Source organism: Heterodontus francisci, chromosome 41, assembly GCF_036365525.1.
Source record: "Heterodontus francisci isolate sHetFra1 chromosome 41, sHetFra1.hap1, whole genome shotgun sequence".
Lineage (NCBI taxonomy): Eukaryota > Metazoa > Chordata > Chondrichthyes > Heterodontiformes > Heterodontidae > Heterodontus > Heterodontus francisci.
This window is the reverse complement of record NC_090411.1, coordinates 26,222,220-26,339,503: the sequence shown is the minus strand read 5'-3', so window position 1 is coordinate 26,339,503 and position 117,284 is coordinate 26,222,220. Positions and strand designations below refer to the sequence as shown.

General features: G+C 44.6%; 2 protein-coding genes across 3 annotated transcripts; one reads left to right on the top strand and one right to left on the bottom strand.

Annotated features, from left to right (window-relative positions):
• Positions 1-13,278: 13,278 nt before the first annotated feature.
• Positions 13,279-89,036, top strand: LOC137353377 (ras-related C3 botulinum toxin substrate 1-like). Of its 2 annotated transcripts, none has more exons than XM_068019583.1 (7): positions 13,279-13,480; positions 63,441-63,512; positions 65,435-65,552; positions 68,487-68,549; positions 70,089-70,248; positions 83,836-83,968; positions 86,828-89,036. In XM_068019583.1, exons 1-6 carry the CDS (start codon positions 13,446-13,448, stop codon positions 83,964-83,966), a joined length of 579 nt encoding a protein of 192 aa, XP_067875684.1. In that variant the 5' UTR covers positions 13,279-13,445; the 3' UTR covers positions 83,967-83,968; positions 86,828-89,036. The 2 variants fall into 2 exon arrangements, with proteins under 2 accessions (XP_067875684.1, XP_067875685.1); XM_068019584.1 differs by lacking the exon at positions 13,279-13,480 and adding an exon at positions 19,779-19,822.
• LOC137353376 (uncharacterized) lies at positions 73,800-76,614 on the bottom strand. Its single transcript, XM_068019582.1, has 2 exons — positions 75,852-76,614; positions 73,800-74,140 (listed from the first exon to the last, which is right to left on the bottom strand). Exons 1-2 carry the CDS (start codon positions 76,612-76,614, stop codon positions 73,800-73,802), a joined length of 1,104 nt encoding a protein of 367 aa, XP_067875683.1.
• Positions 89,037-117,284: the final 28,248 nt, after the last annotated feature.

Below are 117,284 nucleotides of genomic sequence, written 5' to 3'. Positions count from 1 at the left end.
AACAGTTAACGGGTAGGAAAACATTATGGCTCTGAGTGCAATTAGCCAGTTCACCCAATCTCTCTACCCATGGCCCCACTGATCCTGAAGTGTATAAAATTTCTGTACAAAGTTATACTGTCCATACACTCCCATAAAAGAAATTTATGATGAACCCATTATGGCTTGATCCTTCTCTTGAAAATTAATCTCAAATAATATTTGTAACTGAATGCTAATGGTTGATCATTTTATTCATCTGTTTACTTATGGCTTCTTGAAATAAAGTTTACAAAAGAATTTAAAATTCTGATTGAATATTCAATGCTACACTGATCCAATGAAGTTCTTAATTCAAAGTTACTTTATTCATATTATGTAAGAATTCTATTTTACGGCACTACATTTCCACTTTGATATTTACATTATTGGACAATTCAACAGTTAATTAGTACAAAACATAACCTTGAATGGCCAGTGAATGAGGGTACAACACCTCAAGCCAAAACAATCACTGGCATGGTACATCATCCATTATATGTGTGCACCTTCTCATTCATAACTATTAGCTAAAGGCAACGCATGGCTGCTGTGTTGTGGGAAGTATATGTCAAACGCTCAAGGCTCTGCGAACCACTGTCGCTGGCTCATTTACAAAGCATTTTGTCACCCTCTTGCAGTGAGAGGAAAGAACTGCATGTCATATTTTTGCTGTTTTGTGTATGTCTTTAATATGCATTAAATAAAATGTGAATGTACGTGTACGTTTGTATATGTGTGTTGCTATGTGTTGGATACGGTACCATAGTGATTATTTTACTGGACTAGTAATCCAGAGGCCTGGACTAATGACTTGGAGACACGAGTTCAGATCCCCGCCATGGTACCTCAGCAATTTAAATTTAAAATAAATCAGGAATTAAATTGCTAGTCTTAGTAATGTTGATCTGTTGCCAAGTTGCTGTAGCTACTGGTTATCGTGGTAGTGCACGCCAGGATGTGTTGCCATTTCACCAGCTAGTGACTCTTGGGTGTGATAGTCGACATTTAGGGACTTCATGTCACACTTGAAAGCATCCTTGAAGCAGAGCTTTGGGCTCCCCACTGGTCATCTGGCCCCAATTACCTCACCATACAGAAGGACCTTGGGTATGCGACCATCTTCCATCCTGCAGACATGTCATTGAAACTCAGGAAAATCAATTCTACTGCTATAGGTGCTATATAAATGCAAGTTGTTATTTTAATGCATGTTCTTTCTTCCTTCTTATAAGCACCAATGTGTGCTACTGTTGTCATAGTGATAATTGTGCAACCTACTTCAAATCAGGCAGACACACATCGCTGAGAACAACAAAGCTTTTATTATTGTAGGATATGCCCTTGACACTTTTATATGAAACTAACACTCCTCAGATTACGCACTGCAATTTCTTTCCAACCAGTAGATGGCAATAACCCTGTCCCTGTTTTACATATCAAGTCCCAAAATATTGGCTCAGAGATGGCCTCTAATAAGGCAATTGCTCACTAGTTATTAAGTGATATTGTAAAAGCTTTGTTTTTATACTCTAATGACAAATGCATGTGTACGTTTGTATCTGTGTGTTGCTATGTGTTGGATCTCAAAACACAAAGCGCAAAAGGCAGCAAGAGTTTGTGCCCCGGGTTGCTGATAACACCCTTTGACTGGACTACTGATTCTTTGGAGAATAAAACGGAATCACTGGCGTATGAGATTGCCAACTCTGATTGGATGTCTTCAGGGCGATTTCCTCCAACTCCAACTGCCCCCGCCCCACAGTCCTGCCATTGCCCAATCAACACATCCATCTTCACGGTGTACCCGCCCCTTCCTGAGCCAATTGGAAAGGAGACAGTCTTTTTGTTACCCGATTAGCTGATTCTTAACTGTCAATCAAAGTTATTTCCCCCACCCCCCCATCAGCAATATTTATAGAACCAATAAATGAAAGCATTCTAAGATGATGAAAAAAACACAATTATTTTAACGACCCTATAATTTTTCCCCTGAGTGTTGTTCCTGGGGATTAATCTTCAAATCCTAACTCAATCCTGGATGGTTGGCAACACCACCGACACACCTCATCAGTCTTCTACATCATAACGAAATAAATTTGGACTTAATTAGAGTCATAGAGTTATACAGCACAGAAACAGGCCCTTCGGCCCATCGTGTCCCTGCCGGTCATCAACACCTATCTATTCTAATTCCACTTTCCAGCACTTGGCCAGTAGCCTCGTATTCTATGGCATTTCAAGTGCTCATCTAAATACTTCTTAAATGCTGTGGGGGTTCCTGCCTCTACCACCTCTTCAGGCAATATGTTCCAGATTCCAACCACAGTCTGGGTGAAAAATCTTTCCTCAAATCTCTTCTAAACCTCCTGCCCTTATCTTAAATCTATGCCCCCTGGTTATTGACCCCTCTGCTAAGGAAAAACGTTTCTTCCTATCTACCCTATCTATGCTCCTCATAATTTTGTATACCTCAATCAGGTCCCTCCTCAGCCTTCTCTGCTTTAAGGAAAACAACCATTGTCTATCCAGTCTCTATTCATAGCTGAAATGCTCCAGCCCAGGCAACATCCTGATGAATCTCCTCAGCACCCTCTCCAGTGCAATCACATCCTTCCTATAGAGTGGTGCGCAGAACTGTACACAGTACTCCAGCTGTGGCCTAACTAGCGTTTTATACAGCTCCATCATAACCTCCCTGCTCTTATATTCTATGCCTCAGCTAATAAAGGCAAGTATCCCATATGCCTTCTTAACCACCTTATCTACCGATGCTGCTGCCTTCAGTGATCTATGAACAAGTTCACCAAGGTCCCTCTGACCCTCTGTACTTCCTAGGGTCCTACCATCCACTGTCTGTTCCCTTGCTTTGTTAGTCCTCCCAAAATGCATTACTTCACACTTCTCAGGAATAAATTCCATTTGCCACTGCTCTGCCCATCTTACCAGCCGATCTATATTGTCATAGAGTCATAGAGTCATACAGCACAGAAACAGGCCCTTCAGCCCATCATGTCTGTGCCGGCCATCAATTCCTGTAATCTAAGGCTTTCCTCCTCACTATTTACGACACCAATTTTCATGTCATCTGCGAACTGACTGATCATTCCTCCTATATTCACGTCTAAATCATTAATGTACACTACAAACAGCAAGGGTCCCAGCACCAATTCCTGTGGTACACCACTGGTCACAGGCTTCCAATTGCAAAAACAACCCTCTGCCTCCTGCCACTAAGCCAATTTTGGATCCAATTTACCAAATTGCCTTGGATCCCATGGGTTCTTACCTTCTTGACCAATCTCCCATGTGGGACCTTATCAAAAGCCTTACTGAAGTCCATGTAGACTACATCAACTGCTTTACCCTCATCTACACACCCACTCACCTCCTCGAAAAATTCAATCAAATTTGTTAGACATGATCTCCCCCTGACAAAGCCATGCTGACTATCCTTGATTAATCACTGTCTCTCCAAGTGGAGATTACTCCTATCCCTCAGAATTTTTTCCAATAGTTTCCCTACCACTGATGTTAGACTCACCGGCCTGTAATTACCTGGTTTATCCCTACTACCCTTCTTGAATAATGGTTCCACATTCGCTGTCCTCCAGTTCTCTGGTACCTCTCCTGTGGCCAGAGAGGATTTGAAAATTTGTGTCAGAGCCCCTGTAATCTCCTCCCTTGCCTCACGTAACAGTCTGGGATACATCTCATCTGGGCCTGGGGATTTTAAGTCGGCGAAAACAGCTTCCTCCCTCTCAAGGCTAATTTGTTCAAGTATATCACAATCCCCCTCCCTGATCTCTACACCTACATTGTCCTTCTCCATAGTGAACACAGATGAAAAGTAATCATCTAAAAACCTCACCTGCGTCCTCCGGCTCCACACACAGGTTGCCACTTTGGTCCCTAATGGGCCCCACTTTTTCCCTGTTTATCCTCTTGCCCTTAATATAATTATAAAACGCCTTGGGATTTTCCTTTATCTTGCCCGCCTGTGTTTTTTCATGCCCCCTCTTCGCTCTGCTAACTACTTTTTTAAGTACCCCCCCCCCGCCCCTACACTTTCTATACTCCTCTAGGGCCTCTGCTGTTTTCAGCCCTCTGAATCTGCCATAAACCTTTTTTTTCCTTATCCAATCCTCTATATCACTTGGTCTCATCCTTCTAGAATACCAACCCTCATGCCTTCTGATTACTGTTTCAATGTCCACCAGGGATTTGCCTTGACATCTCATCTAAAATAGCACCATTAACAAAATGGCTTTCCTCAGCGAAATTAACATCAGTTAAATACTGGTGTTCACATCGATTAAATCCTGGTGTCAACAGGATTTCACACCCAGTACCAGGCTTTCCATCGATATTCTACCAAAGTTACAATGGAAGTTCTGGAGAATCCCTTTGGAAATCTCAATATGTTTTGTTAATTCAGTCAATAATGCAGCTTATGCAATATATAATCTGATCAGATCAAAGCATCTCCACTTTCATATCTTTTTACAGTGCCACCCTATAACATGAACAAAGTGTCTCATTAAATCGGCAAATGTACAGTGACTACACTTAGGAACAAAGTGCAATGTGAAGCCTTGCATGGAGCAGGCTTTCCTTCTTTGTATGCTTTATAGTGTTAGGCACAGGAGTTGACACTGAAACACATACAAAATACAAGGTCAATCCTGAACAAATCCAGAAATCCAGAGAGATGATCACATTAAAAGCTGTAAAATTCTTATGGGGTTTAACAGGGTTGATTTATCCACTTTTAAGCCCGCTAAAACCGTTAATTCCTCCTCCTTTTCAATGCTGGACAGTCTAGAACTAGGGATCACATTCTCAGAATAAGGGGTTGGCCATTTAGGACAGAGATGAGGAGAAATTTCTTCCTTCAAAGGTTTGTGAATCATTGGAATTCTGTACTCCAGAGAACTTAGTCGTTGAGTATATTCAAGTCAGGCATCAATAGATTTTTGGATACTGAGGGATCAAGGGATATGGGTATAGTGCAAGAAAGGAGGGTTGAGGTGGAAGATCAGCCATGATCTTATCGAATGGCAGATTAGGTTTGAAGTAGAGTCAAAAAGACTTGCAGGTTGGTAGGTAAATTGGCCATTATAAATTGCCCCTAGTATAGGTAGGTGGTAGGGAAATATAGGGACAGGTGGGGATGTGGTAGGAATATGGGATTAGTGTAGGATTAGTATAAATGGGTGGTTGATGGTCGGCACAGACTTGTTGGGCCGAAGGGCCTGTTTCAGTGCTGTATCTCTAAACATAAACATAGAGCATGGCTACCTGACCCGAACCCGACGGGACCCGACGACATGTGTCGGGTTTGGGTCGGGTCAGGTTGCATTTCCGGGTCCAACATTTGGGCTTGGATTGGGTCAGGCCAGGTCAGACACGCTCTATCATCACCTCGCGTAAGTTTTTTTAAATTATTCGTTCTTGGGATGTGGGCGTCACTGGCTAGGCCAGCATTTATTGCCCATCCCTAATTGCCCTAGAACTGAGTGGCTTGCTAGGCCATTTCAGAGGACATTTTTTTAAGAGTCAACCACATTGCTGTGGATCTGGAATCAGATGTAGGCCAGACCAGGTAAGGACAGCAGATTTCCTTCCCTAAAGGACATTAGTGAACCAGATGGGTTTTTACGACAATCGATAATGGTTTCATGGTCACCATTAAACTAGCTTTTTAATTCCAGATTAATTGAATTCAAATTTCACCATCTGCCGTGGTGGGATTCGAACCCATGTCCCCAGAGCACTAGCCTGGACCTCTGGATTGCTAGTCCAGTGATATTACCACTATGCCACTACCTCCAATGTTAATGTACTTTTTGGACTTGAAAGGTGGCTTTGTTAACAGTTTTTTTAAGCTTGTGCAGATAAGCAACAAAGTGAAAAATGGAAGGTAGGTTAACTGATAGTCGGGTCGGGCACAGGAAAAAATGAAAGGACTCGGCCGGGTTGGGCTCGGGGTCGGATGTGATTCTGTCGGGCTCGGGTCAGGTTTCATTTGTAGACCCGAGCCAGCCTTTAGTTTGGAGGGCCAAATTGGTGACTCCAGCTAATACTTCTTATGTTCTAATGCTACAAAGTCAGCCAGGATGATAAGACCAGGAGATTCAAACTGGTAAACGGCAAACTTGGGAGTGTCATCAGCCAAAGGTGATGAACTATTTATCTTGTGATGTTGTAAATGAATTGTTCCCTCTTGCCTGAAGTGTGCGGTGTATATACAGGGGGTTTGCCCTGCAACACACGCGTCACACAGTTGCAGATTGAATGAATCGTTACCCTTTTGCCTGATGTGTACAGAAGAAAAATATGAGTTTGCTGTGAGACATGCCTGAATCACACTGAACAAGGGTGTGCTTCCTTAGCTTTCTACCTGGTATGCATGGTGCAAGCAGAAGCCTGCACATAAATTACCACATGAATCATATGGGATTTCCTGTATATTTTCATGCTAGTCAGATCCTAATATTGGGAATGAATTTCCCAATCAAAACTCAAACTTACGAATATGTTTAATGCTTCTATTCAGATAGCCCCCTGCCACCCTGCTCCAGAAATGTAGCTGCAAGATCAAGCGGATAGTAACAGTCTACAGGAGGGCATAGACTGGTAACATGGACAGATACATAGAGGATGAGATTTAACACAAAGAATTGTGAACTAATTCATTTTGGTAGGAAGAGTGAGGAGAGGTAATATAAACTAAATGGTAAAAATACTCAGCAAATGCGGAGAGAGAAACAGAGCCAACGTTTCAGGTCAATGACCTTTCATTAGAACTGGGAAAAGTTAGAGATGTAACAGGTTTTAAGCAAGTACAGAGGCAGGGAAAGGAGGGAGGAGGGAAGAACAAAAGAGAAGGCCTGTGATAAAGTGAAAGGCAGGAGAGATTAAATGAGGAAAAGGATGATGGTGCAAGGCAAAAGGGACGGTAATGGGTCAAGTAAAGAAACAAAAGTTGGGTCTAGAGGAGGTGTAAATGAATATAGCAAAATTACCATCGACCGTTACTCTGAAAAAATGGGGGCAGAGGTTTTAATCTGAAATTGTTGAACTCGACGTTGAATCTGGAAAGCTGTAAAGTGCCTAATCGAAAGATGAGCTGCTGTTCCTTAAGCTTATATTGAGCTTCGTTGGAACACTGTAGGAGACTGAGGAGAAAGAGGTCAAAGTGAGAGTGGGGTGAAGAATTAAAATAACAGGCAACTGGCAGCTTGGGGTTACACTTGCAGACTGAATAGAGGTGTTCCGCAAAGTGATCGCACAATCTGCATTTGGTCTTCCCAGTTTAGAGCAGCGAATACAGTATACCAAATTGAAAGAAGTACAAGCCAATTGCTGTTTCGCCTGGAAGGAGTGTTTGGGGCCTTGGACGGTGAGAAGAGAGGAGGTAAAAGGGCAGCTGTTGTATCTCTTGCACTTGCATGGGATGGTACTGTGGGAAGGGGTGGGCTGTTGGTTGTGATTTGAAGTGTGGACCAGGGTGTCATGGAGGGAACAGTCCTTTTGGAATGCTGAAAGAGGAGGGGAGGATGTGTTTGGTAGTGGCATCGCATTAGAAATGGCGGAAATAGCATAAGATGATCCATTAAATGTGGAGGCTGTTGTGGTAGAAGGTGAAGGCAAGGGGAACCACTCCATGAGTGACGCACCTACAAGATACACTGCAGCAACTCACTAAGGCTCCTTCGACAGCACCTTCCAAACCTGTGACCTCGACTGCCAAGGGCAAGCAGGCGCATGGGAACACCACCACCTGCAAGTTCCAGTCCAAGTCACACACCATCCTGACTTGGATATATCCCTGTTCCTACATTGTTGCTGGGTCAAAATCCTGGAAATCCCTCTCTAACAGCACTGTGGGTATTGCTACACCACACGGACTGCAGCAGTTCAAGAAGGCGGCTCACCACCACCTTCTCAAAAGGCAATTAGGGACGGGCAATAAATGCTGGACTTGCCAGAGATACCAACATCCCATGAATGAATTAAAAAACTCCTGTTCCTATCTTCCAATGTACAAGTTATATGATAACTTACAACAAAGAGTGAATTGTTACCTTTTTGTTAATATTATTGTACAGAAGAAAGGAATTTGGATTCTTACAGCACCTTATAATGTGCTCAAAGTAGCCCATCCTGCTTTGCAATTAATAAATTACTTTTAAAGCACAGTACTTTAGTCATACAGGCAGATATAGTACCCTAATGCACACAGCAAGGTCACACAGGCAGCAAATGCATGAATGGCCAGAAAATATCTTCTGTGTGGTAAAGCTTGAGGGGAGAATGTTGGCTGGGACAGTCCTCAGTGACTCCTTAGAACTCTGTGCTCATCTTCGATTAGTGCTGTGAGATCTTTCGCATTCATCAGGAATAAGTAGACAAAGTCTAAAGGCAAGTTTAACCAGTACACGTAATAGTGGGAAACGTGCAATTCAATTCAAATCGAGACTCCCTCACCTGAAGAACATTTTAGTCATCAATAGACAGTAGGATTTCTGCCCACGCTTCCTTAATTAGAGGTGAGGTAGTAACATCAGTGTTTAGGCATTGCTGACATGATAGAAAAACCCTAACAATTGTTTGCTGCTTTTATTCACCTTTGTGCCATTGTTACACACGCTCTATCGAGATGTTGTCATCGTTTATCGCTCAACCAATGACATAAAGGAACAGACTATCTAGTCATTTATTCCATTGCTGTTTGTGAATTCCACTTCCCAATTTCTCTAGAAATGGAGAATTAGTCTGATCAGAGGGGAAAACTATGGGGACAATAAAACAAAGGCAAAATACTGCAGATGTTGGAAATCTGAAATAAAAACAGGAAGTGGTGGAAATACTCAGCAGGTCAACAACACCTGTGGAAAGAGAAACCGAGTTATAGGTTGGCAGCCTTTCGTCAGCTGATATGATTTGTAAGCTCAACACAATGACTTAAAGAATGATAATTAAAGCCCTAGCCATCAGATGGATATCTGTGCTCATACCATTGCAGTTCCTCATTAACAGCCATTCTTGAAGACGTGAAATCTTTGCTCTTACTCAGTAATGACATCTGTAGGCAACAGCAGCTTGCATTTTTATAGTGCCTTCAATATAGTAAAAAGTTCTAAGGCACTGCACAGGAGCATTATCAGACAAAATTTGACACAAGTCACAACAGGACATATTAGGACAGGTGACCAAATGCTTGGCAAAGAGATAGGTTTTAACATAATAACATAAGAAATAGGAGCGGGAGTAGGACATATGTGCCTCCCGAGCCTGCTCTGCTATTCAGTATGATCATGGCTGATCTTAGACTTCAACTCCACTTTTCCCGCCTGCTCCCTCTATCCCTTGATTCCCTGAGAGACCAAAAATATGTCTAGCCCAACCTTAATTATATTCAGTGGAGCATCCACAACTCTCTGGGATAGAGAATTCCAAAGATGCACAACCCATTGAGCATGTTAGGGAGGTAGACAGGCAGAGAGATTTGGGCAGGTGGTTGATTCCAGAGCTTAAGGCCGAGGCAGTGAAGGCAAAGGTGTTAATGATGAGACGAAGGAAATGGGAAATCAGAAGTCAATTTAGTTTCATGTTATGTCCAATCCAAAGGAAACAAGGCAGGGAATTCTTGAGAACATCTGGTCAGTATCCTTCCAATGAAGATTGAAATGCACAAAATGTCACTGAGATTATCAGGGAATCTTTACTTTTTTCTTTTAGCATGAATTAGTTGTACTGGGGGCTTAATGAAGCTCAGGTAGTGAGAAGGAAGAGAAAAGAAGTGAAAGGAACTGGGGCATGAGAGAAGAAAAGAGTGAGAGAAACAGCAGAGAAAGAAAGGGACGAATGGCCTGTTTTGTGTTGTAACTTCTATGTATGTGTCTGTGTATGACAGTGCATTGAGTTCAGAATGCAAAAAATCATATTCAAATTTAGTTCTTAGCTTCACCCAACAGTTATGACTTCACCTAACAGATCAATCACATCACAGGAAACGAGAACTTAGTCATGGCACCAGATAATGAAATCAGTTAGATCAAAGGAAAATGATTGGACGGTTCTCCTCTTGGGCAGGAGCTCATTTTTTTTGTAACTCTATAATAGTTGAAAAATCTAGGTACAACAAAAGACTTGCATTTATATAGCGCCTGTCACTATCTCAGGAGATCCCAAAGCGTTCTACCACCAGTGAAATATTTTTGAAGTGTAGGCCCCGTTGTAATGTAGGAAAGACAGCAGTCTATTAGCATACAGCAAGATCCCACAACAGCAATGTGATAACGGCTAGGTGATCTCTCCAAGTAATGTTAGTTGAGGGATAAATGTTGGCCAAAACACCTGGGAGAACTCCCCTGCTCTCCTTCCAAATAGTGCCTTGGAATCTTTTATGTCCACCTGAGAGGGCAAAGGGGCCTCGGTTTACATCTCATCCAAAAGACGGCACCTCCCTCAGTACTGCACTGGGAGTGTCAACCTAGGTCATTTTGTGCTCAAGTGTCTGGAGTAGGACTTGAACCTCTCTGACCGAGAGGCGATGACTAATATTGCAGCACACTAGCAAGGTTGCAAAGATTAGGAAAGACAAGAGAGATAAATCAAAAAGTAGGGGAGTTTATAAAGCAATAATTTTGCAGGTACTATTGTATAATCTTATATCAAAAATTGTTCTGATCTGCAGAGGAGAAAGAAAATTTGGGAGGCTGTGTCTTTATTGATGAGTTTACTCTTGTGATATTTATGTGCCACAGGGGTAACGTTTGGTATGCATGATAAGTTTGGAGCACTGCCAGTCATGCCTCTGAGCACAGGATTGTGCACAGGTGATGTTTCTGGCTTCCAGCCAGTATCCAGTCCTGTCTCACCCTGTTCCGCAGATTCCAGTACTCTGATTTTGGCAGTGCTGAAATAATACCGATGTACAGCTGGCTAAGCAGTGTCTGAAAGGGGCAGATAGATTAATATTTCAGGTTTGAGCTTTCATGCTGAATGCTGTTGTTTTGTTACTCTTAAGAGTCTAATTTTAAATGACTTGCGTAAATTTATCATTAAGATTCTGTGTGCAAAATGCATAGAGTTTAACTTTAGTGAATAAACTATTGTTAGGCAAATATACAAAGGAAAGATGGATGGATGGATGGATAGACGGATGGATAGATGAATAGATAGATAGATAGATAGATAGATAGATAGATAGATAGGTACGAATAGGAGTAAGCCATTTAGCCCCGCGAGCCTGTTTCAGTGAGACCATAGCCGATCTGTGCCCTAGCATCAACTGGCATTTGCTGAAGAGAGTTGCAAACTTCTACCATCCTTTGCATGTAGAAATGTGTTTCCTAATTTCACTCCTGAAAAGTCTGATTCTAATTTTTGGACTATACCCAATCAGCAGAAACAGTTCTCTCTATCTACTCTATCTGTTCCCCTTGATAGCTTGAAAACTTTGGCCAAATCAGCACCATTCACGACTCCTCAGATACTGAAGCAGTCCATGTAGAAATGCAGCAAGACCTGGACAATATCCAGGCTTGGACTGATAAGTGGCAAGTAACATTCGTGCCACACAAGTGCCAGACAATGGCTATCTCAAACAAAAGAGAATCTAACCATCTCTCCTTGACATTCAATGGCATTACCATCGCTGAATCCCCCAATATCAACATCCTAGGGGCTACCATTGACCAGAAACTGAACTGGAGTTGCCATATAAATACTGTGGCTACAAGAGCAGGTCAGAGACTAGGAATGCTGTGGCGAGTAACTCATCTCCTGACTCCCCAAAGCCTGTCCACCATCTACAAGGCACAAGTCAGGAGTGTGATGGAATACTCTCCACTTGCCTGGATGGGTGCAGCTCCAACAACTCACAAGAAGCTCGACACCATCCAGAACAAAGCAGCCCACTAGATTGGCACCCTATCCACAAACATTCACTCCCTCCACCACCGATGCACATTGGCAGCAGTGCACATCTACAAGATGCACAGCAGCAATGCGTCCAAACCCTCAACCTCTACCAACTAGAAGGACAAGGGCAGCAGATGTAATGGGAACACCACCAGCTGCAAGTTCCCCTCCAAATCACACACCATCCCGGCTTGGAACTATCTCGCCATTCCTTCACTGTCGCTGGGTCAAAATCCTGGAACTCCCTTCCTAACAGCACTGTGGGTGTACCTACCCTACATGGACTGCAGCGGTTCAAGAAGGCAGCTCACCACCACCTTCTCAAGGGCAATTAGGGATGGGCAATAAATGCTGGCCTAGCCAGTGATGCCCACATCCCATGAATGAATTTTAAAAAATCACCCTTTAACCCAGATATCTAGAACCTAGATAGATGGATCCATAGATAAATGATTGATGATAGAGAGAAAAAAGGTAAGTAGACATACATATATAGATGGAAATAGACATAGATACATGTGTATATAGTTATGGGCAGAGATAGATGGGTACATCTAGATAGAAAGACAGAAATATAGATAGATAATAGAGAAACAAAACCTAAAAATATTACTTTAAATTAAGTAGTGGGAATAGAACATGGGAACGCAGATTAAAACTAGTAGAAGGCAATCTCAGAACTGATACCAGGAAATCACACAAAGAGTGATCGAAGTGCCAAATAGAATAATTTCAGTAACAATTGGATGCTGAAATAGGGAGAGATTATGGCCTCTCTAGATGGATGAACTAAGATGAACCTTCCGTATTTACAATTATCCTCTGATGTAGGAACAAAAGGAGGCCATTCAGTCCCTCGAGACTGTTCATCCAATTTAATCATGGTTGATCTGTATCTTTATCTCCATTTACCAGCCTTAGTTCCATAGAATCATAAACTGTTACAGCACAGAAGGGGGCCATTCGGTCTATCATACTTGCGCTGGCACTTTGAAGGAGCCATCCAATTACTCCCACTCCCTACTCTCTCCACACAGTCCTGCATTTTTTTCCCCCTTTGATAGATAGAAACATAAATAGGCAAAGAGAGGGTTTGATTTCACCAGGTGCAGTTTAGATGAGCAATGATAGGCAAATTCGTGCAGTGCAATTTAAGATGCTGCCAGATTGACAGCTTAGTTCCCGCCCAAGAGGAGAACCGTCCAATCAGGTACAGGGGGAATTCGCCGGTCATGAGTGACATCGATTAGAACCAATAAACAGACGCATGGCAGCAGAGTGGCCAATGACAGCGGTGAGAGGGCGGGACCAGTGATTCAGGTTAGTTAAAGCTGCAGCGCAGAGTTTGGGTGGTGGCTGTTTAGCGAGTTGAGAAGTTTGAGCTGAGAAGTTGGGCATCTTTTTAATTGTGTTTACTTTTCTCCTGACCTATATTTCTGTTGCCAATTTAACTTCTTGGTGACTTTGAAGCCTCAGTTTACACAAGTTGGAAAATGCAGGCCATCAAATGTGTGGTGGTGGGGGATGGGTGAGTAATAACTACAGCCTTCAAACTTTTTCTAAACTTTTTCAAGTTGACTTTATGCCTGTTCCTCCCTTCAGTTTTACTTGTATAGTTTGTGAAATACCAGTCTTGCAATAATTCCACATATGCTTTTGAGTTTTTCATGGCACATGTTGGAAAAAGTGACTAAATAGATGAAAAAAAGAGTTCCTCTTTCTTTTCCTTTTTCTTAAGATTTTTGGGGATATTTTAGTACTTCTGCAATGCAGTTACACTTCATGCAGCTTACCCTGTTCTTTCTATTATAATAACTTACCTTAAAGAAAGTCTTGAATCTCTTCCTGATCTTTCATTGTGTTTTGACACAATGAGGTTATTATTAATCTACATCTGTTCCTCTATATTTGCTGGTGCATGTGTTTTTAATGAAGAGTAATATTTCAATGCAGATTTAAAGACTTGAGTTGTTTAAACTATCTCAAAGGCTGATTTTTCTTTTTAAATCTTTTTTAAATGAGTGGTTAACATCTGTAAAATCTTCCAAGAGCTTTATATATACTTGTTTGTGGGAGAGTATGGTATCAGTTTAGGGTTTAGGCCCACGGTACCTGGGATTGTGATGTTACCACCCTTGTGGCTTGCTGCTTGTCGATTTCCTGAAAGTAGACTCATTTCTTTTCACCCACTCACATTTGTAACTGTGTGCTTTTTTTAAAAAAAAATTGTTTCGCCTGAGGTTTCATTTAAGGTGGACTGAAGGTGTGGCAGTTGACTGTTACAGACTTTAGCTGCAGGAGTCTTTAAAATCTGTTTAGGAGGCACCTAAAAAGCCAGACGAGCTAGAAATTAAAATAGTCGCAGCACAACCGTTGACTCGAACAACAAAAAAAAGATTCCCTGAGTCAGCTGGATGTAAACTATCCCATGGCATTATTTTGAAGGGGAGTTTTCCTCTGTGTCCTGACCAATATTTATTTCCTTAACCAAACACATATCAAACAGATTATCTGGTCATTATCACATTGCTGTTTGTGGGAGCTTCCTGTGCGGAAATTGGTTGATGTATTCCCTACGTTACAACTGTGACTACATTTCAAAAAGTCTTTCGTTGACTGTGAAGTGCTTTGGGACATCTCGAGGTTGTGAAATGTGCTTTAGAAATGCAAGTTCGTTCTTTAATTGATCGATATGCATATGTTTGTTGGATAAGGATCCAAATCCACATCTTAGTAACTTGTCTCCCTCCTGTCTGTCTTCCGCGCCTCCCCTGAAAATGGCCCTGAGCCCTCAATCTGTTGCATTCCATTTGGGTTTTATTCGTGAGTTTGTTTAGGTGGTTTGGCAGTTAAATGTAGTTGGACTAGCCTGGTGTTCATTTGGCTAGATGGCAGCATGTAGAATATCACATTGAATCTGGACGTTGCACCATTTTGATGCCTTTTAAAATTCTTTTGACAAACTGAGGGTCACAACGGGAGTGGGCCATTCAGCCCATCAAGCCTGTTTCACCATTCAATTGGATCATGTCTGATTGTTTTAGCAAAAGTTGACTAACCATGATTATCATATCACTGTGCCAACCTTATCACTCTGAATTGGCTGCTGAGTTTCCCACATTACAACAGTTCAGAAGTACTTCATTGGCTGCACAGTGCTTTGGGACATCGTGTGATCGTGAAAGGTGCTATATAAATCCAAATCCTTTTTTCGTTTGGGATGGAGAAGGGGAAAGAGTAACTTCCACCTGCTTTTGTTCCCATGATGGTATCTTATGCTGTCTTCTCCTGGGGCCCCTGCCAATTCTAGGCTTCTTGGTGTCCCTGAGCGGAGATGTGAGATGATCCCCAGGGGATTGGATTAGAGAATCTTTCTGGGAGGTAACACCCATTCATTGGCTGAGCTATGTCCAGATCTGAACCTTGATGACCAATCATGGGTCAAGCATGTCAACATGTCTACTATTAGTTATTAAATAATGTCAATAAATAATGGGGAAAAATTAACTGCATGAAACTTTCCCAAAAATGGTACCGATCATTGACCTTAACAGGGCAGTCAGTACCTGAAACCCTGCTTAGATGATCAAATTGTAATTGGCTTTGGGCCCTTTCCCAAAATATATTTAGTTTTAATTTTTAAGAGATTTAAGATTCTTAGAATGTCTTGATCCATAGTTGCAAAGACTGCAAATACAACATATTCACAGGTTCATATTCACCTTTTATGGCCCAAAGCGCTTTGCCTAGACATGATGAAAATTGAAGCAAAATACTGCAGATGCTAGAAATCTGAAATAAAAACAAAAAATGCTGGAAATACCCAGCAGGTCTGGCAGCATCTGTGGAGAGAGAAGCAAAGTTAACGTTTTAGGTTGGACCTTTCATCTGAACTGGCAAAGGTTAGAAATGTAATAGATTTGAAGCAAATCAGGTGGGGCGGGGCAAAGAGAACAATAGGTTTGGTGTTGATAGGACAGAGGGTCATGGGGAATAATGATGAAAATGGATGCTGATCCAAAAGTAAGACCTTCAGAGGGGTCGACCAAAAGCTTGGCCAACAGTGATGTGTTTTGCAGCAGATGTAGTGGGTGGAGAGTCCAAGGAGCTGGTGGGGGCAGTGGGAGAAGCTCCAAGAGGTGGACTTGAGCATAACAAAGGGAGGGCAGGAGGGATAAAAGGCTGTAATCAGGGGAATGGGGAAAGAGTAGGGCTACAAGAGGTTAGAGAAAGTGAGAGCTGAGGCCATTGGAGAGATTTAAATTCAAGGGTAACCATCTTTAACTTCAGGCACAGTGAGGGCGTGGTGCTGGGGTACTGGAAGCCTATAGGTCAGTGAGGAGTGGGCGAGCAGGACTTGATGCGGGACATGACACAGGAAGCAGAGTTTTAGATGAGCTAGAGTTTATGGGCAGGGTGAAGGATGGCAGCATGGTAAGACAGGAGTTGTTGATCTATTCTGAAGGTGACAACTGTGTACAAGAACTTCAGGTGATATTGGAGGATGAGTGGGCGGTCTTTGTGACAGACAGAACATGGGTTGAACAGAACATCAAGGTTGTGTACAGTTTGGTTAAGCTTGCAGTGACTGGGGAAGGGAGTGGAGTCAGTGGTGGGTGTAAAGGTGTTTGCAGTGGGGAACGAAGACGATGGCTTCAGTCATCCCAGTGTTTTGCCAGAAGTTGAGTTTGCCCCATGAATGCATGTTGGCAAGCAATCGGATGGGACTGAGGTAGTGGGGGTAGAGCTGAGTGTCACCAGCATTCGTGTGGAAGCTGGCTCCATGTCTGTGGCTGATGTAGATGACTAGGAGGCCAGCTTTGGAGATTGTGGAGGTGATCTTGCTGCCCCTGAGAGAGAATACCTTTTTGTACCTTTAACAGTTGGAAGTTAAAGTCCAACTTAACAACCCCTGGTTTCTTCAGATTCAGTTCAGCTTTTCAGATCTCTCTTTTTTTTTTATATAGGCGAGGCGTTGAGTTCCGCAGCAGTTTACCACCTGCAATAAACCAATATCCTGTCAAGTCTTGCATCACGGTGCAACATCTTGTGAGGACTTGCAACATTTTAAGTGTTTTAATGTGTCTTTAGTTTAAAAAAAAGCAGCAACATCAAAAAAGAATAAAACATAGGAAGTATTCAGAAGAAAAATTATCAGGGGATCACTGGCAGTAACCTAATTTCAGGGCGTAAGTGGTGAGTTGAAGTACTTTGAAGATGTTAAGGGAAATAAACTATTTCTGCTGGCTGGGGAGTCTTGAACCAGGGGACATAGTCTTAAAAAATTAGATCCGGGAATTACAGGGGGGAAATTAGGAAACGCTTCCACGTAGCGTGGTCGAAGTTTGGCACTCTCTTCTGCAAACAGTAGTTGATCAGCTGTTAAATTTTTGTTAACCAGTCTCAGATTTTAAATTATCAAAGATATTAAGGGCCAAATGTGGGTAAATGGAGTTAGTTGGAAATCAGCCATGATCTCATTGAATGGCTGATCAGGCTTGAGGCCTCTCTCTCCTGCAGTATTGTCTCTTAACCTCGGCACTGTCCAGTATCCCCCCCTCGTGCTGTCCAAATGAAGCATTAATGTTGAGGACTCTAGTAGCTCTATAAACGAGGGGAAGAAAATTCTTTGTAGTCTAAAAATTGCAACCATTACCTTGTTAACAAAGGATGAAAAACTCTCCATATGCTGTCTCATCATGCAGTGGAGCATCTCTGCTTCACCTGACATTGTGTTTGGGAGCCCAGTGACTGTAATGGAAAACGCAGAAAACTTTGCGCACCAGTAAGCCATGAAATGGATGAGCATCCAGTTGGATATCTCTAGTGTGTATTTGAGTCCAGGACACTGGAAGCAGTCCCTGCTTCTTGAATGGTTCTGTGGGATCTTACTCTTCAATCTGCTCTGTGATCTGGATTATGACATCTATAGTGTGAATTAGCCACTGATGCTGCTCACTGATTACTTTAGTTAAAATCAATTTCCTCCCCTTCTGACAGAGCTAACTGCATGCTGTATACAGTTCCATAGGCCAGTGCCTTGCCCAGGTAGTCATTCATCACATGAGCCTTGATGGTAATAGCTGGCTAGCTATTCAAATGTTTGGTCTGACAATATTGAAAATGCAGACCCCTTTAATTAAACAGGACTCTCATTTCAGTGTTAATAGAGAGCAGGTGATGCTCATTATAGGTTTGCATTTAAGGGCTGGGTTTTTGCCCAGTGGGGTAGTTACCTTTGAACAGAGTTAGTTAAGTAGGGAAGAGTGGGAACAGACATTTGGACTGAAATATGATTTAACAATAAAACAGATGTGAATCAGACTGTCATCGACTTCCTCATTTTTTGGTGAATGGACATCTGCCTATTTAACATGGTCCATCAAAATGTTCTACTCTGGTTGAGATCCTGGCATGCATTGTAGTCACAGTCACTGGTGCCCTAATCTCCTTTTGTAGCTTGGTGTCAAATTTTGTTGGATGATCACCTCTGTGCAGTGCCTTGGGATTTTTTATTGCATTAAAGATCTTTTATAAATGCAAGTTCTTGTTACGATCAATCCTGGCTGGGGAGTCTAGAACTATGGGATGTAGTCTCAGGATAAGGGTTGGTAATTTAGAACTGAGATGAGGATGTCTTCACTCAGGGTTATAAATCTTTGGGATTCTCTAACCCAGAGGGTTGTGGATGATCAGTCATTGAGTATATTGAAGACAGACAGATTTTTGGACTCCAAGGGAGATGAAGATGGGGATTGGGCATGAAAATGGAGTTGAGGTCAAAGATCAGCCATGAATTTGAGCAGACTCGAGGGCCCAAATGGCCTTCTGCTCCCTAGTTCCTCTCCTGTCGCCCAGAGGGCAAATGCAGTGCTCCTACTGAGATCAGCTGGCTGCTCAGAATCAGGGGCCTTCATGATTCTCTGTCAATAGAGCTTACTGGATAAACTTGCTATCCATCCCCTTGAAGACTTGAGGCTAACACTCCCAGAGCAGTACTGAGGGAGTGCTGTGTTGTCAGAGGTGTCATCTTTTGGATGAGGTGTTAAACTGAGGGCCTCCTCTGTCTGCTCGGGTGGATGTAAGAGATCCTGCGGCACTATTTTTCGAGAATCCCTGGTGTCCTGGACTTTATTTATCCTGTAATCAACATCACAAAAAAAAAAAGAGACTTGCTGGTCATTATCGCATTACTGTTTTGTGGGAGCTTGCTGTGCAGAAATTGGCTGCTGCATTTCCTATGTTACAACAGTGGGTACACTTTTAAATTACTTCATTGCCCGTCTGTAAAGTGCTTTTGAGACGTCTGATGGTTGTGATAAGTGCTGTATAAATGCAAGTCTTTTTGTCCCTGGATGACCAGTGATAGTAAATACACCACCCCTGCCCCAAGTGTCTCATTATTTTAATTTGAGTAATCCAAATGGTGACTGTTGAACCTGTACATTTAGAAGGTGGTAAGTGAGTCACATGATCAAACTCCTGCAAGATTGATTCAATTTGATATGTTAGAAAATTGGTGGTGTATTTCATTGCAGAACCTTGACATTTACTAGTTAAATTAGAAACTGTTTTTTAGTTGTGCTAAATCTTGTTGACTCATATACCATTTTTCCTCTGAAATGTGATACACGTTGAGGTGTTTTCTTTATTGCCAAAAAAAAGAAACATCCAGACCAGTAATGTCTAGAACCTGCTCTGCTGGCATCTAAATATAGGTTTTGCTATTGAAATATTTATTTTTCCCCTTGTGCCATAGAAATAAAGAGCAGCCGAGAGTTGGTGACTTTCAGTTCTCCAATATTCTAAACTAGAAGTGGTTACAGGAATCTATCCTTTCGATGCTGGGGGATGGTGAGAGAGTGGAGGAGTAAGAGACCTGTTTGTTTCAGTGTGTCATGAATTCCGACATTCTGAGGTTTAATTTTGTTTAGTAGGAAATGTGTTTTAAATATGTTGTGTGCCCATGTTGCTTCAGTGGCTCAATGTTGGGGAACTAAGCCAAATAGACCAGGAAGGTTCTCTCTTCGATCCCCAGGCTGTGCTGAGTTAACTAATTTCAACATGAAGGGGAATACACTGGGTGATGAACTCTTCCTTCACGTCACCCTGAATCAACCCAAGCTCTTGCTCCAGATCTCTAATCTACTGGAAGTGCGTTGAGTGTACATGCCAATTTGAGGAGATGATCTGCCTTAGCTGTAATTCTCCTCATCGTCAGATAGTTTGCCAACGCTCCTGATCTGGGCTTGTGTGAAAAATGGACCAGTGGGGTAAAATCCTGAATGGTGACTGGCACCTGTGGAACTGAATGCCAGAAAGAGCCTGCACCTTCTGGAGGTGAAGGAAGTAATGTTTCAATGATAATTGAAGTACTTACTGGAGATCTTTGACTCAGTAGATTGCAGGTTCAGGCCCCTCTCTGAGACTAGATTGATACTTCAGTGGAGTGCCACACTGTCAGTGCCATTTTTGGTTAAGATGTTAAACTAAAGCCCTTTCTACCCTGTCAGGTGGACGCAAAAGAATCCACGGCACTATTTTGAAAAGCAATAGTCAATATTTATCCCACAACCAACATCACTTTTTTAAAAAAAAAAAAGAAATCTGGTGATTCAAACATTGTTTGAGGGAGCTTGCTGTGTGCAAATTGGCTGTCATGTCTCCTGAATTGTAAGTGAGTGCAATTCAAAAAGTACTTCATTGGCTGTAAAGTGCTTTTGTGTGTTCCTGTGGCTATGAAAGGTGCTATATAAATGCAAATTTTTCTTTCAACAAGCACAGAGAACTCAAACCACACAAGGGCAGCAAGCAACCCAGCACCTCAGTCTGCACGGAAGCGCTCACTTCCTGGCAGGCTGTCTGCTTATCTGGTGGGTTTAAACACTAATGTAGATTTACACCCTCGATTTTGCTGTAATATCTGGTTTGAACCTGACTTTAAGCAACAGCGTATTGAAGAGAATTGAAATAGTATTCTTCAAACAGCTCATACTGGCAAAACCATTTTGTCTTTGGATGGCGGGGGGGGGGGGGGTGTAAAAGAGGCTTGTAGAGATGGTCGTCTATGCTGAAAAGGGAGAAGGTTGAGTACCTATTTCCTGCCAGGTCAGATACCACGTTGCACTCAATGAAACCTTTTACGAGAAGGAAAATAATTCTGATTTGAACTCGTTGGAATTTAAATGGGTTTTTCTCTTTCATGGTGGCTCTGTTTCTGTTTGGGTTAGTAAAACCTGAATGTAAAGTTCTCAACAGGAAGTTCTCAAGCGAGTTGGCAGGTCTCAATACTGGGTGTCAGTTTGGGGTGGGGATGTTCGTGGAAACAAGAAGCACTTAATACTGACAAGTATGCAGTCTTGTGTTCTGGCATATAATATGTGCAGTCCATTGAATTATTTGACATCAGATGGGGTTCTTTCAGAACATAAACTTGGAGGAAGAAGAAAAAAAAAACACTGCTTTGTTTTCCTTTAGCAGTCATTTCATAGACTCTTGTACCTCAGGAGGCCATTTGGCCCATTGTGCTTGTGCCAGCTCTTTGGAAGAGCTTTCCAATTAGCCCAACTCTTTCCTTACAACACTGCAAATTCTTCCTTTTTGTAAGAATGCAGCCCATTCCCTTTTGAAAGGTACTATTGAATCTGCTTCCAGTAGCCTTTCAGGCATGCCAGTGTCTTGGCCTCTCGATCTTTCCCAACAAAGGAGTTCTCCCATGGCTCAGTGGGTCTTTGTAAATTTTTTTTCTTTGAGTCAGACAGGCCAGGAGGTCCCAAGTTTGATTGCTGATCTGCTGTGCGTTAGCTGATCTTTGGGGCGAAATGTGGACATTATACAATAGGCTTCGGTCAGGCCTACCAGAATTCCTATTTCCGATTCCCCTATTCAAACAGGAAGTAGGGGGTTTCTGGTCAGCTTGAACACAGGATTGGGCTGAGCTGTGATGCATTCTGTGGTCGATGAGCTTGTGAAACCTCCATGGCTAGATTCTCTCGTAAAAAGCCATCACCTGGATCCATGGGCACTGACATTGCTCAAAATTTGCTATTAATATCTATCGTCTGAAATGTCTTCAGCCACTTGATGCAGCTAATTATTTAACTGGCATTGACTGTTAAATTATGTAGACAGTCTGCTCTGCAGAAAGTCACTGAAGAGAGAAAATTTGTTGGAGTTCCTGGAAATAAACTTTGCAAAACAGACTTTTTTTTCTCACAAAGTTCTCTCAAAATCTGGAATGTCACCTCACCCCAATATCTAAAAGGCACAGAAACACTTGTTTAATCTTGTACATCAGGGCTTGCAGTCTCTGGCCTGCAAGGAATGGGATGCTTGGAATGTCATGTTCGTGTCCCCTGCTGAGGGGAGGAAGCCTGGGCAGTGATTGGATGAACCCTGACCTTTCACTTCTGGCGACCTGCATTCAAAGCCAGACCAGATTTGCAGGACGCAATATCCTCTTTCCTGCTAGGTGTATGTATAGGGGGGGAAAAAAACACATCTCCCTCTATTCTCTTAATTCTGTGCACAAGGATGATGTGTTTTCTACATTACAGTAGGTGACTGTACTTCAGAAACTACTTCATTAGCTGTAAAGTGTTTTGGGACATCCTGAGGTCGTGATTATGATGAATGTAGGATGTTTCTTAAAGGCAAGGTGCCGAATATAGATCTGGTCGTGTGTGCGCCATTACTATGGTAAACCAAATCGTGATGCCTGTGTCAATTTTATTCTGTGTTGCTGATAAATTCTGCTTTTGCAGATGCAAACGGCAGTTGGGATTACAGATGTTGGCTTATGTAGCTGGCAGCAGGATAATTCCCTTTGCAAACCCCCTGGCCTGCAGTTCAGTAGTTGCTTCCAAATCCAAATGTGCTTTTTTTTTTTTCCCTTCTGACCTTGGATCAGTTCTATGTGGTTACGTGGCGTTGGCTGTCAGGTGGAGGTTTGTCTGTGTCTGAAGCTTGTTACTTGTATGATTGGTGTTTGTTTCTCCCTTGTAAATCAGATAATCCCAAACAACTGATAATTCTGTGGGCACATTCTCTGTTGACATGTATTTACAGTACTAATTGTGTTTTAAGATGGAGGTTGAGGTGAGTCATAGAATTTTGTTACAAAGAATTTACAATGTAGAAAAGGGCCATTTGGCCCAACAAGTCTATGCTGGTGTTTATGCTCCACACGAGCCTTCTCCCATCCTACATTTCTAACCCTATCGGCATATCCTATTCCTTTCTCCTCCGTGTACTTGTCTAGCTTCCCCTTAAATGCTTCTGTGATATTTGGCTCAAGCACTCCATATGGTTGAGTTCCACATTCTCACTATTCTCTAGGTAAAGACACTTCTCCTGAATTCCCTACTGGGTTTATTAGTGACTATCTTGTATTAATGACCCATAGTTTCAGTCTCCTCAACAAGTGGAAACATTCTCCGTAAGCCTGCCTCTTCGTGATTTTAAAGACCTCTATCAGGTTCCACTTGCTGCATGATAGAAGGAAGTCAGCTGTCTCATACCTGTTCTGACACTCTATGTAGTCCACTTCCTTTTCCCCTTTTCTATATTTCTCTTCCCCAAATGTTACTGCACCTCCCTTTCACGTATTCTGCTACAACTATTAATGAGCTATTCAATGTCCTAAAATCTTCAGTTATATTAAGAAAAATGCTAACCTCTCCCTTTTTTTGTTCTATTTTGGAATGAGCTTGAATATATGCCCTCCAGCTAGTGACTCACTGGGGGGGGGGGGGGGGGGGAAATGTGCATTTATATAAGCACCTTTCACAACCTCTCAACATTCCAAAACTCCGTCCAGTCAATGAAGTACTTTTGAAGTGCAGTCATTGTTGTAAGGTAGGAAACATGACAGCCAAATTGCACACAGCAAGCTCTGCAAACAGCAATGCGATAATGACCAGTTACTCTATCTTTAGTGATGTTAGTTGATGGATAAATATTTATTTATTTATTTTATTTTATTTAGAGATATAGCACTGAAACAGGCCCTTCAGCCCACCGAGTCTGTGCCGACCATCAACCACCCATTTATACTAATGCTACACTAATCCCATACTCCTACCACATCCCCACCTGTCCCTATATTTCCCTACCACCTACCTATACTAGGGGCAATTTATAATGGCCAATTTACCTATCAACCTGCAAGTCTTTGGCTGTGGGAGGAAACCGGAGCACCTGGCAAAAGCAGACACCGGGAGAACTTGCAAACTCCACACAGGCAGTATGCAGAATTGAACCCAGGTTGCTGGAGCTGTGAGGCTGCGGTGCTAGCCACTGTACCACTGTGCCGCCCAGGTCAGGACACTGGGAGAACTCCCCTGCTCTTTGAAATAGTGCCACAGGATCTCTTGCATATCCACCTGAGGGCAGACAGGGGCCTCTGTTTAATGTCTCATCTGAAAGACGGAACCTCTTGACAATGCAGCACTCCCTCAGTACTGCTCTGGAGTGCAACCTGGATTTTTGCTGGAGTCTCTGGAGTGGACTTGGACCACCTGATTCAAAGGCGAAAGTGCTACCCACTGAGCCATGGCTGGAATAGTTTTATCTGATTTGCTTTGTCAAAAATTCTCAATTTTGAACAACTAGAACATAGAACATAGAAAAATACAGCACAGAACAGGCCCTTCGGCCCACGATGTTGTGCCGATCCTTTGTCCTCTGTCAAGGACAATTTAATCTATACCCCATCATTCTCCTTTATCCATATACCTATCTAAAAGCCGTTTGAAAGTCCCTAAAGTTTCTGACTCAACAACTTCCCCAGGCAAGGCATTCCATGCCCCGACCACTCTCTGGGTAAAGAACCTTCCCCTGACATCCCCCTTATATCTCCCACCCTTCACCTTAAATTTATGACCCCTTGTAACGCTTTGCTCCACCCGGGGAAAAAGTTTCTGACTGTCTACCCTATCTATTCCCCTGATCATCTTATAAACCTCTATCATGTCACCCCTCATCCTTCTCCGTTCTAATGAGAAGAGGCCTAGAATGTTCAGCCTTTCCTCGTAAGACTTATTCTCCATTCCAGGCAACATCCTGGTAAATCTCCTCTGCACCCTCTCCAAGGCTTCCACATCCTTCCTAAAATGAGGCGACCAGAACTGCACACAGTACTCCAAATGAGGCCTTACCAAGGTCCTGTACAGCTGCATCATCACCTCACGGCTCTTAAATTCAATCCCTCTGCTAATGAACGCTAACACCCCATATGCCTTCTTCACAGCCCTATCCACTTGAGTTGCAACTTTCAACGATTTATGCACATAGACCCCAAGGTCTCTCTGCTCCTCCACATGCCCAAGAACCCTACCGTTAACCCAGTATTTTGCATTCGTGTTTGTCCTTCCAAAATGGACGACCTCACACTTTTCAGGGTTAAACTCCATCTGCCACTTTTCAGCCCAGCACTGCAACCTATCCAAGTCCCTTTGCAGACGACAATAGCCCTCCTCGGTATCCACAACTCCACCAACCTTTGTATCATCTGCAAATTTACTGACCCACCCTTCGACTTCCTCATCCAAGTCGTTAATAAAAATCACAAACAGGAGAGGACCCAGAACTGATCCCTGTGGCACGCCACTGGTAACTGGGCTCCAGGCTGAGTATTTACCATCTAAGACCACTCTCTGCCTTCTATCAGTTAGCCAATTATTAATCCAACTGGCCACATCCCCCACTATCCCATGCCTCCTGACTTTCTCCATAAGTCTACCATGGGGGACCTTATCAAATGCCTTACTAAAATCCATGTACACCACATCCACTGGTTTACCCTCATCCACTTGCTTGGTCACCTGCTCAAAGAATTCAATCAGGCTTGTGAGGCAAGACCTACCCCTCACAAAACCGTGCTGACTGTCCCGAATCAAGCAGTGTCTTTCCAGATGCTCAGAAATCCTATCCCTCAGCACCTTTTCCATCAACTTGCCTACCACCGAAGTAAGACTAACTGGCCTGTAATTCCCAGGGTTGTTCCTATTCCCTTTCTTGAACAGGGGCACAACATTTGCCACCCTCCAATCACCTGGTACCACCCCCGTCAACAGAGAAGATGAAAAGATCATTGCCAGTGGCTCTGCAATTTCATCCCTTGCTTCCCATAACATCCTTGGATATACCCCGTCAGGCCCGGGAGACTTGTCTATCTTCAAGTTATTCAAAAACCCCAACACATCTTCCCTCCTAACGAGCACTTCCTCGAGCTTACCAGTCTGTTTCACACCGTCCTCTTCAGTAATACACCCCTTCTCATTCGTAAATACCGAAGAGAAGTACTCATTCAAAACCTCACTTATCTCTTCCGGCTCAACACACAGTCTCCCGCTATTGTCCTTGACCGGACCTACGGTCCCCCTAGTCATCCTCATATTTCTGACATACGCGTAAAAGGCCTTGGGGTTTTCTTTTATCCTACCCGCCAAGCATTTTTCATGCCATCTCTTAGCTCTCCTAATCCCTTTCTTCAGATCCTTCCTGGCCATCTTGTATCCCTCCAGAGCTATGCCTGTGCCCTTTTTCCTCAACCTTATATACGCATCCTTCTTCTTCCTAACAAGACTCTCAACCTCTCTTGTCAACCACGGTTCCCTCATGACCATCCCTTCCCTGTCTGACAGGGACATGCTTATCAATGGCCCCTACTATCTGCTCCTTGAAAAAGTTCCACATTTCGACCGTGCCCTTCCCTGCCAGCATATGCTCCCAACTTATGCTCCTCAGTTCCTGCCTGACAGCATCATATCTACCCTTCCCCCAATTGTAAACCTTGCCCTGTTGCACATACCTATCCCTCTCCATTACCACAGTGAATGCTACAGAATTGTGATCACTATCTCCAAAGTGCTCGCCCACCAACAGCTCTATCACTTGCCCTGGTTCATTACCTAGTACCAAATCCAATATTGCCTCCCCTCTGGTCGGGCAGTCTACATACTGAGTCAGAAAAGCTTCCTGGACATACTGCACAAACACTACCCCATCCAAACTATTCGATCTAAAGAGTTGCCAATCAATATTTGGGAAGTTGAAATCCCCCATAATTACTACCCTGTGACTTCTGCTCCTTTCCAAAATCTGTTTCCCAATCTGCTCTTCCACCTCCCTGCTGCTATTGGGGGGCCGATAGAAAACTCCCATCAAGGTGACTGCTCCTTTCCTGTTCCTGACCTCAACCCACAGTGCCTCAGTCGGCAGATCCTCCTCGAAAATTCTTTCAGCAGTTGTTACACTATTTCTAACTAACAATGCCACCCCCCCACCTCTTTTACCACCATTCCTAATCTTATGAAAACATCTATAACCAGGTACCTCCAAGAACCATTCCTCCCCCTCACCTATCCACGTTTCAGTGATGGCCACAACATCGTAGTCCCAAGTGCCCATCCACGCCTTCAATTCACTCACCTTATTCCTGATGCTTCTTGCGTTGAAGTATACGCACTTTAACCCTTCTCCGTGCCCATCTGTCCTCTGCGACAGTGCGACCTTCCCCAATACCTCACTACACTCTTTGTCTTTCTGAGTGGACCCACTGGTCCCTGGACTACAAGTCCGGTTCCCATCCCCCTCCCAAACTAGTTTAAACCCTCCCGAACAGTACTAACAAACCTCCCTCCCAGGATATTGGTGCCCCTCTGGTTCAGATGCAGCCCGTCCTGTTTGAACAGGTCCCATCTTCCCCAGAATGCAGTCCAATTATCCAAGAACTGGAAGCCCTCTCTCCTACACCATTCCTGCAGCCACGTGTTCAGCTGTGCTCTCTCCCTATTCCTAGCCTCACTATCACGTGGCGCCGGCAACAAACCAGAGATAACAACTCTGTCCGTCCGAGCTTTCAGCTTCCAGCCTAACTCCCTAAACTCACTTCTAACATCTGTGCCACCCTTCCTTCCTACGTCGTTGGTGCCAATGTGCACCACGACCTCTGGCTGCTCCCCCTCCCCTTTAAGGATCCTGAAGACGCGATCACAAACATCACGGACCCTGGCACCAGGTAGGCAACAAACCATCCGTGCGTCTCGCTTGCGCCCACAGAACCGCCTGTCGGTACTCCTCACCATCGAGTCCCCGATGACTAGTGCTCTCCCATTCTCCCTCCTTCCCTTCTGAGCCACAGTGCAGGACCCCGTGCCAGAGGCCCGTTCACTGCAGCCTGCCCCCGATAGGCCGTCCCCCCCAACAGTATCTAAAACTGTATACTTGTTGCTGAGGGGAACGACCACAGGAGATCCCTGCACTGACCTCTTCCCACCTCTAACTGTTACCCAGCTGCCTTTGTTTTGTGCAGTAACGACATCCCTGTAGCTTCTATCTATCACCCCCTCAGCTTCCCGAATGATCCTCAGTTCATCCAGCTCCAGCTCCAGTTCCCTAACACGGTCTGATAGGAGCTGGAGACGGATGCACTTCCAGCAGGTGAAGTCGGCAGGGTCACCGGAGGTTCCCCTCACCTCGAACATACTGCAGGAGGAGCACTGCACTCCCCTGGCTGCCATTTCTTTTACTCAATTACCCCTTAATTAAGTACAAATATAGATATTAACAAAAACAGTGAAATAGCTTACCTGTTCAGTCCTTTTTGGCTAGAGGAGGAGGGTAAAAAGGGTCTTATTATTAGGTTAGAGGAGGAGGATGGGTGGGAGACACTACATGTGTAGTGTCTCGGGTTAACTCTGCTCCTGGTGCCTTCACTTACCCACCGAAGAGTCGCTACCTTCTCCTGCTGCTTCGCCAGGAAATGAGGCCGAGTCCACGGAGCTCCGCACCTTTAAAGAAAATACCTACCCAGGAGTCCTTGCTGCCGTCCAGCTTCCGGTTCCTCCCGCGCCAAAAGTAACTTGAACACAAGGAAAACAGTAAGTACAACTTTCAAAACACAGCTCCTGGTGCCTTCACTTACCCACCGAAGAGTCGCTACCTTCTCCTGCTGCTTCGCCGGGAAATGAGGCCGAGTCCACGGAGCTCCGCACCTTTAAAGAAAATACCTACCCAGGAGTCCTTGCTGCCGTCCAGCTTCCGGTTCCTCCCGCGCCAAAAGTAACTTGAACACAAGGAAAACAGTAAGTACAACTTTCAAAACACAGCTCCTGGTGCCTTCACTTACCCACCGAAGAGTCGCTACCTTCTCCTGCTGCTTCGCCGGGAAATGAGGAAACTGTATCAAAGCTCCTGAACCTGACTTGCTCTGATAAGTTGAGCTCTAATTTCTGTAGATTTCTTGCAACAAAAGCCCTGGTATGATTCGGTCTCTCCCATGTTGAAAATCCGTCTGCACTTTTAAATGACTAACCCTCACTCGTGAGGTATTGAAGGGAAGGTAGCTCTTGTAGAACTAGAGTAAGCCAGAACTGTCAGTGAATGGGGTGAAATGGGGGCAATGGACTACTCTTGAATAAGCAGGCAGGGGAAATTGTGGGATGATGGGAAGCCCTGCAAACACCGTGCATCTCTCTCTGGTGAGATGAGGGAAAAATTCTTGCAAAGCTGAACCAGGTTCTGTAATTCTAGCAGCAGGTGTTATTAGAGGAAGGGGGTTAGGCCAGAAGAAAACTGGGGCTTATGATTGGTATTGAGGGTGAGCAAAAAACCCTTTGGGTGACTTTTTTTATATAGCTGAAGAGCTTACTTGGCACCAGTGTTGAACACTTGACAGCCCTCTTGATTTACAGGAAGTCATGCTGATTTTTCTTGCATGTGATGTATCAAAACTTTCCAACAGGTGCAGGGCACAACATATTCTAACTTCTACAGTGCTTGCTAGGGATTGTCATTATGATGATCATTCATCCCTCTTTGCGACCGCCTTTTTATTTGTGCGATGACACTGCTTGCTACCGTTCAAGCTGTTGGTGTATTCTTCCCAAACAGGCTTGGAAGTTTTGCTGAGACTAGGATGCTTTGGTGGAGACTATTTGTTTATTGCTTGCCACAGAGCTTACTACTCCACTCCTCAATCTCCAGCCAGTGCTGCTTGGCTCTTCATTACATATACATTTGAGTACAGTTAAGTAAACATCCAACATCTGTTTACACTATTACATTCAACCACTAGGTATTTAACATCCATTAACAGAACTTATTAGATACTAAGATTCCCCTCTTTTCTTTAAATACATATATCTAAAAAGGAGACAAAATGATTAACTAGTCTTCATCTTACATTATTATACCATCAACCTTCAACAGCACCAGCCATTAACATGCTGCTGTTCCCCTTTTTAAACAAAAAAAAAAAATTGAAGAATTATAAAGTGATATTGACAAATTTCCATGGTCTACCAAATCATAACACAAAACAGTCCTCCGAGGTCATCCAGCAATTTCTTTGAACAAGCACTTTTTGTAAAACAATCCAACAACTGATGACTCACATTGACCCCATTTTATTTTGGAAATTTGTTTTGTTCCAACATTTCTTTTACACTCGAGATAATTCCTCAACCTTTTTCCATGACACTTTTTGTTGCCTGGACATTGTCCCAGATAGAATGCTATATAGATAGCCATTCTAAGAATTTTTCTGATCCTTTTTAAAAATATTCAATAAATACATACCCATATCTATCGCTTCTACCAGTGCAAGTTTCTCAGCAGCTAAGGTGCTTTTAACTATCTACTTTTATTTTCTTTGATTTCCAGGCCAATGGACAACATTTATCATCTCTTCCCGCCAAAAATATAATGAACCCTGCTGTGCTCAAAACCATCAAGAAGATTAGTATGTGAAGTGTCACTAAAAATGACCAATTTAATTTCTTCTGGGTCACCCAAGGCTGGAAATTTGAGTGTACATTTGTCTGAACTCAGTTTCTTCAATGTCTTTTTTGCTTTCTGCATTTCCCCAACGGTAGCATGTTTCAGTATGGTACTCAATTCGAATACATCATAGCAAGCATCTGGCCCAGTTTGCATGCACAACCAGTTTGATTGCACTATTTAAGCTCCTTAACTGTTCCGCTTCTTCCTTGGTTGCAGAGTCTTCCTTTGGTGAGGATCTGGCCCAATTTATTGGGATCCTATTAACATTCTCTAGGTAAGACTGTTGATTTAGTGTTGCCCTAACTTTAGAGGCCTGCTACCTGACCCGAACCCGATGGGACCCGACGTGTGTTGGGGTCGGGTCGGGCCCATCTTCAGCCTCCAGCTTTTGGGCTCTGGTCGGGTCGGACTGAGTCCAAGTCGGGTCGGGCTGGACACCCAGGGTTAGTGCTGTGCTGGTAAGTATTAAAAATAATAAAATTTCCCTGAGCTGGGAGTCCGGGATGAAACTGAGTCTGCACAGTGAGCGAGTGACGTCATCACGCATGCGCGGCAGCTTCGTGGAGGTTCAGAGTCAGGAGGTAAGTAAACAGATGGTTGAGTCGGGGCGGGCTTGGTTCCACGGTGGTTTGCTTGGGTTCGTTTTCCCGACCTACAGTAGGCCTCTACCCAACTTAGTCTGCCTAATGTCCAACCCTATGTATTTTATTTCTATTTTTATTTTCTATTTAGAGATACAGCACTGAAACAGGCCCTTCGGCCCGCCGAGTCTGTGCCGACCATCAACCACCCATTTATACTAACCTTACGCTAATCCCATATTCCTACCACATCCCCACCTGTTCCTATCTTCCCCTACCACCTGCCTATACTAGGGGCAATTTATAATGGCCAATTTACCTATCAACCTGCAAGTCTTTGGTGGTGGGAGGAAACCGGAGCACCCGGCAAAAACCCACGCAGACACAGGGAGAACTTGCAAACTCCACACAGGCAGTACCCAGAATTGAACCTGGGTCGCTGGAGCTGTGAGGCTGCGGTGCTAACCACTGCCGCCCAAGCTCCAGACCCCTGACTTCCAATTTAAAATTCCTGCAGAACTTAATCTATTGCCAATTTCTCAAATGCCTCAGATTCTCCCCACAAAATTGTCCACGTGCATCAAGAAAATGCCTGCTAGTTTTTCTTATAGTACCAATAAAACATTGCCGGTTCAGCTTTTTAGCTGAGCATGACTAGCTTTTAGTAGGATGGACCTAACTGAGAATTACCACACCCTGGATGCATCATTTAGCCCATAAACACATTTGTTTAGCTTCTATAATTTCCCCTCTATATCTCCAGCTTCTTTTGGTGTCTTTAGAAATACTTGTGTTTGAAATTTCTCCCCTTGCAAAAATGCTGCTTTGATGTCAATAGACTTGCATTCCCATGAGTGTATTACTAAAAGCTAGGAAAATCTTCACTCACTTATCCATCTGTTGGGGAGTCTACTCTAACATCTTGGTTGCCTAGTTGTTCCTCCAATCTCAGATACAAGTCTCGCCTTAAATTATACATACCATCGGGAAGTACTTTCTCCTGTACAGATCTATCTATGGGACAAAAAGAAGAAATGCTGGAACCACTCAGCAGGTCTGGCAGCATCTGTGAAAAGAAAAGCAGAGTTAACGTTTTGGGTCAGTGACCCTTCTTCGGAACTGACAAATATTAGAAAAGTCACAGGTTATAAGCAAGTGAGGTGGGGGTGGGGCAAGAGATAACAAATGAGGTCTAGATTGGACCAGGCCACATAGCTGACCAAAAGGTCACAGAGCAAAGGCAAGCAATATGTTAATTGTGTGTTGAAAGACAAAGCATTAGTACAGATTAGGTGTTAATATACTGAATATTGAACAGCAGCAAGTGCAAACCTGAAAAAAAACAGTGGGTAAGCAAACTGAACAGACTAAGATGAAATGAAATTAATTCCAAAAAAAAGAATGTAAAGAAAAAATAACTAAAAATGAAAGTAAAATGGGGGGCTGTCATGCTCTGAAATTATTGAACTCAATGTTCAGTCCGGCAGGCTGTAGTGTGCCTAATTGGTAGATGAGATGCTGTTCCTCGAGCTTGCGTTGATGTTCACTGGAACACTGCAGCAATCCCAGGACAGAGATGTGAGCAGGGGGGAGTGTTGAAATGGCAAGCAACCGGAAGCTCGGGGTCCTGCTTGCATTTATTTCATTTCATCTTAGTCTGTTCAGTTTGCTTACCCACTGTTTTTTTTCAGGTTTGCACTTGCTGCTGTTCAATATTCAGTATATTAACACCTAATCTGCACTAATGCTTTGTCTTTCAACCCACCATTAACATTGTTTGCCTTTGCTCTGTGACCTTTTGGTCAGCTATGTGGCCTGGTCCAATCGAGACCTCCTTTTGTTATCTCTTGCCCCACCCCCACCTCACTTGCTTATAACCTGTGACTTGTCTAATATTTGCTAGTTCCGAAGAAGGGTCACTGACCCGAAACGTTAACTCTGCTTCTCTTTTCACAGATGCTGCCAGACCTGCTGAGTGGTTCCAGCATTTCTTGTTTTTATTTCAGATTTCCAGCATCCGCAGTATTTTGCTTTTATATCTATGGGACAATGCTGGTTGTCCTCTATCTGGCACCTCTATGTGCCAAATTCACTAACTGTCAAGCGCTCTTTTTTTTTTTTTTTTGTTTTTCAACCTTTTACCAACTTGCCATTAACCTGTTAGCCACTAGAGCTTCTCTATCGTAAGGGCTCCTACTTCTTGTGGCACTCTTCACCTGCTCTTTGGTCCTCGCTCTTGTTAAACTATGTCCCCCTACTAGATTTCCTGTCCCTTTCCTAGACTGCTACTACTCTACTTGTCCCTCCTACTTCGTTTAACAAGTTCATGACCTTTTTCTTGGATTATGATCATCTTCAGGACCACTGTCTGAACTTATACTATGTTTTCCGGCCTTCCAGTTTTACTTCCTTCTGCCAATCCATAGGTCTGATATCCTGTCCCTTGTCTTGTGCATTCAGCCAGTGTTTATATTTCCCAGTGGCCTTTCCTGTCCTTCCTATAATGGCTTCCCTCCATTCACTGTCCCCTTCTGGCATATACGTCACTCTTGTCCCAACTTTCGGTAGTTGACCTTTGGGATAAATGGCCTGTTCACTATCTTCGCTACAACTTTGTCCACTCTTGATTAGCCTGTTATTTGCCACAACCTGTTCCTCGCAAAAGTCTGACATATGTGTTTGCGAAGTACGTGGTGGATCATTTTCCATCATTTGTTCAGATTCTGTCAGGCTATAATCCTAGCCAATAAGCCACAAGGAATGTACTGTTTGCCATATTGCAAAATTAACTTTTTACCATCAGTGCCGACAACTTTTCCTGGGCCTCCATCTTTCTGCCCTTCTCTTTTGTGATATCCCCTGTCCCCAGAGTAAAACTTTTGTTCTGATAGCCTGATAGGATACCTCCAAAGTGCTCCTGATTTCTGAAACCTACACCTTAAATGCTCTTCTCCCTGCATGCATGGCAGTCAAATGTTCTACAGAAACAGAACTAATTGTAGTCCCTCTAAAGCCAGGGGGATGATCCCACGTTACTGAAGGTATTTTCGGGTTCCTTCCATAAATTGATGGGGGCTGTAGTCCAACCATGTGAAGTGTGTTTTTCACATGTACCACCCACGCCAGAGCAGTTGTCCATTTATAATTTGGTTGGTTAGCTAAACTTTTTCGGAGCATTTTGTCAATTGCTGTGATTTCTCTCTCATCCCATGACTAAAAGGACTTCCTGCTGCCTTGTGCGTTGCTACATTATTTATATTTTCACACATACTCCTGAACTCATCGGCAAATTCTCCTATTGTCAGTTTAAAAATCTAGCCAGTGCTCCCAGTCCCATTCCGATCAATCTTTCCATTATCTTGTCCACTTTTTGTCTTAACTATAAATTATCGTCGACCTTGAATCTAGTCACTAAATCTATAAAACGAAGAAAAATCTGTCTTTATCCCATACTTTCAAGTCCATCGCTACTTATTAGTCTCCCGTTAGCAAGAGATTTTTAAGGGTTGCGATGGCATCCTCCTGGTTTTTTTTTTTTATCCCATTTTTTTACTGCCATCCTCCTAAGTTTAGTGTAATCACCTGCATCTTTTAACACAACCTATGACGAGAGGAATGTGCAAACTGTCTAAGTGGTTTTGAAATTATCTGCCTTTTCTCCTTTTAAATCCCTACCCCCAGATGCCATTAATACCTCTAACATTCTGCTTAGAGATGTTGGGTCTTGTTAAAGGAATACAGTAATGTCTCGATTTGTGTAAACTGCAAATCTACAGATTTTCTAAGTCTTGTGCTCCATATCCAATTTCATCTGAGCCTTCTTGGACTGTTTACTTAACAGCAAAGGTATTTCACTGGATACTAATCTGTATGAATAGTGGTTTATTTCTGCTATTTACACGGAATTATCACTCTTTAGTAATCTCAACACGTTATCCCGAAACCTAAAACAGGTAGAACTGTCATATTCTTTGACCTTACTTCAGTCTTCCTTACTTAAAGAATCCATACAATACTGTAACTAGTTCACTCCACATATAGTAGACATACACCCACTATCTAGTACTGCATAATTGAATAAATCTGCAGCTAGGACAGTCGTACTTCTTGTGACCAGTACAGTTCCTTCCGATTTGATCTGATCCTCACAGTCCACGTCACGTCATCTCAAAGACCCTGTTAATCCTTCTTGGACAATTCAATGCACAATGATACTTTTGAGTTACCATCTGAAACACCCATTGATCACTGCTTGGTTATTCCTGCCATCTGTTATAGCAGCCAAAAGGGTCCCTATTCTACTGTCTTTGTTCGCGATTCTTACATACTGATGTCTGGGGCCCCACGTTGGAATGGCCTCAATGCTGCTAGTATTGTATCCTCCATCTTCAGTGTCACTGCTGAAGAGCCTATATGTGCCATTTAAAGTGGCCAGAAATGAATTTTTTCCCAAAAGATTTTTCAATGCTTCAGACATCTGCTCAAAAAAAAAAATCTCTTTCCTTGAATCTAACTCTGGTCAAGATTTAAGAGCTTATCCATGTTTGATATCCTAGCACAATCCAACAATTTGAAGGCAAGTACTGAATTAGAATTCCAAGTAGAGTTGCTGCAATCTTGCATATCGTCAGTTAAACTCCAAAATATATTCTTCAATGGAAGAAACATCCATTTTTCTAAATTTATCAAAGACTGACCAAGTCTCATTGGCATTCAATAAGTCATCTTTCATGTGAATTTTATCCATAATTAAGATTGTCCAAACCTCCTTCATCCAAATGATGAGCCTCTAGCTCTGAGAACACGCACCTGTTTTTGCTTTTGGCGGGAAGCAAAAGTGCTTCATCTTTGGTAACGACATAACCCAACTTCATACTTCCATTGATCGTAAGGTTCAGCTTCCCATAATAGCAGTGGAAAATCATATTCCAACATCATACATCTGGTTTGTCATCTTTCTTCAAAAAAAACTCCAATTACAGTCTTCAAAAAAAATTAACTCCAATTCTAATCTCCTGCCTGAAAATAAATCTTGGTCTCCAATCTTCACTCTTGGGTAACCATTCTCTGTTACCAATGTTAGATATTTCTAAGCCTGTTTGTGAAGAATACACAGACTAGGATGCTTTACTTGCCATCAAGCTTATTACTCCACTCCTCTCAATCTCCAGCCAGTGCTGCCTGGCTCTTTAGTTAATTGTAAGCCAGTGCATATCTAATCAACAACTAACAGCTGTTCATCCTATTACCTTCAACTACAAGGTAGTTAACATCCATCAACAGAACTTATTAGACACTAACACAAGCCTGCTTCCTGTTAGCTGACTTACAGCGTAGCATCAGTGGTAGTTGAATGGTTGCAGTTGCCACTGGCCTTTGTGTTGGACCCTGGCCTGTCTACATACTCATCAATTCCACACTGGCAATCAAACAGGATGTAGTTTTATATCCAGACCCAGCAAGTCTTGTGCCTTTCAGTTTCAAATTTGATTTACACTATGATTCTACCACTGAGATCTAGCTTCCTGCTTGATACCTTGATGCAATTGTCTGATTCGCTAAGCCACTTCACATACACCAACTATAGTTGCGCAATAAATGTGGTCTTGCCTGCATTCCCACATCGTAAGAACAAATTGTTTTAGAAAACTTGCAGATGCTACTGTGAGTAAACAGGGCTCAGTGGTCTCTGATATACATATTCCTAACATTTTTCCCAATATTGACTGTTCTGGTTTTCAGCAAGTGGTAGTTATGAGATTCTGCCCTCGAGATTGTGTTGAGGAGAGTGCATGTACAGCACAATTATATGGGGCAACTGTAGGGGACCAAATCTAGCATGAAAGTGTCTCTCTACCTGTCACCAAGTCAGAAGGTAGCAGTTTGGGCAAGTACAGAGACTTGCATGCAAATACAGGTGTAACAAAGATTGGCCTGTTGTGACTTGAGTATCTCAACTGGCACTGAGCCTCTGTGCATCTAATAGAACATTATTTGGAGGGCAAAACTTTGGCTCTGATTTTAATTCCCCCTACCTGGTGGAAACTGGATAGAGGGGAGGTGTGGGCAGTTTAAAATTTGGACAGCAATTTAGTTCCTTTGATCTCGCTGCCTTCCTGCTGTGTCTTTTTGAGGTGAATAGCAGTTCACCAGACTCCAACTCTCTTCAAATATGTTGGTTTGATGTCATTCACACCCATGACCGGAGGCCTGAGCAGGGGGAGCGGACAGTGACGGACTCTCCATCAAGCTGATGTAGCCAAAGGTTTGGGGGTGGGAGGTGTGGAAGAGATTGTGGGCCTAAGTCGTAGAGGTAGGTAAGCACACCGTTTCACAAAAGAAAATTAACAGACTTGCGGGCCAGGAGCAGCAGGAATGCTCCCCAACACCACTCACTTGACTGTCGGGGACTGTTCTCCAGGCATCGCTGGCTGCGGCCTCCTGCCACTGAATCCACCCTCCATCCTGGACCAGGTGGTGCATCTGGCCCAGTATCCGAGAACGTTTATGGAGAGGAGTCCTTCACGGTTGGCCCCAAACTCTGAGTACTTTGCCTGATTCTTGCGCACAATTATGTACTCCCTTCCTTTTCCAATCGGTCCCTTTTAACCTGAACAATGTACTAAGGGATGATCTAATTGAGATGACTTTAAAGGAGTTGATAGTTTTTTTTTCTCTCTCTCTACCCTATTTGCTCTGGTGGATGAGTCCAAAACTAGGGGACATCACCTTAATTTTGGAACCAGGCTGGTCAAGGGTGATGTCAGGTAGAAAACTAGCCATGATCTAGTTAAATGGCGGAGCAGGCTCAAGGCTAAGTGGCCCACTCCTGCTCTTATTTCCTATCTTCAAAGGGTAGTGGAAATTTTGGACTTTTTTTTTGCCCAGAAAAAACTTTTATTTTTTAGCTGGGAACAGAACCAAGGAAGGAAGATGGAGTTAATATACAGAGCAGCCAATGCCAAATTGAATGGCAGAACAGGTTTGATGGGCTGAATGGCCTGTTCTGGTTTCTATGTTCCTACCTGTCTGTTTGTTTTCAAAACATACTAGTGGATGTCCTACATGGTGGGAATGGTGAGTGGAACAATATGAATTATCCAGTAATGTACAGAATTTTAGCAGATCTTCTATGGCACTGCTGACAAATCGGAGGAAATTCTTTTTATAACAATAGGATTGTTTATTGCAGAGTATGATGGGGAGAAGCACTTGCATGTATGCAGGGCTTTGAACACACTCGTTGGCACATCTCCCATGACAGTCCCTTCAGTTCTGTGTTATCTCTGGCAATGCTGGTGTTATGCTGTTGCTGGTAATAACTGGGATGACTGGAAATGGGTCAATTATGTAGCTGGACTAGAATTAGAAGGCAGGAATTTAAATAAAGAATACTTCACCATGAGTGACCATTATGTTCTTTGAGGAGTGCACAGAAAAAGGAATTGCCTAGTGGTGAAAAACAAAATTACATAACTATTGGCCATTGAGGCTAGGTCAACTGAAAATTTGCTAGATCTTTGTTAAGTAAGCGTTACAGAATAAAGATGGGTGGTTGGAGTTAAGATAACAGATTAGCCATGATCTAATTGAATGTTAGAACAGGTTTGAGGGGCTGAATGGCTTATACCTGTTTGTGTTCCATTGGGATCTTGGATCAGCAGTCGTTGCCTGGAATTGTACATCATGGAAGTAAGTGAAGGGGTTTTGGTCCTTTGGGGAAAAGCTAGTAATGAATTAGTACCAGATCTAGTTATCTGCAATCTGCTTGACTTCTTGGGAAATGAAGTCTAGTCTCCTAACCTTTTGTTCAAGTAGAAACGGCACTGTAAGGTGAGGGTATGTTTACAGTACAAGATTGGCAATGGTGCAAAGGGATTTTTGGCTTCATACAAACTCTGAAGCTGTGCTCTATAAATCAACTCCAATTGATTCAGCTCTAAATTTATTATTTTTTCTCCACACTGAGGTGCACTTGACATGGACACTAACTTTTTAGTGGAAAAGCACCCTGAAGAGGTATGGGATGTGTTATGACTGCGGTGGGAGGAGTGCACTGTCTCTTCTAGTCCCACTCTTCCACAGGTCACAACATATATTTTAAATGTTTACCCAGTTATTGATGTCAATCATATATTCTACTCTTTATCCCAGAATAAAATACCCCAACCAGGTTTCTTTAATAAACAAAATTATCAGTTTATTATCAACTTATCCAGTAACAAGCAAAGCATTAACGCACAGATTGAAATATGAAAGTTCCCTTTTTTAAATTCTCTTCTCTTCTCTGCCGCCCCCCCCCCCCCCCCCCCCTGCAACACACACACAATACAGAAATTCTCTCTGCAGAGGTCTGTTACAAAAGAGGGGGAAAAAACACTTTGGTCAAATACTTTTTCTTGAAGAAAAAAAAAGATATGGAAGGACGTCAGTTGTCCCTTTTGGTCTGGCGTCTGGCTAAATGGAGACAGGTCACTGGGATTTGTTCTAAAGAAATTCTTTTCAGGTGGTGGTGAGAATTAATCTGGCAGATCTTTCCAGCTTCTCTGGAGAGATACAGCACCAGGGATTTTAGTGCTCTCACATTGGATCTTTGCAGGGTTTCTTCAAAGAGGTATGGAAAGAGGTGAATTGGATGTTTTTTCCCCTTGGCAAGTTGAAACACCAACTGTCTTCAAAACAGTGCACGCCCCAACAGAAAGTCAACCTCCTGACCTCCATAAACCTCGACATGTGCCTTCTCTGTAAACATCCTCCCCAGGTCACCAAGGTTTTTGTTGTTTGAGCTGGGAGCACACGATTTCCAGCACAGGTTGTTTTCAGCAACATCTGTGTCCTTTCAGTGAACTGTCAACAACAAAACAAAGTCCAGCATTTTATGAAAATCTTCAGCCTTCCAATGAATTCATCTAGAAGTTAAATGAGTCATCAAAAAATACTTTTCAAAGAAAAAAGCACTTTCGTGAGAAATGCTACCAGCTCACCAATTATCTGTAGCACAATAGAACATTTCCAAAAGTATCTGAGTGTTCACTCTTTTTTTTCCAAATATCCTTCTAAAAGAAAAATGTATGGTTGTATCATTGTTCAAACACACACAGGATTTTCCATTTCACCCCCACTGCCTTATCTAGATTAAAATAATTTTTATCGTTTCGCCCACACACAAAGAAACTGGCTTCAAAGAAAAGTCCATATAACTGAGAGCAGATGTTTACAACTTAAGTCTTTTGAACATTAAATGTCAAACTCTTTACTGCTGCTCAGAGTAGCTCTCCACATAGATTTTCTTTTAATGTGGGATGTCATAAAATATATTTACTAGGGTTTAAGTGGCAAGAGTTCCCTCTTAAGCCAATTAATAATAAGGAAGAGGACTTCTATTCTATACGAATAGAGGAAAAGCTCGTCGCTGGTTGGAGTCGTACCTAGCGCAAAGGAAGATGGTTGTTTGTTGGAGGCCAATCCTCTCGGCCTCAGGACATTGCTGCAGGAGTTGTTCAGAGCAGTATCCTTGGCCCAAGTATCTTCAGCTGCTTCATCAATGACTTTTCCTGCATCATAAAGTCAGAAGTCAGGATGTTTGTTGATTTGAATGCAGTGTTCAGTTCCATTCTTGACTCCTCAGATGCTGAAGAGGTCCATGCCCACATGTAGCAAGACCTGGATAACATACAGGCTTAAACTGTTGAGTAGCAAGTGACATTTGTGCTGCACACCGTGCCAGACAAGGAACATCACTGACGAGTGAATCTAACCATGTCCCTGGCATTCAATGCCATTACCATTGCTGAATCTCAATACCATCAACATCCTGGGGCAGGGTGGGGGGGTGGGGGTAGATTTGGTTATCATTGACTAGAAACTGAACTGGACCAACCATATAAATACTGTGGCTACAAGAGCAGATCAGAGGCTGGGAATTCTGCGTCAAGTAACTCAACTCCCCAAAGCCTTTCCACCATGCACACGTCTGGAGTGTGATGGAATGCTTAAGATACAAGTAGAGAGGATGTTTCCACTGGCAGGTGAAGCTAGGACAAGAGGGCATAGCCTCAAGATTAGAGGGAGCAGATTTAGGACTGAATTAAGAAGGAACTTCTTCACCCAGAGGGTTGTTAATCCATGGAATTCCTTGCCCAGTGAAGTAGTTGACGCTTCTTCAGTAAATATCTTTTTGAACAATAAAGGAATTAAGGGATACGGTGGGAGCGCGGGTAAGTGGATCTGAGTCCACGAGAAGATCAGCCATGATCTTATTGAATGGCGGAGCAGGCTCGAGGGGCCGGACGGCCTACTCCTGCTCCTAGTTCTTATGATGCTGCACTTGCCTGGATGAATGTGGCTCCAACAACACTCAATAAGCTTGACACTATTCAGGACAAAGCACCATCCACCAGTGCACATTGGCTGCTGTGTACCATCTACAAGATGCACGGCAGCAACTTGCCAAGCCTCATTTGACAGCACCTTCCAAACTCAACCTGTACCACCTAGAAGAATAAGGGCAGCAGACATATGAGAACCATCTGCAAGTTACCCTGCAAGACACTCACCATCCTGACTTGGAACTATATCACCGTTCCTTCACTGTCACTGGGTTAAAATTCTAGAACACCCTCCCTACACCACATGGACTGCAGCAGTTCAAGAAAGTGGCTCACCACCACCTTCTCAAGGGTAGTTAGGGATTGGTAATAAACACTGGCCTGGCCAGTGATGCCCACATCCCATGAATGAATATTTTTTAAAAAAAAAAACAAAAAAAAACCTGATCACATTCCCTCTTGTGTCCAGGAACTTTACAACCCCATCCATGTCTGTGCAGCAAGTGAATGCCTGCTTGTTTAATGTGTTGGTTCAGGGGAAGATGTTGGCAAGGGCAGTGAGAAATGTACCCTGCTGTTCCATGGGATCTTTCATGCCTACATAAGCAGACTGCATTTTAACAGCTGATCGGAAGGAAAGTACCTCTGACAATGTAGTATTCTTTCAGTACTAAATTTTTTCTTTCTAACCATACTTTGATGTATGTTTTAAACTTTTGATATTTGCCACCATAACATCTTTAGTTGTCTGAAATGGTCTTGACACAAGGTTCTTCTGGGTCATCTTAAAATGGGAGAAACTTCTCCACCCAAAAAGTGGTGAGAATGTGGAACTTGTTACTGCCTGGAGTAGATGAGGAAAATAATGTAGATCCATTTAAGGAGAATCTACATGAGTACATGAGGGAGAAAGGAATAGAGACTATGCTGATCAGTTTAGGTGAAGTAGTGAGAAGGCTTGTATGAAGCATAGACCAGTTGGGCTGAATGGTCTCTGATGTACTTTCTATGTAGGGGCAAATGACCCCTGCTCCCTCACTGACTAGCCACATCTTCATTTGGTAGCTAAATGCTCTCTTTACTTTAACTCAATTTCCACTGTTTTTCCAATTTTCTTCCCATCTTTTCTGAAACTGCTGCCTTGTGCTGCAGGTCCTGTATCCTGCTCCTGTAACCATCCCTCAACCGTAAACAGCACTTAAATAGTGGCAGCTTGATTGGCACTTCAGTCATTCATGGATAAATTAGGACCTGTTCTCTGTCCAGCATAGGCCATTGGATATCAGGAATGCTGAATTTTCCTTGCCCCTTTTTTTTTTCCTCCGCTTGAGTGAGGCCAACCATAATACTGCCCCAGTTACAGTTGGGTAAAATTCGGTCCATGTGGCTCAATACTCTTGCCAACTGAACCATCAGCGGATCTGACTTTGAATTGTTCTGCAAGGTCATTCTCTGCAGGTTACTCGCCCCTTTTTAGAAGCAAATGGTTTCAGAGCCAACCTTCAGCAGCGTGACTCCCGATCTTTGGAATTCCCTTTCTAAACCCATCCGCATTTTAGGAACCTTCTAAAAGCCCATCTGTAGGCTCTGTTACTGAGCAAGTGACCCAGTGGTCACGAGCTCAAATTCCTGCATGGCAAATTGTGAAATTGAATTCAATAACTCTGGTAATTTGTGGGAAAATGAGCCATGAAAGGTGCCAAATTGTCAGGCATACAAACCTATGAATTAGGAGCAGGAGTAGGCTGCTCCGCCATTCAGTAAGTTCATGGCTGAACTGAATACTCCATATTTCCACCTACCCCCGATAACCTTCCACCAACTTGCTTATCAAGAATCTGTCTACTTCTCCCTTAAAAATATTCAAAGACTGTCTCATGAGTCTTTGCCTTTTGAGGAAGAGAATTTTGATGGAAGCTGAGTCTTTGAATATTTTTAAAGCTCTCTGCTGTGTGTGTCTTTGAGGCTCTTTGTCATGTTCTTTCCATTAGAGATTCTGTATAAATCCCAGGTTGTTGCTTCTATAAAGTCAAACAGAAATTGCTGATTGGGAAAGTAACTTTTTTAACAAACCCATTTCAGCTATCCTACTTGACCTTACTCATGCTTTAATGGTTCCAAACCTTCTAGACTTGCAAGCAGTGTTTCTGCTGAAAGGGGATGTGGTTTGGTGATGCAGAAATATGTTTTAGATTCAGGCTCTTGAGAGAAGAGATAATCACTCTTTGGTTTTAGCTGTTTTGAGTGTCAAAGTTCAAAGCATGTTTTCTTCTTTTAAATATTTGCTTGTTTCCAGCCTGAAGAATTGAATGGCTAGTTGTGTTATATTGCCATTTTAAATCTGTTTGAAAAATAAGATTCATAAATCAACCTCATTAGCATGTCTTTTTAATATGAATAACAGCATTTAGAGCTGGCGGGCAGCCATAAAGACAGGGCTAAAATGTGGCGAGTCGAAGAGACTTAGTAGTTGGTAGGAAAAAAGACAGAGGCGCAAGGGGAGAGCCAACTGTGCAACAGCCCTGACAAACAAATTTCTCTGCAGCACCTGTGGAAGAGCCTGTCACCCTAGAATTGGCCTTTATAGCCACTCCAGAAGCTGCTTCACAAACCACTGACTACCTCCAGGCGCGTATCCATTGTCTCTCGCGATAAGGAGGCCCAAAAGAAAGAAAGAAATGAATCTTATTTTTCAATCAACCTCATTAGCATGTCTTTTTAATATGAATAACAGCATTTGTTAAGCTGCTTGACATTCTTGGTCTGCCCCACTAACCCAGATTTACAAAAACGAAGTGTTGACTTAGAGAATGTATTCAAGATGTTCTGATGAAGGGTCACTGACCTGAAACGTTAACTCGGCTTCTCTTCACAGATGCTGCCAGACCTGCTGAGTATTTCCAGCATTTCTTGTTCTTCAAGATGTTTCCTTTGTTCAGTTTGTCTTGTTTGCAAGCCTTATCTGTCTTGCTCTTTGTCTGTGATGAACATTCCAATGTGAGTTGATGTCTTCAAGAGTGGTGATAGTTCATAAGTTTATACATCACCATCACTTGCAGTATGGAAAGCTCCATCTGTGTATATGTAGTTAGTACTCCCTATTTGGTTTAGAGATTATCTATAGTTGGTTGGTTGACTTGAAGGCAAGGGATGGACTACCTGAGAACCCATCTCAACATTTTTATCTTTTTTTTTAATGTATAGACCCGCACAGACACGATGGGCCAAATGGCCTCCTTCTGTCCATCATTCTATGGCTTGTGAATTATTTTCATAGGACAGAAGGATGCCATTTGGCTATCGTGCCTCTGCCAGCTCTTTGGAAAAGCTAGCCTATGAGTTCCTCCCCACCCTGCTCTTTTCCCATAGCCATGTAAATTTGTCTTTTTTTTTCAAGAATTTATCCAGTTCCCTTTTGAAAGCTGCTATTCAATCTGCTTCTACTGCCTTTCAGGCAGTGCATTCCAGATCATCATAACACTGCATTTGAAAAAACTAAAGTTTCTCCTCATCTTGCATCTGGTTCTTTTGCCAGTTACCTTTTTTAAATCTATGTCCTCTGGTTACTGACCCATCCACCAGTGGAATTAAGAGAATCTATCAAAACTCAACTTTAAATTCCTCTATTGAATCTCCCCCTTCACCACCTCTTCCACAAAGTGAACAAACCCAGCTCCTGCAGTCTTTCTGCATACAAGGTAGATATTGGAAATCTCCTCAGTTGATTTTGGACTTTCAGAATGCTTTTAGACGCAATTTCACAAAGATCAAATGGCCTCCATGACTGCTTGCCTTTCATCTGAAACTCTGTCTAAAACTACAGGAATTTGGGGTAGAACATGTAACTGGATTAAAAAAATTGGTTTCAAAAAGAAATAGGACATGAATGTTCTTGAGCAATGTCTGAACAAAGGAAGCCATTAGCCTGGAATGATATCGGGAGTTGGATTACTGCTCCTATACCATATAAGTGTCCTGGATGTTGAAACTAAATGCAAATTTATAACCTTTTGTATGTGTTTAAATTAGGTCAAGTACTTGCCCTAATGTGGCTAAATCATTTCCAGAGTCATTCAGCCCATCAAGTCCATGCTGGCTGTCTGCAGAGCAATCCAATCAGTGTCATTCCCTGGCTCTATCCCCATAGCCCTGCAAGTTTATTTTCCTCACGTGCCTATCTCATTTCTTTTTGAAATCATTCATCTCCGCCCCACCACCCTTGTAGGCAGTGATTTTTTTTTTTTGGTTATTACTACTCCACTGCGTTTTTTAAGTTGTTCTTCCTCCCGTTCCTCCCACTGCCCCCCACACATCTCTTGCCCAAAACCCTAAATCTGTGTCCCCTTGAACCTTCAGCTAATGAGAATAGCTTTTCTTTGTCTACCCTATTCAAAACTTTCATGATCTTTTACAGCTCCGTCAACTCTCCTCTCAATCTCCTTTGCTTCAAGGAGAACATCCCCAGCTTCTCCAACTGAATGTTGTAACTAAAATCCCTCATCCCTGGAGCTATTAATCTCCTCTGCACCCTCTCAAGGAACCTCTAATCCTTCCGAAAATGTGACCAGAACTGGCTGCAATATCATCTTGTGGCCTAAACAAGCTTTATAAAGGTTCAGCATAACCTCTCTACTTTTTGTACTCAATACCTCTAGTTATGAAGCCCAAGATCCCATATGCTTTGCTAACTACACTCGATATGTCCTGTCACCTTTTTAAAGATCTATATACATGAAACCCACCCCACCAGGCCCTCTATCCCTGCACATTCTTTAGAACTCATCCCAGACTACTTAAGGAAGTGGCCCTAGAAATAGTGGATGCATTGGTTGTCCTCTTCCAAGATTCTATAGTCTCTGGAACGGTTCCTACAGATTGGAGGGTAGCTAATGTAACCCCACTATTTAAAAAGGGTGGTAGAAAGGAGGGAATTATAGACCAGTCGGCCTGACGTTGGTCATGGGGAAAATTCTAGAATTCATTATCAAAGATTTTATAGCTGCGCACTTAAAGAACAATGGTCGAATCGGGGAGCCAGTGGATGTGGTTTATTTGGACTTTCAGAAGGCTTTTGACAAAGTCCCACATAAGACAGTAATGTGTAAAATTAAAGCGCATGGGATTGGGGGTAGTGTATTGCGATGGATAGAAAATTGGTTGGCAGACAGGAAACAGTAGGGATAAAGGGGTCTTTTTCCGAATGGCAGGCAGTGACTAGTGGGGTACCGCAGGGATCGGTGCTAGGACCCCAGCTATTCACAATATACACTAATTTAGATGAAGGAATTAAATGTAACCTCTCCAAATTTGCACATGAGACAAAACTGGGTGGGAGGGTGAGTTGTGAGGAGGATGCAGAGAGGTTTCAGGGTGATTTGGACAAGTTGAGTGAGTCGGCTAATGCATGGCAGATGCAGTATAATTTGGATAAATGTGAGGCTATCCACTTCGGTAGCAAAAATAGGAAGGCAGATTATCTGAATGGCTATAAACTGAGGGGAATATGCAGCGAGACCTGGGTGTTCTCATACACCAGTTGCTGAAGGTAAGCATGCAGGTGCAACAGGTGGTAAAAAAGGCAAATGGTATGTTGGCCTTCATAGCGAGAGGATTCAAGTACAGGAGCAGGGATGTCTTGCTGCAATTATACAGGGCCTTGAGGCCACACCTGGAATATTGTGTGCCGTTTTGATCTCTTTATCTGAGGGAAGGATGTTCTTGCTATAGAGGGAGTGCAGCGCAGGTTTACCAGACTGATTCCTGGGATTGCAGGACTGACGTATGAGGAGAGATTGAGTCAGTTAGGATTATATTTGCTGGAGTTCAGAAGAGTGAGGGGGGGATCTCGTAGAAACCTATAAAATTCTAACCGGACTTGACTGGGTAGATGCAGGAAGGATGTTCCTGATGGTGGGGGAGTCCAGAACTAGGGGTCATAGTCTCAAGATAGGGGGTAAACCTTTCGGGACTGATGAGAAATTTCTTCACTGAGCGGTGAGCCTGTGGAATTCGCTACCACAGAAAGCAGTTGAGGCCAAAACATTGTATGTTTTCAAGAAGGAGTTAGATATAGCTCTTGGGTCTAAAGGGATCAAAGGGTATGGGGCGAAAGCCGGAACAGGTTACTGAGTTGGATGATCAGCCATGATCATAATGAATGGCAGAGCAGGCATGAAGGGCTGAATGGCCTACTCCTGCTCCTATTTTTTTTTTTAGGCTTCTCTGTAACTATCATTTAGTCTACATTGTCTCTCCCTACCCTTTGCTAAAAATGCATCACCTCTCACTTCTGTATTAAGTTTCATTTGTCACTTGTCTGCCCATTCTGCTAGACCATGTCCTGTTACAGTTGATTATTTGTGGCACGGTGACTTAAATTTATGTCAACACTGGAAAGGGTCCAGCAAAGAGACACTGATCTTAAATGTGAATAACAGTTAATGTGCTTACTCGGGCTTTCAACTTTTTATTTAAAAAGTATATGTCCAGGAAATATTAATTCCCTTGCAATAATCCTTTTCCTTTTTAATTTTTTTTAACTGGGCAAGAGAGGCAGCAGTGACTGTTCACGCCTCGGGCAAAGTTTTATCTTAGCGTGCACCTTCTTTCCCAACCTTTCCTGTTTAACAGAAATGGTTTCTGTAATAACAAATAGTTTCCTAAAAGTTTTCCAGTAGTGTAGGACTTAAATCAATTTACCATCTGTCTCAAGTGTGTGTAATATATACCCCCCCCCCCCCCACCCAGTTCTGATATATCTAGTATATTCCAATTATATTAGAAAGTTCATTTTTTTTTTCATCAGCAAAACGGTGATTAATTTTGAGTTAATGCCTTGATTAGTTTCCTGATGGGTTTGAATTGGACTCTCAGGATTAGTAGCAATCAGTTCATCCCGAGCAAGTGTTATAACTGGAATCCTTGCTATTAGTTCCCATTCCCTCACGCGCAAACACAATTAATTTTCTGCTTGGCTATCGCTACGTTGCATCAAACAAAAACTTTGCAACTGAGTAAAGCTGCCTCTGATGTTGCATTGCAAAGCCTATTAAGAGACTGAACTCCTGAAACTTGTAACTAGCCTAGTCTCGAGGTGGCACCACTGGGCTTTTTCTTTCCTCCTCCCACCCCTGCCCCCCCCCCCCACCTTGCAAAAAAACAAAGGGTGCTGCAAGCTTCCAACTCCCCCTCTCTGGCTTTCTGTCTTATGATTTAATCTCCTCAGCACTTCCTTACATTATCTTTAATTTCCCTCTCCTTTTAGCTGTCTACCCATCTTGACGTGTGTTGACATGCTCAGCTTCCCACACTCCGCTCCCTTTAATGCTTTTGTTCTGTCATGCTGGCCCCCACCTGCCAAGAATGGGGCACAGATATGTTGCCACATGAACATTAAATTTTTAAATTGTTGCTGGGGAGAAAATAAGTCCCTGACTGGAAAGACATTTGCCTGGTAACAGACAGTACTTGGAAAGGACAAAGGGGCCACTCCCTGCTCCAGTTTAATCCACAATGGACTTTGATTATCAGACGTTGAGGATGGAGGGGCTCGCATTCCAGGTTAACTGCTAAAATGGCTGAATATGCAAACATATGGTTGGACCAGTTTAGTCACATGACTGGCTATTGGTGTTCTTTTTTCAATTTGAACTTGCTGATTGCTCCTGGATTGATAAGACACCTCTCCTGTCTGCTCCCATTTCTTTCTCATGGAATTGAAGACCCGTTGAAGACACATGAACCCCAAGAGAGAGAAGTCTGCTACAGTGAACAAGGTTTAAGAAGAATACTGGGCCCCAATGAAAAGCAAGACTATACAAGGACGACAGTGAGCTCAAAGCACAGTGACAAGAAACTCTTCTGATATTGCCTCAAACCTCTTTTTTTTTTCTCTTCTATTTGCATGTGTATCGCGTATGCATACGAGCATGGGGTGTGGCTTGTATTCGTTAACCAAATTAGCATTTAAGTTTTAATAAATTTCACTTTTTTTTGAACCTAAGATCTGTTTGTGCTCATTTCTTTGCCTTGTAATTGGAAAGTGGTGAACAAGGATTCACCACGGGGAGCACAAAACAGTATGTTTTAAAAAAAAAAAAAAAAAAATTAAATCCTGTTACAATAAGACCAGTTGAAGGCTGAAAGAGACCCCTAGACACCTTTTTCTCATCTGGGCGTAACAGTTCCCAACAAATCACTTGCCTCCTTGTACCCTTAAGTTAGGGATTGCACCTGGTGTGTGAATGGGTTAATTATTCATCACCAGACCTGGCTTGTGATGTTGCATATTGCCATATCTCACTCTTCTCAGCAAATTCTCCTCCTACACTTGGACTATCCCAGAGGGCCAGGGTAATTCATTGCTCCTTTTTTCCCTATTGAATTACCTCTGCAAACCCCTTTTTCCCAGCCTCCGCTGTCACCTCCAAGACCAAATATAGAGTGCCCATGGACCTATTTGTCTCTAAGATTGAGACCATTCTCTCAGCTTCCTCTGCCTCTACCAGCTGGCCCTCCTTCCCATCTATCCCTAGTTCTGATATCTTCCTGTCACTCAGAAGCTTTTCTTCCCCTCCTCTTTCTATCCCACACCACCTGCACCCCGGTCATCTCCTCTTCAAAGAGACCCACGTCCTGTTTGCTCGATCTGCTGACCATTCAACTACCTGACCTGGCTGCCAGGCTAGCCAACATTGCAAATGGCTTTCTTTGCTTGGGCACCATCCTTCTTTCAGGCTGTCTTCCCCTCCCTTCTTTAAAATGCCAAACCCAAGGTATCCATCCTCTCAAACCACTTGCTTCTAACTCTTATCATGTTGGCCTTTGCCCCTACCTCGCCTTTTTTAGCTTTTTTTTTTTTGTCCCCCATTAACTTTTTTTGTTCTCCCTCTATTCCCCCACTAGTGTCTTCTGTACCAGCCTCTCATCCTCAACCCTTCATACATTTCAACTTGTTCAAACTTGAGCTGTCTGCATCCTGTCCTCTACTTAACTGTCCTTGCCTATATATGCTAGCTCCCTATCCTTCAAAACATTGAATTTAAAATTCTCATCAACAAATCTTTCCATATCGTGCCTTTCACCACCTGCACCTGTGTCTCGTTCCCTACTAGAGTCTCCTAACTCTCCTTATTTGAAGGGAGCACGAGATGCCCAAACCCACCAATATTGACGGTCATTGGCTGCCTTAGCCTCCATCATCTGGAATCCATCATCTCCCCAAAGTTTCCATCATGGTTTAGCTAGCCCACAGTAGTTGATTACTTGTATGCATTTTTATTGCTCCTTTTGGAAAGTATTTTGGTAGTTGTTAAAGGCTGCATTTATATATAGTGCCTTTAAGGAGCCTGATGGAGTGATCTTTGGTAAGAATCTAGAGTGAAATAAACCTTTTTTTTTCTTGATTGCAACAGCAGCATCTTACATTAGTAGTGTTACATAAAAAGGTAATAAAACATCCACAGGAGTGTCGTAAAGCAAAATTTGATGCTGAATGACGAGGTAGAGGGCAAGTGACCAAGAAGTTTAGGAGGTAGGTTTTAAGGAGAGCCTTAAAGGAGGTGAGAGGTGGAGAGGTTTAGGGAGTGAATTCCAGCTGAAGGCGTGGCCACAAATGCTGGAGGGATTAACATTGGAGGAGCGCAAGAGGGCAGAATTGGGGGAGTGGGGATGTCACTGGTTCTGCAGCTGGAGGAGTTTAGAGACATAAAGAAGGGCAAGGCAGTAGAGGGTTTTGAAAACTGTGATGCGAATCTTAGAATTCAAACTATTCTAATTAAAATGCTGAAAATCCGAACAGTGATAACTTGGATGACCCTTTTTTTTTTTAAAAAGGAAGTGGTTTCAAATCGAAATATCTATCTTCCAAGTTGTTTGCAACTAGGTGGAACTATTGAGGCCTGAAATGCAAAACACTCAACATCAAAAACAGTAAGTGAAAAGGCCAAGTAAATTGGAGAGTAACAATTCAGTGACTCCATGCTTGAGTTTAAAGCCTGTAGATTATAGGAGGAGGGAGAAAGTAAGGCAGGTAAGGAATCCCAGAACTTTTGAAGTTGGGATGAGTTGGGAGTAGGGTGAACGCAGTGAACATGCTGTGCTGAGGATGAGCATGCTCCAAGGAGCTGTCGTCGTCCTGCCTCAGAACAAGAACGTGGATATATGTAGCATATTATCACCAGCTCAGGACATTCCAAAGTTCTTAATGTCTCTAATCCATTACTTTTTTTGAAGAGCAGTCAATGTTATGTAGGCAAATGCAGCAGCCAGTTTATGCACAGCAATGTCCCACTGCAACTAGGAACCATAGGTCCCATGATGTTTAGAAAACTACACTTGCAAATGCAATGAAATTTGTATTCCTTTGCTGGCTCTGTTCATCTTAAATCTCTGATCTTTAATTAGGGGGGAGTGTGGGACTAGCGAGGAGAACATTTGTCCCTTTCTGGCGCAAGGTCTGGGCCATTTTGACTGAGTCCTGATTTAATAAATTGGGCTCAACCTCTGCCCAAAGCTGGTGGCAGGTGGGTGGTGCTGGGGAAGTGCTGGGCTGGCCAACGTGCGTCTAGAAGGAGTAGGAGGTTCTGGAGGGCTTTGCAGCTCAGAAGGGAATCCCTGGTCCTCCTGGCGCGCGCACTTTTTTTTTTTTAAAACATCTCTGCTATCGGCTTTTCTTGCCTTCCCTGTTGAGGCTGGCACCTGGTGCACGACTGTTATATGTTTAAAAACTAACTTGGGTCCGACTGACATCATTTGGATGCTGGGCTTCCGATAGGTGAAGTATGTGGTGAGACCCTCGCACACCTTCAGAAACCCCGGGAGTTAGTAGTGTGGCCAGTGAGAGTGTGGTGCCAAGCCAGAGGGCAGGGATTTGCCTGTATTTTAACCCCTTAAGTTCATAAGGGCCCTTAAGTCTCTAAACTGAGATTTAACTTTTCTCCATTACCTGTGCTCATTTATTTCTCAAACACAAAATGCACGATACACTCAGCAGATCAGGCAGCATCTATGAGGAGAAGCAGAGTTAACTTTGCAGGGTGAAGACTTTTTGCAGCCCTGGAAAAATTCGAGATGTAGCAGGTTTTGAGCAAGTACAGAGGCAGTGAAAGCGAAGGAGGGAGAACAACAAAAGGGAAGGGCTGTGACCGGATGGAAGCTAGGACTGATTAAACGACATAAGGGATGATGGCGCAAGGCAAAATGTAGTAATGGAACAAGTAAAGAAACTAAAGATGGGTCTAAAGGAGGTGTAAATGGCAATAGCAACTGTTGGTGATTCTACTGTCTGTGGGGGTGGGGGGCGAAATGGGCGCAGAGGTTATGATATGAAATTGCTGAACTGAGACCAAAAGGCTATAAATTGCTATTGTGTTCTTTCTACCTTTTTTTTTTAACTTCAGCCTTTTGGTGGTTTTTTCAACACTGTTATAATCTCCCTTCCTCTTGCTTGTGTGATGCAACTTGAACCTTCAAGGCCAATCAAGTTTTGGGTGTGTATGTCTCATGCAGCCTATGTGGTAACAGGAAGTCTGTAGTCATTTGAATTGTTGCATCAGTGCTGAGAGGACTACTCTACTGCACATTGCTCTGCTCTGTGACCAAGAAAACTTGTGATCAGGAAAGACAAACTGGTAGTTGTTGCAAGGTCTGACCAATCTAGGCAGGGCAGCAGATGTATTCATAAGTACCTGAGGAAGTATTCATATTTTGGGGGGAAAAAGTCAATTTCCTCCTGAATCATTTTTCTCCAATTTATTCCTACTCCTCCTTGTGCTGCATTCTATTTCCTAACTGAGATGTTTGACTTAGAATTATGTCATTCTCTGTGTGGCCATTGCAATTATACCCATGTGCAACCTTCTGATCGGAAGCCTTGAGGGAAATTAATATATGCACCAGAGAAATAGCTTTCTATTACGGGATGTTAAGAACAGGAGTAGGTCATTCAGCCCCTCATTAAACAAGCACTTGATCCTGGAGTTCTGGATTGAGTAGACTAGGCCCTCAAGTTTAGGAGAATGAGAGGTGATCTCGTCTGAAACACAAAGGGGCTTGACATGGTGAATGCTGGGAGATCGTTTGCTCTGGCTTGGGAGTCTGGAATTAGGAGTCACAGTTTCAGAATAAGGTGTTGGCCATTTAGGACTAAGTGAGATTTTTTTCCCCCTCAAAAAGGGTTGGGAATCTTTGGAGGGTTGTAGCTGTTCAGTCGTTGAGTATATTCAAGATAGAGATCAACAGATATTTGGATACTAAGGGAATTGTGGGATATTGGAATGGTATGGGAAGTTGGAGTTGAAGTAAAAGCTCAGTTGTGATCTTAATAAATGTCTGGCAGACTCGATGGGCTATATAGCCTACTCTCAGAATTTTAGTGCAGAAGGAAGCCATTCGGCCCATGTCTGCACTGGCTCTCCGAAAGAGCAATTCACCTAGTCCCATTCCCCTGCCTTCTCCCTGTAGCCCTGCATATTCTTTTCATATAACAGTCTAATTCCCTTTTGAATGCTTCAATTAAATCTGCCTCCACCACCCTCTCAGGCAGTGCATTCCAGACCTTAACCGCTCACTTGCATTAGAATTTTTCCTCATGTCGCTTTTGCCTTTCTTACTTATTACTTTAAATCTGTCCTCTCGTTCTCGATCCTTTTCATGAGTGGGAATAGTTTCTCCCTATCTACTCTGTCCACACCCCTCATTATTTTGAATATCTTCTACTCCTAATTCATTTCGATCATAGCTGATCTCAATTCCATTTACTTGCCATGACTCCATATCCCATGATACCGTTACCTAACACAAGAATATCCCAGACTCAATCTCCAATTGTTCCCTCCACCCCAGCCCCATCCATTTTTTGGGGAAGGAATTCCAGATTTAAGGAATTCATTGCAGATATTGATTTGTCCAGCTCTTTTTAAATACAAGAAGTTGTCCTAATTTTTAGAGTTAGATCTGTTGGCATTGAAGTGGAAATATGCTATACAGCTGGCTGAAACAGGGAGCCCATTTGATGGTAAATTGCCTACACAAACCTTCATGTGATTGGAAAGAACCTAACCTAAATGCAGTAGCAAGTCAGCAGTGAGAATTTTTAGCTCTAGTTCACTTAATACATGAACTGTAGGCTCTTTTTTTTTTCAACTCTGCCCAACTGGAACAGGGCTGTGGGGCACCGACATCCCTCAACCTCCCTCGCCTTCTGCCTATCCATTTATAGAGTCGGATATACAGCACTGAAACAGGCCCTTCAGCCCACTGAGTCTGTGCCGACCAACAACCACCTATTTATACTCATCCTATATTAATCCCACATTCCCTACCACATCCCCACCATCTTCTACCATCTACCTACACTAGGGACAATTTACAATGGCCAATTTACCTATGCCTCAGTCCTGTGGACCTTTCCTTCTGGATCCCGGCAGTTTGGCTCTGGCCAGTACAATTTTAACAGGATGGGGTGTGTCAGCTGATTCCTGGCCTATTTGGTCTAAAAAGTTAGCAAATGTCACGAAGATAGGGCCCAGACAATTTTTTTTTTTAAACTTCTCTAGGTCGCTCTTGCTTCAGGTTCACACTCCCTGCTCTCCTGTTTAAAATTGGATGGGGTGGAGTGGATTTGGGCCGACATCTTCAGCGCTCTCTTGAACATTTTGTGACAATTGAGGACTGAAGAGTGAGCCATTTACTGGGCTAACACAATGCTAGCCAACCTAAGCAACCGTCCAACAAGAAGGCAAAATACCCCAGTGACTGAAAGAGGAAAATAATACAAGCAAATACGTAGTTAAGAGGAAGGAAAGATTAAAGAAAGCTCTACTTTGTTTAGAGCACTTCCTCATTGTCTCGTGTCTAATGAATTTTTTTTTTTCAAAAGCGTTACTTGTTTTAAATCCTGAGCAGTGGTCATTAGCAGTAGGGGGGCTAATGCTCGGTGAATCATTGCAATAGGAGCAGTAACATTGGGGCAGGCCTGGTAGCTATTGGTCTGAGGGAAAGCTATACTAATGGCTTTGAATGTGACCTTTGTCGCTTGTTCACACCGTTTGCAACTGTTATGTGACTGGCTTGGGTTGACAGAGGAAAATGATTGGTAGGAAAAGGCCATCTGGTTGATCAAACCTGCCTCTTGCTGTGTTGAGGTCTGAGCATCAGTGGGTTAGGCCCCTTCTCTGCCACTAGCAAATATGAAATCCCCTAGAGGGGATAAAAATATCCTTGACTCGACTTATGTGGGGATTTTCAGAAACTTCTTGCAAAGGGCATATTGAAATTGACTGAGAAGTTTGATTTTATATTCCGTTAAAGTTTGCATAACTTGAGAATGTGAAGGTCTCTGTGATTCACGAATGGGCCTTTGCTTAAATTCTCTCAATAAAAACATTTTCCCTTTATACAGCCTTCATTCTTTAGAAGGCTGTAAAGTTAAATATTGACTTCCAGCTGATAAAGATGATGTGGTTTGGGCACATAGCAACTCTGGAAAAAGTAGGACTTTGTTGGAAAATTTATGCAAACCACAACTTCCAGTTATACAGCACCTTTTTTTAGCATAAGAAAACGTCCTAAGACACTTCACTGGAGTAATTAGGCAAAAACTTACACCAGTCCAAAGAAGGGAGATATTGAGGCAGTTGACCAGCTTGCTCAGAGAAGTAGGTTTTAATCAGTATCTAAAAGGAGGAGACCGATTTAGCCGGGCACTCTAGTGCTTGGAGCTGATGGCAGTCACTGGTGATGGGTCAAAGGAAGTTGGTGATGGGCAAGAGACTGGAGTTAGTTCCGAAGAAGGGTCACTGACCTGAAACCTTAACTCTGCTTCTCTTTCCACAGATGCTGTCAGACCTGCTGAGTGGTTCCAGCATTTCTTCTTTTTATTATAAGGGGCTGGTGATGGATTCATTCGCAAATGAACATGTATAATCACAGGCTGGCATATGTGCTCATGCCACTTAAAAGAAATGCCCTGTTTGTTTTTTGTAATAGTTTTCCAATTTAATACTTAAATTGGAATTTGTAGGCTTCACTTATAACCTGCCCACTGGTAAAACCTGTATTGCACAGAATACTTTAATTTTGAAATCCCTCACTGCTGGCAGAGTTTACTTTTAAAAGGGCAGCAGCTTCAAACTGAAAATGTTTGCTTCTCTGCAAGAGTTGAAGTACTGTCCAGGAGGATGTTGGATTTTGGGGAATATCCAATTAATAAAAGTAGGGATGTTTGCACAATGTTCACCATTTGCAACTCTTCAGCTACTGAAGCAGTCCATGACTGCATGCAGCAAGACCTGGACAACATTCAGGCTTGGGCTGATAAGTGGCAAGTAACATTCGTGCCACAAAAGTGCCAGGCAATGACCATCTCCAGCAAGAGAATCTAACCATCTCCCCTTGACATTCAATGGCATTACCGTCGCTGAATCCCCTGTCAACATCCTGGGGGTTTCCACTGACCAGAAACTGAACTGGCCCTGCTATATAAATGCTGTGGCTGCAAGGGCAGGTCAGAGGTTGGGAATTCTGTGGCGAGTGACCCACCTCCTGACTCCCCAAAGCCAAGGCACAAGTCAGGTGTATAATGGAATATTCTCCTCTTGCCTGGACAGTTCTCCAACAATACTCAAGAAGCTTGACATCATCCAAGACAAAGCAACCTGCTTAATTGGCACCTTATTCACCACCTTAAATATTCACTCCCTCCACCACTGGCAAACAGTGGCAGTAGTGTGTACCATCTACAAGATGCATTGTGGCATTCACCACACATCCTTTTGACAGCATCTTCCAAACACATGACCTCTATCATTTAGAAGAACAAGGACAGCAGACATGTGAATGTGACCACCTGCAAGTTTCCCACCAAGCCACAGATCATCCTGACTTGGAACTATATTACTGTTCCTTCATTGGGTAAAAATCCTGGAACACCCTCCCTAACAACACTGTGGGTGTACCTACACCAGATGAACTGCAGTAGTTCAAGAAGGCGGCTCACCAGCACCTTCTCAAGGGCAGTAAATGCTGGCCTTGCCAGTGATGCTCTCATCCCAAGAATGGAAAAGTGTGATGTAGTGCCTTTGGAAGGGCAAACAAAGCAAGGAATACACAATAAATGGGAGGATATTGAAGGGTAGAGACACCTTGGAGGTGGTAGGACAGGTAGATAAAGTGGTGAAGAAGGCATATGGAATGCTTTCCTTTATTGACCGAGGTATAGAATACACAAGTAGGAATGTAATGCTGGAACTGTACGAAATGTTGGATAGGCCACAGCTGGGGTATTTCGTACAGTTCTGGTCACCATCTTCTAGAAAAGACTTAATTGCTCTGGAGAGACAGAGGAGATTTTAAAACAATGTTGCCAGGGCTGGGAAATTGCAGCTGAGGGGTCAGATTGGATAGGCTGAAATGAAAAGTAAAAACTTCAGCATAATTACAATTTCGACAGATTGCTAACATAGAATGTTGATAGTGTATGGAATGCAAAAATTAGAACTTTGGCTATCACCTCATGCTTTTGACTAGTTTGGGCCCAGATTCTCGTTCAGAATAGTTACCCTCCCATTGCTTTCCTTAGCGTAGAGGAGGCTGAGGGGTGGCTTAATTGAAGTGCCTAGATGGAATAGACAGGAAGGACCTGTTTTCCCCCAGCGGTGAGGTCAATTACTGGGGGCACTGATTTTAAGGTGATTGGTAGAAGGATTAAAGGACATGAAGAAAAATCTTTTTCGCCAGAAGGTGATGTGTGTCTGGAACTCTGATTGCTGGTGGAGGCAGAAACCCTCAACTGTTATCAAAGGTAACTGGACATGCACCTGAAGTGCTGTAACCTTCAAGGCTACACACCAGGTCCTGGAAGGTGGGATTCGATTTGGCAGCTAGTTTTTTTTTTATTTCAGCCGGCGCAGACACGATGGGCTGAATGGCCTCTTTCTGTGCTGTAACTTTTTTTTTTCTAATGAATTTTTTTAAAGCACACTGTTCCTATTGCTGCTTCAGACGTAATTACTGAAATAATTTCATTCCCATTTAAACTTGCTTCAAATACCCATTCTCTGAGGCCACAAGAATGAGAAAACTTCTTAAAAAAAAAACAGAACCCGGGTGCGTCATTTACTAAATCATATCTCAAGTCTTCCGGCATCTTGTATGTTGTAAATTTTTTTTTTAAACCACAGTTTTATCATCTGCTCCATGATGCAAGCAGCTAGTATGTGAGTAATTAATCCTGGATTTCAGTAGTTATCACTTGAGTAAACCATGGTTTCCCACTAGTTTCACACAACAGGCCTGCTAATACAGGCCAGCTCATTAGGCACAAAAACAAGAAATGCTGGATTCACTCAGCAGGTCTGGCAGCATCTGTGGAAAGAGAAGCAGAGTTAACGTTTCGGGTCAGTGACCTGTGTACAAAATCATGAGAGGTATAGACAGGGTGGATAGCAAGAGGCTTTTTCCCAGAGTGGGGGTTTCAATTACTAGGGGTCACGAGTTCAAAGTGAAAGGGGAAAAGTTTAGGGGGGATATGCGTGGAAAGTTCTTTACGCAGAGGGTGGTGGGCGCCTGGAACGCATTGCCAGCGGAGGTGGTAGATGCGGGCACGATGGAGTCTTTTAAGATGTATCTAGACAGATACATGAATGGGCAGGAAGAAAAGAGATACAGAACCTTAGAAAATAGGCGACATGTTTAGAGAGAGGATCTGGATCGGCGCAGGCTTGGAGGGCCGAAGGGCCTGTTCCTGTGCTGTAATTATCTTTGTTCTTTGTTCTTTGACTGCAGCGGTTCAAGAAAGCAGCTCAAGGGCAATTCGGGATGGGCAATGAATGTTGGCCTTACCAGCGACACCCACATCCCATGAATAATAAAAAAAAAAGTATATTTCCTTCTCTACCTCATTGAGAATGCTGCCTACCCCTCCAATACATCCCTTAAGTGGCCATTTTTCAGTCAAAGTTGGAGCCTGTTTGTCATAAGTGACTTGGAAGCTGAGCCTGAAGCTTGCTTAATATCTGTGTGTACCTTCCACAAGGGACTAAATCTTTGTTTTTTGTTTTTGCTCCTTGCTCACAGCGATACTGGTTAATCCTAGCACCCCAGTAACTTTCCCTAATTTAAAATCCGCTTTGGGGATCCAGATCTGTCTTTCTTGGCCTCTCTGGCCCGTTTACAGGCAGCCTTTGCCAAATCAGAGAAAGTTTACAGCACAGAAAGGGGCCACTTGGCCCATCATGAGATGTGCCAGCTGAAAAACGTTCCTCCCGTTCTAATCCCACCTTCCAGCATTTGGTCCATAGCCCTGCAGATTATGGCACTTGAGCTGCATATCCAGACTTCAGTGGGGGCTTCAACTCAGTTGAATTTTCATCTGTGAAAAATCAAGAACCTCGTTCACTGTGGAGGAGCAGGGAAAGAATGGAAAGTGAAGAATGTGGAACTGAAGCAAATTTTTCAAGGAATGTCCTTTCAAAGAAAAAATCCACTTTTCCCATTGAGTGTGCATAGTTTTTCTCTGCATGATCCATTTAGTCAACACCAACTCCTCTTCCTTTTTTCCATCTACTGTGAATGGAAGCTGTTTGCCGTGACTCAAATCTCAATGACTTGTCATGTTTCCTTTCTCCAAAGATCCCAAGGTAAACTTGAGGAAGGGAGCAGTTGACCTATCCAATCTTAATTGTTTGGAATGCCGACTCACTTGCCACTTCACACTGTTCCTAAAGATTTTCATTGCCACTGTTTTTTTTTCTAATTATCTAAAAAATCTGTCCTTCATTACCCTGAAGTGTGTAGTCTTGCCTTGACTTATCTGAAAGTACTGTAGTAGGGTCACTTTATTCTGTGAGGCATCTTTAGTCAGGTGATAGATGAAGGCTTTTAGACAGCAGGTATACGACTGGTGGACCAAAGGGAATGTTTTGGCCTAAATTTTAATGCAGCATCTCCTAGGTTTTATATATTCTGGCGAAACTGTTCATCAGTTCTGTGATGAATCATGTGGGTTGCTTGTACCTATTAAATTGACATGCTTGATATCTTCTCTAGTCCAGTTGACCCATTTACTTGTTATGTTGTGTCGTCTAAACATTTTGTCAAATGTCAAATTGTTAATTTCACATTATTTAAAGTTTGAGCAATGCATTTTGCATTTTTTTTTTTAGTGATCCGCCTTCCGAGGTCACAGGCAGATGTCAATCGATTGACTGACCTGATCTTGTCAATGTTTTTTAAACCCGTCTCTCATCAACCAAATTTGAAACTGTTTCAGTTAACTCCTTGTTGCCGTGAACTCCTGCAGTAATGGAGTTGGTGAAGTCAATGGGTAACATTCCTCTTCCCACAAACTGCTCAACAAGTGCCCAAAGTTAAATGCCTTTGAGGCTCTTTTTCAAGGAAGTCACAAAGGTCACCTCTTCTGAATCACTGCTCACAAAACTGTCCTTTAACCACCAGGTTGGGAGTTGGGCAAGTTCCTGCATTGTTGGAAATAGTCACTGTGGCATGACCTGTTGTGATGCAGTATTCGTGAATCTATTTTTGCTGCTTCTCCCTGACCTGAAGGCATTGGCACTTTACTAGGCACAGTTCAGAGGGCAGCTGGTGCCCTTCTAGTTCTTTGCCCATGACTGACCTGATTACACCTTGCTACCAAGACTGGTACCTGATTTGTGACTCAGACTATGGGCAGCATCATTGGTGACCTCGCTCCTGCACTCTGCTAATGTTTACCCTTTCAGCAAATTTTGTGCATAGTGATTGGGAGCAGAAGCCTAGCCAATTTTCTGCTCCTTCACTCGGGGTGGCGAGGACAATGTAGCACCACCGCCGCTGTCCCAGCTAATCAGAAACTCCCTAGGGATTGAAGCCTAACCCTGCCTTGGCTGTATAGCTGAGCTACTCTTCGGATAAACTTACTCAGTCCATACATTTGTATCTTTTGTAGAGAAAGGGTGGACACATTAGGTTGACGACAAAAGCAAAATACGGTGGATTCTGGAAATCTGAAATAAAAACAAATTGCTGGGAGTGCTCAGCGTGGCGGGCAGCATTTGCAGAGATGAACAAAAGTCACCGTTTCGAGTTGATGGCCTTTCATCAGAACTGGAAGATGCTAGAGATAAACCGCTTTTAACCAAGTACAAAGCTAGAAAAAGTTGAGTGGGGGTGGGGGGGGGGACAGAAAAGCACAAGTCTATGATAGGGTAGAGGGATGTCTTTTAATATCATTGTCTAGGTGTGAAAATTGCTACGAACCAACTCCGTGATATCTAACTTTCACCTCACGTGCTCAAGCACTTTTGGCAATCAATGTGACCAGCAATTTGTGAAAACCACCTCATCAGTTGCAAAGGCTTTGTGATGCCTATAATTTAACTCGTGTTCTAGCACAAAAACCCTTGGCAGCAAACTGGATCTCTACGTGTAATGGAAATATCTCCTCTAAAGAGAGTACTTTCTCTAGTTGACAAAGTGAAAGTAATTGCGATGCTGAATAGGCTGACTGTTTCACAGTGAGTTAGGTTTAAAAAGTCTTTATTATCCATAGCAGCTGTGACTTTTTACAGGATTGTAATTTGCTGTCTCCGAACAGCAAAAAAAAGTTGTGAATAAAGTGGCCAGGAAAGTCTTTTTTTTTAAGTTCCTTTTTAATCAGCTTTAATAGATTGATAGGGTAGATACTCTTCATCCTCTGGTGGGATGAGTCCAGAAAAAGGGGGCATCACCTTAAAATTTACAGCGCGACCTTTCAGGGGTGATGTCAGGAAGCACTACTTCACACACAAGGTGGTGAAAATCTGGAACACTTCCCTCCCTTCCCCCTAACCCTCCTTCCTTCCTCCCCCCCCCCCCCCCCCCCCCCCCCACCTCAAAGGCTGTTCAGGGGTAGGGGGGGCGGGTGGGGGTCCGGGTCCATTTGATAATTTGATTTGAGTTGTTGATCAGCTTGAGCTGGTTTTCTAGGGTGACGAGTATAATTTGGATAGGCCAAGGTTTACAGAATGTAATTTCTCCATGCCTGGGCCTGTTCATGTTTAAAGCCTTGGACTTGATTGGAATGTTCAAACTGGTGCAAGTTGGCAATAATCTGCTTTCTCTTTGGGGGATTTTGCTTCCAGTTGGCTTGTTTACCTGTTTCAATTCAAATGACAAAACTAATGGGAATGTGAATTAAAAGCAGAAGGTGCTGGAAAAAGCCCAGCAGAGTGGTCAAATTCTGCAGAGAAAAGGGATGTGTGTGTGTGTGCACTGAGTTTATCATTCCTCAGAGGGCAGTGAATGTCTGGAATTCTCTACCCCAGAGAGTCGTGGAGGCTAGATCTCACAGTATTTAGAGGAGGTATAGATTTTTGAAATATCGGAGTTGAGGGCTATGAGGAGGTGGCACAAAAGAAGAGTTGAGGTCTGGAGCAGATAAGCCATGATCTTACTGAATTGAGGGGGGGGGGGCAGGCTTGAGGGGCCGAATGGCCTACTCCCTGCTCCTATTTCTTATGTAAAATGCCATAATCTGTCTTAGTCCTGACTCTGTCTCCAGCATTTCCAACTCAGATTTCCAACTTCTACAGGTTTATTTAAAAGTTTAGAAGTTAAAAAATAACTTGCATTTATATAGCACCATTCACAATCCAGGCCATCCCAAAATGCTTTACAGCCAATGAAGCACTATTGAAGTGTAGTCGCGGTTGTGATGGAGGACACAGCAACCAGTTTTGTGCACAGCAAGATTAATGGGGATGGTTTGTCATTGCTCTTGTTGATGACCTGTGTCTGTTTTTTCTCTTTTTATCAGAGCTGTGGGTAAAACCTGTCTCTTGATCAGCTACACGACAAATGCTTTTCCTGGCGAGTACATCCCAACCGTGTAAGTACCTAGAAGCTGTATGCATTTTTAATTTTTATTTAAGCATTGTATCATTGGCTTAGAAAGGGCTCTCCTGAGTACTAAAGAACTCTGCTCAGTATATAGAAAACGTCCCTTTTAAATCAGACCTGTTTCACTTTTTTCTCCAACAAGGACCTTTTGATTGACACCATTTGTGGGGTTAAATGTCACTCTGGATGTGTAGCATTATATAGAAGTTACAGCATGTATGCAAATAGGCCATCCAGCCAAACCAGTCAATGCCAGTGTTTATACTCCTTGCAAGCCATTATTGGATTTATTAGTCACTATCTTCACATGTCTGCCCTCTAGTTTTTGGACTCTCCTCTTCCCCCATAGCTGTGCTGCAATTGCTGAATTTCTCTCTCTTAGGAAATCTCTCATGGCAATGCTCATAGAAAGTTGGGACAAAGCGAGTTTCCCTCTGCATTAGGTATAGATTTGATTTTCTGCCACTTCCTGGATCTATTAAATCTCCATGGCTTTGTTGCCTCAGACTTGACTATTCTAATGCACTCCTGACTGGCCTCCCGTCTTCCATCCTTCATAAACTTGAGGTTGTCCAAAGCTCTGCCCATTTCCTCACTCGCACCAAGTCCCATTCGTGCATCTCCCCTGTGCTCGCTGACTTACAATGTCTGCTGGGCAAGCAAAGAATTAATTTTGAAAATTCTCATCCTGGTTTTCAAATCCCCTCCAGCCGCACAACCCTCCGCGATCTCTGGCCTCCTGAGCATCCCCGATTTTAATCACTCCCCTATTGGTGTCTGTATCTTCAGTTGCCTAAGCCCTACGCTTTGGCATTCCCTCCCTACATGTCTCTTGCTCTTCCTTTCAGACGCTCCTTTAAAAGCTGCCTCTTTGTTCAAGCTTTTTGCCACCTGCCCTAAAATTGCCTTATGTTGCTCTGTCAAATTTTACTTTAACTCCCCTGGGATGTTTTATTGCATTAAAAGTGATGAATAAATACACGTTGTTAGTCAATAGAAGTGACAGATAGGAGCATCCTAACAAATGCCACCTGGACGCAGGACAGAATGGTGATGTCTAAACGAGGTCTGTACAACACATTAAAAATTACAATACATATGTATTTCTAGTTCCCACCAAGCCCGCAGTTGGCACATCTGCCATTGCCTGATTATAATTGTAGTACTGCTGCTCATTAATGTGACCCTTTTTTTGGCTAACTTGTAATGTTAAGAACTGCACTGTCTATACTGCAAGACCTTGAAGGACAATCTGAGTGATTTGATAGTTAATCACATGTCAGAGTATAACTGGAATCTCGAGGTTCCCAACCTTCACGTAGTCAGTAGTGGGGTCTTCAGTTATATGGACAGCAATTGGCTGCCTGGAATATTGCGACCGTACTGAAGAGCCGCATTCAGCAGAAATCAGAACGTAACTTTGTTTCTCTAGAAAAGAAAGGTACTGTTTGAGTACTGCTGCTGAGGAACTTCCCTTCGCAATTGTTCACTCAGCAACTCTCTCTCTTGTGCTGCAGTGGTTTTTAAAATGCTGATTGGTTCTCTTTTAGATTCCCCAGCAGATGTGGGGAAGGTTCTTGCCCCTTTTAGCTCCACCAGTTTTTATACGTTTCCAGCTGTGATGTAGCAACCACTGGTACAGGCGTGCTCAGGTGCTAGAGGGGCAATACTGGTAGTAGAGGGGCACCCATGCACCTGGAGTTGTATTACTGCATAATCAAATACAATGAAGATAAACACTTCAAGAAAACCTTTTTCTAAAAAGCCAGACATGCCGCTATTAATGGCACTGGGATCAGAACATGTTTTATTCCGCAACTGTGGCCGCAATTGGGCAAAAAATATATTCCCCTTTTTTTAGATTTCCAGTTGCGTTGCAGCAGCTTTTGACGGCTCTCATCCTTCTAACAGGTTCGATAACTACTCCGCCAATGTGATGGTCGATGGGAAACCAGTGAACCTGGGGCTATGGGATACGGCTGGACAAGAGGATTATGATCGGCTTCGACCGCTCTCCTACCCGCAGACTGTATGTCAATCTCATTTAACGTAATATTTAAAGCACAGAAAACAGGCCATTCAGCCGACACACAAGCCTCTTCCCAACCCTCCTCTTCTAACCCCATCAACATATATCTTCCTATTCCTTTTTCTCCATGTATTTATCTAACCTTGTGTTAAATGCATCTATGCTATTCCATGTGGTGCTAAGTTCCACATTCTCTCCACTCCGGGTAAAGATGTTTCTCCTGAATCCCCTGTTGGATTTCCATAGGAGCAGGAACAGGGCATTTGGGCTTTCAGTCCTGCTCCACCATTCAGTTGGATCATGGCTGATCATTAATGTCAACTCCCGCTTCACAGAATCACAGAATTGTTACAGTGCAGGAGGCGACCATTCAGCCCATCACTTCCGCACCTGTTGTCCAAAAGAGCAGTTTACTCTTCCATTTCCCCTGCGTTCTCCCCGTAACTCTGCACATTCTTCCTTTTTCATATAACAGTCTAACAACTTCTCGCACTATTCCCATCTCCCTTAATCTCCTTTTAGTACCCAAAACTCTATTGATCTCTGTCTTGAATATACTCAATGGCTGAGCATCCACAGCTCTCTGGGTTAGAGAATTCATAAGTTTCACAACCCTTGGAGTGAAGACATTTCTCTGCGGCTCCATCCTAAATGTCTGACCCCATGTTCTAGATTCCCCAACTGGAGGAAACATTTTCTCAACACCTACCCTGTCAAGTCTTTTAAGAATGCTTATATGTTTCAATTAATCACCACTCATTCTTCTAAACTGCAAGGAATATAGAGCTAGTCTAATCAACCTCTCAGGTCAATCCCCTTATCCCAGGAACCAGTCTAGTACACCTTTGTTGCACTCCCGCTAGGCTAAGCATGTCCTTCCTTGGGTAAGGAGACCAAAATTGCGCACACTGCTCTAGGTGTAGCCTCACTAATGCCCTATATAATTGTAGTAAGACTACTTTACTCTAATCCTTTTGTAACAAGCTAACATACCATCTGCCTTCCTTTATTGCTTCTTGTACCTTCATCTTAACTTTCTACAGAGGGTAGCAGTGGAAGGGTGCTTTTCTGAATGGAGGGTTGTGACTGGTGGTGTTCCGCAGGGATTAGTGCTGGGACCTTTACTCTTTGTATCATATGTAAATGATTTGGAGGAAAATGTAGCTGGTCTGATTAAGTTTGCGGCCGACACAAAGGTTGGTGGAGTTGCGGATAGTGATGAGAATTGTCAGAGGATACAGCAGGATATAGATCGGTTGGAGACTTGGGCGGAGAATGGCAGATGGAGTTTAATCTGGACAAATGTGAGGTAATGCATTTTGGAAGATCCAATACAAGTGGGGAGTATACAGTAAATGGCAGAACCCTTGGGAATATTGACAGGCAGAGAGATCTGGGCGTACAGGTCCACAGGTCACAAAGTGGCAACGCAGGTGGATAAGGTAGTCAAGAAGGCATACGGCATGCTTGCCTTCATCGGTCGGGGCACTGAGTATAAAAATTGGCAAGTCATGCTGCAGCTGTACAGAACCTTAGTTAGGCCACACTTAAAATATTGCATACAATACTGGTTGCCACACTACCAGAAGGACGTGGAGGCTTTGGAGAGGGTACAGAAAAGGTTAACCAGGATGTTGCCTGGTCTGGAGGGCATTAGCTATGAGGAGAGGTTGGATAAACTCGGATTGTTTTCACTGGAACAACGGAGGTGGAGAGGCGACATGATAGAGGTTTACAAAGTTATGAGCGGCATGGACAGTGTGGATAGTCAGAAGCTTTTTCCCAGGGTGGAAGAGTCAGTTACTAGGGGACATAGGTTTAAGGTGCAAGGGGCAAAGTTTAGAGGGGATGTGCGAGGCAAGTTCTTTACACAGAGGGTGGTGAGTGCCTGGAACTTGCTGCCAGGGGAGGTGGTGGAAGCTGGTATGATAGTGACGTTTAAGAGACATCTTGACAAATACATGAATAGGATGGGAATAGAGGGATACGGTCCCCGGAAGTGCAGAAGGTTTTAGTTTAGACAGGCATCAAGATCGGCGCTGACTTGGAGGGCAGAATGGCCTGTTCCTGTGCTGTACTGTTCTTTGGTGCACAAGGATAGCCAAGTCCCTCTGAATGCACACATTTCCCAGAGTCACTATTCAAAAAAAAAAAAAAAATGTTTTTGAATAACCAAAGTGGATAACTTCCCCCTTCACCACATCATATTCCATCTGCCTATCTTGTATTTATGACCCCTAGTTCTGGTCTCACCCACATGTGGCAACATCTGTACGTCTGCCCTATCAAGCCCTTTCATAATCTTAAATACCTATATCAGGCCACCCCTCAGTTTTTGTTTTTAAAGAGAACTTCATTACATTATTGGTTGAGCAATGAAAGATACTGAGGATTCCTTCAAAGGCTCAGTAGGTAACTGCTACTGCCCACTGTAATGCTGAACTGAACAGGCCAGATCCAAGGACTGTGGAAAGGGTTGTAAGGGGTGAAAATTAGCCCAGGTTCCTGTTGCCTATTGCTACACAATTGATTCCTGCTGGAAAATAAGTGTACATGGACATGAAGTGGGTTCTTGAGTCTGCTGGCTACTCCCCTAGTCAAATAACTCACCAAGGCTCACTGAGGCCTGTGTGAAGGATGGATTTGTGTTCGGGCACAAGAGGGCAGTAGGCAGGTGACATTATATCCCACCCTGACGTGACTTTGACTTTAGCAGGAGAAATGAGGATGGAGGGTAAAAAGGATGCGGGAAAGAAAAATATTGGGAGGGGAGGTGGAGAGAAGCAAAAGAAGCCTTTTTTTTCCATGTTTTGATAGTCAGGTGCTGGGAAATGCACAACTCCTTGGGCTGAGCTCTTTTTGTAGGCTGGTCTTGAATTCTGGGAGTATTAACCTGTGTTGCTGGGGTGACTGTTCATTATCCTTTCTTTCCAGGATGTGTTTTTGATCTGCTTTTCATTGGTTAGTCCTGCATCGTTTGAAAACGTTCGTGCCAAGGTAAGGGTCAAAGCACTTTTTTACTTTTAAACCAGTCGTGCTGTTATTGTCTGCCAGCCGTGTCCTTCATTTCATCCAAAAGCAGTTCAATGTCGCACATGTGATTGTAGCTTAAAAGGGGCTCCAAGACATCATTTCTTAATGCTGGGAACTTTGCCCTGAGCTTGTTGGAATTGTGTTTTAAAATGTCTGCTTGGGCTACTTTGTCAAAAGTGTTGGTGAGTTGCCATGCTTTTGGCAGCAAACAATTCCCTGGTGGCTTTTAGATCGGAGGTTATCACAAAACCTGGAGTGCGAGATTATAAAGATAGAAGCAATAGGAGCAGGAGTAGGCCACTCGGCCCCTCGAGCCTGCTCTGCCATTCAGTAAGAACATAGCTGAATTGTTTGTAACCTCAGCTCCATTTTCCTGCCAATCCCTGATAACCTTTCACCCCCTTGCCTATCAAGAATCTGTCTACCTCTAAATATTTTTTTTTTAAAAGACAAAGACTCTCTTTCTCAAAAGGCAGTGGAAGCAGAATTCCAAAGACTTGCAGCCCTCTGAGAAAAAGTTTCTGCTCATCTCTTTATCGACCCCTTTATCGATCCCTGGCTTGAATATATTCAATGACTGAGCCTCATAAGCTCTCTGGGATCGAGAATTCCAAAGATTCACAATCCTTTTTTGTGAAAAAAGTCTTCTCATCTCAGTGGCCGACCCCTTTGATACTGAGACTGTGACCCTGTGTTTTAGATTTCCCCAGCCAGGGAAAGGTTCCCCTCTTTATTTTTCCCACTTTATTCCCCCCCCCCCCCCCCCCCCCACCATTTTGACATCCAGGTGGAATATTTTATTTTACCGAATCCACCTCGTGAGATTGAATCTGCTACCTGCATTTTATATTCTGTTGAAGTCAGGATGCAATTATCCCATAATTTCAGGTTGGAATGCAAATATTAATAAAGGCATAAAAATTGAGGAAATCCCTGAAAAATATATATTTTTTTTAAAGTAAAAGAATAAATATCTAAACACTGTGGTTTAGAAAGAATGGATTATACAGAGAATTCACCCTACTCTGTAATATCACAAGTTCCTAGCACCTAGGTCCAAGTATTGATGGACATGTAACAATTGATAGTTTGCTCATTTCCTCCTTGAAATTATATGGATGACAAGGTAGCTGGTTTTATATGGACAACGTGGGCTTGTTCCAGGAATTTCAGCCCAGTTTCTAGTGACTAAATCCACAGCACAAAACTCCCTATATACTTCAGTAACAATGGTCTTGTTTAGAGATACTAAGGGTGACTGGAGTGAGCAAGTTAATTCTGATGTTTGTAGGGGTGCCTTTCTGCGCCCTGGGCTAAAATATTTTTGGGACCAAATAGAGAAAGTTTCACTTCGCACTTATTTCCCCCACGGGGGCATCTTCCAAAATGTAATGTTGATCTTATGCGCTTAAAAAAAAAAGTACAATAAGATCATCGAGTGCTGTGGCAAGTTCAGTTGAGGAGTTGTTAACCAGTTCTCTGGCTATTATGTTCTTCACTCAGTGGTATCCTGAGGTGCGGCATCACTGTCCTAGTACTCCGATAATCCTCGTAGGCACCAAATTGGATTTGAGGGACGACAAAGATACCATTGAGAAATTGAAGGAGAAGAAGCTGGCACCCATCACCTACCCACAAGGGCTCGCAATGACAAAGGAAATCGGTATGGTTTATCCTTCTCTGTGACAATCCCATATACCCCATACAATGGGTACAAAGCTGCTAGTGGTGACCGTTTAGGTTGTTCATAAATGGGAGTAATTCATGCAGTGCGACTTGGTTAGGCTTTGGTGACCATCCATATCACCGCCTGCAACAATTACTTGAATTTTTATAGCACCTTTTTAACATAGTAAAATGGCCCAAGGTATTTCGCAAGGGAGGGGAGTGAGAGGTAGGGAGGCATGTTATTCAGAACTCAGTTAGACTGCAACACCGTCTCTCAAACTGGAGTTCAGGATTCCTCTGTCATATTCATAACTGAGGAGTATCACTAACGACAACTTACATTTACATAGCGCCTTTTAACATTGTAAAACATCCCAAGGGACTTCACAGGAGTGTTGTGAAACAAAATGTGACACTGAGCGACCTATGAAGGTATTAGGACAGGTGATCAAATCTTGGTCATAGGTGTAGGTTTTAAGGAACATCTTGGAGAGAGAAGTGGAGAGGCACGGGAAGGGAATTCCAGAGCTTAGAACCTTGGTAACTGAAGGCACAGCCACTGAGAGCAATGAAAATCGGGGATGCTCAAGAGGCCAGAATTGGAGAAGTGCAGAGATATTGGAGGTTTGTAGGGCTGGAGGAGGTTACAGAAAGAGGCGAGAGGCTATGGAGGGATTTGAATACAAGAAACTACCCTCTTCACCAAATGCAGGTTGTGTCAGAAGGGTTTTTGGACACATTGCTTAACAGGAATGAATAGTTAAAAAGGACTTTGCAGTTCCTCATTCTCCATTGTATTCAGAATTTTACAAAACAATAACTTAAATTCTCATCCTTCTGGTTCATCTAAAAGTGGCAGGCTGGGAACCAATTTTTTTTTGTGTTCAATAATTCCTGTAATACTGTGAAGAATTGTAGTTCTGTCCTCAGATGGTTGAATATCTGGCTCCCTCTCTAGCCTTTTGTTGACCCCATGCACAAGGAGTGCAGATTCACTGCAAGCGTTTAACAGAGAACTGAACGAGTTCTTGCGAGTGGCAGCTGTCTCCACCAGGTCAGCTGTGGCTCAGTGGGTAAACCCTCTTACTTCTGGGTTAAAAGGTTGAGTTCATGTCCCATTCCAGCACAAAAATCCAGGATGATAGTCCAGTACAATACTGAAGGAGTGCTGCGCTGTCAGAGGTGCCATCTTTTGGATGAGACATTAAACTGAGGCCCGTCAGCCCTCTAAAGTAAATGTAAACTATGCCATGGCACTATTTCAAAGAGGAGCAGAGGTGGCCTGGCCAATATTTATTGCTCAACCATCATCACAAAAAAATAATGATTATCTGGTCATTATCACATTGCTGTTTGTGGGAGCTTGCTGTGTGCAAATTGGCTGCAGCATTCCCTGCATTATGATGGTGATTACAAAAGGAACTTCATTGGTTGTAAAGTGCTTTGAGATGTCCTGTGGTCGTGAAAGGCACTATATAAATGTGAGCCTTTCGTGTAGAAGGTAGTTACATCACTGGATGATCAGGAGATCACAGAGAATGGTGACACTGGAGTTTTTGTGATTTGTCTTTGGCCAGAAAAATGTCCTAGGTTTCTTTTCTCTCCAAATTAGCTAAAGTTTTTTTTCTGTTCCTTCTGGTCTTTTTGCTTCTACAGGAGATTATATAGGTTGGATCAGTAAGGAAGGATAAATGGGACAGATGTGTATAAGGTGAACCATTCCATGTTAGGAGGAGGCTTGACTGACCAGCTGGTTTTTTCATCTTCAGTATCTTGCATTGTTCAGTTTATTTCTTTCTCCCATTAGTGCACCTTCCCTTGGATGATCTGTGTAATGCCCAGAAGGATTTGGGACTCTTGGGTTCTAAAGCTACAGGTCTTCCAGTTGACCACTGGATTTTTTTTTTACTTCCAAAATATACTTTATTCATAAAAATCTGTAAAAATTACATTGCCAAACAGTTTCCAAACAGCACCAAAAAATACAAACTTTGCAAGGGAGATCAGTTTCCTTCAATACTGTCATGAGTTTCTTCACAACCCTTCCATTTCACAATTGTCATGTCAATTACAGTTTTACATTTACAGCAATTGAGAATATTAACGATACAGTTCGAGGGGTTTCCCATGGATCCAGCCCCTCAGTCCAGCTTGGTGGGGGAACCTTACACTGTGGTCTTTCCCCATTGAGCCTTTGCTGCGGCTGCCCCAAGCTTTAGTGCGTCCCTCAGCACGTAGTCCTGGACCTTGGAATGTGCCAGTCTGCAACATTCAGTGGTGGACAACTCTTTGCGCTGGAAGACCAGCAAGTTTCGGGCAGACCAAAGGGCGTCTTTCACCGAATTGATAGTCCTCCAGCAGCAGTTGATGTTTGTCTCGGTGTGCGTCCCTGGGAACAGCCCGTAGAGCACAGACTCCTGTGTGACAGAGCTGCTTGCGATGAACCTTGACAAAAACCACTGCATCTCTTTCCACACCTGCTTTGCAAAGGCACATTCCAGGAGGAGGTGGGCGACCGTCTCTTCCCCACCACAGCCAACGCAGGGGCATTGTGCAGAGGGGGCGAGACTTCGGGTGTGCATGAAGGATCTGACGGGGAGGGCCCTTCTCACCACCAGCCAAGCTAAGTCTTGGTGCTTGTTTGAAAGTTCTGGTGATGAGGCATTCCGCCAATGACTTTGACGGTCTGCTCGGGGAACCATCCGACAGGATCCACTGTTTCCTTTTCCTGTAGGGCCTTGAGGACATTCCGTGCAGACCACTGCCTGATGGACCGGTGGTCAAAGGTGTTTTCCTGCAGAAACTGCTCCACGAAGGATAGGTGGTACGGCACCGCCCAACTGCATGGAGCGTTCCCCGGCAATGTGACCAGGCCCATCCTTCGCAACACCGGGGACAGATAGAACCTCAGCACGTAGTGACACTTGGAGTTTGCGTACTGGGGATCTACACACAGCTTGATGCAGCCGCACACGAAGGTGGTCATCAGGATGAGGGCCACGTTGGGTACATTTTTCCCACCCTTATCCAGAGGTTTGAACATCGTGTCCCTCCGGACCCGGTCCATTGTAGATCCCCAGACGAAGCGGAAAATGGCTCGGGTGACCGCCACGGCGCAGGAGTGGGGTATGGGCCAGACCTGCGCCGCGTAGAGCAACAACGTGAGCGCCTCACACCTGATGACCAGGTTCTTCTCCACAATGGAGAGAGATCGCTGCCCCCACATGCCCAACTTTTGTCATACCTTGGCTACCTGCTCCTCCCATGTTTTGGTGCACGCCCCGGCCCTTCCGAACCATATCCCCAGCACCTTCAGGTAATCTGACCTGACGGTGAAGGGGACAAAGGATCGGTCAGCCCAGTTCCCAAAGAACATGGCCTCGCTCTTGCCGTGGTTAACTTTGGCTCCCGAGGCCAGTTCGAACTGGTCGCAGATGCTCATCAGTCTGCGCACAGACAGCGGATCCGAGCAGAAAACTGTGACGTCATCCATGTGCAGGGAGGTTTTGACCTGAGTGCCTCCGCTGCCTGGGATTGTCACCCCTCTTATGCTCGCATCCTTCCTAATAGACTCAGCAAAGGGTTCAATACAGCAAACAAACAAGACCGGGGACAGAGGACAGCCCTGTCTGACTCCAGATTTGATCGGGAAACTTTCAGATTCCCACTTGTTGATTGAGACTGCGCTACTGATGTTTGTGTAGAGCAGTTGGATCCAATTGCAGATTCCCTCCCCAAACCCCATTTTGGAAAGCACGTCCATGTAGGTGTGCGATATCCTGTCAAAAGCCTTCTCCTGGTCCAGGCTGATGAGGCAGGTGTCCACCCTCCTGTCCTGTACGTAGGTGATAGTCTCGCACTACTCAGGGATACGATCAGCGATCTTCCTGCCGGGTACAGTACAGGTCTGATCGGGGTGAATCACCAACTCCAGAGCAGACTTGACTCGACTGGCTATGACTTTGGACAGAATCTTGTAATCAACATTAAGCAGTGAGATGGGCTGCCAATTTCTGATTTCTGCCCTCTCCCCCTTCTGCTTGTAAATGAGGGTGATGATGCCTTTTCTCATGGATTCTGACATGCTGCCGGCCAGGAGCATACTCTCGTATACTTCCAGCAGGTCTGGGCCGACCCAGTCCCACAGGGCCGAGTACAACTCGACCGGTAAGCCGTCACTCCCGGGAGTTTTACTCGTCTCAAAAGACTCGACGGCCTTTGTCAGCTCGTCCAGAGTTAGCGGCTTGTCCAGTCTCTCCCTCCTGCTGTCATCTAAGACCTCTGTGATAGATGACAGGAAGGACTGGGAGGCTCTGCTGTCTGTGGGCTTCGCGTCATACAGCCCAGCGTAAAAGGATTTGCTGATCCTTAGTATGTCGGACTGCAAAGAAGTTACCGAGCCATCTTCTTCCTTCAGGCTGCTGATAACAGAGTTCTCTGTTTACCTTTTGGAAGAAGTAACGCGAGCACGTCTCATCCTGCTCGATGGAGCGGACTCTGGACCGGAAGATGATCTTGGAGGCCTCCTTGGCAAAGAGCGAGGCCTGCTGGCTCTTCACCTCTTGGAGGTCCTCCTTGACCTCGACCCCCATTGACTGCAACCGGAGTAGATTTTGCATAATTTTCTGGAGTCGGGACAGTTCCCTCTGTCTCTCTCTCTCGCCTTCTGAACACCTTTGTGGATGAAGAACCTGTTGATCTCCTTAATCGCTTCCCACCAGTGAACTGGAGACTCAGAGGGGTTTCACGGTCCTCCAACCTTTGTAATCCCTTTTGAGTTCCTCAACATTCTCTGGGGTCAGCAGTGTCGCATTGAGCTTCCACGTCCCTCTGCCAACCCGCTGGTCGTCCTGTTAGTGACAGTCGGCCAGTAAGAGGCAGTGGTCGGAGAAGAACACCGGCTTGACGTCGGTGGATCCGACCGTGACAGCACTGAACACAAACAGGAAGTCAATCCTGGAACGGGCAGACCCGTCCGATCTTGACCATGTGTATCTGCGTTGCGCTCCGTCTGCAGGTTTGCTGAAGACGTCGTGCAGTTTGGCATCTTTAACTGTTTCTACTAGGAATCTGGACGTAGCGTCCAGTTTGCTGTCGTCACTGCCGGATCGTCCAGCCGCATCGATGATGCAGTTGAAGTCACCGCCCAGGATGACCGGCCTGGACGTCGCCAGCAGCAGTGGGAGCTGCTGGAAGACGGTCAGCCGCTCGCTGTGTTGTACCGGGGCGTACACGTTGATCAACCGGAGCGGAGCGTTGTTGTACATCACGTCTGCTACGAGGAGGCGGCCGCCCACCACCTCCTTAACTTCGGAGATGGTGAAGTTACCTCCCCGCAGCAGAATACCCAGGCTGGAGGAACGGCAGTCATTACCCCCCCGACCAGATTGATGGCCCGTGGTACCACCATCGCGACCACTGCCTGTAGGTGCTGAGGTGTGGTATTCCACACTCCTGCAGAAACAGTAGGTAAGCTTTGACCTTGGCAAGGTAATCCAAGGTTGAAACACATCGCGTAGTAGATTTAATGCTCCGCACATTAATGGAAGCAATTCTTACACCCATTTTTTACTAAAAATTAGTTGTTGCTTCCCATACCATTTGTCCTCGCTAGTCCCAGTCCTTCGGGATGTTCCTGCATACCCATCGTGTGCGCAAGCAGTTTCACGTTGGTTGGGCTCAGAAACCCCTCCTGATTTTTCATGCAGGGTTTGTTCTGCTCGGGTGACATCGGGGGGGTCTTGTAGGCAGAGGGGATTGGGTTGTCCTCAGCTGCTTCCATCTGTTCCTCCTCGAAAACATCACAGCTCCCGGTCTCCCGGAGCTCAGGTGCGCCAGACGTGTCTTTGCTCCCGGTGTCCCGGAGCTGAGATGCGTTGGCCACGTCGTTACGTGTGGGGCATTGGGTTTGGGGCACGCCGGGATCATCACAGCTTCCAGTGCCCGGGGGCTGGGATGCTTTATCATCCATCTCGGAGTTCTGCCGCCTCTTTTGAAGGGGCTGTCGTTCCAGCGTTTCCCCGTCCAGTGAAGAGGGGTTGTTGCAGTCTGATTCAGAAGAGAGCCTCCTCTTGCCACTGGTTTGGCTGGTGGCTTTGGGATGTTTTTTCTTTGGTTTTCCTCTGGGCCACTTGCCACTGACCTGTTTGTCCATCTGCTGCCTCCTCCTCCATTGATTCTGTCTGTGGAGGAGGGGTTTCCGGGCGCTGGGTAGGTGCTGGGTCGTTGGTTTCAGCTGCCTCCCCTTCCTTCTCCGGTTGAAGTTCCTCACTGCGGAGAAGGTTGCTGGTCTCCTTTCGAACAGCGGACGCCTTCGTCGAACCTTCTCCCGGCCTTTCCTTGGACCTTGCCGCCTGAGCATAGCTGAGGCAACGTTTGGGGCAGGTCTTGTGCGGTGCGGCAGGCCATCTCTACAAGTTGCAACACTTAGTCTGCTTACAGTCCTTGGTCTGACCACTGGATTCCCATTGAGAGGGTGCAGGTTTCAATTCATTATTCTCGAGCAACAGAAGTACAGAGGAATCTGTCTGAAGTGTACCTCCTTTTAGTGGGTGTAATAGTAACAATGCAGCTATCAGCAACTCAGTCCATACTATTTATAGAAGTATAGGAATGGAGAACCAATTAAAGGAAGACGAACATGCTGAGTTTTTTGCCTGTTTTTCTAGTGAATTTCACAAGAAATAATTACCCAATACTGACTCAGCCAAACATTTGCTTGCATCTGATTTGCACACTCGCAGGTTTTTACTGGATTCGTTTTCCTTTAGTTAAGTGTCAAAGGTCAGGATTAGTGGAAGCACAAATAGTTGGGTTATTTAGATATCTTCATTTTGAATAGGTGTTCTGAAAGGACAATAGTTACATGGGCATTTGGGGAAAAGTGTGGGTGGCGCAGTGGTTAGCACCGCAGCCTCATGGCTCCAGGGACCCGGGTTCGATTCTGGGTACTGCCTGTGCAGAGTTTGCAAGTTCTCCCTGTGACCGTGTGGGTTTTCGCTGGTTTCCTCCCACAACCAAAGACTTGCATTGGCCATTGTAAATTGTCCCTGGTGTAGGTAGGTGGTAGCGAATATGGGGTTAATGTAGGGTTAGTATAAATGGGTGGTTGTTGGTCAGCACAGACTCGGTGGGCCGAAGGGCCTGTTTCAGTGCTGTATCTCTAAATAAATAAATAATAAATAAAAATTTGGTAGCTCTTCATAGAGCCAGTACAGGCACAATGGGCTGAATAGTTTCTGTGCTGTAAGATTCTGATTTAAGCAGAAACTTTGTACCTGGCGTTCCAACATCTGTATTATTGGAATTTAGTTTTATTTATTTTCACTTTACTTGTACTGGAGTTGGCTGTTCACTGCTTTGAAATGATAAATTCTTTGGTATCTTTTAATCCTTTTAGATTGCTGACGTGTGCAGGACTACTTCTCGCCTCCTTTCCCTAACTCCTCTTTTCATTCTCAGCTTGCGTGTTTCAATACTGAAATGAATCCCGATGTTACAGCCTCAAAAATTAACACTTAGAAACATAAATATGCATCACTTTTTGTTCTTTGAAAGGTCCTCTAGAAAGTGGAAAAAATAGTGGAGTTTGCACACTGAGCATTACCTGTGCTGCCTTAAATCATCAATGCTAGTTGGTCCATGGGAATTTCTGTCTCTCTCCCTGCCTCAGGCTGACTGGTTTTCAGCCAGTGTGTTGGAACTGAAATAAATTACGATTGTGTCTTGCTGTATGGTTGTCTACTGAACAGTCACAAGCTTGGGATGTGTAAATAAGTCACTTGCATTGGAGGTGTGGCTCTGATCCTGATAGAGTGCAAGATATGAAGGGACAACAAGTCTCTGTTGTCCACTTTCTTTTTTGTGCTCTCTGCTATCAAACTGGACTGAGGGGAAACCTTCAGCTTCTTTGTACCTGTTTAGTTGTGGCCTATCTTTCTAGAGGTGAAAGGTCAGAGTTCTAACCCAAGAGTGTCCCAGCTGCATCATGGACACCTGAAGCATCCCAAGCCTTGGTTCCTCCGAAGCTCAAGTGACTCAATGTATTCTCTTATTTCCAACTTTACTGTTTAAATTTCATGAGCCTGAAAGTTTGATTTCTGGCACCTTTGCCTCAGTTAGTGACTAAATCGTGAATCAGAATGCCTCCATCTGTTGAGACTGGGAACATGAGATGCATAAAAATTAATTGGAAGATGGATTTAAACTTTACCTAGGCTCATGCCATGAAACCTCAGTCATGTGTGATTCATGAGGATTAAAGACTTGGACCACACCCTTGTTCTAACCCATTGCAATTAGAACATAAGAAATAAGAGCAGGAGTAGGCCATTTGGCCCTTCAAGCCTGCTTCACCATTCAACAAGATCGTGGCTGATCATCTACCTCAACCTTCCCGCACTATTCCATAACACGCAATTCCCTTAGTACTCAAATGTCCATTGACCTCAGTTTTGAGTGTATTTGACGATTGAGCATTCACAGCTCTCTGGGGTAGGGAATTCCATAGATCCACAATCCATTGAATGAAGAAATGTCTCCTTTAATCTCAGTCCTGAATAGCCTGGCTCCTTGTACTCGGTACCCCAGCCAGGGAAAATGTTTTCTCCGCATCTATCCTGAAATTTCCCTGTTCTATATTTCAATTGGATCACTGCTCGTTCTTCTAAATTGCAGGGAATATAGTCTACTCGATCTTTTTTTTTCCTGCGATACTGTAGCCATCAAATTATTGAACTGGTCACTCAGTAAATGTGGTGTTCAATGTATGTTTTAAATCTGATCTGAGTCTGAAGTTTTCATCTGCAAACTGCTGACAACAAGGCAGCAATTGGGTGTTACAATTGATCCTTTTTTTACCCAAGGTTTTTGACCATTATCTGACGCTGTTGGGTTGTGCTTGTGTGTGGATATTACCTGAGGGCGGGATTAGACTTGGCTGTGATCTTGCATCCCCTCTCTCCCACCCCCCCCCCTCCCCCCCACCACCCCACAAAAACCATGGCAATCCATCAACTTTGAACATCTAGCTGCCATATGGAGGACTACTTGGGCAAAGTACTGGAGGTCGGTGCCAGAGGAACTTCATCCCAGCAACATCCAGCATCTTTGGGAGAGTAGGGGAGAATTTTCTGGGGGCTGGACGGCTGGCGACAAACTGGTTAATGAAGGAGTTTTATACTTCCTGTACTCATTCGGTACAGGAAATTGGTAATGTGCTTGGCTTGTGTTGTAATCCTGTGTACTTTTGAAACCGGCTGTTATCTCACCTTGCTTCTTGCAGAATGATTTGGTTCTCCAGCACAGAAACCGACCACTTGGCCCATCAAGTACGCAGTTATTTTTTTATTGCCCCCCCAAATGAGCTGCCTCATCTAAGCCTTTGCTTGTCTTCTTTCTCTCTTTTCAGCTGCTGCTCCTTCTGTAGGCACCAACTCACACTGGGTTATTTTGGTACAAATGCTGGCTCTCCTCCAATATCTCACCCATGTGCTTGACTAGGTGATGCGCATTGGCTATTCAGCCAGCTCCTAGATGGCAAAGTTGTGAAGAGGTTCTTGGGAGACTTGGAGATGGGAAGGGATTTTAGAGACGCAATTTTGAGTCGCAGCCTTTTATATCCACAGCAGTTCTATGGAATGTCCACCCTCCGTGATGGTCATTTTAAGTGGTTAAGCTCTTGCGTTATGATGCCGAGACCCTATAATTGCAGTTTTGAGACTCCAGTATTGATGAACAGTTGCATAGTGGTTGTCTGGGCTTGTGATCCAAGGCCTGGAGTAAGGATACAAGCTCAAATCTCTCTATGGCAGCTGGGGAGTTTAAATTCAATTAACTAAATAAAGATGATCACATAACTACCAAATTGTCATGAAAAACACATCTAGTTCACTAATGTCCTTTCTAAGGAAGGAAATCTGCCGTCCTTACCCAATCGGGCCTACGTGTGACTCCACACCCACAGCAATGTGGTTGAAACTCTTAACTCCCTTCTGAAATGGTGTATGGCAAACCACTCGGTTGTATCAAATACTATAAATCCACAGGGTCTGCAATAGTTCAAGAAGGTGGCTCACCACCACTACCTTGAGGGCAATTGTGGAATCGACAGTAAATGCTGGCCTTGCCATGATGCCCACATCCCATGAATGAAGTTCAAAAATAAAAAGTAGTGAACCTTTTTTAGTGGTGTCGGCAGCCGTGAAGTTGCTGTAATGATGCCGCTGTGCTGCAGCACACTTCCGTCTTGCTACTGAAAAGGATTAAAATCATGAACACAATCGCCTCCCAAGTCTGTGTCGGCCCTACGTTGGTCATATTACGCTGTTGCTTCATCACAGTTGGGTCAGGATTCTAGAATTTCCTACCTAGTGCCATTGGCGCAAGGACTACAGTGGTTCAAGGAGACGTCCATGATAACCACCTCAACCAGCTAAGGATGAGTGACCAACATTGTTTTGCCGCGTTCAAAGAACAAATCAGCTTTGGAGTTGAGTTTGACCGCCAGACAAAAAAAAATCCTAATCTATATAATTAGACAAAAAACCACTCCTCTTGCTTTTCCTCTTCCTACCGCAGGTTGTCTTATTTGAACTTTTTTTTTTCACTTTATTTCTGACTTAGTATTTCTACAATTTTAGAAAACAAAAAGCTTTTTTTTTTCCTTTTTCTTTCCCTGTGTTTCTGATTTGGCAGTTCCGCAAATGTTGGATGTTCTTTTGGATTTTGTGTTCAGAATTGATTGCTGATCAGGCCAGCAGTTCCCATGCATTTTATTCCAGTACTGCTCTATTACCCTGTGCTTATTTGCTGCTTCCCAGTGAGCAGAATAGCACAGGTAATTATTGCTTAATGTGAGACTGTTGGAAATAACTTTGCAAGAAAAATGATCAAACTTTAGCAGAGGAGAAGATGGAGGCTTTTTTAATCTTGAGATATTCCCAGTGACCTGATTGTATCATTTCAGCATGACCTTTTTTTTTAAACATGGGGAAAATCCCATGATGAATGTGGACGTAGGAATTCATAATCTGTGGGGTGGGGTGGTGGGGGGGGGTGGTGGTGGCGGTGGGAGATGGGTGCTGGTGTAAAGTGATTGACTTGACAAGTGAAAGTGAAGGGATGCAATGTAAGATTTCTCTCCAGGTTTAAGTTCAACATAGAGACTTGAGTTCAAAATCTAGGCTGACCCTCCCAGTGCCGTACTAAGGGAATGCTGCACTGTCAGAGGTGCTGTCTCGGATAAGGCTTTGTCTGCCCTCGGGTGGATGTAAAAATAAAATAAAATCCTGTGGCACTCTTTTGGAGAATAGGGGAGTTCTCTCATGGTGCTCTGGTAATATTTATCCATCAACAAACATCACTGAAACATATCTGGTTAGTGCACACTGCTGTTTTTGTTTGTGGGACCTTGCTGTGTTCAAATTGGCTGCCATATTTCTTACAACGCTTATGGGGGTGGTGGTAAAAGATATACTTCATTGGCTGTAAGGCACTTTGTGATGACCTGAGTTTGTGAAAGGTGCTATATAAATGTAATTGCTGTCTTTCCATGATATATTTCAAGACTTTCCAACCCAGCTTCTCATTACCATGTGTATCTTATTGACATTAGGCTGAATGATGGCCCCAATTGCTCAGTTGATAAATGCCCTGTTTAAGATGAAGTGTGATACTGAGCCTTCATTCTGGATTTAACACTAGCTGAGGCAGTTATAGGGGGCTGTACAATTTGGCTAAAGAGAGGAATATTGCACTTCTAATTCCAAATCGGAACACTGACCAGCGACCTGATGTGTATTGATGTTTGGACAAGATCAGGATCAGACTTTTGCGTAGTAACCGTGTGTGTGAAAATGCCCGCTGACTTTATTCAAGCATGTGCGTAGAAAGTGGCCAGTTGGATGAAGCGGCAAATGATGGACTGGAACTGCAGTGAAGCACAATTCGGTTCATTCAGGAATGGAAGGGATAAAATTCAAAGGGAGAATTGGTAGCTGCCCTATTTTGATGTATGCCATTCTGAAAATTAAACACCATTTCATATGCGAGTACATCTTGCCAGCTTTAACCATAAGCTGTTTTATTTTTGTCTCATACCATGCCCTTAAGGGCAGTTAGGGTTGGACAATAAATGCTGGCCTTGCCAGTGATTTCCACGACTTATGAATGATTAAAAGCGTTACTAGGCCTTGTACCCATTTTTTTTTTTCTTTGCATTTCATTGCCAAAAATTGTCCAGAATGTGAAGTCAACCAAATGGTCCCCCTCAATTAATTTTTTAGACCCAAGAGCGACATCTAGCTCCTTCTTGAAAACATACAATGTTTTGGCCTCAACTGCTTTCTGTGGTAGCGAATTCCACAGGCTCACCACTCTCTGGGTGAAGAAATTTCTCCTCGTCTCAGTCATTTTGCTCATTCCTGAGAGATCTTGGCCTTTTCTATCTCCAATATTGCATGTCCACATTGACCAGAGAAGGCCCCATGTCCCCGTTCTATGCTGCAGCCAGGTTTATGCCATCATCTGGTGGCTGGAGTTGAACATTGACGACGTACAACTGCTATCTAGGCTTATCCGCTTTTGATAAAATTTCGGAAATGGGAGTTGGGATCGAGCCTTGTTCTGATGTTCACTACAGAATATTAACTATCTTTAGTGGTTCCATGTCACATGACAGTTATGGGAAGGGAGAAGCAGACTTTTATTGTCGAATGCAAAACTCAAACTAGGACAGTGTTGCAAAACTAGACTGATCAAAGCCAGATGGGTGGCAGCCTTGTATGCTGCCCTAACTTTGGACACTTCTGCTTTTAGCTAGAATGGACTAGACCAACTGCATTTCCCACTGAAATCTTTGTTCTGTTTGAGGCCTGCAAGGCTTGCTGTTGAATGGCATCTGTCCGTCTGTATTGTAATAGTGCAATAAACCTTTGCCCCCCCTGTAGGTGATTCAAAGTAAGTGTTTTCTTTGAGATTTAGGGGATCTTCTGTACTGTGGGGAAGAGCTGGGAAATTCTCATCCTTGTTTTAAAATCCCTTGTTCCTCTCTTTCTGCACATTCCTGCAGTCCTCCAATTTCCTGTGTTCTTCCAATTTGGGCTTGCTAATCCCCACTTTCAATTGTTGCAGTATTGGCAACTATGTCTTCAGTTGCCTAGGCCCTAAGCTCCCAAATTCCCTCTGTCTCTCTGCCTCTGTACATCATTCCATTTTAAGAAGCTCCTTTAACATCTACCTCTTCAATCAAGCTTTTGGTCACCAGCCTTGTATCATATGTGGCTTCGGTATCAAATTTTGCTTTATTTATACTCCTGTGAAGTGCCTTGGGACATTTTACTACATTAAGGGCACTATGTAGATGCAAGTTGTTGATGGTGTTTGTTGTTGGACCCCTGAGATCACTGCAGTTCCAGGCACTGTGTGGGTAATGACTCTCCTGCTGTACGAGAGTTGGACACTGTCTCACTGGAGTTCAACTGTGTGCATGAAGAAAATACACAAGGCCTGAAAAAAACTGTAGTGGCTGCTTCAGTTGTCAAGGTGACTGATTTTTTTTTTTTTCTTTTTTGTTTTGGGAAAGGTTCCATGCGGTACCTCGAGTGCTCAGCACTCACACAGCGAGGTTTGAAGACTGTGTTTGACGAGGCCATCCGTGCTGTGCTGTGCCCAGCTCCTGAAGAAAGGAAAAAGAAGGGGTGCCTGCTACTGTAATGGTAATTTGTCTTTTCATCAGAACTGTGAACGCATGAATGGGAGTAAATCATTCAGTCCCTTGACCCTGCTCCACCATTCAGTTAGGCCATGGTTGAACTGTACCTCAGCTCCAATAACCCTGTCTTGGCTTCATATCCCTTGATACCCATAACCATCAAAAATCTTCAGTCTTGAAAATGTTAATTGTCCCCCAGCATCTTGAGCCTTCTGGAGAGAAGAATGTTCCTGTTTTCCACTAGTCAGAGTCGTACAGCATAGAAACAGGCCCTTTGGCCCACCGTGTCCATGCCGACCATAATGCCTATCTATACTAATCCCTCCTGCCTGCATTCATTCCATATCCCTCTATGCCTTGCTCATTCAAGTACCTGTCCAGATGCCTCTTAAATGTCGCTACTGTTCCTGCCTCCACCACCTCTTCAGGCAGCTCATTCCGGATACCCACTATTCTGTGACTTTCTTCCTGATTTTTTTTTTTCCATCCTAAATGTCTTAGCTGCAATTTTAAAATTGTCTCCATCATTTTCCCCCACCAATTCACTGTGCCTATTATATGCTGAGTTCTTTAACATTTGAAATACCTCGATCAGATCACCCTTCCAACTTCTATATTCAAGGGAATGCAAGTTAAGTAACCTCCCTGCTGAATGTAACCCTTTTTACCCTCCTAGATTCTTCCTGTCTCATTCTATGCAATCCCTCTTAAGATTGGCATGTGTAATAGATCCCTCCTACCTTTTGTCTATTCCCAGTTCCAGTTGCCTTCCAATGGTGTTGGCTACTTCAAGGTGAACACAGTGGTCCCAAAGTTAATATGTTGCCCTGAGCTGAACTTCAAAACCCATTCTATCCATCACCAAGACCACTTGCTTCCATCTTCTGTCTTGCCTTGCTCTTCACACAGTCACCCATGCTTTTGTTAGCTCTGCACCCTCCTTTTCCAGTGTCTTCCTTGCAGCTTTCTCGAGCTCCTCTCCAATCATCCTGTTCAGCTTGCCATCAACCCTGATCCTACCAACCTCAGCAGCACATTGAACTCTGTCTCTGCTCTCCACGGCCTTGTCCCACCCCTACAAATGCAACCATCCACCCTGCCACCACCACCACCCACCCCCCCCCCCCCCCCCCCAAGCCCCATATCCTGGCCCTTCCTATCAGCTCTCAGGCTCTCGTGCCCTGTGCGTTCTCCATCTGGCACCATCATTGTTCATGGAGCCTTCAACCCCCTCGTTCCAATTCCCAAACGCCTCCTCTTCAAGTCCCTCCACCCTTTAAAATTCTCCTACAAGCTGAACCAAATAGTGTCAAACGTTTGCCCTGATTGAACCGAACTTCAAAATCCAAGAGCACTTTGGTCTATCTTCACTCTTGCCTCACCATTGAAATCATCATTCATATCTTTGTTAGCAAGCTGAAGAGCCTTGGGTGCTTTACTATGTTAAAGGTGCTATATAAATACAAGTTGTTGCCCACTGTTCTCCATTCTTGCATTTAATCTTAATCTCTAATCCCTCATTTAAGGACCCACTCTCACCCCTCCTCATATCAGTGGATACAGTCTGTTTCTGTATATTTAGTCCTATCTCTTCATACATTTAAATGTCAGATCAGCCCAGAAATGCTTTAAAATGAGAGCTGTCCCAACTTGTCAAGTCTTCCTAATTGTATTATCTCACATCACCAAACCTTGTTTAATCGGTGCTGTACCACCTTCATCGGTCATGTGATAGGAAGAAGTCCAAAACTGCAAACGGTACTCCCAGCCACTCCAGCTTTTTGCAAGTCTTGAAGGTGTGTTGAATTGAACACTCGTCCTTTCCTCTAAATTTCCCACTCGCTTCGCAAAATATTTACAGTAGCTCCTCCTGACACCAGAGGGTGCCGGCAGTAGCATTCTCCACGTGGCAGGGATACAAACTATTGACTATTGATACCTGGACACCAGAGGCACCTTTTGGTGCTGCCAAAAAACAGGTGTCGGCGAATCGGTGGCTGGCTTTCCTGAAACCTGAGACTGAGTGTTAAAAGCAGCCCTCGGGAGTCATTTTTCTCACACCCTGTACTTCAGTGAGTTGCTCTGTGTTCATTTTGTTTTTTTATTCTTCCATGGATGTGGGCATTGCTGGTAAAGCCAGCATTTGTTGCCTATCTCTAAATGTCCTTGATGTCTGAGTGGCTTGTTAGGCCATTTCAGAGGGCAGTTAAGAGTCAGCCACACTTCTGTGGGTCTGGAGTCACATGTAGGCCAGACCAGGTAAGGATGGCAGATTTCCTTCCCTAATGGACATTAATGAAGCAGATTTCTTTTGACAATCAATAATATTGACGCCATGAAACTGAGACTAGCTTTCAATTCCAAATTTTTATTAATTAATGGAATGCCGTGGTGGGATTTGAACCAGTGTCCCCAGGGCATTTGCCTGGATCTCTAGATTACTAGCTTAGTGACATTACTACTACTGTCCCCAGTTACCTGTCCAAAAGATGTCAAAAATGAACCCTGATTCCTGCCTGCTCCCCACAAGTATCCACAAACTGGGACGCTAAAGTGTACTAGATATGGAAGGAGCAAAATGCAGCCTGTTGGGGTTTAATGGATCACAAAATACCATAGTGGCTCTTGCATTGATTGTACATTGATGCCTGTGAGGCTTCCTGACGCTCTCACCACCACCCCCCCACACTCGAGCCACCCCAAGTAGAGCAGAATCAAAATGGATCTTATCAATATGGCTCTGTAGGAACCTCAGGTGGTGACTTTTTGGTCTGTGGGAAGAGGACAAGGGTGCTTGGTCCAGAGTTGAGGTTGCTGTCCTCGTTGCAGTAATTCATATTTTCCATTTCTCTTACTGTTTCAGCTGCACAATGACTCATTTATCCAGATCGAGCCAAAGGATTGTACCAAAAGGATTCAGTTGGAGCCCAGTGTACTAGATTTGCAATGCAATCTTTGTAACATATTTTGGGGATGTAACATTATGGTTTTAATTAATTTTAAAAATTATTTTTCTTTGTAAATTGGGCATTGTTTAAGACCAAAGTAGCTTTTTTTTTGTTTGCTTGTGCTCAATATTAGTCCTGATTCTCTCCAGTAGATTGATGTACCCTGCTGTTTGAAGTTTAGTTACTTCAGCTTGATGTTACAAAATCTGGCTTAAAATGTGTGTGGGGGGGGGGGAAGGAAGGGAGGGGAATCTATATTCTTTCTGGGCCCTCCTACACTTCAAACTGTGCCAGTGGCTCATTCTCTTCTCTGAGAACATCTGTTAGAAGCAGCTGGGAAGATGATGAGACTATTGACCATGACCGCTTGAGTAGCTGCTTCAGTTGCAAAGCATTTAAAACTTTGCCTTTAAAGTGCATCTCCAGTCACCATATCAGCATGCAAAGTTGCAAGTTTTGACCAATAAGGAATTGTTAACTTTTTTTTTTTCCCCCCCTATCTGATTAAACCAAATTTCCACGTCATGCACTCCCAGGTTAGCAATAGTGTAGTTTAGAGTTCTGCATCAGTGTAAGTATTTAAGTAGCATTTAAGGACTTCAAATCTGAAGAGTATTCTCAGAGTGACCCCTGTTGAGCTTCTTCAAGCTTTTACAGCGATATAACCAAAAATAAAACCCTTGCCTATAAATCCCTTCCCCGCAGTAAAAGCTGCGACATGTTCATGAGTGCAGATGCCGCCATCTGCTCATCAGTGCTGTACAATTAAAATGGGGCGAGTTCGGCTCCGGGACAGAGTTGCCCCCTGTTCATTCGTGGGATGCTGAAAGGAGTTGGAGGGGCCTGTCTGGGGAGCAGCCAGGCTGTGCTCTGCTGATGCATATTGTAGTGACCCTCTGGGTGCAGATATGAGTCACCAAGAGCTTGGGCAAACATTTTGACGTGTGGAGGAGTGGAATTGGGATGAACCTTTTTTGTGTTTGTTTTTTGCCAACCTGCTACATCGGATCATGTAGGAGAAATGGATGCCTTCTGCCAATTCTCCTTTAAACACAACTAGGGGGACATTGGGTCATGGGGGGAGGGGGTATGTGGCATGGAGAATGGGAAGCAACAAATAAAGATCTGTGTATATTAAAAAAAAAATAAAGCTGTTTTCTTGTGAAAATTAAGGAGGGTTATAATCTATCCCATGACTAGATTTTAACCCTCCCTGTTGGAACAGTATGTGAGGGGGAGGGGCTAATATGATGGGGGCGGTGTCTCTCATTCTCGCCACCATCTTTACCTGGCTTAATTCAGGCATGGGAGGGCCACCTGCCCCTGGCAGACAGGGGCCTACTTTACATGGAAAAGCCACAGCTCGATTTGATGTCATTGGCTACGGCATTTTAACTTCTGGGTTCTCGCAGGCCCACGTGTGGCTGGATCCTGTCTGCAGAGTGGCCATAGCCCTGCAAGGCATCCTTTGGTTTCCCCTGCTCTAGCCTTGCCTCGCCTTGACTTGCCTTCTCCTGCCGGATTCCAAAGCCCAACTAGTGCTAATTTTTCCACCGGGGGACTGTTCCCTTGGATCCCCTGGGACTTTTCAGGATTCCTGACTGGATTTTTACTGCCTGGACACTATATTGTGGGTTATTTAAATGAGGCCCAAGTTTTTAAAATGGTGTCCTTGTCGAGATTTCCTGCCCTGAATGCACCCACTGTTAAAATTAACCCCTCTCATTAGAAACAACTGTGTTGGTTCAAACAAAAGCAGGTTTCCAGCATCCGCAGTAGTTTGCTCTTGTGTTGTAATGCATTAGCTCCCCTCATGTATGCAGTTTGCTAGTTCTCCACTGCAGATTTCTGCTGTCGTGCTCTAAGATTATCATATTCTAGGTCTGTAGATCTTTTCTGGAGTATTAGCTATATAGGCTTCATGTACAATCTTTTTCTCTTAAATCCTGTAGCTATTCTGCTAGATTACAGGGTTTTTATACAATATACAACGTTACTAAAATAGTTTTTTTTTGTGGCTTGTGATTTATATTACCGTTTTTGGGCTCACAATAGCCATTAATTGAAACATTTGCTATAAACTTGTCAGTTCTTTTCTAAGAAAATAAAACCTGCACTCTGAAACTGTGACCTGTTTGTCTTTTATTTTTTGTTCCTCTGTTTTGTACTCAACTATCCACCTTCTTAAAGCTTTTTTTTTACAGTTCCTCAGTTACAACAACCTGTATTTTATAGTCTCTTTAATGTAGCAAAATGTACCAAGGCACAGAAGGAATCATCAAACACAATTTGACACCAAACCACATGGAGAGATGAGACAAAGGACCAAAAGCTTGAGCAAAGGACGTTTTTTTTAAGGAGCATCTTAAAAGGGGAGACGGAGAGGTTTAGGGAGGGAATTCCTGAGCTTATGGCATAGGAAACTGAAGTTAGTGTGTTAAATGTTAACTTCAATTCTATCCTTGCTCTGGATTCTTTCCCAAAGGCACCGGTTCACCTCTGGGCTTTAGTTACATGAGTGCTAGTCCTCCCACAGTTCATGACTCAAGTGACTGCTTTTTGTGTGAATCCAGGCAGCTGGCGTATATTGGCTTACGGGCTGCTGTTCAGGAGTCCATCGTCTGTCCATAGCTCACTTTGCAGTTGCAGACACTCTAATATATCTCCATCCAACTCCACAGCTAATTCCTCTTACTGTCCTCCTGGACTAGTAACAATCCCAACTCCACTTAACCATAATGGACCTCTTGAGACCTACCCCTCCAGCCTCCCATTGAAAGTTAGAAACTGCAATTTTGTCTCCAAATTTGAGGTCTTTTCCTGGCTGCCTTAGCCTCAACCTCCAGCTCCTTGCTCGAGCTCCAAGACTAAGACCAAAACCATTCTGTTTAGTGCCCTTCAGAAACTCTGCGTCCTTAGTTCCTAGTCACTATCTTACTGGTTGCTTGCTGAGATTGGATGCCATGGTGCCCTACTTGGTGTTTCAAGCCCACATGTCATAACCATTGTGGAAAGTGCCTTTTCCATTTCGTACCTTTTTGCTTATTTCCACCAACACTGAAGCTTTTATCCAGGCCTCTTGTAATGAGTTAAGTCTCACCATGACCAGAATGGTTCCCATGATGAGACTTCAGTTATGTGGATGGATTGTTTAAGGAGAACAGCCCAGCTTCTCCAGAGAAGGGCAGGTTGAGAGGAGATTTGATAGACGTGATCAAAATTGCGAGGGGTCTAGACAGAGTAGATGGGGAGAAACTGTTCTCATTGGCAGAAGGGTCATGAACCAGAGGTCACAGACTTAAGGTGTTTGGCAAAAGAACCAAAGAAGATGTGAGGAAAAAGATTTTTATGCAGCTAGTGGTTAGGATTGAGAATGCACTGCCTGAGTGTGGTGGAGGCAGTTTCAATCGTAGCTTTCAAAAGGGAATTGGATAATTGTGTGTTTAAAACAAAAAAAATTCCTCTGCCACGAGGAAAGGGCAGAGGAGTGGAACTAGCTAATGAACACAATAGGCTGGATGGTGCCATTCTGTGATAGAATCATTCTATGATTCTAACTCTTATCTAAGGTTATCCTTCACAATCTTCCAAGTTTCCCCCTGTAGATACTCCACCAATTACATTCAATCATGTTACTATATCTCACTGGCATAACCACCCCCCACCCCCCCCCCCCCCCTCACTCCCGTGTTGACGACTGGTTCCCCATTCTGTTTGGCTGTAGGAACTATCCACCTCTTTGTTGATGCTAGAGCTGTTAAGTTGTTGCCTTAATTTACTTCCTAAGCCCTTCGACCTTGCTCACTTGCCATTTTCAAGAGCCTGTCTTAGACCATGGTAGGAATTTTACACCCCCCAAAATGAGTGGGTGGGTATAAAATTTGAGTGGTATGTGCAGTGGAGAGGGGGGGGGGGCATTCCCAACCCCTCCCCCCTCCCCTTTTTTTTTTTTTTTCCACCCCCCCCACCTTCTCTTTCTCTCCCCCCCCCCCCCCCCCCCCCCCAACCTCACTGCACTGCAATTATACATGCAGCGGCAAGAAATAGCCTGCTTGCCCCAGGCCAATCAAGGCCCTTATGTGGCCAATTAACTGTCACTTGAGGGTCTCGGCTGTCACTGCGGGTATTTTACCCTTAACGGCTGGAAGGCAGAAGCCTCCAAAAGCCCGCCTGCTAAAACCAGGCAGCTGCCTTGTGGGCTGGTGGGAGGCCCTCCTGATTGGGAACCCTGTGTCCCATGGAGGCCTGCTCCCAACTGCCCCGAATACACAACACTCCGCCCATCAGAACCCCCCCCCCCCACCTTTGCTTCACCGGGTCCTGACCAATTGTCCCAGGTGAGGCCCTGAAAACTTACCTTAGTTCCGGGGCCGTCTTTCATCTTGCTTGTGATGGCTGGGTGTAGTCCCAGCAGTGGTCACTGCTCCTGGTGGTGCTGCTGGGACTAAGCTGCCAGCCCAATGATTGACCAGCCAGTTCCAATAGCTGGGAGTCCTGCTTCAAGGAGGTGGAAGTCCTGCCCAAGACCAATTAAAAGCCTGAGGTGTGGAAAATCCTGGTCTGGCAGAGGCTGGCTCGCTCCTGACTTTTTGACTGGTGGACAGGGCCTCGCGTCCATCGAAAAAATATTTTCCATCCCCAACTCCAAAAAAAAACCTGTGAATCATCTCTGGATGTTTTGCTCTGTGGAAGGTGTTAAACTGTAGTTATCTTTTGCTTTCTGCCTCTTCCCAAATCAGAGGACATAAGACCAATCATCAGCACGAGCCAAGACCAACAAATTCAATTGAATTTGAACCTGGGACCTTTCCTACTTTGCATAACTAACAGATGGTGCCTTTACCTAATAGGCCATTGGCTGGGTATGGCCAAGAAGTGTGAAATGCAGAGTAGTTTGCTTTGGTTAATGGTACTGTTACTGCTAGTTAGTTGTCAAGAGTTGGTGCGGTGCGTTCAAGCCTTACTACAGGACTTGAGTACATAATCAAATGATGTAGTGTGTGAGCTGAGCCTATAATTTGGTTAAATAGTGCAAGAAGGCTAAGGAGTGCCAAATTATTTACAACAGCTTATATTTATATAGTGCCTTTAATGTAATAAAATATCCCAAGGCGCTTAACCCAAACAGGCCATTCGGCCCAACTGCTGTGCCAGCGTTCATGTTCCACATGAACCTCCTCCCATCCTACAAAGAGGGCAAGAAACTTTAAAAAAAAAAAAAAAAAAAAATCTTTTAATATCCCAACCCTTGTGGTTGAAGAGGAGCCTCGCCAAGGAGCATCTTTTCTATGGGTTAAATTATTTTTTTCCCCAATTTGATGTACAATGACCTTATCAGGGAAACTAGTGTGATGTTGCAGAGTGACCATCAGTGGAGATACACTCGGTACTCGGAGAGCTGGAGTAATTACCTCACTTCAGCTGCGTGTGATAATTTGACCACATCGCACTGTTCAAGCTCTGATAACTTTTCCCCCTAGGCCGGGTTGCCCTGGTGATTGTCATCAGCATTTTCTCCCTCTGCAGGTTTTGTATTTATATTTATATAGCGCCTGTAATAGAATAAAACGTCCCAGGTGCTTCACAGGAGCGTTATAAAACAAAATATGACACTCAGCCACATAAGTAGATATTGGATCAGTTGAACAAAAGGGTGGTCAAAGGGATAGGTATTAAGTAGTGTCTTAAAGGAGGAAAGTGAGGTAGAAAGGGTATTCCAGAGCTTGGAGCCTAGGCAACTGAAGGCAAGGCCACCAATGGTGGAGCGATTTTAAAGTTAGGGATGCTCGAGAGGCCAGAATTAGAGCAGCACACGTGAGAAATATCTAACCATGCACTAGATGCAGAGAAGAAATCTCATTGGTTTTCTTCTTGGTGACGGCAATGTTTTAAGCCTGGGTGAGTACAGCTCTAGAATGAGTCTTAAACTTGCAACCACCTTCCTCAAAGGTGTTGGTGCTACCAGCTGAAGGAGGGAGACTGAGTGGCAGTGATCGGGTGGTAGGGAGTGAGCCACCCATTATACCCGCTGCCCGGTTGTCTTTGTCAATCGGGCGGACGATCCTTGTCTATCCCTTTGCTGCCACTGCTGAAAGTTAAAGTCAGCCCTTGGACCTTTCAAAGTTTCATCAGTGGATGACCTACTTTGATTAAAGGCAATGCCTGAAGTGGGCATTTGGTAAATAACCATTAAAGTCACTCGCATTCACACGGAGCACAAATTCATTTTGTATGGCTGCTTCTCTTTCTTTTCCAGTTTGAATTGAGGCTGGGATGCTTATCGATTTGGGCCTCCTCTTGAATGTGTTAGGCCTTTGGCCTTTTTACCCTTTCCACAGGACTCCCAGATGTAGCACAAAGGGGTGCGGTACCGTAGTGGTTATATGAACGGACTAATAATCCAGTGACATGGACTAATGGTTTGGAGCCAAGAGTTCAAGTCTCACTATGGCAGCTGGGCAATTTAAATTCAATTAATTGGTTGAATAAAATCTGGAATTAAAAAGCTAGACTCTGTAATGGTCACCATGAAACTACAGGACTATCCTTAAAAACCCATCTAGTTCACTCATGTCGTCCTAGGGAAGGAAATCTGCTGCTGTTAACCTGGTCTGGCCTATATGTGACTCCAAACCCACAGCAAACTGGTTGATACTTAACTGCCCTCTGAAATGGCCCAGTAAGTTACTCAGTTGCTTTCAAGTAGGTGGCTCATGGTCACCTTCTCAAGGGCAATAAGTGCTGACCTTAATGAATACAAAAAACCCATCTGATGGAAATGTTATTGCTATTACATTTCAACTCATTCGTGAAGAAACAACAATGTGTACAATCCTGCAATTTAATGGAGAGTTCAAGGCGCAGACCATTAGTAGCAAAAAGAAAGATTTGCATTTATATAGCGCCTTTCACGACCACTGGATATTTCAAAGTGCTTTACAGCCAATGAAGTACGTCTGAAGTGCAGTCACTGTTGCAATGTAGGAAACGCCATGGCCAATTTGCACACAGCAAGCTCCCACAAGCAGCAACGTGATAGTGACCCGATAATCTGTTTTAGTGATGTTGATTGAGGGACAAATATTGGCTGGGACACCGGGGTGATCTCCCCTGCTCTTCTTCAAAACAGTGCCGTGGGATCTCAGTGCCTCGGTTTAAGGGCTCATTCCAAAGGGAGGGTTAAGTCCCCTTGTTTTGTTGCATCAACAAATGCTGTGTGCATGCCAAGGCACAGATACACTCCCTCCATGATATCTTGTTTCCATGTCGATGTAGCTGCCTGAAAGGTTCCTGAGGACAGGTGTCACAATACATTGATTGGGGCTTCATGCCTTTTCAGGGGTGAAAATAGCAGTTGACTTGACATTTCCATTCATTTAGAGAAAGGAAAATGGTCCGCCTTCAGCATATTAGCTCAGGCTGTCGTCTCCACTCGACAGTATCAACTGTAAATACAGCCAGGTTTAAAACCAAGCTGAGCAAAGACTCGGTCATCATCTTCATATTTCTCACCTTGGCTTTTGTTGGGGTTCGGCCCTGGCAGCCCTCTGGTACCTCACCCAAGTGGTCAGTGGACATCAGAGGGCAATTTGACCATGGGAGGCGATGTCGATGAGCCAGGTGCTATTCTCATCTATGTACCTATGCATGGTTTTTTCCAGAAAAGGTGATCACAAAGGGTAGGAGGCCTCTCAACGCTCGGGGGGTGAAGTGACTGTGCTCTGACTTAGAGACAAGCCGACAGAAGCTCATAAAATAATGAAAGGGCTGGACATCGGGCCGAGCCATAGAGTCATTTACAGCATAGAAGGAGGCCATTCAGCCCATCGAGTCTATGTTGGCTCTCCACGGAGCAATCCAGTCAGTCCCACTCCTCCCCTTTTGATCCCCGCAGCCCTGCAAGTTTATTTCCTACAAGTGCCCATCCAATTTCCTTTTGAAATCATTAATTGTCTCTGTTTCCATCACCCTCGTGGGCAGCGAGTTCCAGGTCATTACCACCCGCTGCGTAAAAAAGTTCTTCCTCGCACTTCCCCTGCATCTCTTGCACAAAATCTTCAATCTGTGTCCCTTAGTCCTTGTACGTTCAGTTAATGGGAACAGTTTTTCCTTGTCTAACTTATCTAAGCCTGTCATAATCTTGTACACCTTTATTAAATCTCCCCTCAATCTCCTTTGCTCTAAGGAGAACAAACTCAGCTTTTCCAACCTAACCTTGTAACTAAAATTCTCCAACCCTGGACCATTCTGGTAACTCTCCTCTGTACCCTCTCAAGGACTCCCGCATTCTTCCTAAATTGACAGATTGGGGTATCCGAGAGAACATGAGTTTAAATGGAATAGATTGGATATGAAGTGAGTATCGAGAGTCGTCATCCTCTGTCTGGAGTGCATAGCAGGCTGGCGTATTGGGTGCTGCGTCTCTGAAGCCCTCAAGAGGGAGCCGGGACCTGTTCCTGACTGAGTCAGAGATCACATCTTTGAGGCTTTGTAGTTTAGACTTGGCCCGTGTGATCCCCCGGACTGGTTTTGATTGCCTTGAGGAGGTCAGAGAGCAATTTTCCAGAGTAATTTTTTCCCCTTATTGGCCTAGGCTTTCTCTCTGTTCATTTAACTCTCATAAGAATTTACACAGCTGCAAGATGGAGCTTGGGAAGTGTCTATTTGTGATGCTCCAGCCGTTATGAGTATGGAACCAACTTGCTGGACCAGCTAGCTTTTGTCTGCCATCGCATGTTCCTATGTAACTGCTGCCTTGACCAAAATCAGATTGCTTGTTTATCCTTTCCACTTCAAAGTCACATGTTTTGATTTTCACGGTGAGTTTGGGAGTTGTCAAATGCACTGTGTCCTGAGACGTACAGACCAGGAAGATCCCATGGCCATTCCCTGGCCTCGCAGCAGAATAAAAAGAATTGACACCGTCATTGGGCCTGTGGTCTCAATGCTCAGAGTCACACGGCACGCACATGTGAACTTTAACCCCTATCGGTGCGTTGGTTGGCAAAATGGTCGGCTAGAAAGCAGAGTGTTGAGCGTATTTTTGATTGTTGTGACTGTTTTACTTCCATGGTTACCGAGCAGTGGCCAATGTTAAGTAAATTAGATTAGATTAGAGATACAGCACTGAAACAGGCCCTTCGGCCCACCGAGTCTGTGCCGAACATCAACCACCCATTTATACTAATCCTACACTAATCCCATATTCCCAACAAACATGTCCCTATATTTCCCTACCACCTACCTACACTAGTGACAATTTATAATGGCCAATTTACCTATCAACCTGCAAGTCTTTTTGGCTTGTGGGAGGAAACCGGAGCACCCGGAGAAAACCCACGCAGACACAGGGAGAACTTGCAAACTCCACACAGGCAGTACCTGGAATCGAACCCGGGTCCCTGGAGCTGTGAGGCTGCGGTGCTAACCACTGCGCCACTGTGCCGCCCTATTTTTTTATATTTTCCTGTATTGTACGTAAGGCCTGTTACATTCAAATTAGTGTGAGTGGTGTCAGGGAAATCCTCACCTGCCAAGACTGAGGCACACATTATTTCGCCACATGAACATTAAAACTTTAAATATTGCAATCTCTGACTGGAAAGACATTTCCATGGTAACAGACTATGTTGAATTAATGGAGACTCTGCAGTTGCTGTCCAATACACAGAAGTGGTCAGACTAGTTTTAGTCACATGGCCAGCTGGCTGGGGCAGAGAAATTTGAGCCTCCAGCAAGGGATGTGACGAGACTGTTCCATATAAGGAACTAGTCCCATGACTAACCTGCTGAGGACCCTGGGAGATTTTTTGAATTTGAACTCCCAAAGGGTTTAGAGGCAGTGTGCTCTCCTGGAACTAAGAGCACCTTCTGCCTATCTCTCAGGGAATTGAAACCATTGAAGACACATGAAACACAAAGAGAGAAAGGTTTGCCACGTGGACCAAATTTTAAGAAGATTACTGGGCCCCAACGAAATGCAAGAATATAACTTCAGTCGAGGACTACAGCGAACTTGAGAAACAGATATTGCCTCAAACTCTTTTTTTTATTCATTCATGGGATGTGGGCGTTGCTGGCTAGGCCAGCATTTATTGCTCATCCCTAATTGCCCTTGAGAAGGTGGTGGTGAGCTGCCTTCTTGAACTGCTGCAGTCCATTTGGGGTAGGTAAACCCACAGTGCTGTTAAGAAGGGAGTTCCAGGATTTTGACCCAGCGACAGTGAAGGAACGGCGATAAAGTTCCAAGGATGGTGTGTGACTTGAAGGGGAACTTGCAGGTGGTGGTGTTCCCATGCATTTGCTGCCCTTGTCCTTCTAGTTGGTAGGAGTCGCGGGTTTGGAAGGTGCTGTCTAAGGAGCCTTGGTGCGTTGCTGCAGTGTGCCTTGTAGATGGTACACACTGCTGCCACTGTGCATCGGTGGTGGAGGGAGTGAATGTTAGTGCATGGGATGCCAATCAAGCGGGCTGCTTTGTCCTGGATGGTGTTGAGCTTCTTGAGTGTTGTTGGAGCTGCACCCATCCAGGCAAGTGGAGAGTATTCCATCACACTCCTGACTTGTGCCTTGTAGATGGTGGACAGGCTTTCGGGCGTCAGGAGGTGAGTTACTCGCCGCAGGATTCCTAGCCTCTGACCTGCTCTTGTAGCCACGGTATTTATATGGCTACTCCAGTTCAGTTTCTGGTCAATGGTAGCCCCTAGGTCGTTGATATTGGGGGATTCAATGGTAATGCCATTGAATGTCAAGGGGAGATGGTTAGTTTCTCTCTTGTTGGAGATGGTCATTGCCTGGCACTTGTGTAGCACGAATGTTACTTGCCACTTATCAGCCCAAGCCTGGATATTGTCCAGGTCTTGCTGCATTTCTACACGGACTGCTTCAGTATCTGAGGAGTCACAAATGGTGCTGAACATTGTGCAATCATCAGCGAACGTCCCCACTTCTGACCTTATTATTGAAGGAAGGTCATTGATGAAGCAGCTGAAGATGGTTGGGCCCAGGACTTATTGCTTCTACTCTTTTCTGTCTCTATCTTGCATGTTTATATCACGTGTGCATGCTAGCGTGAGTGCGTCGTATATCTGCAGGTGTGAACCGTATTAGAGTTAAGTTTAAGGTTTAATAAATTTCATCCTTCTGCTTTAAACCAAAGAAAGCCTGTTTGTACTCAGTTATTTGCCTGTTAATTGGAAACTGTGAACACGGATTCACAAAATGGGGGAGCTCAGAACACAGTATGTTTAAAATTAAACTCTGTTACAATAAGACCAGGTGAAGACAGCAAGAGACCCCCCCCCTAGACACATTGCTCACCTGGTCATAGTTAAAAGGCTGTCACCATATCCACACTTGTGGCTAGTCAGCAATTTCAATTGGACAACACTCATTTACATTACAACATTGCCATGCAAAGTACTACCCAAGAATTTCTGACCAGAATTACTCTTTACAACTCTGCTCTCACACTGATTCAACACGGTCAGCCTTCCCTCTCAGCCAGTGTTTCTTTTCACACCACAGCTTGCTATGGTCTGGAAAGCAGTTTCAATAGTAACTTTCAAAACTGAATCGGATAAGTACTTGGAAAGGAAAATATTTGCAGGGCTATGAGGAGAGAGCAGAGGTGGGAGTGGGACTGACTGGTCTTTCAAAGAGCTAGCATAGGCACAACGGGTCGAATGGCCTCCTTCTGTACTGTACCACTCTATGATTCCATGGTTTTCCCGAGTGATAATCACGAGTGCTAATTGTTTAAATAAAACCAACCGTTTCTTTTTTAGCTGCCTATTTCAGTTGTTTGTTGGGATCGGGGCCACTTTTCTGCAGTGTTATTTTCTGGTCAGCAGTCTATGTTCCTGTGACGTATTTTATCTTCATGAGCAGTCTCGCCTTCACCCTTACAGTCCATCTGCCGCTGCCAAACGGTCGTCACCCACTCCCCCCAGCCTCCCCAGCCTGAACAACATGTGACATCTACTGGATTTCTTTCCCTGTTAAATTGTATCTTGTATGCGCTGGTCAAAGTGGGAGACATTAGCGTCAACATTTCAGGCACTGAGTGCCAGAAAACACCAACAAGCTCCTGCACATAATCATTGTGGCAGCCGGCTAATCTGTCAATGAGGAATAAGTATTGGGCAGGGCACAGGGGAGGACTCCCACACTCTTCTGCAAAGATAGTGGGACCTTTCACATCTACCTGAGGGGGCAAAGGGGAATCTTGGTTTAACGTCTCATCCGAAAGACAGCACCTCTGACAGTGCAGCACCCTCCTTGAGTACCGCACCGGGAGTTTCAAGCCTATATTTATCTCGAGCCTTTCTTTACAAACAGAAAAAAGTGATCTTTGTCGTGACTGTCGGGGATGGATATATGGTTCCAAGTCAGGCCAGGGCACCTGGATTATAAATGCCTCATTCTACACTATCAGCTTGCGGGACCCATGATTTGACTGCCAGCCCACAGTCACACAGTTACAGGCAAATATCTGTCGACATTCAAAACAACTGGAGGATAAAATACTCATGCTGAGCCCCATGAAGTAAAAAAAATTACCATAATTGTTTCTCAATCAGTTGAAAAGTACCAGAATTGACTTCAAAATACAGAAGAATGATTAAAAAAAGAACTGGGGGAAGGAACTGCAAGAAAGGTTGAGTTTTATTGCAACTGATTAGAAACATATAAACTGCTCCCACACACTGCCCACATACATTTAACTCAATCTAAATGTTTTTAAGTACTCACCATAGAGACTCAACTACCACTCTTTAGAAATACAACAGTCATAAACTGGATTTAGCAGGTGCTCACACAGATGGGGATTATAAAAACTGTTTGACTGAATTAATCTACATGATGTTAATGTTAGTCAATTTTAAGAATACATCAGAACCAACTGCTCTGACAAGTGCTGTGAAACCAGTGAATTAATAGACATCTGCCTTCTCTAAGTATCAATTGCAGTTAATCCTGAGGAAAATGTCTTTGCAAAATTTGTTCCATTATAGAGTGTGGTAGTGCATTCCAAGGTGACCACTCAAGCTTGCCAAAGTTTCAAGATGGCTGCCCAGATTTCAAGATGGCTGCCTATATACAGTTGTGTGCATGTGCGGCACAGGCAAGGATTTATTGCTCACCCCTAATTGCCCTTGAGAAGGTGGTGATGTGCCGCCTTCTTCAACCACTGCACTCCATGCGGTGTAGGTACACCCACCGTGCTGTTAGGAAGGGAGTTCCAGGACTTTGACCGAGCGACAGTGAAGGAACGGCGATATATTTCCAAGTCAGGATGGTGTGTGACTTGGAGGGGGTCTTGCAGGTGGTGGTGTTCCCATGCGTCTGCTGCCCTTGTCCTTCTCGGTGTAGAGGTGGTGGGTTTGGAAGGAGCTGTCAAAGGAGCCTTGGTAAGGTGCGGCAATGCATCTTGTAGATGGTACACACTGCTGCCACTGCGTGCTGGTGGTGGAGGGAGTGAATATTTAAGGTGGTAGATGGATGCCAAACAAGCGGGGCGATTTGTTTTGGATGGTGTTGAGTGTTGTTGGAGCTGCACCCATCCAGGCAAGTGGAAAATATTCCATCATTTGTGCTTTGTAGATGATGGACAGGATCTGGGGAGTCATGAGGTGAGTTACTCACTGCAGAATTCCCAGCCTCTGGCCTGCTCTTGTAGCCACAGTATTTATATGGCTAAGTTTCTGGTCAGTGGTAACGCACAGGATGTTGATGGTGGGGGTTCAGCGATGGCACTGCCGTTGAACGCCAAGGGGCGATGGTTTGGTTATCTCTTGTTGGAGATGGTTATTGCCTGGCACTTATGTGGTGTGACTATTACTTGCCACTTAACAGCCCAAGCCTGAATAGTGTCAAACATCAAAGGAACATTATGGATTTCAACTCATCGAATCATTTTTTGGGTTCATTAAGGAACATGGACTCATTAAAACTGGTTTCTTCCCAGATTGGGCCTTTAGAGTTGGACTATGAGGGTTTCCATGGTATCAAGTGAGAAATATTGGTGAGGGTTTAAAAAGTCATTCAGCATTAAATGGTTACTGTAATGCACTTGCAACGACAGATTTATAGACTTTATGAATCTAGAAGGAGTTTTGTAACATGTGGTATTGCTTTCTGATTAAAAAGAAGCATCTTGAGTTTATATGACACTTCACATCTCTCAAAAACATTCAAAAGTGCTTCCCATACAATTAACTGCTTCCTAGTGCAGTTACTATCATTGTGCTGTTAAACATTGAAACTCCATAAACAGCACTGGGATTGAAAACAGATTAATCTATTTCTTTACTGAGTTGGTGGAGGGAAGGGTGTTAATTAGGGGGTCAGGAGATCTTCCTACTCTTCTTTGAATAATATCATCCGTTCTTTTATGTCAAGCGAAAAAGACACATGGCAGGATTTTCATCCCCCCCAAAACCCCCTGCCAGAGTCGGAATTGGAGTGGAGGAAGCTAAAAATAGCCCGTTTCCGGGCATTTTTGCAGCAGCGGGATTGAGGGCTGACACGTGATTCTTGAGGTGGGGGGGGGGGGGGTGGGAGCGGCACTCCAGGCAGGCTTAGAGGCCCTCCCTGACTGCCTGGGTGCACGAGCAGTCACCGGCCACCCTGTAGAGGGCTTCCCCGCTACCAGAGCAGTGGGCATCTGACTGCTGAATCTATTTTTTAATTTCAGATTTTAAAAAGTTGGAAAGAGGGTGCCGCCATCTTGAAGCACCCTCTCTTTTACTTACCTTCCATTACAGCCTGCTGCCCCTCTCCAGCCGGAAGGCCTCTGATTGGCCCTCCAGCTCCGAGAGCCTGCCCACCCAACACTCCTAATTGGATGGCAAACGTGCCCCCTCGCCATTAATTGGCCGACCTGGGGAAAATCACAGGTGAGTGACTGTTTCCCCCCCGGGGGCAGGTTCGGGATACGGAAACAGTCCCGACCTCTGTTTCCCACCCCTGCAGGGAAAATCCAGCCCTTAGTTTAGCATCTCATCCAGTCATCACCAACCCACTGCAGTGTAGCAGCCAAGACACGGTGCTCATATCTAGAGTGGAGAGTGGAACCCCAACCTGCTGACTCAAGGGAAACAGCCAACTGAGCCACTCTGCCACTTGACAGTAAAAGTAAAAAGGCGTTAGAAAGACAAAAGGAGAGTTAAAGAAAGTCAAAATACAGAAAAAAGAAAGACTTGCATTTATATAGCATCTTTCACCACCTCAGTGTGATGTTCTTGAGGGAACATAATGGAGCCTTCTTTATCCTGTTTTACTTTCACTTTCTCTTTCAGCTCCCTCTGCTAGCTCATGTGTGCATGGTAGCCTCAAGTGAACAATATGTACAACGCAATTCTCAAAACACTACACTCAGGACAACCCAAAGTGCTTTGCGGCTAATGAGGTACATTTGAAGTGTAGTCACTGTTGTGATGTATGAAGGGAGACAGCCGATTTGAGCACAGCAAGCTCCCACAAACAGCAATGTGATAATGACCAGATAATCTGTTGGAAAGCAATACTCAGGCAAAATGGCTGCTGGTGGCAATTGTCCATGTTTGTCCCCAACAGCATTGTCGTCTGCAGCAGAATAAAACTGGTTAGGCCCCAACTGCAGTATTGCGGTCAGTTCTGGGCATCACACTTAAGGATGTCAAGGCCTTACAGAGGAGGCCGAGCAGATTTCCTAGAATGGCACCAGGGTTGAGGGCCTTCGGTTATGTGGAGAGACTGGAGAAGCTGGTGTTATTTTCATTAGAGCAATGAAGATTAACGGGAGGTTTGATAGAGGTGTTTAAAATCACAAAAGGTTTTGATAGAGTAAATAAGGAGAAAAGGTGGCACTGGCAGGAGGGTCGGTGACCAGAAGACACAGATTTAATTGGCAAAAGAACTGGAGGCGATATGAGGAAATCTTTTTTTCACACAGCAATCTGTTGTGATCTGGAATGTGCTGCCTGAAAGGGCAGTGGAAGCAGATTTATTGGAATCTTTCAAAAATGAATTGGATAAATACTCGAAGGGGAAATTTTTATAGGGCTCGGGGGAAGGAGCGGGGGAGTGGGGTTAATTGGATAGTTCCACCAAAGAGCTGGCACAGGCATGATGGGCTGAATGGCCTCCTTCTGCACTGTATAATTCTATAATCCTATGAGGTGAGGGAGAAAAGTACCTTCCAAAGCAATAATATTGTCTCATTTATAGTGTAGCAGTGCCATGAGACGCAAAGTGACTCTGTGTGGTGGAGGTAGCTGGAGATTGGGACCTTGCATAAGGTCGCACCTATCAGAACATTTTAGAACAGGAACCAGACAGCGAAGTAACATTCACGCCACACAAGTGCCAGCTAATGACCAGCTCCAGCGAGAGAGAATCTAACCATCTTAGAGGAGCGCAGATATCTTGGAGGGTTGTAGGGCTGGAGGAGGTCACAAGAGATAGGAAGAGGGGGAGGCCATTGAGGGATTTGAAAGGGGCCAATTTTAACTCTGTGTAAGTGAATAGGTTTTGAGTGAGTTAAAATCCCGCCGATTGAGAATTGTCATTTTGGGATGTTGCTAGACCGAGAGCCAATGTAGGTCAATGAGCACAGGGGTGAGGGGTGAATGGAATTTGGTGTGAGTTAGGATACGGCAGGGAGAGTTTTGGTTGAGCTGAAATTTACGGCCGTTCATATCTCCACTTTAAAGACGTCTGCAAACACGACATGAAGTCCTGTGACATTGATCACAAGTCGTGGGAGTCAGTTGCTAGCGATCGCCAGAGCTGGCGGGCAGCCATAAAGGCGGGGCTAAAGAGTGGTGAGTCGAAGAGACTTAGCAGTTGGCAGGAAAAAAGACAGAAGCGCAAGGAGAGAGTCAACTGTGTAACAGCCCCGACAACCAATTTTATCTGAAGCGCCTGTGGAAAAGACTGTCACTCTAGAATTGGCCTTTATAGCCACTCCAGGCGCTGCTCCACAAACCACTGACCACCTCTAGGCGCTTACCCATTGTCTCTCAAGACAAGGAGGTCAAAGAAGAAGAAGAAGAAGAAGAAATAGAAATTTATGGAGCATGGAAGATGGAAAGCCGGCCAGGAAAACAAGAACTCTGCGGCGGGAACAATAAAATCCAGAAATAGCTCTGATAGATTTATTTCTATGCTTGTCCAAAAGACCTCACAAAAAAGGATAGAAGGAAATTCCCACAACCTCCTGAAATACACAATTTTTTGGAGGTTTTTTGTTAAGAAAACCAAGATAGAAAGCTACTTGGGTTCTTACCTGACATATCATTTGTTCTGATTTAGTGTCATGCAGCAGGATCAAACCACTGCCCGGAGTGGCCGGAGCTTTCGAAAAGCAGAATGCCCCAGGTTCTATTCTCCATCAGTGGTGAGGTATCTCAGCCATGGAAGTACACAAGAACACAAGAAATAGGAGCAGGAGTAGACCATATGGCCTCTCGAGCCTGCTCCGCCCTTCAGTACAATTATGGCTGATCTTAGGCTTCAATTCCACTTTCCCGCTCACTCCCCATATCCCTTGATTCCCTAAGAGACCCAAAATCTGTCTATCCCAGCCTTAAATGTATTCAACGATGGAGCATCCAGAACCCTCTGGGGTAGAGAATTCCAAAGTGTCACAACCCTTTGAGTGACGTAATTTCTCCTCATCTCAGTCCTAAATGATCGGCCCCTTATCCTGAGACTTTTAGATTTAGTTTTAGATTCCCCAAACAGTATCTACCCTATCCAGCCCCTTCAAGATCTTGTATGTTTCAATGAAATTGCCTCTCATTCTTCTAAACTCCAGCGAGTGTAGGACAATTTACTCAGTCTCTCATTGTAGAACAATCCCCGCATCCCAGGGACCAATTTAGAGAACCTTCGCTGTACAGCCACCAATGCAAGTATATCCTTTCTTAAATGTGGAGACCAAAACCACACACAGTGCTCCAGATATGGTCTCACGAAAACCCTGTACCCTGTACTGCCGCATCCCTGGGTTTGTGAAGGGGAGGAGAAAAGCAGTTGAGCTTCCTGCTCCTGATCACTATCCAACAAGCTCTGTTTAGATATCGGGATGAGGATAGGATTGAGCTCGGCTGAGGTGTTGGCTTAATAGCTTAATCTCATTAAGAATGGGCATCTGGGTAAGGTGCCAGCAAGTAGCCAATGCTCATGGAACTGCCTTCAGGAGCAGAAAGGCAGAGGGGAAGGTGTATAAGAGGTACCATACTAATTGGCACTGGTTGGGCCACGGAGAGTGAAACCTCTATTGTTTTGGGATGGACATTCCTTTAGGCCTGTTTTTCAAGCCTGAAGCTTATGCAGGGCATGCACCCTATGTGGGAGGTCCAAGCCAGGACTGAAATTGGGCCGCAGGCCTTATTAACATTATCTGGGCGAACTGTCGGGACCTGTTGCTGTTCCATGGGCAGCTTGCTGATTTCATACGGGTGATTTGAAGCAAGTTCTGAGAGATGTTGGTGGGGTGGGTGGATGGACCAGCAACGAGGTGTGGCGGGGGGGAACCATTGGGATACAGTAGAGACAGTGCAGTGCTGATGGAGTGCTGCACTGTCGGAGGTGGCGGCTTTCAGACGAGACGTTAAGCCGAGGCCCAGTCTGCCCTCTCAGGTGGATGTAAAAGGCCCCAAGCCACTATTTTGAAGAAGGGCAGGGGAGTTCTCCCCTCTGTCTTGGCCAATATTTATCCCTTTAATGGGTTGGAGATGAGTTAGCAGCGGTGGGAGCAGAGGCTGGCCAGATGAAGTGCAAGCTAGATTAGCAGCCGTTACCACGGATACCATTTAAATCTGAAGGTAATAAGCAGAAGACCTTCTGTGAGGATTGGAGTGGACTGAAGTGTTCAAAGATGGCATTGGAAAGCCTAAGGCCTGGTACCTGGGGCAGGGCAGCACTCCACTCACCTCCCCCCCTCCCCCACCCACTTCTCGGATAGCGACCTGGAGGTGATGCATGAGGCTGTGCGTGAGTGGAGGGAGGTCAGGTTTCTGGAGGCCTGGGATGAGGTAGCTGCCATCATCAGTGGCCGAAATGTAATTAGAAGAACATGGATCCAGCGCCATAAGAGGTTCAATGACATCATATGCTTTAACAAGGTGAGTTCTACCTCCAACCCTCAGGACCGGTCTCAGGGCTTTCACCCTCCAGCAGGCAAACCACCTGAGGAGCCTCAGGGTGCAAGCTGCTCCTGAACATGGGAGAAGTGTGCACCCAGTGCACTTAATGACCCCTCAGAATGGCTCAATGCCATAGTGCTGTTGAGGACCTGTCACCACTGATACCTTCAGCTTCTACAGGAAAGGAGCAAATGCCATTGGCCATAGAGGACAGCAGTGTCTTATCTCACTTCCTTTTGTCCTTGCAGGAGAAATGGGCTTGAGACGTCTGGGAAAGAGCGATGATGGGCAGTGGGGATCCATTCTACCAAAGGATAGTGGAACGAGGAGCAAGGAATGGAGACAGTCAGGACCCCGGAATCAGAGGGAGTTGGGCTTTGACAAGATCAGAACTCATGGTGTAGATGGTGATGACAAAACGTCAATAGTGGGTTGCAGTGAACACCACCCTGTTGGTAGCATGCCGAGTACTGGGTAGCCTCAGCATTGCGGTGACTTCTGCTCTCCTAGACTGGTTCCCATGATGTCTTTTTGTGCCTCCCACAGGTACAGGCTTTCACCTAAGGATGCTCTCTCTCTCCCGTCATGACCCCCTAGAGGGACCTCCCAAACCGAAGGAGTACCATGACACCTGACAAGCGCACAGTCCACCAGCGCAGATATTCTCACCTCGGTGGGTCCTGGTACGTGTTTAGATAGGGTGGCACTGGGTGAGAAGCATGGCACAAGTAGGTGCGAGAGGCAGAGGAAGCTGTGGGCAGTTCCCCTTAGAGGAGGGAGGACAGACACAGCCTTGCTCAGCTGGGCACAAATGCAGGGCCTCAGGAGTCACTGGAAAGAAGAATCTACCAGCAGAAGATGTGCTCCCACATGTCAGGGTTCTCCGAGGCAGGGCGGGGTCATAGGCTGAGGATGAAGGAGTCCTATCAGTTCTTGTGCACCACCATGGCTCAGGGCTGTGAGTGCCTGAGCTCCTCCATAGAGAGAGTGGCCAACCTTATGGAGTGCCATATGCTGCACCACTCTGAGCGGCTGCAGGAGCAGCTCATTGGCATACACAGGGTACATGATACATTGTGTAGCCCAGAGCATTCTGGGGCACAGTGATGTCTGGAGTAAATGCCAGCTGCGCCCCAGCTGAAGTTCCCCTCCAGCCATCCGGAGCGCCAGACAAGGGCGAGGGATGTAATGGAGAAGGATGAGGGCGCCATTCTCATCACTCATCATTTTCGGCCTCCTTGGCTCCTCTGACAGTGGGAGCATGTGCAGCAGGGCCCAGTGACGGAAGCTGCCCTCGCAATGATGCAGTTGCAGTAGCCTCCGGAGATGCCCCCACGGGCACCTCCACGATGAGGACGACCGGCGCATGCATCTCAGCCGCAGGCGTAGACCAGTGAGCAGGCTGCCACCACTTCCTCCAGGGCCACAAGGGGAGCACAGCGTAGGGGTGGCTGAGTGAGGAGATCACCCCGCCGTGAGGAGCACTGAGTGGGTTACTGGGGTGTCTTCTATCTATGTGCACTGTTTTCCTTTATTACCATTTTATAAATAATCACACTTCAAGGTGCACGACTAAGACTCCCTTTATTGGCGGTGTGATGAGAAACGTGGTATGAGATGGTGAGGGAGATCAAGGGTGCGGTCAAGAAGAGGGTTCGATGTTCCATCCTTCGCCTACAATGCATGTGTTAAGACAGTTACCTCAGAGTCAATTGCATCTCATGCCCTTCATCCTGGGTCAGAGGGCCTCAGTTGAAATGTTCCTGAATCAAGTGAACTCTTCTTACCTTGCACTACGCCCAGCCACCTCCGCGTACAGCCAGAAGGCCTCAGAGTTCTGCTCCCTTCCCCTCTGCCTCCACTCCCACCTCCTCTCCAAACTCCGGCGCCTCCTCTTCTCCAATGAGCTATCTCATTCCAGAGTCTCACTGTCCTCAAGGCCCACTCCTCTCTGAAGGACCATGATGTGGACAGCACAGCAGACCACCAGAATGAGTGAGACCCTTGAATTAGTGTATTGCTGGGCGCCACCTGAATGGTTCAGGCACCGGAACCACATCTTTTAAAGCCCAATTGCCTGCTCAATGGTTATTCATATGGCTTTGGTTATGCCACCTCTGTGCCTCTGTCTGGGGCTTTCATAAAGGGGTGAGGAGCCATCTCTTCAGAGGAGGATGAAGGAGTCAAGGCATCTGCCAGGGAAGCGAGTGCACACGTGAGGGAAGCTCTTATTGTGGTCGCAGACCAGTTTAACATTGAGTGAGTGGAAGCCCTTCTCGTTGAATCTCACTGGCCAGTCCCTGAGTGCCCTGCTGGCCACATGGGTGCAATCGATGATGCCCTGCACCTGGGGGAATCCAGCAATGGCGGCGAAACCCACTGCCCTCTGTGCCTGCGAGGCCTCATCTGTTGTAAAATGAATGTACTGTCCAGTGCTTTCAAAGAGGGCATTGATGACTTGAAAGATGCAGTGGTGTGCTGCTGTTTGCGAAATGCCACGAAGGTCTGCAGCCAATCCTTGAAAGGAGCTAGAGGCAAGGACGTTCAAGGCCACAGTGACTTTGACGCCTACTGGCAGGGCATGGTGAGCAGTTCTGCCATGAGGTCCTCGGCGACAAGGGCACAGATGTCTGTGACCATCTACTTGGAGAGTTGCAGTCTCCTGTGACACTGAATCTCGGTCGTCTCCAGGTCGCTCCTTCTTTGGCGGTAGATCCTGTGCAGACTGTACGGTCTCCGTGTCCTTCCTGCCACTCATCTCTCTCCTCTGCCCTCCTGATGCCTGGGGCTCTGCCCTTCCTGCGTTGCTCCTCTTCGCCACTGGGTCCAAACTCCGAGAGTGGTACCCCATTGCCAGCTGCTGCCTTCCTTCTGCTCTGCTGGTTGCCTTGCTGTCCTTGGCTGCCTTGTCCCTTGCTCTCCTGCCGCCAAGATGCCAGGAGGGTGCCAATCCCCCAGCACTGCCCGAGCACTGACTGCCCATTCTCCCTCCCACCAAGGGCGCCTGTCTCCCAATGGCTGAGTCCCCCTCTGTGCTGTTGAAACTTTTATGGCTTCGTGAAAATTCCCTGGGGCGACCATGACTGGCTGCCCACTCTGTAGCTGTCTCCTTTCACCTGGTCGAGCCAGACAGCATGTGTAGCCCGTGCACCCGCCCTCTATGAAACTCTGAACTCCTGTTAACTCCTGTTAAGGAGCTATTAATGAGCTCTCCAAGAACCTTAATTGGCCTTAAGGAGGGATCAGAGGGGATCATGATCCTGGCCTCCCCCTGTGCTGCTGAACATGGCCAGTGCCAGGAGCGATGTTGCAGAACCAGCATGCTGACCGTCACCGGTATTTGTGGCTCCCAATCATGCCGTCGGTGGGGTCCAAAAATTCAGCCCATTACCTAGTCATCATCACATTGCTCTCTGTGGGAGCTTGCTGTGTGGAAATTGGCTGCACGTTCCCTACATTACACCAGCGACCACACTTCAGAAGTACTTCATTGGCTGTAATGCGTTTTGGGAAAGACTGAGGTTGTGAAAGGCGCTATATAAATGCAAGTCTTTTCTCCTTTCTTTCTATCTACAGGTGAGAGAATGTGCCTGCACCAGCTCTATAGAAACTATTTTTACCCTCACCTTTTGTTTGGCAGTTGAAGAGTCCTGAGCAGAGCAGGCCTGAACCCCATTTCGCTCAACCCAAACCAATTACTGCCTGAGACAAGCGTTAGGCCCCTCATCTGAAAGAGCAGCTGGGGATGCAATAAGAGGTCTTACATCTTTTAGGCGTCCCTTGGACACGGGATAGTGGGTCCCCGAAAAACGGCCCACTGGGTGCAGTGAGGTCCTATTTCTAACCGGCTTGTGTCTAAATTTCGCCCAACGACGTGTTGTGAAGATTCCCACAACAAGCAATCTCTCAGCACTGCTTTGTTGAGGCAGATTAGCTGGCAGCTCATTCGCCTTGATATCTGATTCACACTGATGTGACTGTTAACCCCTGACCCCAATATTTCTAACATTACCTCACCTTGCCTTTCCGCATCAACAACTGTCAATTTTTATTCATTGGGTCCTGGTTCTCCGATTTCTCACTCAACGTTGGTAAATGCAACAATTTATTTATCTCTGCGTTCCCTGTTGTTTCAGAGGGTTTTTAAGGAATTATTAAAGAATGAAATGTGAAACGTCACAGTGTTTCTGTGGGAACTGGTGCAAGGCTCCAGCTGAATTACTGACTGACCTCTGTGTAATGAGTTCAGTCTGGTTGCAGCGTCAATGCCCACTCACTTGTGAAGCTGCTTGAATGCAGTTTCTTCCCGATTCACCGCTGTAACAGATAGAAAATGTCCATTTCTGCAGCACTGTGAGGGAAGGCGGATTTGCAAGAAGGACGATTGAAGCAGGGAGAGAAAAGGGAGGGAAGGGCAAGAAGTAGAGAGTGGTAGAAAAGAAGAGGTCCGCACGATGGCCTAACCAGGAGGCCCAAGGCTTTGGTTGCCAACTCTGGCTGAGTGTGGAATTACGTGACCTCCCACCTCAAACTGACCCACGCCCGCACTCCCGCCATTGGTCCATCCTCCAGGTGCCACCGATTCCCCACAGCCAGTCGGAAAGGGAACTGATTCTTTGTTACGTAATTGGATTGTTAGTTTTTTAGCGATCCCGCCTTCTCATTCCATCTCCAATATTTTTATAAGTGCTAAGTGAAAGCGTTCAAAGAAACTGAAAACAAAACATAATTTTCTTGAGACTTTTCTCCCAGGTGTTACTCTCAGTCATGTCTTGGAGATTAATCTTCAAATCTTGAAGAGTCCAAAACAATCGCCTCACACTGGCCTGAAGGTGTGTTGTCTATTCTAACACACTCCTGGCTGGTCTCCCACATTCTACCCTTTATAAACTTGAGGTCATCCAAAACTCTGCTTTCCGTGTCCTAACAGGCACCAAGTCCCGTTTCCCTATCACCCCTGTGCTCGCTGACCTACATTGGCTACCGGTCAAGCTATGTCTTGATTTTAAAATTCTTATCGTTGTTTTCAAATCTCTCTCCCCTCCCTATTTCGGTAATCTCCTCCAGCCCAACAAACCTCCAAGATATCTGCGCTCCTCTAATTCTGGCCTCTTGAGCGTTCCCGATTTTAATTGCTCCACCATTGGTGGCCGCACCTTCAGCTGCCTAGGACTCAAGCTCTGGAATATCCTCCCTACACCTCTCTGCGTCTCTGTCCTCCTTTAAGACACTCCTTAAAACCTACCTCTATATCTCCTTATGTGGCTCGGTGTCATACTTTTTTTTTATAACGCTCCTGTGTAGCACCTTGGGCTGTTTTATTACAGTAAAGGTGCTGTATATATAGATATAGGTTTTTGTTGTCTGCCATTGGTGTTGGACCATTGACCAAGTTATATATTGTTTGATTACACTCCTGTGAAGCACCTTGGGATGTTTTCCTACATGGAAGGTGCAATATAAATGCAAGTTATTGTTGTTGCTCTGGCGAGTAAAGCTCGCAGGCCTCGCTGCCCAGGCCCCCTGTTCCAATCGGTTTCTATAACGGGCAGCGGTGCCAGTTATAGGCCCCAGAGTGGCATTTTAAAAGTTTACCCGCAAAAGTATTCATGATTTTTTTCTTCATTAAAAAATAAAAGCACGGCTTCTAATTTTGCACTGACGCTGGAGTTTTGTCTGTTGGTTTGTTTAAACAGCAAGTGACTGATGACATTATTGAGATGACTGCTGTGGGAGTCACTGAGCCTGACGGTGCGTGGGGGCTGAATTAACATTAATAGAGAGACAGCCATTAATCCAAAGAGCTTCAAAAAGCATTGTCATCTCTCCACTACATTACTGGATTTATTTGAATGCAGTACATGATTAACCCGGACTGTGTTCGCTTTCACTAAGCTTCATAACCTGTCCTGCTTGTCTCGGGAGTGACTTCAGACATGCTTTATACAGCTCTGCTTCAGCGCTCACGGCTTACACAGATATACTGAAAGGAAAATAATGGATAATAAAGACATTAGCGATCACCATGGAAACCACTTCATCTTCCAAGTGTGGGGCGGTGGTGGTGGGGGAATGTCAATGGCAATTGCCAAACCTTGAAATGCCACCTTCCCGTATTAACTGGGCATATATGAAATTCATTGTTTGAGCCAGATGTAATTCCATTTAAGCGTCTCAGACGGTAGCACTCTCTCGCCTCTGAGTCAAAAGGTTGTGGGTTCAAGTTCCACTCCGCAGGCTTGAGCGCAAAATTAAGGCCGACGCTCCCAGTGCAGTACTGAGGGAGTGCTGCACTGTCGGAGGTGCCGTCTTTCAGATGAGACGTTAAACCGAGTTTCCGTCTGCCCGCTTTGGCACTATTTGGAAGTAGAGCTGGGGAGTTCTCCCCCGGTGTCCTGGCCAATATTTATCCCTCAATCGACATGATGAGAAAACAGATTATCTGGTCACTATCACATTGCTGTTTGTGGGAGCTTGCTGTGCGCAAATTGGCTACCGCGGTTTCCCACGTTCGAGCAATGAATTTAAAAAGTACTTCATTTCCTGAGCTGTGAAAGGCACAAAAGCAATACAGGTCTTTCTTGCCATTCTTCAACAGATTGCTGTGGCTCCAATCACAATTAACTTTTTTGTTAACAATGTCTTTTCCCCATTATTGCTCACTTCCTCGCCTCAATGAATGGAGTCACACCGGAGTCCTGCCCAAAATGGTCTGTCTGCATCCATTAACATGGCTGAGCACACCATCCACCTCCAATGCTTCGCTACTGTTGTCCAGCTGGATGGGACTACACTCGCCCAGTTCCATTCTTATCTATCTAATCGTAGACAGAGCATCAACTGCAATGGCTTCTCTTCCAGATCCCTCACCTTTACCTCTGGTGATCCCCCCCCCCCCCGCAAGGATTTATCCCTGGCCCACCCCCCCCACCAACCCCCCCCCACCCCTCCAATTCTCGATGGCGTCATCCGAAAAGTCAGTTTCAACATGTAGACTGATGCTACCCAACTCTATCTCATTACCACCTCTCCCGCCCCCTCCATTGTCTCGAAAGTATCACACTGCTTGCCCAACATCCAGTACTGAATGAGCAGAAATTTCCTTGGGAAGCCCGAAGCCATTGTCTCCCATCCCTACCACGAGCTCCGTTCCCTCGCCAGCGTCTCCATCCGTCGCCCTGGCTAACTCTCTGAGGCTGAGGCAGACTGTTCGCAACTTTAGTGCCTTATCTGGGTCTGAGTTGAGCTTCTGATCACATATTGACGCTATCACTAAGACTGCCTATTTCCCCCTCGGTAACATTGTCTGACTCTGCCTCGCCTCATCTCATCTGCTGCTGGAACCCTCATCAGTGCCTTTGTTACCTCTACACTTGACAATCCCAACATACTCTTAGCTGGCCTCCCACGTTCTACCCACCTTAAACTTGTTGTCGTCCAAAACTCAGCTACCTGTATCCTTACTCACACCAAGCCCTATTCACCCAACACCCCTGATCTACAGTGGCTCCCGGTTAAGCAACGCCTCGATTTCAAAATTATCATTCTTGTTTTCAAATCCCTCCACAGCCTCACCCCTCCCTATCTTTGTAACCGCCTCCAGCTCGAAAACCCTCTGAGATCTCTGTGCTAATTCCAGCCTCTTGGGCATCCTGATTTTAGTCGCTCCACCAATGATGGCTGTGTCTTCAGCTGTCAAGACGCTAAACTCCCACACTTCTGCTCTCCCCCCCCCTTCCCGTCCCTCCCAGAATCGTGATTGGGTGACCCTTGTCTTCACCTTCCAATCCACCAGCCTCCATATTCACCATCATGCCTCCATCAAACACATCTTCCCCTCCCCTTTCGGCATTCCGAAGGGCCTGTTCCCTAACATCCCATCCCTTTCCCACAGCACCTCCCCATGCAGGTGCGGGAGATGCATCACCTCTCTCCTCACCATCCAAGGCCCCAAATAATCCTTTCAGGTGAAACGGCAATTTACGTGCACTTCTTTCAATTTATATACTGACTTCACTGCTCACAGTGTGGTCTGCTCTACATTGAGCAGACCAAACGCAGCCTTCTGGACTCAACATTAAGTTCAACAATTTCGGACCATGATCTCTGCCCCCTCTTTTTTTTTCTTTTCTTTACAGGTTTTGGTCTTAATCTTGTTTTCTCTTGTTTTGCTGTTCGTTATTCTGCCATTCACACTTCCCCGGGACACATCTTTTGCCTCTTTACTTGTCCCATTACCATCCCTTTGGCTCTGTCCCACCAACTCTTCTGTCATTTAATCTTTCCCATTTTCCGCCCTTCTCTTTTGTTCTTTTTTCACCCTCTTCCAATTGACCTATTGAAAACCTATTACATTTCTAACTTTTCCCAGTTCTGATGAAAGGGTCATCGGCCTGAAACGTTAACTCTGTGTCTCACTCCACACATGCTGCCTGCCTGGCTGAGTATTTCTAAGTATTGACTGTTTTTATCCCTAAACTCTGGAATTCTCTTCCTAAACCTCTCCAACTCTCTCTCCTCCTTTAAGATGCTCTTTAAAAGCTACCTCTTTGACCACGCTTTTGGTCATCTGCCCTAATATCTCCTTATGTGGCTTGGTGTCAAATGTTGTTTAAAAATACTCCTATGAAATTACCTTGGGATGATTTTCTATGTTAAAGGCGCATATTTAAATGCAGGTTGTTGTTGGCCATTCTTTATGCTGACATGAGCTATTTGACTGCACAAGGCATCGCAGAACTCCAGTCTCAGCAGTCACACCCACAAACGCTCATTCCAGTGACCAGTAACAGGAACCCTAATCAATTTGTCACTTCTCCAGCCCAATGGCCAGCGAGGTGAAAGGTCATTCTGTCACCCTGTCTGTGTTCAACTTGCAGTGTAGAAAGTAGATGGAACCTGGGACCTTCCAGGACCAAGTAGCTCAGTACCATACTGGGCACTAAACCATTGACAACAGCTGACAAAGGGAGAATGCTTTATCCAATTGGTCTCCCTTACTCCCACTGTGTTTTAACACTGGCAGACAATCAATTACTTTTGGTCTGACGCTCATTTTGATGCACCTCACCCTTGACCCCTGTGGACGTCACAGCTGTGACCTTGTCACACATAACTTATGAGGTCAATTCGCTTGCGGGACATCAATCAGCTCTCAGGAGATGAGGCCCTTATAATGTATCATTTGCACTTGTCACGACAACGAAATGCAGCGACAACAGTACTCCCTGAACTGGTTTGGTCGTAAAGGTAAAGAGCAGAGGATAGGCATAAAGAATTTTGCACTTTACCTCATACGGTGAATATTGCAGTCAGTCAGTCTGCAAGTGATTATCCAGCAGGCAAACATGCTTTAGGAAGGATGTCCAAGGTAGAGGAGATTAACCAGAATGGTAGCAGTGCTGCAGGACTTCAGTTAAGTGGAGAGACTGGAGAAGCTGGAGGTTTTTCTCCTGAGAGCAGGGAGGGTTAAGGAGAAATTTAACAGAGGTGTTCAAAATTATATGGGGTTTTGATAGAGTAGATAGTGAGAAGCTATTCCCACTGGCAGCAAATCCGATAACCAGAGGACACAGATTTAAAATAATTGCAAAAATTCCAGGCAGTAAGTGAGAGACATTTTTTTTATACAGTGAGTTGTTATAATCTGCAATACACTGCCTGAAAGGGCGGTGGAAGCAGATTCAATAGTAACTTTCAAAAGAAAATTGGATAATTACTTGAAAAGGAAAAATTTGCAGGGCTGTGGGGAAAGAGCGGGGGAGTGGCAAGAATTGGATAGAACCTTTAAAGTGCCAGTACAGGTACAATGGGCCAAATGGACTCCGGTTCTGTATCATTCTATCATCGTATACACTGACTGGTGACTTTCAAAATTGACCTTTCTTGCTTACAGGAGCATACAGTAAGTTTGCTGGGGGTAACTCAACTCATTCCGGGGATGAAGGGCTTATCTTATGAAGAAAGGTTGAACAGGTTGGGGGCTATACCCATTAGAACTTATTGAAGTACTCCCGGATGTGCTTGGAGGACAGTGGGGAATAGTGAGAGGCTTTGTAGGCTGATTGGTGATACACCATCTTTATAGCAGCTGATTGGTCGGCGTGGGGGGGATAGGGTGTCAGTCCTATATAGTGCGAGGGTTTCATGGGCTCCTACAACCCATTCTTCAGAGATGGGATTAATCCACATCCAGTGGACATGAGTGTCCTGCGGACTTCAACCTGGAATTCGGAGCCCGCAGTCCAGTATCCATTGACTGGAGCAACAACAACAAATTGCATTTATATAGCATGTCTAATGTATTAATGTCTGCACCTTCGGACTCAGAGATAGGAATGCGACCCTCAAGTCCAACACTCACTCCAATTGGTGAAAATGCCTACATAACCTCATCCGGTACCTTTTGAAATTAATTCATTGTACCTGTGTCTGTGCCACCACTAAGTCCGTCTATTTCCACCTCTACCTTAGCCGGGCTCCGCCCCTGCCTCAGCTCATCCACTGCTGAAACCCTCGTCCATGCCTTTGTAACGTCCAGACTTAACTATTCCGGTGCACTCTTGGCCGCCCTCCCACTTTCTACCCTTGGTAAACCTGAAGTTGTCTAAGACTCTACTGCCCGCGTCCTAACTCACTCTGTCCTAGTTACCCATCACCCCTGTGTTCGCTGACCTACTCTGGCTCCCAGTTAAGCAGCGCCTCAATTTTAAAACTCTCATCCTTGTTTTCAAATCCCTCCTTGGCCTCACCCCTCCCTAACTCTGTACCCTCCTCCAGCCCTATAAGCCCATGAGAAATCTGTGCTCCTCCAATTCTGGCCTTATTCCTCATTGATGTCTGTGACTTTAGCTGCCTGGGCCCTAAGCTCTGGAATTCCCTCCCTAAACTTCTCTGACTCTCTACCTCTCCTTTCCTCCTTTAATGCTCCTTAGAACATACCTCTTTGACCAAGCTTAGTTTAGTTTAGTTTAGAGATACAGCACTGAAACAGGCCCTTCGGCCCACCGAGTCTGTGCCGACTATCAACCACCCATTTATACTAATCCTACACTAATCCCATATTCCTACCACATCCCCACCTGTCCCTATATTTCCCTACCACCTACCTATACTAGGGGCAATTTATAATGGCCAATTTACCTACCAACCTGCAAGTCTTTTGGCTTGTGGGAGGAAACCGGAGCACCCGGCGGAAACCCACGCAGACACAGGGAGAACTTGCAAACTCCACACAGGC

What these genes read in the sequence shown, in the direction of transcription:
- LOC137353376 (XM_068019582.1), bottom strand. Translation starts at nt 76,614, where the DNA reads ATGCTCAGGCGGCAAGGTCCAAGGAAAGGCCGGGAGAAGGTTCGACGA. An exon ending in GGGACTAGCGAGGACAAATG is followed by an intron (nt 74,141 to 75,851) that starts GTATGGGAAGCA and finishes TGTACCCGGCAG; the next exon opens with GAAGATCGCTGATCGTATCC.
- LOC137353377 (XM_068019583.1), top strand. Translation starts at nt 13,446, where the DNA reads ATGCAGGCCATCAAATGTGTGGTGGTGGGGGATGG. An exon ending in TGTGTGGTGGTGGGGGATGG is followed by an intron (nt 13,481 to 63,440) that starts GTGAGTAATAAC and finishes TCTTTTTATCAG; the next exon opens with AGCTGTGGGTAAAACCTGTC. An exon ending in TTGAAAACGTTCGTGCCAAG is followed by an intron (nt 68,550 to 70,088) that starts GTAAGGGTCAAA and finishes TTCTTCACTCAG; the next exon opens with TGGTATCCTGAGGTGCGGCA.